Source organism: Medicago sativa, chromosome 8 (genome assembly GCF_051527215.1).
Source record: "Medicago sativa cultivar Bolivia chromosome 8, Bolivia_mono, whole genome shotgun sequence".
Lineage (NCBI taxonomy): Eukaryota > Viridiplantae > Streptophyta > Magnoliopsida > Fabales > Fabaceae > Medicago > Medicago sativa.
Genome location: NC_140756.1, coordinates 79,246,101 through 79,370,823, shown reverse-complemented (window position 1 = coordinate 79,370,823; position 124,723 = coordinate 79,246,101). Strand labels below are relative to the sequence as shown.

At 33.6% G+C, this 124,723-nt stretch overlaps 13 protein-coding genes, 3 long non-coding RNA genes and 1 pseudogene across 48 annotated transcripts; 11 read left to right on the top strand and 6 right to left on the bottom strand.

Moving 5' to 3' along the window:
- Positions 1–5,281: 5,281 nt before the first annotated feature.
- On the top strand, positions 5,282–9,195 carry LOC146901963 (myosin heavy chain-like protein). Of its 13 annotated transcripts, XR_015021107.1 has the most exons (9): positions 5,282–5,563; positions 5,712–5,814; positions 5,931–6,519; positions 7,202–7,334; positions 7,486–7,653; positions 7,759–7,868; positions 8,043–8,149; positions 8,333–8,409; positions 8,799–9,195. XR_015021107.1 is itself a non-coding variant. In XM_085731396.1 (6 exons), the coding sequence occupies exons 2-6, from the start codon at positions 5,751–5,753 to the stop codon at positions 7,783–7,785; spliced, it is 981 nt and encodes a 326-aa protein (XP_085587522.1). In that variant the 5' UTR covers positions 5,324–5,563; positions 5,712–5,750; the 3' UTR covers positions 7,786–9,195. The 13 variants fall into 13 exon arrangements, 2 of the variants coding, with proteins under 2 accessions (XP_085587522.1, XP_085587521.1); XR_015021105.1 differs by having other exon boundaries at positions 5,349–5,563; positions 8,333–9,195; XR_015021101.1 differs by lacking the exon at positions 5,282–5,563 and having other exon boundaries at positions 5,697–5,814; positions 8,799–8,845.
- A 3,650-nt stretch (positions 9,196–12,845) lies between these two features.
- SNAP29 (synaptosomal-associated protein SNAP25-like 29) lies at positions 12,846–15,292 on the top strand. The gene is made up of 6 exons (XM_085731394.1): positions 12,846–13,017; positions 13,338–13,862; positions 14,228–14,321; positions 14,409–14,539; positions 14,834–14,931; positions 15,070–15,292. The coding sequence occupies exons 2-6, from the start codon at positions 13,401–13,403 to the stop codon at positions 15,167–15,169; spliced, it is 885 nt and encodes a 294-aa protein (XP_085587520.1). The 5' UTR covers positions 12,846–13,017; positions 13,338–13,400; the 3' UTR covers positions 15,170–15,292.
- Positions 15,293–16,353: 1,061 nt separating this feature from the next.
- GUS2 (glucuronidase 2) lies at positions 16,354–20,582 on the bottom strand. Its single transcript, XM_085731392.1, has 10 exons — positions 20,466–20,582; positions 19,720–19,992; positions 19,485–19,521; positions 19,153–19,336; positions 18,354–18,502; positions 18,036–18,269; positions 17,750–17,939; positions 17,508–17,633; positions 17,084–17,186; positions 16,354–16,868 (listed from the first exon to the last, which is right to left on the bottom strand). Exons 2-10 carry the CDS (start codon positions 19,927–19,929, stop codon positions 16,455–16,457), a joined length of 1,647 nt encoding a protein of 548 aa, XP_085587518.1. The 5' UTR covers positions 19,930–19,992; positions 20,466–20,582; the 3' UTR covers positions 16,354–16,454.
- A 2,631-nt stretch (positions 20,583–23,213) lies between these two features.
- LOC146901960 (F-box/kelch-repeat protein At3g23880-like) lies at positions 23,214–24,703 on the top strand. The gene has a single exon (XM_085731393.1). The coding sequence runs from the start codon at positions 23,347–23,349 to the stop codon at positions 24,424–24,426; it is 1,080 nt and encodes a 359-aa protein (XP_085587519.1). The 5' UTR covers positions 23,214–23,346; the 3' UTR covers positions 24,427–24,703.
- A 15,402-nt stretch (positions 24,704–40,105) lies between these two features.
- On the top strand, positions 40,106–42,534 carry LOC146901959 (uncharacterized). Its single transcript, XM_085735304.1, has 4 exons — positions 40,106–40,171; positions 40,276–40,597; positions 40,691–40,717; positions 42,073–42,534. Exons 2-4 carry the CDS (start codon positions 40,291–40,293, stop codon positions 42,282–42,284), a joined length of 546 nt encoding a protein of 181 aa, XP_085591430.1. The 5' UTR covers positions 40,106–40,171; positions 40,276–40,290; the 3' UTR covers positions 42,285–42,534.
- A 1,899-nt stretch (positions 42,535–44,433) lies between these two features.
- Positions 44,434–49,811, bottom strand: LOC146901958 (uncharacterized). Of its 11 annotated transcripts, none has more exons than XR_015021430.1 (12): positions 49,620–49,796; positions 49,435–49,503; positions 48,730–48,792; positions 48,299–48,343; positions 48,028–48,081; positions 47,372–47,415; positions 47,144–47,168; positions 46,381–46,463; positions 46,025–46,154; positions 45,511–45,751; positions 45,152–45,221; positions 44,434–44,838 (listed from the first exon to the last, which is right to left on the bottom strand). It is a non-coding gene; the product is annotated as an uncharacterized LOC146901958 (long non-coding RNA). The 11 variants fall into 11 exon arrangements; XR_015021431.1 differs by having other exon boundaries at positions 46,025–46,136; XR_015021426.1 differs by having other exon boundaries at positions 46,381–47,168.
- A 448-nt stretch (positions 49,812–50,259) lies between these two features.
- On the bottom strand, positions 50,260–53,613 carry LOC146901957 (uncharacterized). Of its 2 annotated transcripts, none has more exons than XR_015021420.1 (6): positions 53,363–53,613; positions 52,945–52,997; positions 52,676–52,727; positions 52,262–52,459; positions 51,708–51,840; positions 50,260–51,119 (listed from the first exon to the last, which is right to left on the bottom strand). It is a non-coding gene; the product is annotated as an uncharacterized LOC146901957 (long non-coding RNA). The 2 variants fall into 2 exon arrangements; XR_015021421.1 differs by having other exon boundaries at positions 50,260–50,558.
- Positions 53,614–55,577: 1,964 nt separating this feature from the next.
- LOC146901956 (F-box/kelch-repeat protein At3g23880-like) lies at positions 55,578–57,598 on the top strand. Its single transcript, XM_085732488.1, has one exon. The coding sequence runs from the start codon at positions 56,245–56,247 to the stop codon at positions 57,313–57,315; it is 1,071 nt and encodes a 356-aa protein (XP_085588614.1). The 5' UTR covers positions 55,578–56,244; the 3' UTR covers positions 57,316–57,598.
- Positions 57,599–60,330: 2,732 nt separating this feature from the next.
- LOC146901954 (uncharacterized) lies at positions 60,331–70,891 on the top strand. 5 transcript variants are annotated; one of them, XM_085735300.1, is made up of 4 exons: positions 60,331–60,459; positions 60,584–60,902; positions 60,996–61,022; positions 62,581–63,093. In XM_085735300.1, exons 2-4 carry the CDS (start codon positions 60,596–60,598, stop codon positions 62,814–62,816), a joined length of 570 nt encoding a protein of 189 aa, XP_085591426.1. In that variant the 5' UTR covers positions 60,331–60,459; positions 60,584–60,595; the 3' UTR covers positions 62,817–63,093. The 5 variants fall into 5 exon arrangements, with proteins under 5 accessions (XP_085591426.1, XP_085591427.1, XP_085591425.1 ...); XM_085735301.1 differs by having other exon boundaries at positions 60,333–60,366; XM_085735303.1 differs by lacking the exons at positions 60,331–60,459; positions 60,584–60,902; positions 60,996–61,022; positions 62,581–63,093 and adding exons at positions 67,202–67,864; positions 68,639–68,951; positions 69,042–69,068; positions 70,449–70,891.
- Positions 64,278–65,918, top strand: LOC146901955 (F-box/kelch-repeat protein At3g23880-like). The gene has a single exon (XM_085735298.1). The coding sequence runs from the start codon at positions 64,557–64,559 to the stop codon at positions 65,628–65,630; it is 1,074 nt and encodes a 357-aa protein (XP_085591424.1). The 5' UTR covers positions 64,278–64,556; the 3' UTR covers positions 65,631–65,918.
- A 587-nt stretch (positions 70,892–71,478) lies between the features above and the next one.
- On the bottom strand, positions 71,479–79,967 carry LOC146901953 (GPI mannosyltransferase 1-like). 6 transcript variants are annotated; one of them, XR_015022617.1, is made up of 6 exons: positions 79,589–79,967; positions 77,255–77,785; positions 74,820–75,002; positions 73,542–74,074; positions 72,648–73,094; positions 71,479–71,902 (listed from the first exon to the last, which is right to left on the bottom strand). XR_015022617.1 is itself a non-coding variant. In XM_085735294.1 (6 exons), the coding sequence occupies exons 3-6, from the start codon at positions 77,526–77,528 to the stop codon at positions 72,780–72,782; spliced, it is 1,305 nt and encodes a 434-aa protein (XP_085591420.1). In that variant the 5' UTR covers positions 77,529–77,785; positions 79,589–79,730; positions 79,891–79,967; the 3' UTR covers positions 72,438–72,779. The 6 variants fall into 6 exon arrangements, 3 of the variants coding, with proteins under 3 accessions (XP_085591420.1, XP_085591419.1, XP_085591418.1); XR_015022616.1 differs by having other exon boundaries at positions 77,255–77,780; XR_015022618.1 differs by lacking the exon at positions 71,479–71,902 and adding an exon at positions 72,438–72,562 and having other exon boundaries at positions 77,255–77,780.
- Positions 79,968–80,438: 471 nt separating this feature from the next.
- On the bottom strand, positions 80,439–81,365 carry LOC146901952 (uncharacterized). Its single transcript, XR_015022615.1, has 2 exons — positions 80,873–81,365; positions 80,439–80,792 (listed from the first exon to the last, which is right to left on the bottom strand). It is a non-coding gene; the product is annotated as an uncharacterized LOC146901952 (long non-coding RNA).
- A 7,708-nt stretch (positions 81,366–89,073) lies between these two features.
- Positions 89,074–92,969, top strand: LOC146901951 (uncharacterized). Its single transcript, XM_085737096.1, has 3 exons — positions 89,074–89,371; positions 89,464–89,490; positions 92,460–92,969. The coding sequence occupies exons 1-3, from the start codon at positions 89,074–89,076 to the stop codon at positions 92,687–92,689; spliced, it is 555 nt and encodes a 184-aa protein (XP_085593222.1). The 3' UTR covers positions 92,690–92,969.
- Positions 92,970–96,869: 3,900 nt separating this feature from the next.
- LOC146901950 (uncharacterized) lies at positions 96,870–106,946 on the top strand. Its single transcript, XM_085735237.1, has 8 exons — positions 96,870–97,257; positions 97,816–99,114; positions 99,964–101,697; positions 102,192–103,277; positions 104,674–104,778; positions 104,953–105,042; positions 105,699–105,815; positions 105,894–106,946. Exons 1-8 carry the CDS (start codon positions 97,201–97,203, stop codon positions 106,401–106,403), a joined length of 4,998 nt encoding a protein of 1,665 aa, XP_085591363.1. The 5' UTR covers positions 96,870–97,200; the 3' UTR covers positions 106,404–106,946.
- Positions 106,947–107,323: 377 nt separating this feature from the next.
- On the bottom strand, positions 107,324–111,539 carry LOC146901949 (uncharacterized). Its single transcript, XM_085735248.1, has 2 exons — positions 111,213–111,539; positions 107,324–109,906 (listed from the first exon to the last, which is right to left on the bottom strand). The coding sequence occupies exon 2, from the start codon at positions 109,868–109,870 to the stop codon at positions 107,624–107,626; it is 2,247 nt and encodes a 748-aa protein (XP_085591374.1). The 5' UTR covers positions 109,871–109,906; positions 111,213–111,539; the 3' UTR covers positions 107,324–107,623.
- A 3,510-nt stretch (positions 111,540–115,049) lies between these two features.
- On the top strand, positions 115,050–121,766 carry LOC146901948 (uncharacterized). Its single transcript, XM_085735266.1, has 2 exons — positions 115,050–116,258; positions 121,481–121,766. The coding sequence occupies exons 1-2, from the start codon at positions 115,241–115,243 to the stop codon at positions 121,492–121,494; spliced, it is 1,032 nt and encodes a 343-aa protein (XP_085591392.1). The 5' UTR covers positions 115,050–115,240; the 3' UTR covers positions 121,495–121,766.
- Positions 121,767–121,781: 15 nt separating this feature from the next.
- On the top strand, positions 121,782–123,638 carry LOC146901947 (uncharacterized; annotated as a pseudogene).
- Positions 123,639–124,723: the final 1,085 nt, after the last annotated feature.

Genomic DNA, 124,723 nt, shown 5'->3' with positions numbered 1-124,723 from the left:
TTAAGCTCTTTACCTTTGTTTTGCATCACAATCAGATCGCAGCTTCAGCTCTTCCTCTCTCAACCGACCCTCCGGCGATGTCGACGATGACTGTGCAATCTGTTTCGAACAATTCCGCGGCAACGACATGCTTCGTTCTCTCCCATGTTTCCACGCTTCGTTCTCTCTGCCGCGACGTCCTCTCCGATTCCAACACCGACCTCTTGGCCATTCTTCGGTCACATCCGTTTGACAGTATCACCGTCCAAATAGGAAACGTGAGCCTCCGGCGCGAAACCACCACCAATCTCGAATCCGTTTGACGGAGCCATCGGAAGTTCCGTTAAGTGCAACGGCGTCGTTTGGTTGCAGTTTGCAGGTTTGAGGAACTTGACATAAACAGTGAAGAGATAAGCGTTTCATTAAAACTGCAGTGAGCTTTGCATTTTTAGATTACTGCCACGTCAGACAAATTAGTGCAAAGGAACTTTTGATTTTTCATTTTTGAAGTATTGGAACCTTGTAAATGGCTGAGTACTTTATGGTTAATGTTTAATACTTGACATGACTTTGGTATCGTATCAAGTGTATGTTTGTTTTAATTGGTTTTGATTCATTTGATTATGATTAAAAATGGATTGAAGATAAAATAATTTGTCTTTAAATGTATGTATTCATATGAATTATAAAATTTTGTATAAAAATCAATTTTAAAATAAAAAGCTTCAAATTTAACATCAATTCATTTCTTGAATTATTCAATTGCTGTGAATTGATGAAAAAGAAAATTCAAAACCATTAAGTACATCTAATGGTTTTGGAGTACAACTCGCAAAAACCATTTCCACAGCAAAATGGTTTTGGAGTACAACTCACAGAAACCATACCCATAGCAAAACCATTAGACAATTATTTTGGTTTCTCATAGAAGACTATCAAAACCATTAAACCATAATTATGGTTTCAGTAATAATTCCAGTGTATAACATCTTAATCATTATTCAAAACTATCTAACAATAATAATTTCATTAAAAACCATTACACAATTATTTTGGTTTCACATACATGATTATCAAAACCATTAAACCATACTTATGGTTTCCTAGAATCGAGCAACTGGTGATAACTAAAATCATTAGACAATTAGTTTGGTTTCGCAATTAAACTGATTCATATCAAGTCTTAGATTCTAAACCAAACAAAGAAATTGTTAAAAACAGTTTCAAAGCAAATCAACGCTTTGAAACCATTTCCACAGCAAAATGGTTTCAGAGTAAAACTTGCTAAAACCATTTACATAACATATTAGTTTTCAGAGTAAAATGGTTTTCTATATGATTTTTACACAGCAAAATGTATCTGTTGAAGAGATAAAAAACTTTGTGTGTACTCGCTTCAAGGCTGAGTTTCCCGTTTTTGACAAGGTAAACTTCGCTCATGGTTTTATTCTATGTATAATCATTAATTTCCATGCTGCTAGAACAAATGCTCTGATCATGGCATTGGCCCATTCAATACCTACTTTTTGGGTGTAGCTCAAACACAAATCATGTTTTTGAGGCACATGTGCTTTATGTTAACTCTAAATCTTCAGTTAGGTTCCCTTATACATATTCTAAATTATTACTGCATTCAAATTTATGTGGATATTAGATATAAAATAGGTGATTTGTTCCATGATTTTCCACATGTTCACCCTGGCTGTGTAATGCTTGAAATTTATGTGGATATTAGATATAGAACAGGTGATTTGTTCCATGATTTTCCACATGTTCACCCTGGCTGTGTAATGCTTGAAAACCAGTGTTATAAGCATAAACGAAATTCTGCTACGCTGCCGCAGTTTAATAGATCTGCATTATATCAGTTTCAGACCTTGTATGAACCACAAACTATGCAGAAAAGAATAAACTGATTTCAGGCCTTTGTAGTCAAGCCTTACCCTTATTGCATGAAACTAATTTCAGTAATATGATGATGAATGAACTGTAATGGAAGAGGGAACAGGGTGCTAAAGAGTGGAAGGTTGAAAATCATCTAAACTCTGAATTTTTCAGTTATATGTTAGGTCATATTGAAGTATTTTATTGTCACTGGCTTCCCTCCAATCCTATACAAATAAGATTAAACTCAGATGGCGTGGTTTTGAACACAGTCCAGCTAGAACAATATTCCACTTTCCTTTGTATGTTTTTTTGTTGTAATGTTATAAACGCATACTCAGATGATGTTTATTTGGTTTTTAATTAGGTTGATGTGAATGGTGCCACTGCTGCTCCAATTTACAAGTATGTGAATGGTGCCAATTTTCTTTGTTTTCGGTTTTGGGGTGTAGGAAGCAAATTTGTTGGGCTACAGATTAATGGGCCATATTAGCAATCCTTATGCAGGGTGCATAAGGAAAATCCTTATGCACCATGTCATACCCCAAATTTTGACCAAAAATCATGCATTCATACACCGACACGTGTCATTTGAACCCGACCAATCTCAGCCTTTTTCGGCGAAAATTTCGGCAGAGAGGTGTTTTAAAATACCTCATATTTGATTCCGAGTCGGGCCCTCTTCTCTCAATTTTTATTTTTTATTTTTAGTCCTTCTTTTTATTCTTTTTATTATTATTATTATTATTATTATTATTATTATTATTATTATTATTATTATTATTATTATTATTATTATTATTATTATTATTATTACTACTACTACTTATTCATTTATTAATATTATTATTATTTGTTTTTTCGTTTGTCCGTAAAAGTCATTTTGGTCCAAAGTATCCAAACACAGCTCAAACCAGCCTGTGAATGTTCCATTCATCCCACACAAGGGCAGTTTGTGTCGCTGCCTCAAGAGACCCAATGTCTCAATCCCTCCCTATAAAAGCAAGGCCTGCATAACACAAAAAGGAGGAGGCAGTTTTCGATCCAAACAACCACACAAAAGAGCCAACTTTCACAAGCCATAACCTGCACAAAAAAAATTCACGAACACAACACGATTTTTTTCACACAACACATCAAAGAGTCAGAATCTCAAAACTCTACAAATTCAAACCCATCAAAAATCCTAAGCCACAAATATTCATAAACCATCAAACATCATTCATGAACAAGCACAACAACATCAACCCAAAATCAAACCGAAAATAAACCATTGCACCAACCATGCACCTTTAAGCCAAACTTGTTTCACACACCCAAACCAAACATAACCCACAAACTCAATCACATAATCACCCTCAAAACCGAATCAAAAGAGGAAAGAAAAGGTAGTAAATTTAAATTCCTAGATCTGGGTGTTTAGGGGAGGATTTTGGTGACTTTGTTTTGAGATTCGGAATTGGGGGGAGGAGTGAATAGGCCGAAAAAGCTTTAAAAAGGGAGTGTAAAGTCACTCCGGCGCGGCGGCGCGGCCATTTTGGCCGGCCAGCCACCGCGCCAACCACCACTTCCGTCGTCGGAGAAGACGAGATATTTAGAGAGAGGAGAGAGCATTTGTGAGAGAAAATGAAGAGAAGAGGGAGAAAGACATTTGAGAAATGAAAACACCAGGCCTCTCAACCAATATATACTCACTGAACCGGTTCGGTTCACTCGAACCGAACCGGTCTGCCTTAAGCCCATCTGCGCGCCCAGCTTTCCCTCTAAGCCCAATTCAGTTTTTTTTCTTCAATTCCTGCACCCCCCTTACTGCTTGCATACCCCCCAGCATCTAACTCTATTTATTTTGCATGCATTTTAACATTCTCTTGCATTTTCATATTTTCTTTTGCATTTTATTCTTTTACTTTTATGTTTATTACATCATCATGCACATTTAGTTTTTGTCCACTCCTCAATCCAGAGTGCTCTGGTCCATTTTATTTTCGCATTTATTCTTATTTTATTTTCGCATTACATTCTATTATCTACTATTATCATATGCATATTTAAATTTTGTCATTAACTACATACCTCAATCCAGAGAGTTCTGGTCCTAAATCAACTGTTAATTTTCTGCTTATATAATCATTCTCCAGAATGCTCTGGTCCTAAATCAACTGTTACTATTATATTTCTGCTTATATAATCATTCTCCAGAATGCTCTGGTCCTAAATCAACTGTTAAGATTATATTTCTGCTTATATAAGTTTCATATCATTATTCAAAACAACAAAAACATGCAAACATATCAAAATCACAAAAATATTTTCATAGCAAACCTTGATTTTTCAATCAAGCGATCGTCATTTTATTTTATTTTCTTAAATCAAACATCAATCAATGTAATGCTACATTGAGTCATTTTGCTTTCAATATAAAAAACACAAACAAATTCCAATTTGCTATTTGGCTTTTCATTTTAAAACTTTTTCGAAAACATTAAAAAACACAAAAACAAATCAAACATCAATTTCTACCTCGAACTACGAGGTTTTGATCCTTCACGGGTACGTAGGCAAAGGACGTGCGTCCTTCCAAATCAATAAAAATATAGATAAATTAGGTCTTTATTTTCTTTTATCATTACAAATTCCATTTTTTAAAGCAAGCAAGTTTATAGCACAAAAGTTAAATAAAATCAAGAGGTTCTCGTAGAGTACTACGAATATTTAGGGTGCTTAACACCTTCCCTAAATATAACCAACCCCCGAACCCTTAATCCCTAAAAATGTGGTATTTGAACCTTTTTCCACTTTCTTTTGAAAAGAATTAAATGTTCAGTTGTGAAATCAAAAGTGGGTCGAACGCCAATGGCCTTTTGACCGTCCGAAAATGACGCGACACACCATAACCAGACCCTCGCACCATACCTATTCACTCTATCCCTAAGACCCCATGAAACACCCCAAAGAAAAAAGTAATTAAATAAAAAATCACTTTTCCAAAATTTTCTTCAAATATTTTTATGATTCGGTATACTTGACTATTTAAAAATATATTTTTTCAAAATATATTGTTAGAAAAATATATTTTAGCAAATTGAAATTTGAACATACCAGGAATATATAAGTTTTTTCGGGAAAAAAAAGTTTTGAAATTTGAACTATTTAAAAAACACAACACGTTTTAGGAAACTTAATTATTAAGAAGAATACGATAAATTCTCAAAATTGAAAGGAAAAAAAATGTACATTATGAACAATAGAATTTTGTGGAATTAAAAATTATTTTGAAAAATAAAATTAATTTGAATTTAAAAAATTGTAAAATATTTAATCAAACACTATTTTGAAGTCATTACAGGGGTGTTCTTCAAAAAAAAAAAAAAAAGTCATTACAGGGGTGTGAAAAGTAATTGGGGGTTAGTTTTTGACGAATGAGCTTTTGTGGGCCGAAATCCAGCGTATTGGCAATTTCAAGGCCTTTCACGTTTATCATCATCGTGTTTTCAAAATCTATGAATCATCGGTAGTTTTCATATTTTTTCCTCAGAATTTCCATTTTGCTAGTTTGAATAGTGTTCCCACAAATTCCTCTGGTTTATTATCTGGAAATCAACATCACAAAGGTTTCGAATTTGCTTGCATAAATGTCACAAGTGATACCGATACTCCCTTAATTGCAGAGTAAATTGGAACAGTATTCAGAGACAGAGAGGTACCCCTTTTGCTTAACCTAACTATGATATTTATTGACTGCATTATCAATTAATTATTAGTAGCTTTCATATAATTGGGAATTCAATCTTACCCTTAACAAAAACACTGATACCAAGCTACCACTTTGAATTATGACATTGATGCAGATACTAGAACAACATCAAAAGTCATTGTCAATAGTTCATATGGAAGATAAGAAATACATCCAGAAGTTGGAAAAAGAACTACTGAATTGTTCTCAAGAAATAGGTATTTGTCGTGATTTGATTGGATGCATGTGTAAAAACGTTTAACACTGTAGGTGCATAAAGTTTCGAGCTTTAGGTGCTCTTTAATTGCCATAATTTGATTTGAATTCTATACAGATTATCTTCAGGATCAACTTAGTACAAAAAACACTGAACTGAACTATCTAGAAGAGCATGTTCGCAATCTTGAGTTGAAATTCAAAGTGATGGAAGATTTACGAAAAGAAGTTTTCAGCTTAAGGGAGGAGTTGAAAAGATCCAATTCAGAGCAGTTTACCTTGATTCAGGAACTAGAAACTAAAGATGTGGAATTAGAGCAGTCAAGTTTGTCTATAGAGAGACTGGATGAATCGTTTTCGTCCATGGCATTAGAGTCTCAGTTTGAAGTCGAGAGTATGAAGCTTGAAATGATGGCCTTGGAACAGAATTTATTCGAGGCCAAGAAAATCCAGGATGAAACTCTAGAAGAAAATAGTAGAATGAGTAGATTGATTGACGAGTTACAGGATGCATTGCAAGATGCGCAGAAAACCATCATCTCTCTGAATGAAGAAAATAAGATAATTAAAGAGAAGCTTGACACTGCCAACATGAGTAGTATATTATTTTCTCAAAAGGTTGAAGAATGGATGGAAAACAAGGATGGACTGCAAATCAAGGATCAGTTTCCTGTGAGCAAAGAAAGGAGCAAAGCAGATGACACAAGGTACAAATTTTGAAGTTTTTAAATATGTATGATGAGTTAATATGCGAAATTTGTCCAGTTATTTTAATTGGGTATTGTTGTGGTAGCCTATTTACTCTTGCATTTAAGTTGGCTTGATCTTCTATTTGCTAGATAAGAGAGTGGAATTGCCACTTCTTCTATTTCAAATGAATAAAATGGAAATAGGGTTTCTCGATCTACTTTTCATTGTGTTCTTCACAAAGTCATAATTTCACAAAGACTCATGTTTTTCATTTGAAAATTTGAAGTTTTTAAGTGTTTGTGAACAAGCTAAGTGAGAGAGCTTCTAAAAAAAAATGAAGGTTCAACTTATGAGAGAAGTCATTAGTTAAAGTACTCATGGCTTTTGAAAACCGTTTTGATTTTTACTTATCTGTAAGTACTTGTGGAAAACTTTATCCAAACTAGCTTTAAATATGGCTATATGGATGGTTATGTATGGAGAAGACTTGATTACTGTCTTTTTCACTAAACATTAGTGATAATGGTGGTACCTCATTGTTTTCCATATGGACAGTTATGTATGGAAAAGACTTGATTGCCGTCTTCTTCACTAAACGTTAGTGATAATGGTGGTACCTCATTGTTTTCCTTTTGTATTCACAATTTGAGGTATACTTTCATTAACCTTTCTAGTGATCATTTTGTAATATATCCACAGAATTTATGGAGAAATATTGGGTCCACTCCTTGATATTTTGGCAATGAAATTAGATCCAGCATCAGAATTAAACGGGAAGATAGAGATGTCCTGTCAGATGCAAGAATATGAGTTTCTTGTGGAAAAACTCAAGGTACGACTATTTGATTTAAGCTTAATCATTGAAGTCTCTCTGTGAGTTTGTTAAACACATAAGATAATAAGTTTTGTTTGACGTAATTGCATGATTAAAGTAATTCTTTTGCTATTGGAGATAGACATCATTTTTTGACTTCCTTTACTAGGAAGAATTAAGAGTGGAAAAGTTGAGGGCAAAAGAAGAAGCAGAGGACTTAGTTCAGGAAATGGCAGAGCTGAGATACCAACTTACAGGTCTGCTAGAAGAAGAACGTAAGCGCCGTGCTTGCATTGAACATGTGTCCTTGCAAAGAATTGCTGAGTTAGAGGCTCGGGTATGAATTTAGAAGTTACACATATATCATTTTTCCTCTTTCTTATCCATTAGAGGCTATTCAAAGTTGTAACGTTTTTTTCCTTTTTCCTTTTTTTTATTGAAGCTTCAACGAGAGCATAAAAACCCATGATTTCTGTCAGATATCTCTTTGAAACATAGAGGCTGTCATTGGTCCAAGTCTTTCCGGATCAGCTTAAAGAGTGGATCTTCAAGGTTTGTGTCAATGTATCTCTAAAGCTACAATCTCAACATAAAAATAGCTTGCTAACTAGAAACCACTGGTGTCTACAAAGTGGAATGATTGAACTCACAATTCTTGTTAGATTGAGTTCAAAGTCTCAACATATAATTCTTGAGGCTTTGACCCGGTTCTCTTGTATACTATAGGGGGAGTGTAGTAGTTCTGGGCAATGTAGCCAGGATCGAGTGCTGGCTCGTAGGATCTTACGATTCTACATGCCACGGCACCTCAACCGTGCTTCTACTTCTCTCTGGTTCGTTTTTGCCCTGTTTACTCTGTTTTTCGCTGTTTTTCCTCTGTTTTCTCTATTTTTTTTTGCTTGTTTCCTCTATTTTCTCTCTTTTTTTTCCCTCTATGTTGTCTGTTTATATCTCTCAACTCTATCAATAACCTACCGATCCTACTTACGAAGTGTGTTTTTACGTTCCTTCACCAGCCGACTGATCCTACGTAGGATCTCGATCCTGACTACATTGGTTCTGGGTCCTTATAGCTGCGTACTACACAGTACTTGTGAGTTTATCTTTCTCCTCTACATTAAAATAACTCCTCTCTAGTCTGACCATGCTCTGCCGCAAATTCCGGCTTTCTGCTGAGGCTCTGACCATGAACAAGTCGAGGAACAGAACTTTTAACATCTAATTTTATGGAGAAAAGAAAATAACGGAAGTTTGTAACAATGGCCAGAACATGGTACAATGATGATGCATGAGGTTCCTTCCCTTTGTTTCAGTCGTTAAAAAATTGGAGTTTGCCTTATCTTTAATCCAAAAGTACTGAAATTTTCTTCACACCGGTTTCTACAACATATGTGTACTATCAATCTTGCACTTTCCTTAATGACTCTTGTGAAGTGTTTCACAAAACCAATTCCACTAATTTGAACTGCTATTCTTTGGCAGGGGTTGTAGTTTGGAAATGCATCCATAGAAAGAAAATTGATATATTATGGACAGTGTTTTTTTCTTGTGCTTTGGTGTCAGCTTCTATTGAAGCCAAAAGAAGCAAACTAGCATAACTGATCATTGCATGACACCAATTCCACCTTTCACCATCACCATTTTTGTATGACATCCTCAACCACCTCTTGACACTCCATTGTTGTTGTTGTTGTTGTTGTTGTTGTTGTTTAACGCCCTCCGTCTCAAGGGCTTAAATATATGTTTGTGTTTGAATGAGGGCTACAATATATGTCAAGTCCAAACAAATTTTGAAATGATGCCCTTTAAATCAATTGAAATAATTATTTTTATGATCATATTTGAAATTTATCTTTGAAGTTGTTTAATTCTTTATCAATTCCTATATGTTGAAATTGATTATCATATTTTAAAACTCTTTTAATTAATGTTTCCATACCCGCATATATTTGAGTGTTGCCACCCGTTGCAGTCATATCCGGCTCAAAGGATTACTCTTTGCAATTGCTTGTAGAGAATATTTGGTTCACGCCAAAAAAAGAAAATACACGCATATATTTTTGTCTCTTTTTTCAGGGAGAAAACCCATCACATTTCATTTTAAATCAACTGGGCAATACAAGTAGGTATTGTGGAAAATAACTGAGAACAAGAACTAGAAACAGATGATAAAGTCTTTTATATAGAGACGATAAAGAATCATATGTATAAAAAATGAGAAATGATATTTTGACAACCACTTTTTGACAACTTTTGAACAACTTTCTCTCTCATACTCACAGTTATTCTCTCTCTTCCTTTTTCTCTCTCCATTGTTTTTGACCAATAAGAAGTGAGAAAAACAAGGTTGTCAACAAATTTGTCATCAAATGGATGTCAAAATATCATTACTCATAAAAAATACTGATAATTGAAGTCAAAGAAAGAAGTCATGTGCTACTTGTTCATGATTGAACCAATCATAGCGATTTGGCGATTTTTGGATCCGTGTGTTTTATGTTTTACAAAATTTCCCACTGTCTTCTGTTGACCGGTTGTACAATGTTAAGAAAAAAAAATCAACAATTGGTATATTTATAAAAGGTTTTTTTTTTAAAGAGTATTTTTATATTTCTAAAGGTTAAAAGCTAAAAAATTACATATTTGTTGAAAATAAAAACATTTAAATTAAAAGAGAAGGTCCAATCGCTTATCTTAATATATTTGGATTTGGATTTGGATTTGATGAAAAGAAAAAGAAAGTTAATATAAAAAGATTCGTATGTTTTCTAATAAATTATTGTCATTTCGTCTATTTACAAAAACAAAACAAAAGATTTTTTTCCTTAACAAAAACTTTGAGATCAAGTTTGGTCACTTACGATGAAAAATGTAACTTTTAGTCTCTCGCGAAAATAAATTGAACATTTTAGTCTTTAACTGAATATCCACAAAAAATTGTTTTTTTGCCGACATGTGGTGTTTTTATCCATCTTGTCAGTCCACCGTGTCACCATATTGCCTACGTCTGACATGGGTATAATAACTAAATAGAAAATGTTAACAAATATCTTAAGAACACTATTAACATGACCCGTTAACTTTTTTTTAAATATCAAATTTATTTTCGACGAGTAAATGCAAGGAGCATTATAGACTCGCGGTAAAAAGGGGGAAAAGATTACAAGACGATGCCGCAAATATACGAGAACACCGAAAATAAAAACCCCAAAAACCCTCGGTATCAAGTAATGAGGCCAACATATACGTGCACTAAACAAAACGCATACCCTTGCCTCCCACCCAAAACAAGGCTGAAACGCCACTAAACCAGAAGAAAAACAAGCTGCCAAACAGTTGCTAACAGCTGAAGCTACAGGGAAACAAAAGCACAGCTGGCCGAACGGGAACTCCAAGACTGCTGCGAGAGGCTAAAGATACTACACCACAACCCAATAGCAGCAACAAAACCAGGAAAATAGCAGAACAGCAGACACGGAACAGCACCGGACAGCCTTACAGCCACATCACTACCCTCTCAAGACACACAATATAGGATTCCAACACCACTCGGAAAATAGACAAGCCGGAGTGTGCATCCTACTCAACATCCACCTTCAAGACAACACCTTCACTTCCTCCACAATCTCTTCAATCTCAAAGTTAACTCCCTTGAAAATTTTATCGTTCCGGACTTTCCACAAAACCCATAGCGTTAACTAAATTATCTGTTTTAATTATTGTAATGACCACATTGAGTTTAGGATATAAAAGGTTGATGAGATTTTAATCCCCAAGTTGTTGATTTTGATTTAATCATTGAGAAAATATCCACATGATTGAGGAGGTTATTGTAACATAGATTATAATCAATCTCAATCTCAACGTTGTTGATTCTTTTAGACTATATAAAAATATACTTTTTTTTAGGGATATATAAAAATATACTTGAATGGGAGGTTTTTGTGTTTTTGAAGAAGATACCCCCTCCATCCCTAATTATAAGGAAATTGACTTTTTTGGTTCATTCAATTATTGATGTATGTGGTTCATATTATGGACCACATACATCATTAATTAAATGAACAAAAAAATCAAATTTGCTTATAATTAAGGACGGAGGGAGTAACATTTAGGGATTTAGATTAGATATAAGGACCAAGTTTTCTCTTTTCGATGATTATTATTATTATTATTATTATTATTATTATTATTATTATTATTATTATTATTATTATTATTATTATTATTATTATTATTATTATTATTATTATTATTATTTCAAAATGAGTGTCGCTTTAGCCAAAAAAACTTGTTTCAAAATGAATGTCACTTTACATTTCCAATGCAATAATAACTTTTTCTTTTCAATTGTACCTTCCAATTAATACTCTGCACACTACTTCCAAAATATTACTTTTAAAACTAACCAATACTCCCTCCGTTTCAAAATGAGTGTCGTTTTAGCCAAAAAAAATTGTTTCGAAATGAATGTCGCTTTCATTTTCCAATGCAATAATAACTTTTTCTTTTCAATTGTACCCTTCAATTAATACTATGTTACACTACTTCCAAAGGATTATTTTTTCTTTAATGAAAAACAAACCAATAATTGATTAGGATAATTTGGTAAAATTGCTATAACATTTGACTACTTTATTCCATTCCTTAATTTGTGTGCAATTGGCTAAAGCGACACTCATTTTGAAACGGATGGAGTAGTTAATAAGGATAATTTGGTAAAATAACCATTCTCTTTCTTTTAATCATTGCATTTCTTAATATGTGTGTAAACACCTAAAACGACACTCATTTTGAAACGGAGGAAGTATGTTTTTATTGTAAGAGATTAAACTGAATTTAAAAGTTTTTGAGTATTTTTGGTCAAAAAAGAAAATGGTTAAATATGTTTTTGGTCCCTATAAAATTGCGACCTTCTAAGGTTAGTCCTTACTTAATTTTAATAGCTTTTTTAATCCCTACAAAAAAAATTTACTTATAATTTTAGTCCCTGCTAAAATAAATTTTGTTTAATTATCCTTAAACTTTTAAATTTTTTAACGATTCTTTTTATACAAGTTTAGAACACTATGAAATGTTCATTTACTAAAATCTATAATTTTTTAACATGAAATAAATTAAATATGAATTTTTTAAAACGACAAAAGTTTAAGATATAAGTAACAAAAATATGGACGTAGAAATCAAATTTTTGTGATATTTTTTTTGGAGGACCTTTTAATAACGTTCTTAACACGCTTGTAAAAAATTGTTGAAAAACTTAAGAGTTTAAGCATAAATTAAACAAATTTGGATTGAGCAAGGACTAATATTGAGTGCAGAAATTTTTTGTAGGGATTAAAAATGCTATTAAAATTAAGTAAGGACTAAACTTACAAGGTCGCAATTTTGTAGAGCCTAATTAACCGAAAAGAAAAATAGCAAATATCCTACTATGAAAAGGTCCCACCCAAGTCCCAATCCATTAAACTCAACGGCTCAATTCAGAAACAACGCCTCCTATAGTAATAAACAAACCAAACAAAAAAGAAAGAAGAGCGCGTGAATCATCAAAAACACGCTCACTCCAAGTTCTTCTTTCTTCTTTGCAGTTTCCCAATCGAACATTTGTTGACGCCATTTTCCAATTCTCTTTGTTCTTATTCTAATTCCTCCCTCTTCTCCGAGGACTTTTTTTATCGAATCTTTCTGCTTCTTCCAGGTACAACTTTCAATTTTTATTATTTTCCCCTTAATAAATTCCATCATATTCTATTCTTGTGTTGATTTTATACCCTCTTCTTGATTTTGCTTTTATCAACTTTATGATGCAACTTTTGTACCCCTTTTTTGTGTTTCTTTACTCTTACTGAATTAACGCTTTTATCTATTCTTTCTACCCTAGTTTATCTGTTTTGCCCTTTCCTTTTTAGTCAATATGGTTTCTTGTAGTATAGAAAAATTGATGCTTTTGTCATACGTTGATTCATATTTGGGTTGCTTTTGATTACTAACTGAATACATCTTGCTTCAATATTACAGGGAGTAAAAACCGGATTTACTTTGATCTGCATTTCACTCAATTCTGCAATAACAGAGACGACAATGTTCAATTCAAAGAATTCTCCTGTCAATGATGTTAAATCCTGGTCGAATCCGTTTGATTCTGATGATGAGGAAAAGGATAGCAGAAAGATGAGTTCGTCGAAGAAGACGTCTTCAGAACGAGCACTAGTTACCTTAGAAGTGAACACCAACCCGTTTGATGATGTTGATGACACTAAGAAAACTCCATCATCAACGTATGTTCATCGATCAGCAGACCGGAACAGGTATAAGAATAATTTCCGTGATTCTGGCGGAGTAGAGAATCAATCCGTGCAGGAGTTGGAGAATTATGCTGTTTACAAGGCTCAGGAGACTACCAAATCCGTTCACAATTGTTTGAAGATAGCAGAGAACATAAGAGAGGATGCTGCCAAGACATTGGTCACCCTTCATCACCAGGGTGAGCAAATTACTAGGAGTCACCATGTCGCCACTGACATTGATCGAGATTTAAGTCGGGTATAGTCTTCTTAATATACATTTGTTCAAGTGCTCCTATATAGTGCTTTCTTCATGTTGTTTTACCTTTGTGAAAAAATTTATCTTGCTCTTCATAGAACTTTTGTGATGAAACCCGTTCAAATTGATATTGTGGACTAAGAGTCAGTTTTGATAACTTCTCCACAAGCACTTATGAGAAAAGAAATATCAAAAGACTCTTGCAATCCTATGAGTATTTTAAAAAATAGTTTCTCTTATTAGTTGAAATTAGCTTTTGCATTTCTATAAACTTATTTTGTTAGAGAAGCTTCTACAAATTATAAGCAAACCCAAGCTGTGCCGAAAATTGACTAAATTTTGACTGTATTATTACCTGCTTCCAGGGAGAAAAGCTTTTGGGAAGCCTTGGAGGCCTCTTCTCCAAAACATGGAAACCAAAGAAGACACGTACAATAACAGGCCCTGTTATTTTTGGAGGTTAATATTTTCTCTCCATATGTTTTCTTTTCTAATTATTTTGTGCTGTATCATTATCATAGGCATAATGTGCTTCATGTTATGTAGATGATGCGGTCAGAAGAAAGGGAAACCACTTGGAACAGAGAGAGAAGTTGGGATTGACTTCTGCATCCGAAGGGCAGTCCCGGCTGCGAACTCCACCTCAGGAACCAACAGATGCACTTGCAAAAGTCGAGGTTCGTATCTACTCGGTGAAAGATTAAACTGTTATATAAGTAAAGCCTGCTGAACTTGACAAAGCTTTAGTTTCTTTCTGATATAAATCCGTTTAATCTTTGTTGGTTACTTTCCATTATACTACTATACTTTCAACTCTATTGATCAGATCACTAGTTTGAATCATCAGTTTTATTCACAACCATTAATAATATTGCAAACTCTTCATTTTCATTTGTGATTTTCTTGTTTACCTTGCACAATATTTAGTGTTAATATAGAATTCAGATGCTAAATAAAGTGTCCTGAAACAGTTTGAAAAAGGGAAGCAAGATGATGCACTGTCAAATTTAAGTGATCTATTGGGAGAGCTAAAAGACATGGCTGTTGACATGGGATCAGAAATTGAGAGGTTAGTCAATTGTATTCTATTTACTGTTTAATCTTAAACAAATAACAAAGTGATGGTCGATTTGGCATCTGTATCAACCTTTGAGAAAGACTTTACTTGTTCTATGGTTCTCATAATTTATTTTGGTAAATGTTGCAGGCATAACAAAGCCTTGAGTCATTTAGACGATGATGTGGATGAGTTGAATTTCCGAGTGAAAGGTGCTAATCAGCGTGCTCGTCGTCTAATGGGAAAATAAGACTGATTTTCAACTTTTAATCATTGTTTTTCCATACTGTAATGGATACATCATTTGGGTTAAAGACCATCTTTAGTTTACACTTACTGAATTTGCCATAGATTAAATTCACCTTTTGTGCAATGTCACTGCTCCATTCAAACTTCTTTATGTCTTGTAACAAATTGACCATAACAACTAACAAAAAACGACAGTGGAAAGAAAATCTCTTTATATAGAATTTTTAATGTATAACCATGATATTATAACCGTTCACAATAATGACCAACAAACCTGTAGTGATAAACCTAAGGTTTTGTTTGGGAGGAAAAGGCAAGAGATGACTTTGACGATAAAGGGACGGGGAATGGGAAGAGGAAGGGAGAGTAGTTTACTGCCTTGCAGAAATTTACTTTTCTTCATTGGGCTAAATTCCTCCAATAAGTGGGAACTGTAAATGCATCAAGGGAGGACTTTGGAGGATTTTGAATAAACTTACCAATCATTTTCCTTCCTTTATAATATTCTCTAAACAAAGAAGATATTACTCACAAGTATGAGTATATTATTCCATGCTTCTATCGAAAAACACTGTTCTACACAAGGCCGGGATTCTCCTCCCTTTCCCTTGTCCTCCCTTTTTGTCCTTGTTCCCATATAACGCCTAACTGTTCTGAAGGCATTTTAAGTTTTAACCAACAAAGTTAGATATTCCATACTAGGTATGATACTTGGAACGTGGAGTTAGACATTTAATGATTTTAGAGTATGTTTGAATCGGTGGAATGCGATGAAATTAAGGGGATGTAATTGAATGGATGTATCTTCCGTTGTATTGATCATTTAAAAAAAAAGAAGGACTGAATGCAAAAGGAAGGAGTGCATCCCATCCTGCCACTTACCCTTAATTTTATATCTAAGATTCGTATCCAAACATAGATGAAAGACCATATATTTGAAGATTGAGAGGTCATAAGAAAAGAAAACCATGAGTTTCAAGCTTGAAAACTCATGTAAATGAACCAAAATGGCAAAAATGCAATGAAAACAAGATATCGGACCAAATCGTTGCTTGAAATTAAATTAAGGGACCACTGGTGTAATTTTGCCATCTTTATATTATGAATGCAAAATTATTTATACTACTCATTGTGTTAAGTAATCGGCAGAATAAGTAGAGTATATATTCAGTAAAGGTGGTTGCATTTTTGCTGTGAAGAAAAAATATAGAGCTACTACGTAAAATTTCAATGAGTTTACAATTCCAAATTCCTAATACTTTACAAGATTCAAAAATCATTTCTTATTACAATTTACTGTTTCTAAAACAAGCTGGAGCATCAAGGTTAGGGTAAACAATAAATGCAATAGATAAAGGAGCTATGTATATTGAAGAATATACACTATTGAGTACTGGATCCAATTTAGGAATTTCTCCATCATCTGTTAACTTTAGTGGACTACCATTCAGCAACATGGTTTTGCTTTTAAGGGCATTATCTTTTGGTGTTAAGTGGTACTCCTCCCTGAATGTGACATCTGATAGCTTTGTTCCAACCCAAGAAAATGCCCTCTTGAGTTGATTTATGAATGAATTATCTATGTGGGTGTTGCTTTTTGCATCTTCATTTTCTCTATTACTCACATGCACACTGTCATGAACATTGAGTATGAACTTAGTCTGATTGCTTAAGTTGATTAGCAGTATTGTTACTCCATCCTGCAGGATGAAAGAAATTAAGAATGGTTATAGGAGGAATGCTCCAATGTGTTGAGGTAAATTCAATTTGCTAACTGTCAAAAGCTTTTGTGCACATACATGTAATGATGCTTATATGATAAAATTTGTATGTCAAATGGTAGTGTGCAGGGAGAAAAGTTAATTTTGTATCAGCTTAAGTTTTATAAATTTACATGTCAAATTAGCATACTTACTCTGCCTTTTGAACAATGGGCATAAGTTCGTAAAAATGGTGAAAAAACATCACTAGAAGCTGCAAGAACACCTTTCCCCATAAGCTTATGCCACAAAAGTGCACTGCTCAAAATCAAATCCAAAACATAGGATTAGATTTATTAAATAATTGCCCATACATATTATAGGGCCGGCCTAAGGGTAATGCCACCAAAGCCCTCGCTTTAGGCCCCCTAACAAAAAATTATTTTTCATTAGATTTTACAAGTAAAAATGCCTCATATTCTAATAAAAAAGACCATTTATATTCAACCTTGCTTTAAGCTCCACTTATTTTTAAAAATTATTAGGCCGACCCTTAAAATTCTTCAACAATTTAGAAAAACAGATATATATTACTGTTTTCTCCTTCATTTTACATTTTTTTTTTCAATTTACACTTGCCTGTAGTAGTCAGGATTGGGAGTGAAAGTGGTGACATTAAGAAGGCCATAGTTTCCTCCAATTAAGGTCTGCCTGCAATAGACCTTGGTGTTGTATCTGGATGCTAATCCAAGTTGATCTAAGTACCTACAATTAATTTAAATTTCAGAATTTCTAATTTCCTTTTTACAAAATAAAGCATAATCCTTAATTTAGCACAAAAAAATGAACACAAAATGGTGGAAGGAATTTCCAAACATTACCAAAAGCTATCCACAAATGTGTCAGAAACATCACGACCACCACTGTTGAATGCCCCGCCAGCTTCTCCAACCCAAGCAGCCGACCAAGGACCATGTGTTTGAATGGTTTCTGAAAGATTGCTAAAAATTGATTCTACCTTGCTTAAGTGCGCAGGATCTAGAATCTTATTTTCAAGATGCGCATCATTACCTAAACAAAAACAAATCATTTAAACCTGTAGGAATATTCTAACAAATATGTTAAATGTCCTCTATTAATGACTATAGCAGAAAGAACTATGTAAACCTGGTCCCAAATTATATACATGATGAGTGATCACATCGACAACGCCTGTGCCTGAAACCTCAAGAAGCTTATCAAACCATTCCTTTTGATAGAAACCTCCTGGTGCTATAAGTGATGGTTTGAACTTGGTGTTCTTGTATAGTGTGTTTAACTTTTGTTTAAGCTTGATCAAGTCTTTCCCGTACTGTGCAGCATCAACACTTGCACCGATGCCTTTACCACTCAATTCATTACCTATATGGCAGCATGCAAAGAATAAGTTTCCAATGAAATAGAGTTGACATAACATAACAAATAGTTTTTCTTGTGTTTTCTTACCAAACTCCCATGAATCAATTTCGTATTCTTTTGATATGGTGTAATTTATGAAATCATAAGCATTTGTAGGGTCCCAGTCTCCTCCCCAAACAGTGTGACTAATTTTGTGCCTCCCATGGAGTGCATTCAAGCCAAAAGTCATCATGGCCCTGCAAGTGATAAATTCTAAGTTCCAGCATAAAAGTGATTTTTCTGTAGTAGCAGTGAATGTATGTCCACTTGCATATATTGTTATAAGAATAAATAAGCATTTTAGTCCTCGAAATTGTAAGGCCACGAAATTGTCTCTCAAATTTATGAAACATCAAATTAGTCCCTTTAAATTAAATAACATTAATTAGTTTAGTCCTTCCATCAAAATCAATAAAACACCTGCTTATTGACTTTAATAGTCTCTTGCTGCATCAAGACAAACAGAGAACCTTTAAAATTGTGGTGCTAAATTTGGAAAAGTGACTAAATTGACTTTAAGCGGCTAAGTTGCTATTTCGCAAACTTAAAGGACTAAATTAATCAACCTTTACAATTTCAAGAACTAAAATGTTGATTTCCTCATTGTCATAATGTACTTCTAAACAGAAACAGTTTCATTTGGTTCTTACCAAGCTACAAAAAGTGATAGCAAGTGATATTTTTACTTTTCAGCAAATAAATCTTATGACTTTGTCACAGACTTGCAATACCCTCCTACATAAGAGAACCTAATTTAACTTTTCAAACTCTTACTTTGGCAAGAAGGAAAAAGAGGAGATAGTTGATGAAAAAGAACAAGAATCTAATGAATACAATTCTGACTCACCCTGTATTTTTGAAAAAATGATTCAGCTCATCCCACCTTTTCATGTGTAAGCATCCCATTGAAAATCCAAACAATCCACCTTTCATCTTTTGAAATTGTTGGCAAGGGGACTTCAAACTTCCTACCTCATACAGCACTCGGTCTTGCAATGAACCTCCAACTCTTATCCTCAAAGGCCTGAGAGCTATCAAGTAACCATTATTGAAAGAATAACATCAGACTTAAAATAAATATTCCAAGATTGATACTACTAGTAAAAATGCATTGCTGTTTTAGGAAATACATTGTTTCTTAGATCATATGGATATACATAATAATGTAAACATATATACCTTGTATTGCCTTTGCAAGGCTAGGATTAGACAAGTCCTGAAAAGCCAATCAACATTGAGTTATCATTAATACTGCTTCAAAGCTTTCGATAGTTCAAAATGAGAGAATGCAGGTGCAAGGGATATATACAGTATAGGGCCAGTACCTACCGGGGTCTAACACAAGTGATTGGTGCGCAGTGTATGTGAGTGACGTAAACTTCAAGAAGATAAATACGAGAACCTAAATACTAACCAAATTGAGAACAGATGAAGAGCCCCAGGGGCAATAATTGTAGTCACACTTATCTTGAGGCCACCAATCAATAGTAGCGCAAATGAAGTTATCATCATTTTCAGCAATTCCTTGAACTCCGTTCACTTCGATGGAACCATGTTCAATATCTTGAGTTGAAATCAAACGAAGAGAAACCAGGAAGAGAAACAAGGCAAGGTGGAATCCCATCAATTGGTAGTAGATCAATTACAAGAGCATCCAAGCCCAACTCAATTTATCCAATTTAATTTACTGCAATAAAAAAGATAAGATATATAAGAAAGTGAATGATAATACATGATTGCAAATTGCAAAAAGATCCTTTGAAGCTAAATATTTGCAGGCATATGTATCTTAGCTTTGACGCTACACAACATTGAGCATTAAACATAGGAAATGATCAAACTAAAGGTTGTTTAAAAAGCATAAACATAAGTTGCATTAACTTAGAGTTCAATTTTGATACATCATCAGTGTCAAATGTTTTACACTACCAACAAATCACAACCAATACATATTTCTGACTTTAATGGTAGTTATGCTAAAGTCAAATGTTTTTAATGATCCGAGGATCATCCATAATTGACGGTTTAAAAAATTTATACATGAATTTGATATGCCATAAAATACAATGGGAATCCTCAATGCTAAATCTTGAGCTATAAGTAAAACCACATGAAGAACACCCAGATGAAGAAAAAAAACAAGAAAACATAAAAACCAACCTCAATATTCCTCAATGCTACAACGGGTAAGAGGTATAAGGCGCCAAGCAAAAAAAAATATAGAGAAGTTTGTTTGCGTTGGAGTGACCCATTGGAAAGGTTTTACGATTGTGAAGCAACCACATTGAGAAGGAAAGGATCAAATTAAAGGACAATGTTGTTTGTTGTGATTGTGGTAGTTGAATGATTAAGATGGGATAAACCTGTCTCAGATAGGTTTGTTTCTTCACGTAGACAACAACAACAACTCACGTTGATTTGATTCAACTTAGGTTATTTTTCTTTCTTGCCTCCAAATTAACCTTTCAAATATTAGGTGTCCTTTTGCTAGGAGTAGTTGAACAATATACATCATTTTGTGAAAAAGTCTAAAATTACTCAAATAGCGGATCTTTCCAATCAAAACCAACTGTCTATTCTCTTTTGTATTTTTTTTTTCCTTTCATTAAACATTTATTTTTTTAATTAGATCCTTTCAAAAAAATTTTTTTAATTAGATGTAAATTATTATTTTTGGACGTAATAATAAAGTAACATTTGATTTAGATGTAATTTGATGAATATATACTCAAGATCTCATATAAACTTAGATTCGGCGGATTAAGTAGTTCAATTAATTTAAGTTAAAAGTTAAATGATTAGAGGTTTTGGTACAAATTCGGATGAAAATATCCAAAAAATTAATTTTTTAATCCATATATTATACATGATTTTTCCTAACAAAACAAATGCATTCGCTAAATTCATGGACTTAGGAGACACTACATTGTTATGCATGAGCATTTGAATTCTAGGTAGAAGGTTAACGACCTCTGGTGCTAGAAAGTCAAAAGTGTCAAATGTAAATGGTATAAAAGGAAGTTGCTTGTCAAAACATGTTTTCTTGTGTTTGACCACTTTGATTGGTTCAACTTTTAGAGCTGCAAGTCCTACCGCAAAAGCCTCGGGCCCTAATCCCACAAGTGTTGAAGCATCAATCAAGTTCACACATCCATGTTTAAATGTCGATCTTTTATCTAGTGGGTTAGTCAGGAAGTTCACGTCTCCTTCTTCATCGATACTCTCGCCGCCCGAATATATCAAAAAGGACATCCAAACATATTCATGTATATACTTAAAGTCAGGAAGCTTCTTACAATGAACGACTTGTTCCTCAAAAGAAAATCATGAGTGTTTGTTGCTTGCAAACACCCTAAAACTGTTTTCTGTCTCGTGGTCATGTCAAACTCAATTTCCATATCTAGAACACTTTTAGTAAAAAGGGCACTCGTCAAAACAGATAAATCCATCTAAAAACTTAAATAGAGTTTTATATTTATCGACATTTTTATTTTATTTTATAAATAATGTTATAATTAGGATCAATATAATATATTCTTTATTCTTTAACAATTCCATTATAATAGTTTTAACTCACTTGAGTTGAGTTTGGTCTAGTGTTATCCTTATTTATTAATTTTGTTACGTCTGCAGCAACTTAACCTAATTTTTTCCCGCTCATTTGCTTTATTAGGTTTGCAATTATTTAACCTAACAAATTTCATCTAAAAAAATGCATTGCACACCAATTTCATTCCTATTCGCTTGCCTTTTTTTTTTTGAAGAAAATATTTGCTGCCATATCAATGATCACGTATGATCCATCTATTTTATACTTTTTTTTGTCAAGAATTTTACACTTTTTTTTTTGGATTTTTTTTTAATTTCATGCCTTTTTTTTTACATCCTTATTTATTAATTTTGTTACGTCTGCAGCAACTTAACCTAATTTTTTCCCGCCCATTTGTTTTATTAGGTTTGCAATTATTTAACCTAACAAATTTCATCTAAAAAAATGCATTGCACACCAATTTCATTCCTATCCGGTTGTCTTTTTTTTTTAAGAAAATATATTCTACCATATCAATGGTCACGTATAATCCTTCTATTTTATATTTTTTTTTGGTCAAGAATTTTACACTTTTTTTTTTTTAATTTCATGCCTTTTTTTACATCCTTATTTATTAATTTTGTTACGTCTGCAACAACTTAACCTAATTTTTTCCCGCTCATTTGCTTTATTAGGTTTGCAATTATTTAACCTAACAAATTCCATCTAAAAAAATGCATTGCACACCAATTTCATTCCTATCCGCTTGCCTTTTTTTTTGAAGAAAATATTTGCTGCCATATCAATGATCACGTATGATCCTTCTATTTTATATTTTTTTTGTCAAGAATTTTACACTTTTTTTTTGGATTTTTTTTAATTTCATGCCTTTTTTTGACATTCTTATTTATTAATTTTGTTACGTCTGCAGCAACTTAACCTAATTTTTTTCCCGCTCATTTGCTGTATTAGGTTAGCAGTAATTTAACCTAACAAATTCCATCTAAAAAAATGCATCGAACCAATTTCATTCTTATCCTCTTGCCTTTTTTTTTTTGTACACTTATTTAATACTAAAAAAATGCATCGCACCAATTTCATTACTATCCTGTTGGCTATATCCTTATTCGTATGTCAATCCCTTTACGATAAACCTGTGCAGAGCACGGGTCAGTTGACTTCAAACCTCGAAGTTTGCTATTTCTTGAAATTTCATATTTGATTTTCGGTAGTGTCAATTTAGCTACTTAATTTAATATCTTAAGAAAACAATTTCACTTGAATCAGAATTTTTTTCCTTCTTTTTTTTTTTTTTTTTTTACAAAATCAAACCCTCGTGACACAATAACATTTTTTGTTTCCTCTAAAAAAAACAACATTTTTTGTTCAAAATAAAGAAAAAGCCACTACTGTGTAATAAGGCTAAGGCATACCTTACCCAAACATAACTTGCAAAAACAATTGATTGTTCGCAATTGAATCCGAACCCTAAATCAACACTAAGACGCGTGAATGGAGACGACGACGCTGCCGCATCTGCCTCATGAATTGATCATCCAAATCCTACTAAGGTCACCGGTGAAGTCTCTTGTACGTTTCAAATCCGTTTGTAAGTCTTGGTTTTCTCTTATCTCCAATGATTCCCACTTTGCTAATTCACATTTTCAACTTTCCGCCGCAACACACACCCGTAGAGTTTTGCTCATATCAACTTCAGCTTTTGAATCTATAGATTTAGAAGCATCGCTTCATGACGATTCTGCTTTTGCTTCACTAGATTTTGATTTTCTACCTATAGGTTCTTATTCAGATCTTGAAATTAAAGGTTCGTGTAGAGGGTTTATACTTTTGCACTGTTCTTTAAGCTTTTATATATGGAACCCATCCACTGCATTTCATAAAAAAATACCTTTGTCTCCTGTTGAGTGTGATTCAGATAAGGAATGTGAATATTTCTATGGTTTTGGGTATGACTCGTCAACAGATGATTATTTGGTGGTTTCAATGTCCGTTCATCTTCATACATGTCTCTTGGAGATTTTCTCATTGAGAACTAATACATGGAAACAAATTCAGGGTCCTCATTGCATGTATGCATCTGCTTCTGAACATGAGCCCAAAGCTGGGTTGTTCTTTAATGGGGCTATTCATTGGTTGGCTTTTCGTCTTGATTTGCTAAAGGATGTTATTGTTGCCTTTGATTTAATTGAAAGGAATTTTTTTTGTATGCCTGTGCCATATAAGCTTAAACATGAACCTTACGATTCTGGTTTGTGGGTATTTGGAGAATTTCTTGGTTTGTGGGCTCATCGTGGTGCAGCTGAAATATGGGTGATGAAAGTATACAAAGTGCATAAGTCTTGGACAAACACTCATGTTTTTCCTTTTGATGGCATTCAACACCCCTTTTCTCCTTTATGCTCTGCAAAAAAAGGTATTATTATTGGAACAGATGATCCTAACAGATTGGTGAAGTATAATCATGGAGGAAAGTTGTTAGAGTGTCGCTCCTATAACGAATCATATGGACCTGAAGTGGCCGTGTATACAGAGTCTCTGCTTTCACTTCCCGGTGACAATCAACAGGCTTAAGAAGATGACACAAACAAGAAGAAGAATGAGGTTGTGAAATATTCTCCTTCACCTTTTTCTTGATATTTATAATAATTTACTCTTGGGTGGCTGCGTATGTAGGGTAATATGTGTTCGATTGCATTTGTAACATGAGCCAACATGCCACATGAGCTGATCCAATATGCCATGAAATGTTTATTGGTTAACTATATGTAATATGCTTATTGGAAATATTGACAACTTTGTTTGTGTGATTCGCTGTTATTTATGCATGTGTATCTGGATTGAGTTCTGATGTTTGTTTTGGTCATTACTTGAACTTGTTTTATATGGTAAATTAGTACATGAGTTTATGCATGTTGGTCGAGATCAAAATCACAATTACACGTATTTGACTCAAACCGATTCATTAAAAATTGGATCGTAGCCACATATCTAACTGAAGAAAAAAGGTTATATTCTCTAGTTTCAATGAAAAACTAACTTTGGCTGTTGCCTTTTTTCTGTTTCAATCCAAAAAAATAACTAATTTCTAATTAACTATCTGTGCATAAACAATTTAATGAATTTTTAATATTTTAGATCATAATAAACATCAAAACTAAACCGCCTCATATTTCATGAACCTAAATAGTGCTGCAATTACAACTTAGAGTTTTCAAAGAAAGGGGTTTAAGAAAAAAGCAAATGCAGTTTGCAAGGGGATAAGCTTCTTAGGAGGATGTTAATTGTTAGACTGTTAGTCACAGGCATAACACAGAAGCTTTTTATTGGAGCTTGATTAGATTTGTGTTATATCTTTTTTTGAAGGGGAAATTTCTGTGGCCTCCCAATGACTAACATACTGTTTTTGCCATTGTCGTATCAAAAGTAGTTTCTTTTCCTTGCTGTTCAAATCCAACTGGTTCAAATTATGTGTACCTGGTTTGGTTGAAATTCTATTTCACAAATCACAATGTTTTTATAGATGTCCAAAAAGAGTATAGATTTGACTTTGACTTTACCTGTTTTTATTAAGCAAATAAACAGGCAGGTGGAAATATTATATTGTGTTCATGAAAAGATTTTAAAGCATTTTCCATCTAATAACTCAGAAATAAAAAAATTTAAAGTGCACTGTAGGCTTGCTTCTTAATACGTGTCACTGACAAAGTAAACAAATATTGAAGTAGCCTACCTTTTTTATACTCATGACTGGTTATTTGCTTAGTGGTTAATTATGAAAAAGACACGAGGGGAATATGTCATGTTTTACACAGGAAAATGCTTCAAAGAAAACAACATGGAGAGGTGACTATACTAAGTTATACAATGATATCAAAGCTTTAGTGAAACAAGTTATGTGGTTCGTGATAGCAGTGTGTTAGTCACTGCAGAGGTAGGAGTTGTGTCTTGTAAGCATCCATACTTAAGTATTTGCCTCTGTTAGCAGATTTCAATCCAATCTGCTATCATTCTGAATATGGTAGGGCGGATTTTCAACAGCTTCAAACTTAGTACTTGTATGTAGGTCAGAACTGTAAATTGATGCCAACTTAAGGCACTATAGTCTGTATATGCTTTTAAATCTCAATGAATGATAGCTTTGATTTTGGGAGCTGATTCAAGAACCTTCTTGTTTCTTGATTTAAAATGTGGTGGATTTCAAAAGCATTGTTTCTTTAGCAGCATTTCAATGTCATACAGATTCAGCATTTCATTAAGATGTTGATGGAGCTTAGTTTCATTTGACTTAGGACTTGTGAAGTATAAATATTTACATTGTACAGAACTAAATATGTCTTTCCCGTTGTCCAAAAGGAAGTTTTCCTCCTCTGCAGCGAGTGAATACTCATAACATGATCTCTGTTGATCCGGATTCTGTTTTTACGCTTCATTTTATTTTGAATAAATAAACCAAAGTTACTCGAGTTTTTTTGTCTTCTTTCTGAAGAATATTTGCATTCACCGCCATAAACCATTTATCTATCCTGTTCCGCAAAGCTTCTCAACTAATCACCATTCATAAAACTTATTTTATCAATACCACCATCACCTATGTGCCTTGCTTCAGTGATCAGTTACCAACACCTATGTGAACTGTAAAACGCGTCTCGTTACCATCTATGTTCTTTTTTCATTATCTAAAATAATCATTTTTCTAATTAAAAAACTTATGTGAATAATGGGCAAGGCAAGCCATTCAGGGAATCAATCAACTAAAGGAGTGTATAGAATTTCAATTTCTAAAAGAATGACGTGCAGTGGCAAATGATCAATAAAAAAAAAGAAAAGGAATTAAGTAACCAATATAATGATGCAGCTAACAAGTAATGATCAAGTGGAAGGGAACAAGACGCGAGAGAGCCCAGGGCTGAGAGTTTATCATCAGATGCATGTTAATTTTTTGAAGTTAGAGAATATCAGCAAATAGGAGTGGTTATTAAAAATGTTTTTTTCACATAAAACCCGTGATTGTTATTTTCCACGAAATATCATTTGCACCAATAAGCATTTCTCCTATAGAAAACCAAATTCAAAGAGTAAATAGCAAAGAATGCTTATTTGGAAAAAATCTGCTAGAAAAGTTACACAGAAATGGAAGATATAAATAGTGATAGCATAGCACAGTAAAATCATACAACCTGCAAATGACAAGAATATCCGTTATTTACTGCAGAAGTTATAGAGACAAAAACTGAGCACCTTTTCCATTTGCAAAGATATGAGATTACCAATAGCCGAGGCACCAATTTCTGCCACCCCTACAAACAAGCAAGCAAACAAACAAACAAAGTAATTGCACTGAATATAAACATTATGACAACATGCTGTATGAGTGCAATAGTTATGTTCATTCTCATAGTATCCAATTGGATACTATGAGAATGAAATGATCATAGCTATTGCAACTCATAGGGGATGTAAATTATATCAAGTAAGTAGATATGTCAAATCTGCATTCTTGTATGAGACGAAGTGAAGAGACATTGACTGAAAATATCTATGTGGAGCGGCCAAATGGTTGTGCGAAGAGACGAAGTGAGCACAAAATCTACAAGCTGCATAAGGCATTATGTAGACTAAAACAAACTCCAAGAACACGACTTAGCTGAATTGAGTCCTACTTTACTAGTGAAATCTTCCAAAAGATCGAGAGTGAGCTAATACCATTTCTAAAATGGAAAAAAGAATGAAAAACTCTCGATGTCATTATTGTCTATGTAGATGATCATATTTACACCGAAAATAATAAATACAAAACTTTCATTGTATATTAGTTATTCTTCTTTAATGTCATTATTCTTCAAATGAGATTCTTTCTTGGAATTGAAGTGCCGCAAGAAGATGATGAGATTTCCATCTATCAACTCGGATGACAGAGCAATTGAAGATCAATCATGTTAGAGAAGTTGTTTTCAATCATTTCAAAAATCATTTCAAATTGGTTCCTTTGGTGCATAATGTTCCTTTTGAGACTCTTAGTTCAGAGGATGTAGTCCATCTTGATAATCCGTTTACAGAGGAGGAGGTAAAAAGGGTAATTTGGGATTGTGAAAGCTTCAAAAGTCTGGGACCCGTTGGTGTTAATTTCGGCTTTATTAAGGACTTCTGAGAGGATCTTAAGGTTGATATTATGATGTTTATATCAGAATTCTATGTGAATAGCCAGTTGGTGAAGGATTTGAGTTGTACGTTTATTGCTCACATGCCTAAAGTGAATAGCCCTCAAAAGTTGTTCGACTTTCGTCTGATTTCCCTTGTAGGGTGTTTGTACAAGATCTTATTTAATGTTTTGGCGAACAAATTAAAGATGGTTATTGATAGTGTTATTTCTGAAGATCAGGCATCATTTGTTAGGGGAAAACAAATTCTAAAAAGGCATAGTCATTGCAAATGAGTTGGTAGACGATGCAAAAGAAAAAAAGGATCTATAACGTTTAAGGTAGATTTTGAGAAAGCCTATGACTTGATTGATTGGAGTTACGTAGATATGGTTATGTCAAAGATGGGATTTTCATGCAACTGGAGGAAATGAATCATGGAATGTGTTTGCACAACAACTGCTTCAGTTTTTGTTAATGGTAGTCCTACCGATGAGTTTCTGATCCGTAGAGGTTTGTGCTGAGGAGATCTTTTTTCCCCTTTCTTATTCCTGTTAGCGGTGGAAGGGTTGAGTGTGATGCTTAACTCGTCATCTGCAGCAACTCTTTATTTGGATTATGATGTTGGTGTGGAGTCATCCTATCACATTTCTCGTCTCCAATTTGTTGATGATACGCTAATTCTGAGAGAGAAAAGTTGGGGGTAATGTTAGAGCGAAAGGAAAATTTGATTCTCTTTCAAATCATATCAAGCTTGAAAGTTAATTTTCACAAAAGTTTGTTGGTTGGAGTTAATGTGTCAGAGTCTTGGTTGGTGAAAGCGGAAATGGTTTTAAATTGAAAAATCAAACATATCCCTTTTGTGTATATTAGTCTTCCTATCGGGGGAAACCCACGTCGGCTATCTTTTTGGCAACCAGTGATTGATAACATTTGTAAAAAATTATCTAGTTGGAAGTTTAAGAACTTATATATGGATGGTCGTCTTATGCTTATCAAATATGTTTTGTCTTCGCTTCTGGTTAATTTTATTTCCTTCTTCAAGGCTCCAACATGTATTATTTCTATTATTGAATCCCTTTTTAAATCTTTTTTTATAGGGAGGGGGTGATGAGACTCGCAAAATTCATTGGATACATGGGGAACATGTGTGTTTGGATAGGGAGTCAGGAGGTTTACGAGTTAATAGAATTAATGAATTTAATTTAGCCGTGTTAGGGAAATGATGTTGGCGATTATATGATGATCAAGGAGGGCTGTGGCTTATGGTAATGTCGACAAAATATGGGGTTGGAGGCAGTCAAGTTAGAAGAGGGGGTAGCAAGTCGTCTGTGTGGTGGAAGGATATTTGTGACATTGTTGATGGGGTAGGAGGTGGTAGTTCTTGTTGGTTTTTGGAGGGTGTGAAGCGAAGAGTCGGTGGCAAGAGTACATTTTTCTAGAGCGACCCTTGGATATAGGGTGTAAGTTTGTGGTCGATATTTAGACGTCTGTTTAAGTTATATGTTGATTCTAGTGTTTTAATAACCGATATGTAGCAATTAGATTAGAGGTTGATGGGCAAGGGTGGATATGGAAAAAGTGATTGTTTGTGTGGGAGGAGGATTAGTTGAGGGAGTGTAGTTTGATGTTGGATAACATTTTTCTATAGGAAAATTTAATTGACAAATAGATTTGAATCATGATCCCTTTTATGGTTATTCTATCAAAGGGGGTAATAATATTCTTACTCAAGGCGATCATCGTGTCACGGATGTACACTCAGACATCATTTGAAATAAATCACTATCTCTCAAAGTCTCTTTATTTGCATGGAAACTCATTAACAATAATATACCTACAAAGGATAATTTGGTTTACCGATGAGTGGTTCCAACAAGTTATATGTTGTGTTCGGGAGACCACAACCAAGAGGAAACAATTAATCATCTTTTTTTTTTGGAGTGTGACTTTTACAACAACCTTTGGCATTTAGTTCTTCGTTGGTTAGGAATCTACGATGTTCAATCTGGTCATGTTAGTGCTCACACGCTTCAGTTTGGCGACACTTATGTCTCCATGAAGGAAATTCGTGCTTATATTCAAGTGATTTGGTTGGCTTGCATTCGGCTCGTTTGGAAAGAACGAAATGCAAGAATCTTTAACAGCAAACAAATTTGGAGCAACTTTTCGAGCTTGTCAAACTTGATTCTTGGAAGTGGCTAAAGGCACACAAACCAGCTCAATTCGTTGATTTCCATTCGCGGTGGACAAATCCTTCTCTTTGTATCGGTCTCAACACTATGTAATGGTGGTTTTGTCATCTTTTCTGCTTTGTTTTGAAACTTGTTACTTTGTATTCATTTGTTTTCCTTTTAAGACATATTTTATACTTGAAAGGACTTTATTAATCTAATTATCTTTTGGCCTTTTCGATTTTTTTATTTTTATTTTCAATCAACATAATTCTATTCTTTTGCTTGTGTAAATAATGAACTATGGGAAAATGTGTACCCACAAGTAGCAGTGGGAATATGTTATAAGGGTCTACAGTTTTTTTTTCTTTTTTTTTTTAATATAGAGTGCTAACATTTTCAAAAAAAAATTTATTTGGCTAAAAATGTAAAGACTACAACAACAACAACCAAACCTTATCCCACTAAGTGGGGTCGGCTACATGGATCAAATGACGCCATAGTGTTCTATCAAAAACCATATGTAAAGACTACAGAGTCATAAAAATATTTTTCAATACTTAGGCTATGTTTGGCATGACTTTATTTTAGCTTCTTTACTCTATAAAAGTAGAAGTTAGACCAAAAGAAAAGGTGTAACAAAATAGAGTAGCTTATATATATATATATATATATATATATATATATATATATATATATATATATATATATATATAAACAAAATGTAATTATAAGCGGTTTGTAAAAAACAATTTCGTGTATTAAAAAAACCTATTTAAGTAAATAATTTTGTCTGAAATATGTATGTTCATTACTAGACTAGATTATCATTGGTGTATTAATGCATTCAATGTTGATTTTTCACATTTTAAGATAAAATGGTAAATAGTATTTTTGTTTTTAAAATCAAAATGATATTCATTCATTCAAATCGATAGAAACATCAGATATAACTTCATCAATATCATCAGATTACACATGTTTCCGGACCTGCAACGTTGACGTTCAAATCATATTGACTGATGTTGATCTTTCAATAGGTACCAAATTAGTATTAATAAGTGATATATTTGAAAAAGATAAAATGGTAGTAGTAATAAATGCATATAAAAATTTGTAAAATAGTTTTTCTTTTCTTTCAATATTTTGTAGAGGAATCTATATTAGATAATTCTTTGTTTTGTTTTATAAATAAACTAGTTACAAACCCGTGCTTCGCACGGGTTCAATAACGTATTCGATAAAAAATTTCTTCGAAAGAAGAGATGTTAAAACAACGGAACATTGTGATTGATCATAAAATATGTATGGGCTGGTTAAGAGAGCATATAATCAGTTTATGAGATTAGGAATTGACATAATATTTAGGATGAAAACAATTGGAACCAATAAAGGAACCAATGATGTTTGAATTATGGTTACATATTATCCAAAATTATAAAAAAGAGTGTTGTTGTTATAGAGTTACCAAAAAAGGATTGATGCCCATATTTACATTAGATGAAATCAAGCAAAGAAGTAGCATCAGTGAGTGAAGATAATCTAGTCCAGGATTAGAGTTAAGGTGATCTGTTGAAAGTGCGGATCATGAACACCAAATCTTTATTTGTGAACGACTTGAACGTGCATATTTTTAGGTGGCTTCTCTAGATCAAAAATTAGCTCATCACCTACTTCTAACATATGTTCTCGGAAAAAGTTGAACCATTGGCCGCCTAAGTATTTTTCGTAACTTGCTCTCTTTGCCGCTATCAAGCGACACTTATACCTTTTTTGAGCTTGTTTGTCGATGAGTGTGATTGTTTTCCGTGTTCCTTTTAGAAATGTCCTTGATATCTCATTTGGGAAGTGCTAGGTACAAAAAAAATTGCAGTGTTAATTAGATGTTATATATATATAAGTACATTTCTAAAACATTTACCAAAGCATTATAAAGATTTGCTGTAGAAAAAGAGCATGTTCTATTTTGTTCAAGAGATTAGGAAAACAACATTATAATTAACATGATACTAATTAGAACCAATGAAGGAACCAACAATGTGCAGATTAACGTTACATAATAGTTAGGTTTATAAAAGAGACTGCAAGTGTCAAAGTCAAGATAGTTTACGATTACAGTCCAAAGCGATACATCAAAATAGTAGAAGTTCAAATAGTTCAGCAGCAAAGATCTGGCGGAGTCTACGGTAGGAGAGGGCAATAGGTCCCCTACCGTAGGAGATCATATCAAAGCCTTTTTTTTTTTGGTACAATTTTTTTTTTTTTACAACTAAATTGACCTGTGTTTCTAGGTGGTTGGCACAATAGATATTAGTGTTGCATTTTTTTTAGAAATGATTCATCATCCACTCACTATTATAAGCAAAAATCTACATAAAAATTTACATTTTAAATTTATTTATTAAATGATGTACGAGGTTTATAATACAGACTACATACATCATTTAATTAGAGGTGTCAATAGAGCCCCAAATTTCAAAGTCCACTTAAAAAAGCCCCCACCAAGCCCACTAAATTAAAGCCCCCTAATTGAAAAGAATTATTTGGGGCCAAGCCCACTATAAAATCTATTTATTTGTGGGCCTAATAAAACCCCATATTATAATTTTTTTTCTTAACAGTTTATTTATGCAAAATAGCTTATTCGAAATAGTTTATTTATGCAAAACAACTTATTAGAATGACTTTTTAAAAACCGCTTATTCAAAACAACTTATTTATGCCAAACAGCTTATTTCGATCTCATTTTAAAAAACAACTTATTCAAAACAGCTTATTTATGCAAAACAGCTTATTCGAAACAACTTATTTATACAAAACAACTTATTTGTGCAAAACAGCTTATTCAAAACAACTTATTTATACAAACAGCTTATTCCGATTTAATTTTAAAAAACAACTTATTCAAAACAGCTTATTTATGCAAAACAGCTTATTCGAAACAACTTATTTTTACAAAACAGCTTATTTGTGCAAAACAGCTTATTCAAAACAACTTATTTATACAAAACAGCTTATTTCGATTTTATTTTAAAAAACAACTTTATTCAAAACAACTTATTTATGCAAAACAACATATTTATGCAAAACAACTTATTCAAAACAACTTATTTATGCAAAACAACTTATTCGAAACAACTTATTTATACAAAATAGCTTATTTGTGCAAATCAGCTTATTCAAAACAACTTATTTATACAAAACAGCTTATTTGTGCAAAACAACTTATTCAAAACAGCTTATTTATACAAAACAGCTTATTCCGATTTCATTTTAAAAAACAACTTATTCAAAACAACTTATTTATGCAAAACAGCTTATTCGAAACAACTTATTTATCCAAAACAGCTTATTTATGCAAAACAACTTATTCAAAACAACTTATTTATACAAAACAGCTTATTCCGATTTCATTTTAAAAAACAACTTATTCAAAACAACTTATTTATGCAAAACAGCTTATTCGAAACAACTTATTTATACAAAACAGCTTATTTGTGCAAAACAGCTTATTCAAAACAACTTATATATACAAAACAACTTATTCCGATTTCATTTTAAAAAACAACTTATTAAAAACAACTTATTTATGCAAAACAACATATTTATGCAAAACAACTTATTCAAAACAGCTTATTAATGCATAAATAAGTTGTCTTGAATAAGTTGTTTTGCACAAATAAGCTGTTTTGTATAAATAAGTTGTTTTGAATAAGCTGTTTTGCATAAATAAGTTGTTTTGAATAAGTTGTTTTTTAATATGAAATCGGAATAAGTTGTTTTGTATAAATAAGTTGTTTTGAATAAGTTGTTTTGCACAAATAAGCTGTTTTGTATAAATAAGTTGTTTTGAATAAGTTGTTTTGCACAAATAAGCTGTTTTGCATAAATAAGTTGTTTTGAATAAGTTGTTTTTTAAAATGAAATCGGAATAAGTTGGTTTGTATAAATAAGCTGTTTTGAATAAGTTGTTTTGCACAAATAAGCTGTTTTGTATAAATAAGTTGTTTTGAATAAGCTGATTTGCACAAATAAGCTATTTTGTATAAATAAGTTGTTTCGAATAAGCTGTTTTGCATAAATAAGTTGTTTTGAATAAGTTGTTTTGCATAAATATGTTGTTTTGCATAAATAAGCTGTTTTGAATAAGTTGTTTTGCATAAATATGTTGTTTTGCATAAATAAGTTGTTTTTTAAAATGAAATCGAAATAAGCTGTTTTGTATATATAAGTTGTTTTGAATAAGCTGTTTTGCACAAATAAGCTGTTTTGTATAAATAAGTTGTTTCGAATAAGCTGTTTTGCATAAATAAGCTGTTTTGAATAAGTTGTTTTTTAAAATGAAATCGAAATAAGCTGTTTTGTATAAATAAGCTGTTTTGAATAAGTTGTTTTGCATAAATATGTTGTTTTGCATAAATAAGTTGTTTTCAATAAGTTGTTTTTTAAAATAAAATCGAAATAAGCTGTTTTGTATAAATAAGTTGTTTTGAATAAGCTGTTTTGCACAAATAAGCTGTTTTGTAAAAATAAGTTGTTTCGAATAAGCTGTTTTGCATAAATAAGCTGTTTTGAATAAGTTGTTTTTTAAAATGAAATCGGAATAAGCTGTTTGTATAAATAAGTTGTTTTGAATAAGTTGTTTTGCACAAATAAGTTGTTTTGTATAAATAAGTTGTTTCGAATAAGCTGTTTTGCATAAATAAGCTGTTTTGAATAAGTTGTTTTTTAAAATGAGATCGAAATAAGCTGTTTGGCATAAATAAGTTGTTTTGAATAAGCGGTTTTTAAAAAGTCATTCTAATAAGTTGTTTTGCATAAATAAACTATTTCGAATAAGCTATTTTGCATAAATAAACTGTTAAGAAAAAAAATTATAATATGAGGTTTTATTAGGCCCACAAATAAATAGATTTTATAGTGGGCTTGGCCCCAAATAATTCTTTTCAATTAGGGGGCTTTAATTTAGTGGGCTTGGTGGGGGCTTTTTTAAGTGGACTTTGAAATTTGGGGCTCTATTGACACCTCTAGTTAAATGATGTATGTAGTCTGTATTATAAACCTCGTACATCATTTAATAAATGAATTTAAAATGTAAATTTTTATGTAGATTTTTGCTTATAATAGTGAGAGGATGATGTATCATTTCTAAAAAAAATGCAACACTAGTATCTATTGTGCCAACCACCTACAAACACATGTCAATTTAGTTGTAAAAAAAAAAAAAAATTGTACCAAAAAAAAAAAAAAGGCTTTGATATGATCTCCTACGGTAGGGGACCTATTGCCCTCTCCTACCGTAGACTCCGCCCAAAGATCTACTTTGAAACAACTCGAACATGCAAGTTCTTCGGTGACTTTTCGAGACCAAAGATGAGCTTACCACCTTCTTCCATCACACGCTCTCTGCAGAAATTGAACAACAGCCCACCCAAGTATTTTTCATAGCTTTCTCTTTCGGAGGTAATGAGGCAACACTTATACTTTCTGTGTCTGGTCATCAATGAGAGTGATTGTTTTGCGCTTTCCTTTCAGAATTGTTCTTGACACCTCGTTTGGGAAATGCCTAACAGGGAAATAACAACAATATTAGTCTAATGCATATTAACATGGATAAGATGTATGCGAATATAGTTACATATAATTTATAAAACAAAGGTAGCTTAACTGATTTTAAGCTAAAGAAAATGTATCATGACTTCTAATTTATCTTCCTATTATCTTCCTATAAAGTCTAGATAAATGCATGTATGTGCATTATATGAACCCCGTTGACCAATTAACATTGTTGAAACAAATGGAAATTAAGCATCACTCCGGCATGTGCATCTATAGCTAGCACCATTTGACATTGATGTCTTCGAACATTTGGGCAACTCTCATAATACCATCCAAACTGGTTAGGATTGAATTTAGTTGTTTTCCAAATAGTGATGCAATATGTATCCTAACACAAATTATGCACATGAAATAAAGAATAATGCAATATGTATTTTTAATTTGTGCGTAAAAAAACTCAAAGCATGTTCGTGCATAAAAAAAGCAGACCATGACTAAGTTTATAAATTCAGCAATTGGCTTAACCTGAGACAGATTGGAAAAATCGTTGTACAAAGTACGTTGAGAAGAAGCCGAACTCTAACTTAAGTTCTGACTGATACTTTGACTCTGAGCTTGAGAAGTGTTAAGGTCACGACAACAATTCAAGAAACATGGTCAAAAAACAATCAAATCAGATTGTGAAATAATAAGTTACTCTAACACTATATTGTGAAATCATAAACTTACTAAGTCTTAAACTTCTTAACAACCGGATAATGTAGGTTGATGAGCAGCCTCGAACCTGACCAATTGTTACATATATTTGGGTTGCCATTGACTACAAAATGGAAGCAAAGAACTCAAGGTAAATAGATGGTAAATGATCAAGCTACGGAGTATTTTTTCCATAGTGTTACATCAACTATATTCCCACTGCATAAGGAAAGACATCTTTCAGGTCATTATCAAACTTATACAAAATCCTATCATCTGATGTTGACAAATTAGAAAATAATACATTTTATCTTTCAACACAATGTTCGTACACGGTTTCTTTCCAGTCCCAATTGGTGTTGTTTTGACAATCTCATGAAGAAGCCCGATGAATTCTAAAAAAAATATTACATCTATAAGAACATTATAATCGGAAAAAACAAAAAAATAAATTAAAGCACATAACTATATCATATAGAACATTATAAATTAATATTATTTTAATTTGAGGTAAACCCGTATGAGTTTACGAGTCGATTCCACATAGACAAAACGAGTTGAGTAGCCACATAGTAGACCGTCTTAGTTATATTCTATTATAAATAGTACTCATGTCTATTGTTTTTTCTCATTCAATCCACCATTTTCTTAACCTAGTTTCTTAAGCTAGAAAAAGAGAAACAAATTGAGGGTTTAGGTTTTATTTTTCCAAAAGGGGAAGAACACACAATATCCAAAAATAAAAATCAAATTCATCATGTCAAGCACACGATCAATCCAGGACGATTGTGTTGACGATACTAGAATCCATGTTCTCTATTACCGTCTTACATGTAAGATCCAATAAACTATTTAGACATCAAGAGTTTGTTGGAGCTTACATGCAAAATTGTAGCAGAGATCATGAAGAGTACGACATCGGGAAGATTCACAATACTTTCAACATTGTCAATGACTCCTCTCCAAAACAAGAGGAACAAATTCATCGCGTAAATCAATGAGTTTTTGAATGATTTTACATAAGTTAGGGATTACTCCTTAAATTTGCATAGTGCAAAAGGGCTATATTTTATATTGCGTGATAGTGTAGAGACTAAATTGAAAGGCGTGATTATATTTTACTTACGATCTCAGTTAAGGATCAATCATGTGGATTTATGATATGCTTCGTTTTATTCACCAAATAAATTTATATAGACAATGTTATAACTACACTAAATACCAAAAGTTGTATCAATATTATTGATTGAATAGAAAAAATTGACCAACATGTCTACAATCTACAACAAGCCTTGTTAATACTTGTACCGTGAGATTCCAAAATTTGAAGTAAAGAAAATTGATATTCTTTTTCTCTGGTTCTTGACTTTACCTGTTCACAGCTGATTTTTTATTTCTCCGATATGCATATTTGATGTATAGGAAGGGATATGAAGTTTTCCTAGTTCTGTTTGGAATTAATATTGAAACAATTTGTGTATCAATTTGTTCTTTGTCTGATTTGGATTAACGTAATAACGTTGTGGTCTTGCTGACTTTGAATTTAGTGAAAGAGTTGCTTATGAGGCTAAATAATTGAATTATGTATTTTAAACTTTTATGCTGGTTGAATTTTTCTTATGAGTTATGAATGTTGTTCTGTATCATTTTGTGCAGATACACATACATAAGATAACTTTGATGCAACATGTAGGCAATGATGCATGGGAATGGGATGGAGCTTGGCTTTGAGCGTCAATATACGAAACTTGTAAGTTGAAAGTGATTTGAAAATCTTAATGAGTTGATATGCATAATCAACTTATACCAATTTTGATGATGATAACATAACCCATGACTTACTGAGACAGGATTGGAATGTCAAGAAAAGATTAAAGATATCTCACACTTTGAGGGAAGACTATTACGATAACAATCCCAAAACTGTGAGAAAAGAGAAGAGAGCTCGTCCGTCAAATATTGTTGGCTAGTTTCATATCATATCAAAACTGTGTATTTAAAGGCAGAGATCGTGTGATGATTATCCTCTTTTACTAACAAAAATCATATGCATGATTCTTAAATGTTTTTATTAAACGCCATTCAAAGAAAATTATTTATACATGCACAATATAAAAATAACGTTTATATCAATAAACTCTACTTAATAGTAGTATTAAATTTTTTTTTTGACCAACGATATTAATTATTTTATTGAAAATTACAAATATAAACTCGACTGCTTGTTCCCATGAACTTTATATAAACATTGTATTATATATATATAGGGGTAGAGTTTAAACCTCGAATTACACACTTATTCATTTTAAGAGATAAATTTCTATTCATTAGAATACTTATAACTCGATTGCTTATTATGTTTAATATAAGATAACAAAATTATCAAAGATTAAAATATTATATTTTAAATTTTTGTAGGATATTATTTTTTGATATTTGAATTAAATTATTTCCTTTTTAAAGTGTGCATTATATTGATTCCTACATAAACAATGTGGTGCAATATACAAGTCACGTGTACGGGCTTTAGTGAGGATGAATAGCTCAATTGGATTAAGCTAATGGATAGAAAGTTGGAGGTCATTGATTTAAATCCAAACGAAGGAGGAAAAAACCAATCTAAAAACTAATTAATAATATTTATCATTTAAAAAAACAAAAGGTTATTGAATGAGGTTTTATAAAATAAACGAGTAAACCGTCATATTATAAGTATTTATAACCCCTAATTTTGTAGAGCACTCTTAAACAAGACCCTGATTTTATGAATATTTTAAGGGTAGTGTTAACTTGTGCCCTTAGGGCACACGTTAAGAAACCCAAAAGAAGAAATGTTTTCTAAAATTTTGTGCATTCAATTCATTAAAAAGTTAAATATTAAATGTAATGCACACATTTCAATAAAAAATTTCTATATTTGAATCATTAACTTGTGTCTTAAGGGCACAAGTTAACATTTCCCATATTTTAAAATGATCACCTTCAAATTTTATTTATATAAGTCATTAAAGTAATGCCAAGAACCAAAATGATAGTAAGTGGAAAAACTTAAAAATCAAATTGATACTATAGTATAATCCTATAAAAAAAAAATTTAGGGAATCCTATAAATATTTAAAAGTTAGAAATTCATTTTTTTTATTTTTGTAAATAAAACCACATGATCGTGAACTCAAACAAAACCATTTATTTATATACCACGTGAAATTAGATCAGATCGGATTATTTTTAGAAGTCATCCAAATTGAATCGGACCGAGCGCATTTATATTTTTAGATCAAATGCATTTTTACCTCACAACTTATACAAATTTCACTACAAACACACCTAAATTCACGTCAATAAGAATATAAGTTCATTTCCTTTGTAAAAAAAAATCTAACAACCATTGGAATTCCATAATTTTCGGAAAAGATAAGAGCCCGGTTATTAATTGGGAAACATCTAAAATTGGGAGGTAAATTCCTGCTAAAACTCACTCTCTTTATTTCTTTCCTTAATTACTTTCAAAACCCTACAAAACAATCCAAAACCCCTTCTTTCTCACTACTCTTGTGGGATACATGTACAGTAATTTTCTTTGGCTTTCAAAATCTTTCACATCATTTTGTTCAGCTATCACCATTCTCATATTTCAATAACTTCGTTCGCATTGTTGGTTTCGTAGAATCTTTACTCTTTGCATTTTGTGTTTTGGTCATGTAGGATACTGAAGCAGTTGATAATAATCATAACTCAGGATTCAAGAAGGTTTTTCTTTTTTCTTTATTATATATATTCAACTTTGTTTATACAATGTATTATGAATTCTTGTTTGTAACTGTTTTCTTCTTTGTTGTTATTTCCGGTTCAAGTTTGATTGAAGCAAGATGGAAAAACTGTTTCTTGTTTTGGCATTTCTACTTGCATTCATGGCATTTCCATCAAATGCTTTGTTTGCACCAACTCCAACTATGAACTGCAGATCGATCATGAATGATATGATGGTTGAATGTCTTCCATATTTTGTGGATCACAACAATAATTCTCAACCATGTTGCTCTGCTTTTGAATCTGTTGCAGCAACTGCTTCTGGCTGCATTTGTGATATTCATATGGATATCAACAATTTTCTGTTGGATATCACAAAGATGATGAAGTTGCCTGCTGTTTGTGGAGTCTCACTCCCTTGTCACTGTAAATATTTAATTCTATTCACTTCTATAAATTCATAATTATGTTTACACTGTTTGATACTAATAACAATGTTTCTTCATTTTCATGATACAGTGGATGTTAGTGCTGCTCCATCCTCAGGTGTGTAAATTATGCATTTGTTTTATCTCATTTTTTAGTGAACAATCAACAATATAATTTGGGTCTATATAGCACCGACACTTCTGATTGAAATCATGACACATGACCGATACATGTGATTGCATTAAATTATGTCATTTTCAAAACTAAAAAAAATAAATTGGCGTCGACGTTTGTTTGTGTAATGTTTGGTGTTCGTGCTTCATAGATTTGTGTTACTTACATGCAGCTTTCAATTGTATTTTGATTGTTGTTACATGAACATTGATTTTTAGCTTATACTTGAATTAGTAGAAATAAATGGAACTATTGAATTATATTATTATTTTGGTTTCGAAAATTTTATCAGTGAGACTCGCATGCTCTAAGAGGAGAAGAGTGGTATTGTAAATTTAAGATCTCACACATCAAATGTCCCTGCAACCTTTTATCATCACACACTTACAAGATTGAAATTTTTTTGTTTAAAAATTAAAATAAAATAGAATTGGATGAAATACGATGATTGTTCCTTTTACTTTTCCTTCAGTTTTAGCTGCACTGTAAGAAATGGCATTGTTGAGGTTAATGCCGAAAAGTCAATGAAAAGGACACATTTTTGGTGCTGAGGGATCTGGCATCCGGAATTGGTTCTGTTCGAATATGACACAGGCTCAATTCGAGTGTAGAGGCTCATTGGTTCTTGTTTGTGTTTATGGTGTGGAGACTCATTGTCTAAAAAGAGAAAAGATATTTTGACAACATTAAATTGTTTGACAAGGTGTATTCATACTATCGATGTACTTTTTTTTAATAATTTATTGCTTCACCTCGATTTACCTGCAAGGCTAAAATTTAAAGAGGGGCTTAACCTGTCCAAAAATTTGAAGCATTGAACTTTAAACTCTCCACCACTTAGAAACACATTAACTTTTCTTAAATCCCTCCCCTATGTGAGACATCTTTAATTTCCATCATGTTCCATGTCCATTCTAAGGACCATCTCCGCCCTGAGTAATATCTCCATAGTTGTATTCTGACCTTTTCAGCAGCCTAGTTAGTCTGAAATTATGGAGCTTAGTGGCTACCGGTATGGCGGTATAAGGCTGCAGGAAAAGAGCAACATTCTTAATGATGCCATCAGAAGGGGATGTAGCATTTATGTTGCTCATCCCATCCCATCATTCAAATTCTATTCATCCCATTCCACTATATGGGTTTCAATGATTTTAATGAAATGTAATTTTCAGCTACTAGAAAATTTTATCTTGGACCTAATTATGGTTCCAATAGTGTCAAAATCTGATAATTTGTTAATGTATTTATTATATTCAATTACTTTTCTAAGAATTTATGGTGGTTATGTGACATTGCAGTTGATGCACCTGAGTCATATGCTTTAGAGAATGTGATTTCAAGCTCTTCACAGTGTCCTTCACAGAGTAGCCCAAAGCCACAACCCAATCATGCTCCAAGTTCCCCAGCATCAGTACCAGTTCAAGTGGCAGATGACAGTTTAAACGCCATATCATTATTCCCTCTTTGGTTTTTTGTGATGATAGCAATATTCTTGCTATGGGCAAGTTGAGACTAAGCCTAATGAGGCGATAGTCATAGGGTTCATTTTGACAAAGTCGTGACTTAAAGGACGACAGGAACACATTGTGCCACACTTTGTCAATTCTAGTTTCTTTATTTTTCCTTTTTGCCTTTAGTTTGACATATTCTTTAACTTTGTCTAGTTGGATCTTGAAAGAGACCTTTTCTGCTATAATTTCTAATTTGAACTTCAGTTTGCATATTGATTAAAGGGTTAATAGTGTTTTTCACCCCTGTAATATAGGCCATTTCCGGTTTTCGCCCCTGTAAAATTTTCGGTTTGATTTGCCTCCTTGTAAAACTTTTTTTCCAGAAAACACCCCTCCCTCGTCCAACTCAGCAAATTCGCTTACGTGGCGCTGATTTGACATTTTTTTTCATTTTTTATTTTTTTTAAATGGCCAGGTGTAAAAAAAAATTCCACATCAGATTTTATTTTTAAAATATTTGAAAATAAATTTTTAAAAATAAAAATAATCATAAAAATATTCAGTTTTTTTCCAAAAATTTAAAAAATCAAATTTTTTTTTTAAAAAATTCAGAAAAAATATTAAGATTTTTGCTGAAATATAAAAAAAACAGAAAAATAGTCATATTTGTTTCCAAAAAAATTTAAAAATCGAAAAAAAATAATTTTAAAAATTAGAAAAAATCAGAAAATATAATCAGATTTTTTAAAAAGTTAAAAAGATTTTAAAAAATTCTGGAATTTAATTTTCAAAATTACAAAAGAGGTCCGATTTTTTGAAAAAAAAAAAATCTGAATTTTTTTTTAAAAATCTGTATACAAATATAGAAAAAATTCAGATTTTTTATTCGAAAATTTTATACCACAGTTTTAATAAAATATTGGGAAAAAAATCATTTCATTCCACAAATTTTTTTTTTGCCTAATGATTCTAACAAAAATCCATTTTGGGGCTATAATAAGATTTTTTATTCTCAAATAATATCATAGGGTTTTGCCATCGTCGTGGAAAGATTTTATAAGATTTATGATTTCTACCTCCTCTAAGGAAGGCTATAATAAGATTTTATAAAACGGAATTTCCACGACTTTTATAAAACCCTCTAAATTTGTATCCAAATTTTTAAAAATTAATTTTTTTTCATAATTTTTTTAATTTTTTTCCAGAAATTTTTTCCAGAATTTATGACCTTTTTTAAAATTTTGAAAATTTAATTTTTTTGTATTTTGAAAATTAAATTCCAGAATTTTATAAAATCATATTAATTTTAAAAAAATTTGATTATACTTTCTGATTTTTTTCTAATTTTTTAAATTTCGAAAAAATATGTAATAATTTTTTTATAATTTTTAAAATTAGATTTTTTTCGATTTTTATATATGACTATTTTTCTGTTTTTTAATTTTTGGAAAAAATCTTAATATTTTTTCTGAATTTTTTAAAAACTATTTTTCGATTTTTTTAATTTTTGGAAAAAAAACTGAATATTTTTATGATTTTTTTTATTTTTTAAAATTTATTTTCAAATATTTTAAAATTAAAATCTGATGTGGAAATAATAAAAAAATAAAAAATGAAAAAATGTCAAATCAGCGCCACGTAAGCGAATTTGCTGAGTTGGACTGGTGAGGGGTGTTTTCTGGAAAAAAAAAGTTTTACAAGGATGCAAATCAAACCGAAAATTTTACAGGGGCGAAAATCGGAAATGACCTATATTACAGGGGTGAAAAACACTATTAACCCTTGATTTTATTGCTTGTTTATGATTGATCAAACCTTTGCATTAAATAATCACTCAATTGATCAACGATTGTATTGTGGATCTATAGGATAGATGAGATTATGATTACTGCATGACTAGCATGCATACTTAAGTGTTTGCTCCTGTTAGCATATTATATACTACTAGTATTTCCACCCGTGCAACGCACGGGTGAACAAAAAGATTTTATGTGGCGTTAACAAATTATTACTCTGAACATACCACCAAATTATAGACCACGTGTTTTTTGCAAATATGAAAGTTTAGGTTTTTACTAAACAGAAACTTAAATCAAATATTCATAGCCTCCCGTGTTTTGGAATTTTTTTCCACTTTAAAAAGGAAATCTCATCACAATCAATCAATTTAATTCATTGTTAAATATCTCAAGATACATGACAATGGTGTAATCAGAAAGTAGCCTTGTCTATTCTAAAGAAATTTTTAAAGAACACATAGTATTAAGAAGTTGATTGGGTTACATTTACATCAACAATATAGAGAGACACTACATATGTAAATCTAAATTAAGATAGCAACAACATAAATTGATTTTCAAACAATAATGCACATTGAATTTGGTCCTTCATAGATAAACTCCCTCCATGCATGCACCTAAATCCACTTGTACATTAACTAATATACCGTCTTCTTACCCAAGATTCAACATAGAGCCTTCCTAGTAGATCCTATTCCTGCTAAACACTTGAAAACAAAAGATCTTTAATAGGTTGGGGGTTCTTGGCCTAGTACTGTAGGTAGTTTGTAGTTTCTCAGGTACCTACTTATAATATGTTCAGTCAAAATGGAACCTGCATATAGATCAACATAGACAATGATATCAAAGAATGACAAATACATCTCAAAATGTAATTCAATATATCAGTTTCATATAGAGTATAAAGATTTACATTAAAATGAATAGTTTTTGTTTAACATTTTCAAAACTAAGCAACAAACCAATGAAAGAAACACGACAAAATTGTCAAACCAAATCATAACGGAATCAGAGGTCATTTTATATTTCTTTAAGCAAGTATCATGACCATAAACCAAACACTTAGCTTATGTTACTATCATTTCTTATCAGATCTGAAACAAAAGAAAACCATAAGAAACACATACATTTGTTGTTGCTATCGCTATGAAGATATATTGAAAATGAATGTTACACCCAACTTGTCTAACATGATACCTGCAAGGAAATTAATTGATTAATTAATTAAGATATATATCCGAATTTCCATGTAGTTGCAGGATCAAACATAACATAATAAACATCAAAATATATCCTACTAAATAACTGAAAAACATATTATAAATTATACCAACTCTGCCATATCAATTCACGTTTTGTTTCTTTCTCACAGGGGCCATTTTTTTATTTTTTTTTTACAATTATGTTACCTTTAAACCAAATCATGCTCTTTAGTCAAGTCCATGAAACATCTAATCAAAAGTTGATGAAATAAGCAAAAACAAACCTTCAGAATCTGTCATTTCTTTCCTCAGCTTGTGCAATTAACTCACTTGATCGTTTCACTCAATAATATTTTGATTATTTGGCTACTACATGGAAAATAAACCAGCAACGAACATTCAACCAATCAATCTTGAAGAGGCACAAACCAGAGCTCAGTTACAGCCACTGATCAACATTGCTATAGAAAGGAAAATTGCCCAAACATATTTGGAAATAGACCAAACCAATGTTTGCTACCATTGCTATAAAAAAAATCAACAACTAAACAACTATTCAGATCTAATATATCACTCTAATCCAAAGACTAAAAATTTGAGATAATCAAAACTCAACAATTGATAATGAAAACAAATAACTCAGAATCAACTGAAATTAGTTTAGAAGAAAAAATTATTAACTCCAACACAATTCAAGTTTTTTCATGAGATATAACTTAAAAACAGAAAAGAATGGTCCCTTAAAAACAGAAAAGAAAAGAACATTAAACAATATTATAATGAAAATATATCTATTACCTTTGGTACTTATGCTTTTGTGTCCCGTTGCTAAAACTTTATCAAGAGATTTCTGGTAATTCTTGGAATCAATTTCAGTCAAAACTTTACTTAAATCAACATGACATGCAACCTACTCTTCATATTTTTGCTTCAAACGTGTTAAAATCAGCAAAAATGCGTGTTAAAATCAACATGACATCTAACCTAGATATTTATGTTTCAAAAAAAGTCAGTGCTTTAAAATCAATATTTCTCTATAACTTATTGTCTAAAGAATCAGAAGCAAACTTTAAAGGATCTTTAGTCAACTTCTAACTAAACGTAAGGAACATTCGATTTTATAAAAGCAAACTTTAGCCTGAAAAGAGACTTACCATGAAGTTGTTCCAAAAGAGTCAATCAGAAAGTAAAAGAGTTATAATTACTGCCCGTTATCATATATGGTTTATTGCATTTTCTTGAGCCCAAATTGTTGATTGTTTTATTACATGTTTCACATAATAAAAATCATATTACATGAGATAAAGATGATAGATCAAAAGCTTATCTAAAAAACAGAAGATAATCAAAATCAAAATTTTATTACACAACAAACTCTTAAGAGAAATATAGGTGAATTGTGGAGGTGAGAAAGCTTTCACACAAAAAATAGGTGCTCAAGGAGTGTATGCAGAAAGATTCCTGAAAAAAGTAGTAGTTCAAATATCGGTGTATAGAGAAGATGCTCTCTAATAAAGTCAAATTGAGCCCAACTTTGAAAGTCAAATGTAATCTGACCCTCTTAGTGTACCATCTCTTTCTTTTTAATTTATTTCTTTTGGGTTATGAAGACTAACTTGAAGAATCATTCATATTAAAAGACTAATTATCCAGTATAAAGTTTACCATACTTTATACGGAAAAGTAAAACTATCTGATATAAATTCATTGTGATAAAAAGCTCGTTTGCTAAAATATGGTCACTATGACAAAAGGCTCTTGTTTCAAACATAATATATACAACAACTAATATATATTTTATCATTTTTACATGTAATTTATCATTTCAAAGATCGAGTTCAAGCATATACACAACTAATATTTTCTATATTATAAAAGATCATTCAAGCATATTCACATTTATTCAAGGAAAAATACCTTGGGTTGGATTGGTGTCAACTACCTGAAAAAGTACAAAGCAACATAGTATCAATGGGATTTGTAACAGAATCAAATCAAACAAATGAAGAAGAATAGAAAGCTTAATCATCACTATAATCATCTTGAATCATTAATACAACAATAGAAAGCTTATAGTTAGAGAATGTCACCAATTCAAATTTCTAATCATAATCTGAGGTTAGAAATTATGTGAAAATGAAATACCTCGTAAGCAAAGAATTTGTTGTTTGTTTTTTTGGTAATAACTCCTGCAAATATTAACAATCACACGGAGTTATGTATAAAAAGGAATCAGTGGGAGGAACACAAATACAAAGACCAGCACATGTTATGCTGATAATGATATGCTTAAATTTAGAATCATTATAAAACTTCAATATTATACAATGTGGATACTTCATTAGTGTAATCAGCTCATGAGAGTAAAGAAAGTAAAGATCATACAATCCAAATCATACACAATCAAATATAAAATCAATACACAAAATCTAAAAGCAAATGAATATAATCATAAATCATAAATAGGCTACATATAAATTGAAATTTTGCAAAGCATGTCAGAGAGAATCTAGAAAACATAAATTGAAGATAATTGAGATTGTAATAACAATGAAATGCCTAACTGGTTACGCCAATTTGCAGCAAAAAATTAAACATCTGTGATCATTTTCTTGAGCACAATTTTTTATTCCTTCTATTATATGTTTCACATAGTAAATATCATATTACATAGATAAATTACATATTTTGTTTTTTTCAAAAGAAGAAGGTGGAAGGAGAAAAACTCTATCAAAAGGCAGTCATAACAAATTACATGGGAACTGTCAAAAAAATTTAAGGTAGGTAGCTCAGTAGCTTACCAAATCAGAAGAAGGAATGCCCTTATTCAACACACAGACTTAAAAAACAATGCCCTGATTCAACACAAAGCTCATATTAGTGTGGAACCCATTCTTCAATATAACTTCAACCTTTTATGCACAGAAGACCACACTAATCATTAGAAGTTTTTCTCAAGCATACAAATACTAAACAATGAGAAATGAGAATAACCAAGAAGTTTGTACCACAAATTTTATGTGCAATGTAAGTGCATTATTTGGTCCTATTACACAGAGAAAATTTACTTACCTGTTCATGTTACATCCTGCTATAATCATTCAATATTTGTCCAACCTGTTGAATGCAAAATGATCTACACAAATCAATATGTTTGAAAGCTTAACACAAAAACACTAAGACAACAAATTAATAATTTAATTGAACCAAATAACCAGATCTAGGAGTGCAGCAAGTTAAATCAATTGCAAAAGAAAAAGGAACAATTAAGGCACCACTAACAATAGTACATGGAACTAAAACCAATAATTTACAATTCTGTTGTAGAAAAAGCAGAATGCAAATGTTAAGAAAAAACAGAATGCAAAATGGGATCGGCTCAACAACAATCCATGACTAAGAGAACCATTTTTATTTTTTATCCATCTTTTACTGCATGAAAATGAAAATAAAAAATCATACATCATATAAATTCAAGTCATAATTAAAAACCAGGATCACACCTTCAGTTTGATTGCCTCTCCAATATCATTTATTTGAACTCTTTCAAACTTGATGCATAAAACCTATCAACAAATAAAACCAGAGATTAAAAATTGAATAAAACCAACTTAAAACAAATCAATCCAAACAAAAGGGTCGTATATTTTTACCCAATTTAGAACAAAAACAAATTCAAATCAAACAAAACATAATCAAAATCTTCAGCACCATCTAAAACTAACAATATCATCCATTTTCTTCTTGAGACAATTTCTCAAACACTTTGAGAGTGCTCAATTGCACAACAAAAAAATCAAATACAAAACCAACTAAAAATAAGGCATCTAAAACGAACACTTTGTGAGTGTCCACATATCTTAACTTATAATCTTACCTTGCAGTTAAGCATATAATCAAACCAAAACACACAAAAAAAAAAAAAACAAATTTGGGTATAAAAAAAAATTGCAAATAGATTGTTGCTTTCAAAACTCAAACCTATAAATTTTAACGATAACAACAAATAATGACAGAGAAATGGGTTTGCAATGGATTGTGTTGATGATAAATTTAATGGATGTAAAGAAATTATATACTTAGTTGAAAAAACAACCGTACAATATAAGCAGAATCAAGTGTTTGAATACTTGAAAATTATGGGTTACAATAAAAAGATATTTAAGGATCTAACAATAAACAACAACATAAAAACAAAAAATCACAACCTTGTTGTAGAAATCAGATAAGATGATAGTAGGTCCGTTTGATGGTTCCAAAGGATTGTCGTTATTAGTCTTCCAATCCCATTCATGCACAGACAAAAATACCAAACATTAATCACAACAATCTAGAAATTCAAAATCACACATAACATTAATCATAAAAAAAACAAATAGAAAATAAAACTTACCTCAACAACGATTCAAAGTACGACTTCAAGTTGTTCATGAGAAGAAAAGAGAGATATCGTGCATAACCCGTTGTAAACGAAGAAAGAAGTAAGAGGAGAATGAGTTTGTGTGTGTTTTTTAAAGAATAAGAAGAAAAGGGTTTGTGTTGCAACGTGAGAGAGGAAAAGAGGGAGTGGTGGAATGTCTGTGAACTAGTGATTACACCCGTGCAACGCACGGGGGAGAAAACTAATTACAAACATATATAGTTTGTTATACTCAATATCAAATTCAAAAGATATAGATATTAAATAACATATAAGTATTAATGGAAATAGATTGTTAACGTGAAATTACAATTTATTAATTTAAAAGAACATAAATGGTATGAAAATATTTAAAAGATAAACTTGTTACAACTCATTAACTTAAAGGGCTTAAGTGATAAAAAAAACTTAAAGATCAATTTATTACAATTAAATAACTTAAAAGATATTAGGTGTAATTTATCCATTTTTATAATTCATATTTAAGTTTAACACCATATAATATAACTTATTGCCCCCCGTGTTTTTTAGCTGCAGATTGAGAAATTATTCTTATAAAAAAAGGGATAGATATGTTTAAATAGTATCATTTTGAAGAATGGGTATACAAAGATTTCTACCTAAAAAATGAATGAGATATTATATAAATATAAATGAAGAGTACATGTACAAAAGTATTATACGCAACTTATATCCCTCTCAAGTTGTATGAACAACTTTTCCAAAAAACAAAACAAATCCTTACATTCCAAAGCATTGCTTTCTAACTCATTTTCAGTGTCTTTGTTAACTTCTATAGCTACGACTTGCCGTTATTTCTTCAGGTCTTCGTTATTTCCAACAAAAAAAATGTATGAAAGTCCGATTTCTTATCATAATCTTCTAATGTCAACTTTTGAAAATGTAAAAAACCTGAAGGAAAAAAAAACATGAAATTAGGCTAATGCAATTTACTATATAGCACAGAAAAAATTTGTCTAAAAACAAGAGGGCATGTGTCATATCCTAGTAAAAAGAGAAGATTCGTAGATGTTTCAAAGTTCCAAATTCAGATTCTGAGCTGATTCTGGTCACATTTTTTCAGCTACATAATTCTGCTTTCTAGATAAGAAAATAGAATTTCAAAGCTTCACCGTCTTGTCTTACAGTCCTAAGAAATGCATATAGTTGAAGCACAAAATACACTTTTGTAAGCTCAACTCCTGTAAACCACCATGTTTCTAGAGGAGGGATTAAAAAATCATACCAACGAAAGAGTAAAAAAGGAAGTCGGGAAGTGTCATCCATGTTCAAAGACATGAATCAATTCCAGGGAGTACCCCTTGTTTTTGGAGTGTGATAAAGAAATGATAAAACTGTATTGACAGTGATAGGTGAAAACAAAAGTCAGGGACAAAAGACAGATAATATTTGCAAAGTAGGAACAAATTTTATTAGTGCCAATGACAATCTCGCTCCCTTAAATGTATATTCCTGTAAAAGAGACATATAATGTAAAAAAGAATTAATCATCAATCCTAAGATGGCAAATTTCTTGAAGCCAAGATCAGTCTAGTCTAATAAGCAGGATCTAAAATTGTTAGTTCTTTCAAATCTAGTCTATTGTGTAACCCAAAAAAATAATCTAGTCTACTGCATTGCATTTCTAATAGAAAAGGCAAACTATAAACTGTAGAGCAGAAAGATGAAATGCTGATAATCACTTATCTAAGGATCATGATTGTATCACTAATTTGTCACATGATATGCATATTTTTCATTTTCTAATAGAAGAAAATTTCATATATTTAATCAAGGCAAAAAGAACATATAATCAAAAAGATGAAGCTAAAATCTAACCAAGCAAGCAGAATGATTATGTGGCAAAAATAATGCTCCAATGTCAAATTTGTAACACATACATTATTAACCACTAAAAAACATATAAATATATCTAAAGCAAGAACTATTGACTTCAATAGAGCAAAAATCATGTTATAAATTGATCTCAAAATTCCATTTGACAAAACAAACAACAATTACTTATAATAAGATAAAAAAAAAAAAAAAAGTTTAACTTACTTGTAATCATCCTTGTGATTTTTCTCTAATCCTCTCTGCTTGTGATTCGGTTCTTGTAATCATATAGGTGAAGTTGAGGAATCATACAACCTGTTTTTGTTGTACAGTTTTGAAGGAGTATAAAGAAAGATTCCTGAAAAAGTAGCAGTGCATATAGAATGTATGAAAAAGATGATCTATGCAGCTATACTTCTTACCTATTCATAGTTTTTTTTTTTTGTGTTTCAATTAAAGATAGAAAAAAACAAATAAGAAAATATAATATTAACATAAAATAGAAATGGGAAAAAAATTGGATGAGCTAAAGCCAAGTTAGTGAACAAATTTAGATAGATTTCTGAAACCAACACGAATGGTTAAATCCAACAAAGAAGTGAGTAAATTGGTTTGGTTACAACGACACCAAACAGCAAGAAGGTTAGAGTTTTAAAACAAAGTTAGGAGTGTTTTTTATTTTGAAGAAACAAAATGCAACGAAATAAAGAGGCACACCTAAGATAATCTACAAAGAAACAAAATGCAACGAAATAAACCAAAAAATAATAGAATCTAACCTGGATATGTAAGTAGCCCTCATAACACAACCGTTTCATATAATCTCGCAGCTTGCAAAAATGATGTAAAGAAATCAGGAAAATGAAGGATAAGATAGCCAAAGCCAGACATTTTACAACCACATCTAAATTCATAAATATCACCTTTGCTGCATATTTATGTCCATTGACTTGCAATATCCTAATGCAACCTTCCGACTGCAACATCACAATCATTAGGAAAGCGAAACCAGAGTATGAATATCAAATTTGACACTAACGACTGCACAACCTAATAGTTATGATCTCAAAACAATTACTGAAACAAATTTTCAAGGGCTTTGTAGGATAGCAACTTAAACTTGTCATTTCATGTTGCATAAATTAATTTCAAATCTGCAGCTATAAAACTACCAAAAGAAAGTAGAACCTCACCTGGACATGAACATAACCTTGAGAACACAGCCCATTCCAATAATTTCACTACCTGCAAAAAATATGAAAATAAATCAGAAAATGAAGGATGCAATTTTACAACCACCTATAAAATCATCTATATCACTGTAAAGTGATATCAACCAAGCATAAAACAATTAATTGTAAAACGAAAAACACCATAAAAAAAAAGATACAAACCTATGATATGATCATCTACAATAAAAAAAAACTGCAAAGAAATAAAACAAAATACAAATGAACCTAACCTGAAAAAGTATAAAAGCTTCAAACTTGACATCCATATGGATAATTTCACAACCTGTAAATAAGAGGAAAAACGCAACAAATATTATAAATCCTACACCTTCATTCAGACAATTTTACAAACACCTTGTGGTTCAAAATCAACCCGGTTCTCGTTTTGGTTCAAAATCAAAAGAAAAAATTGAGGTTTCAGCAAAAGCATCAAAACAATAGTGAATTTAAACAAACAATTGAACATTCAACAAAAGAATAATAATATGGAATCAATTCATGAAAAAAGAGATGGAAAGCAAGATGAAAACTCTTAACTCATTTTTAACTTAGCAGATGAACGAATTTACCTTATAATATCATGAAATAAAAACTGAAAATGAACATGGATTTGGAATCAAAAACGAAAATTGATTTTGGAGTTGTTACCTCCGGCGCCGCGGTGCGCGTTTCTTCTTCATTCTCTTCCGTGGAACCGATGGCAGTGAAAAGGGAGAGGAAAGGTGATTAGCGCAGAGAGAGAAGGAACAGAAAACAAAATCAGGGAAATAATGAAGTGTGAGAGAAGATGTGATTCAAATTTGAAATTTGATTTCAATTGGAACTATGAGATTCAATATTGAGAGGGACATGAGGTGAAAAAGTCTTGTAAGATGCTGATTTTTGCAGAAGGTGAGGATAAGTTTGTTTGGTAGCATCTCATAACTGATATATTTGTTTGGAGTTTGGCTATAATTGTGGATCAGGTAGCATCTTTCCCTTGTTTTTGAGTGGATTTGAATTTCAAATGAAAAGATTTCCCTCCTATTCCATGAGAGCTAAATTTGGCTAAAAAAGTGATCTTTGAGTTTTTGTGATGTATAGGTGGATAGCTTAAAAATTTGACACTTGTCAAAATGTATCTAAAAAGATCCCTCTAATAGTCTAATATTAAGATGAGAGAGAAAGTGAGGAGAATTAGGGATGAGAGAGTAAAAAAATAGAATGAGATAAATTAATGTATGAGGAAAAAAAAGGGTTTGAAGAAATTTGAATTTTGAATTGAAGAGGGAAAATGAGAGGAAATAATAGTTTAATGTTTGTTGAAATGTGAGTTGAAACTTGAAAGTGATGTTTGTTGGGATAAGAGAAAAAGTAGGAGGGAAAGAAGGATTTGAAAAATTTAGAAATTTGAATTTTGAATTGAAGAGGGAAAATGTGAGATAATGATATTTTATTGTTTGTATTGTGTGAATGCTTAAAATGGTAAAAATAAAATTAGTTTTTAATAGTGATGTGACATTAGGTGGCTTAGAATTTTGACACATTGGATTTGTGTAAAATTTTTTGCTATTTGTTGTTCCCCATTTGTATATTATTAAGATGTCTATGAGAATGATCATAGCTATTGCAACTCATAGAGGATGTAAATTATATCAAGTGGATGTCAAATTTCCATTCTTGTGCGAGACATTGATGCTAAAGTTTAATTAGAATACTCTGACAGTGTAAAATCATTTTACACTATCAACCAATTAAAATCATTCAACTAGACACATCAGCTTATGTGTTAAAAATAGAAAAAATCAAATCAAATATTTTCTAATAAATGCCCTATTTCCATCTTCCTAATTTTACAATTATTGATCCGTTCTCTCTCAACCATTTGCAAGAAAGAGAATTTTTTTCTTCTTCTCTACCTCTTCCTTCTATTTTTTCTTCTCTTTTCATGATTAAATGCTAACCACTATTTATCATGCTAGTAAAACTGAGGTTGCACTAGTAAAGCTAGGAACAAAGGATTTTGCACATATGCTAACACTATTTTGAACAAAGGATTTCACATCATATAAAGATCTTTAAAAAAAATAAAAAATCCTATAAAGATGCTGTAAATATCCAAACCGATTTTATTTGCCTGCCATTGTTGGTTAAAACCACAATTGTTATTTACGTAGGAATTAGGAATGTTTCAACCAAGTACACAGTTAAAGCACATTATTTGACAAACAATTCTCATAATGTTCATAAATTGGAGCCATATAAAAAATAACGCAAAAATGAAATTAATTTTTCATATAAAAAATTGCAGACATTGCATAAATCTACTGACAAATAATTCTCAAGTGTGTGGGAGGTGAGAGAGATGAAAACTAGATTTGCAAGGATGGAAGCAGAAAGTATCAATGCAGCTAAAAAACAGATAAGGAAACATAGGAGCAATTTATTAGAGAAGATTTTATTTGATTTTTTCAATTTTTAACATAAACACCGATGTGTAAGATTGACTAATTTTAATTGGTTGATAGTGTAAAATGGTTTTACACTGTCAGAGTATTCTAATTAAAGTCTTTCTAAAATGGAACAAAGAATTCAAAACTCTCAATGTCATTATTGTCTATGTAAAGAACTAGAGATGATCCATGTTTACACTAAATGAAAAATGCAAAACTTTCATTGTATATTAGTTATTTTTCTTGAACGTCATTCTTCTTCAAATGAGATTCTTTCTTGGAATTGAAGAGTTGCAAATAGATGATGAGATTTATATCTATCAAAGGAAATATGCTATGCGGGTCATTAATCTTACTTTTGCCCTTTGGTAATACCTGCAGAGGTGTAGAATGAATTTTGCTCATTTTAACTATTCATTCTTTATGTTTTATTGTTTTGTTTTGTTTTGTGAATGCAGTATATCTAGAAGTAGGCGATCCAACATTATCTGTAAATAATGCCACTCACGAATGTGGTTTGACAAGAGAATAAAATGGAGATGATATTAAGAACTTTATAATTATACTGTATGAGGGACAAAATTCATCTACCCTTAATTTACTGTGTAATTTAGCAAATGTACATTAACAAAGTCACCAGATTATAAAAAAATCTAAGAGCGTACGTCAATATTGGAGGTGGAGGTAAAATCAATGAAAAACTCTTAGGAAACTCCTTCAGGCATTGAAACTACCATTAATTTATTTATTTTTTTATTTGAAGGAGGAAGAACTACCATTCATTTTAATCTCTCTTTCCAGATAATTCTTCTTTCTCTAATTATAAATTCCTCCTCTCTCTCTCTCTCTCTCTAGTTCCTTCATTTCTATTCTTCACTGTTCAGTTCACCTCCCATGTTCCTTCTTCCTTGATCTTCATTTCAGCTTCTTTCTAGATTTTTCTCCCTCCACTCTTTCTCATCTTCCTAGTTGCGTCGTCGACAATTAGAATATCCTCACAAGTCTCAACTTCCAGCACCAGCTCTCAAAGGATTGACCATCGCTGTCCATGTTGGAAGAGCTCTCTTAATTACTACTAGAACTTTATATATCACCATCATGCATATGCCTCATGAATTGATGATCCAAATTCTACTAAGGTTGCCAGTGAAGTCTCTTATACGTTTCAAGTGCGTTTGTAAGTCTTGGTTTTCACTTATCTCTGATCCTCACTTTGCAAATTCACATTTTCAAATTACTGCTGCAACGCAGACTAGTAAAATTGTACTCATATCAAATCCAGATCTTGAAACTCGTACCATAGATTATGAAGCATATGATTCTGCTTCACTAAACCTTAGTTTTGTGGATCCTCAATCTCATTCTGATCTTGAAATTAAATGTTCCTGCAGAGGGTTTATATTTTTCCACTGTTCTTCAACCTTCTATCTATGGAATCCTTCCACTGGACTTCATAAACAAATACCTTTGTCTCCTAATGATTCCAGATATGTCTGTTATCTTTATGGATTTGGGTATGATCAGTTAAGAGATGATTATTTGGTGGTTTCAATCTACTATGATTCATCGGTAGTTGATCGTAATTATTCACGTTTGGAGTTTTTCTCATTGAGAGATAATATGTGGAAAGAGCTGGAGGGTACTCACTTCCCTTATTTGAACGCTAATGAATATAATCCCGGAGCAGGGTTCCTCTTTAATGGGGCTATTCATTGGTTGGCTTTTAGTTGTGATCTACTATATGATGTTATTGTTGCCTTTGATTTAATAGAAAAGAAACTTTTAGATATACATTTGCCGGATGATTTTATTTTTGACCATGATCCTAATTATTATGACTTGTGGGTATTTGGAGAATTTCTCAGTCTATGGGCTATGGACGAAGCTACAGTTGAAATATGGGTTATGAAAGAATACAAAGTGCATTCGTCTTGGACTAAGACTCTTGTCCTTCCTATTGATGGCATTCCAACTCAGTACTTCTACCCATTGTGCTGTACAAAATGTGGTGATATTATTGGAACAGATGGTGGTAATGGATTGGCGAAGTACGATGAAAATGGAGAATTACTAGACGTTCATTCCTATTTCAACAATCCATGTGGATCCCGAGCGGCTATGTATACTGAGACTCTGCTTTCACTCCCTGGTGGCAATGAGCAAGCTTAAGAAGATGACACAAACAAGAAGAATGACGTTGTGAAATATCCTCCTTCCCTATTTTCTTGATACTTATAACTTTATTCTATTATGTACTCTTTGGTGTCTGCATTTGTTGGGTAGTATGTGTTTGATTGCATTTGTAATATGACCCGATATGCCACATGAGCTTATGTAATATGTCATGAAATGTTTATTGGAAATGTCGACAGCTCTGTTTGTGTGATTCACTTTTATTTATGAATGTGTAAGTGGATTGAGTTCTAATGTATGTTGTGATTGTTGCTAGAAATTGTTTTATATTGCAATTTATTTGATGAATTTATGCATGTTGATCAAGATCAAATTCATAACTACACGACTCTTACTCAAAACACTTCATTAGAAATTTGATCATGGCCATACATGATATATGCATATGAAAGAAAAAGAAGGCTTTGTTCTCTAATTTCAGTGGATTCTATTAATTTTAGCCCTTGCCTTTTCTCTGTTTCAATCTAAGGAAAAAGAAGATAGATTTTTGTTAAAATGACATATCCTTTCCTTCTAACCACCCCAACTGCATAATTCTGCAGCAACCATACCATGACCCTACCGTCCTTGATTGAACCAACTTCAAATTTAACTATACTTTCTCAACCACCAATACACTCCCCACACACTCCTCCAAAGTCCAAATTACTCCATACACTGGTCTATTGTTATCACAACTGAGTTTGAATCTTGTTTAATGAACTGCTGCCCCCATCTATAATTCCTAGCGCCACACTCATTTGATATTAACAGTAAATCAAAGACAGTTTACCTCCCACAGGTACAAACTAGGTGGGATTTGTAAGACTATTTCTTTGTCAATGAATCCTCTCCCTCAGTCCAATGGCAATTTACACTACAGGGACCATTTGTTTCTTACTTTTTGTAATGTATGTTAAGGCTTGAGAGTGGTACAATGATTGACTTGGATGTAAGTTTGTTTATCCCTTGTCAAATTTTCAATCAATAATATCCAATTGCTCCATTAAAAAAAATAATCATTGAATAACATAAATAGAAGAGTTGAGGTTCGAACTCTCATCACGCACATTTGACTTAGTAATTTCGATATTTTGAACAATTGAACTTGGACTTGTGAAAAAGTTACCCCTTCTATATGATTAATTTTATTGCTCAATTTAAGCATGTCGAATTGTCATATTTTGCATCACAAAATAAGTTTTTTTTTCTTCTTTCTAAATTCAAAACCTACAATTAATTAGTTTCGAATGTCAATATTGTTTTTTTTTTTTTAAGGAAAAAAAATATATTGTTGTTACCAAATTTGTTTAATATCATAATGTGACTTAAAGTAAAATTTAAATATTTAAATATTGTATCAAAAAAAGATGTCAAGATACAAACCCAAAATCGGAAGTAAGTTTGTCTCTCTCTCTCTTCATCTTCTTTACTTTGCTCTTCAATTTAATCTTTTCTATTTCTGAGTTTATTCTTTGTTTCACTCCATTCACTATTCTTTCAATTTTGCTTTTACCCTTTCTTTTTCTCTTTACTTTACCCAATTGGATTAACTTGCTAGATTCTAACCTACTTATTTTTCATGAACAAATATAATCTTTAGATATTTTATAACTAGTTTATACAAAATTCTTTTCAACCAAATTTCAACCTTAAGCTGATAATGAATCACCTCTCAGAAATATGAATCAATTTTTGTATTGACAAAAAAAAAACATTTATTAAAAATTAAAAACGAACCCAAGCATGTATATTTTTTTGGTGGTGGTCGGGGTTCGAACCCCGGATATATTTTTTTGGTGGTGGTCGGGGTTCGAACCCCGGACCTTGCATATATTATGCATTGTCCATACCAACTGAGCTAAACTCACGAGGACCCCAAGCACACGGATATGAATCAACCTGTTATTAGTTTAAAGAAAAAAAAAATTCAAGAAAAATATGAGTCAATAATTTATTTTTTTGTCGATAAATAGTACTCACTTTGTTTTTTTTTTTTAGGGAAAAGTACTCACTTTGTTTTACTTCCCCATTATTATTATTATTACTAGCGGAAAGATGGGCATTATCGTGCCAGTCTATCTGCTCTTTCTATTGCGCTAACGCATGTGATTATTTTATTATGTTTGTTTGTATAATTTTGATTAAATTTTTTTAATTTTAAAATATTAATGAAAATTATTGATATATTGATTTATAAACAAAATAGTGTCAAGGCATATAACAATTACTCCCTCCGTTTCAAAATACATGTCCAAGTCAAACACTTCACACATGCCAATGCACAATTTTGACTGTTAATATCTTTAATTATCTAAAGTAAAAAATTATACAAATTTAATATTTTGAAAATATTTGTCGAGACAAATCAAACAATATCTTACATGCTAATATTTGTATTTATAGATTAGTTAAAAAATATGGTCAAAGTAAGTCAAGTGAATAGTGCACATTGCAAAAAATGGACATGTATTTTGAAACGGAGGGAGTATTTATCAACAAATCAACATAACTCTATTTATTTGAGGGCAGAATTGTATAAATGATGAACTATGAGCAAATGTGTACCCACAAGTAGCGGTGGGAATATGCTTGACCGATAATGGTCTACATTTTTTTGCGTTAACATGTGTAAGTTAAGAATAATATTTTTTTATAAAATTTAGATTTTGATTAAAATCATATATATATATATATATATATATATATATATATATATATATATATATATATATATATATATATATATATATTGTTTTGAAAGGAAAACCATAAGTATAGATTTTGATTAAACATGATTTGTTACAATTTTTTGTCAAAAAAAAATGTTTGTTATAATTTAAAAGTCATAGATATTTGTACTTATAATTCTAATCAAAATCTAAATTTCAGTTTTAAATTCTTAACTTTTTTTTTTAACAATTTTCACGCCAATAAAAATATAACAACCATGGGATAATAAAAAAATATATAACAACCATTGGTATTCCATAATTTTCAGAAAAGATAAAGCCCGGTTATTAATTGGGAAACATCTAAAATTGGGAGGTAAACTCCAGCTGGAACTCACTCTTTTTATTTCTTTCCTTAATTACTTTCAAAACCCTTTCTTTCTCCATACTCTTGTGGGATACAGATACAGTAATTTTCCTTTTCTTTGGCTTTCAAAATCTTTCCAATCTAATTTCAAAATCAAAACCCTTTCGTTAGCATTGTTAGTTTCGTAGAATATTAACTTTTTGTATTTTGTGGTTTCGTCATGCAGGACTCTGAAGCGATGAAAACTTTTGTTACTGTTCTGGCATTTCTACTTGCATTCATGGCATTTCCATCGAATGCTTTGTTTGCACCAACTCCAACTACAAGCTGCAGATCGATTTTGAATGATATGATGGTTGAATGTCTTCCATATTTTGTGGATCACAACAATAATTCTCAACCATGTTGCTCTGCTTTTGAATCTGTTGCAGCAACTGCTTCCGGCTGCATTTGTGATATTCATATGGATATGGACAATTTTCCGTTGGATAACACAAAGATGATGAAGTTGCCTGCTGTTTGTGGAGTCTCACTCCCTTGTCACTGTAAATATTTAACTCTATTCACTTCTATAAATTCATAATTATGTTTACACTGTTTGATACTAATAACAATGTTTCTTCATTTTCATGATACAGTTGATGTTAGTGCTGCTCCATCCTCAGGTGTGTAAATTAATTATGCATTTGTTTTATCTCATTTTTTAGTCAACAATCAACAATATAATTTGGGTCTATATAGCACCGACACTTCTGATCGAAGGTATGACATGTCCGATCTATGACACATATCAGTTTCCGATACCGGTACATGTGATTGCATTTGTTTTATTCACTTCCTTGGTGACGATATGTTTGTGCCGTGTTTGATGTTCGTCAATACATTCATGTTATTTGAGTGAAGTTTTCATTTGATTGTTGTTACATGGACATTGTTTTTTAGCTTATATTTGGATTAAATGGAGTTTGATAAATGTAGTTGAGTGAGATACATAGAACTATTGAATTGTTATTATCTTGGTTGCGAAGAGTTTAGCAATGAGACTCACACACTCCAAGAGTGGTATTGTAGATTTAAAATGTTACACATCAAATATCTATGCAATCTTTTATCATCTTACACTAGTGGGATTGAAAGTTTTTTGTTTAAAATTCAAAATAAAATAGAATTGAATGAAATATGATGATTATTCCTTTTACCTTTGCTTCAATTTTAGATACACTACAATAGGAAGTGACATTATTGTGGGTAATGCCAAAAAGTCCTTCAAAAGGACATTCTTCGTAAGTTAATTTCTTATCTACGACCATATCCTCTATCAACCATATATGCTCGTACGTATTTCCTCAGCATGGATACGTGGAGTACTTTGTGAACTTAGGAGACCGACACATTTTTGGTGTTGTGGACTCTAACCGTCATAATTGGTTATGTTAGATTATAACATGGACTTCATCAAAATCTAGAGGCTCATTGTTTCTGGTTTGTGTTTATAGTGTGGATGCTCATCACCCAAAAAGAGAAAATATATTTTGACAAGATTAAATTGTCCGACAATGTGCATTGATACCATCCATGCACTTTTTTTATTTTTAATAATGTATTTCTTCACAATGATTTGTGTGCGAGGGTAAAATTTGGAACGGGAAGTTCTATGTGCATACTTACAACCTCTTTTGAGTTGTTCGTATATCACAACCCGTCCAAAATTTTGAACCATTGGACTCAAACTCCCCACCACTTATAAACACATTAACTTTTCTTAATCCTTCATATGTGAGATGTTTTTAGTTTCCAACCGGTTCCATGTCCATTCCAAGGGCCACCTCCGCGCGGGAGTAGTACTGATATCTCCATATTTTGACCTTTTCGGCAGCCTAGTCCGTCGGAAAGTATGGGGCCCAATGGCTACCAGTATAAAGCCGCAGGAAAAGAGCAACATTCTTAATGATGCCAGAAGGAGATGTAGCATTTTTGTTGCTCATCCCATCCTATCATTCAAATTCAATTTATCCTATTCCACTATACTTTACATTGCATATATGGGTTTCAATGCTTTTAATGAAATGTAATTTTCAGCTACTAGCAAATTTTATCTTGCTTCGAAGCTAGTACTTTGGACTAATTATGGTTCCAATAGAGTCAAAATCTGATGATTTGTTATTGTATTTATTATATTCAATTACTTTTCCAAGAATTTATGGTTGTTATGTGACATTGCAGTTGATGCACCTGAGTCATATGCTTTAGAGAATTTGATTTCAAGCTCATCACAGTCTCCTTCACAGAGTAGCCCAAAGCCACAACCCAATCATGCTCAAAGTTCCCCAGCATCAGTACCAGTTCAAGTGGCAGATAATCCCGGATCATTTTTCCCTTTTTCTTATTGGTTTTTTGCGATAATAATAATCATATGGTTTTTTGAAGAAGATGAAAATGAAGTAGCTCACCCAAATTAGCACAAGAGACACTCCCATGTCTCAAGTCAATACCACCAAACTAACCTAAAGGATTATAATCATGCGACTGCTATAACTCAAAGGATGACAAAGGAAGATATTCTGCCACACTTTGTCAATTCTCATTCTCTTTATTTTTCCTTTTTGCCTTTTGTTTGACATGTTCTTTAACTTTGTCTATGTGGATCTTGCAAGTTAAGAGACCTTTTATTTTATGTTATAATTTCTAATTTGAACTCCAATTTTTATATCAATTAAGTTTATCCTATTGATTTTATCGCTCATTTATGGTTGATCAAACCTTTACATGTTAATAACACTCGATTGATCGATGATAGTACTGTAATTAATTGGTGGATTTATAGGCTCAAACTTATTTGGTATGGCTCCTAAAAAAATTATTTGCTTTCACTGTTGTACATTTGCGAACTTATTTGCATGTTCTTACTTAATTAGCTGAGTTCTATGATTATTTTTTGGAAAATGCTAACAGCTGTCTCCGGATCACAGCTTAAGGATACTATATAGTACTCCATCCGGTCCTATTTACAAGAAACAATTGATTTTTTAGATAAATTAAATAATTTATGTATTTGGTTTAGATTCTTGACTAGATATATAAATTATTCAATGTATCTAAAAAGTAAACTTTCTCTTGTAAATAGGATCGGAGGGAGTAATTTTGTTTTGGGAAAATTACACTGACCTCCCCTAAGGTTTCTTTAAACATCACATAAACCCCCTCTAGTTTTTTAATAAACACTAACCTCCCCTAAGTTTTATTAAAATAGATTGAAACCTCCCTTTATATGTTAATTCAATCTGTAATTTTTTTTTGTAAAGCAAAATATTTGTTTTTTTTTTTCAAATCAAGCAAGATGTTTTTGTTTTATAAATTATGGTGAATTTGTTGTTTTTGGAATTTGTCTAGGCACCACCAGTTTGGTAATTTGAAAAGAAAGAAGTTTTCAGTTTTATGCCAACTTGAATTTTTTATATATATCCTTGATTTCAATCTTACTAATTTGTTCGTCTTTACGAGGCCATGACCATCAAGATGATAAAAAAAAGGCATAAAGTAGAGAGAGCGAAAGAATAATACTGGAGAGGAAGTTGGGTAGTAAATGAATGTTGAAGTTTTCTACTCATGAAGACGATGGAATTTGGTAGGGTTGCAAGAATAAATTATCACTTATTTGTTTATTTATTGAAAATGAAGTATTTGCTTTTGTTTAACGGGACATTGATGGAGCTAACGGCAGGGGGTGTCTTTGTTAAGTAAGAAACTAGAGGGGAGGTGGAGTATATTCACATAAATCTCAGGGGAGGTTGCTGCAATTTTCCCTTTTGTTTTAGAGAGATAATTATTGCATTAAAAATTGTTTAATTAATTCATAAAAAGTCAAAAAGTTTCTTTTTTTAGAAATAACTTCCTTTTTTAATATCTTAACATGACACTTTAAATATTCTAAAATAAGTTTTAGAATTAATTCCTCCTCTCTCTCTCGTTCCTTTCTATTGTTCAGTTCACCTCCCATGTTCCTTCTTCCTTGATCTTCATTTCAGCTTCTTTCTAGATTCTTCTCCCTCCACTCTTTCTCATCTTCCTAGTTGCGTCGTCGACAATTAGAATATCCTCACAAGTCTCAACTTCCAGCACCAGCTCTCAAAGGATTGACCATCGCTGTCCATGTTGGAAGAGCTCTCTTAATTAATACTAGAACTTTATATATCACCATCATGCATCTGCCTCATGAATTGATGATTCAAATCCTACTAAGGTTGCCCGTGAAGTCTCTTATACGTTTCAAATCTGTTTGTAAGTCTTGGTTTTCTCTTATCTCTGATTCCCACTTTGCTAATTCACATTTTCAAATTACTGCTGCAACACAGACTCGTAAAATTGTACTCATATCATATCCAGATCTTGAAACTCGTTCTATAGATTTTGAGGCATATGATTCTGCATCAGCTTCACTAAACCTTAGATTTTTGGATCCCCAATCTCATTCTGATCTTGAAATTAAAGGTTCCTGTAGAGGCTTTATATTTTTGCACTGCTCTTCAACCTTTTATCTATGGAATCCATCTACTGGACTCCATAAACAAATACCTTTGTCTCCTAATGATTCCAAATATTTCTGTTATCTATATGGATTTGGGTATGATCAGTTAAGAGATGATTATTTGGTGGTTTCAATCTACTATGATTCATCGGTAGTTGATCATAATTATTCACGTTTGGAGTTTTTCTCATTGAGAGATAATACGCGGAAAGAGCTCGACGATACTCACTTCCCTTATTTGAACTCTCATGAATATAATCCTAGAGCAGGGTTCCTCTTTAATGGGGCTATTCATTGGTTGGCTTTTCGTTATGATCTACAAAATGATGTTATTATTGCCTTTGACTTAATGGAAAAGAAACTTTTAGATATACATTTGCCGGATGATATTTTTTACCATGATCCTAATTATTATGACTTGTGGGTATTTGGAGATTTTCTCAGTCTATGGGCTATGGATGAAGAAATAGTTGAAATATGGGTTATGAAAGAATACAAAGTGCATTCGTCTTGGACTAAGACTCTTGTCCTTCCTATTGATGGCATTCCAACTCAGTACTTCTACCCATTGTGCTGTACAAAAAGTGGTGATATTATCGGAACAGATGGTGGTAATGGATTGGTGAAGTACGATGAAAATGGAGAATTACTAGACGTTCATTCCTATTTCAACAATCCATGTGGATCTCGAGCGGCTATGTATACTGAGACTCTGCTTTCACTCCCTGGTGGCAATGAGCAAGCTTAAGAAGATGACACAAACAAGAAGAATGACGTTGTGAAATATCCTCCTTCCCTATTTTCTTGATATTTATAGCTTTATTCTATTATGTTCTCTTTGGTGGCTGCATTTGTTGGGTAGTATATGTTTGATTGCATTTGTAATATGAACCGATATGCCACATGAGCTTTTGAAATATGTCATGAAATGTTTATTGGTCAGTTGTTTGTGGTATGTTTATTGAAAATGTTAACTGCTCTGATTCTGTAATTCACTTTTATTTATGAATGTCTAACTGGATTGAGTTCTAATGTATGTTGTGATTGTTGCTAGAAATTGTTTTATATTGCAATTTAGTTGATGAAGATCAAATTCATAATTACGTGACTCTTACTCAAAGCACTCCGTTACAAATTTGATCATGGCCATATATGATATATGCATAAAAAAGAAGGCTTTGTTCTGTAATTTGATTCTATTAATTTGAGCCCTTGCCTTTTCTCTGTTTCAATCTAAGGAAAAAAAGAAGATAGATTTTTGTTAAAATGTAACACATCTACATATCCTTTTCTCTACTTCTGTTTGCAGAATTATATCAGTATCAAATACTACTATAGGAGGAATTCTCTTCAAACTAGTATAAAATTTATATTTATAGCTTTGTATATAGAAATTGTGACTTTCACAATGGAAACAATGCAAAATAGTAGTTAGTTGAAAGATTGAATGAAGAAACATAGTATAAAGGGTTCATTTTCTCATTGTGCTCCTTATGTGGTGAGGACATTGCAAGTAGTCATCAAAAACCTTTTTCAAAGAAGTGAATGCAACAATAATAAACTCGTTTTTCTTTCTTTCTTTCTTTCTGTTCTTGATGAAAGATGATATTAAATAAGACAGAGATGATTTGAGAGAGTTGAGAGGATAGGATCTCACTTAAAGGTAAAAGGAAATTATTATTCATTCCAGGGCATACACTACATTCTATTTGGTCTCCATATATAAGTCAAGCTTGATAATGAGAGCTTCAATCTTCTTGGAGATGAGAACCTTAAATTTCCAAAGAGTTCCCTAACTTTACTTTTTGTGCAAAGGCAAAAGGATTATATTAGTAACAGATATAGACCCACCCAAACACAGGATGTACCAATATGGAAGAGTACAAACATAAAGCTATATATCAGAATCAGATTGCAGCAGATTCAAACAAGACTCAACAATCCAAACCATACCATGACACTACCGTCCTTGATTGAACCAACTTCAAATTTAACTATACTTTCTCAACCACCAATACACTCCCCACACACTCCTCCAAAGTCCAAATTACTCTCCATACACTGGTCTATTGTTATCGCAACTGAGTTTTGAATCTTGTCTAATGAACTGCTGCCCCCATCTATAATTCCTAGTGTCACACTCAATTTGAATGTATGTTAAGGCTTGAGAGTGGTACAATGCAACTTACACTTGTATATAAGTTGATTGAGTTTGGATGTAAGTTTGTTTATCCCCTGTCAAATTTTCGGTCAAAGCAAAGGTAGGACCTTTGACCATTAAATTAATTCTATTTGTTTTGATTGTAAGTGGAACTTTGACAGGATGGCAAGATGCAGGAGGATGCCCAATGCATATTTGAAATGGAGTTAGAAGACATTTTTGAATTTGCAGATGATGACGAGAAATATTATAGCGTTGTATTCGTATGTTATTTTGAAAATTAAAAATATGCTCTGTTGGATTCGTGATGGAGTTCATTTATTACAAGAACATTGCTATTTAAAGATAAAAATTGAACATCTTTCAAAAAATAATTTAAATTGAACAATAAAAATACTAATATTTAACTCCAAAAATATTAAGAAGAAAAATGAAGTGTGTTGTTGAGTAATCTTGGCACTAATGATATAGAAAAGCCCTAACTTTTTGTATATTTAAAATCTCAGGTGGCCAATCCAAACGTTTTTTCCTTTTGAATCAATTAGTGAAATGACGGGTATCCTGATTTTTGTATACCTTGTTGAGCAAGTTATTAATTAATTCTTAGCCAATAATCTGTTTCTTTATTTAGGAGGGGCAATCCACCAGTCTTATCCTATATAATCCATACTTTTTTGGCAAAACGACAAATCAACGAAGTTTCTTTGAAGTCTCTTTTTGTTAACCCATGGCCTTCTAATCTCTGAATATAAATACCAACACTAACACACTTCTTTCTTAGTTTTGAAAGCGATGATTCACTCTGCAAAACCTAACAACAGGTAAATAATTCATCTCTTCTCTCTTCTTCATTTTCATCACAACGCGTTTTCATTTTTTCTTTTTGTTTTTTTGTTATTTTTTATGCTTATACTTTGTATATATTCCTTTTTTCACTGTTCTTGCTGATAAATTAATTGTATATCTGTATTGCTGGTAGTTGTCACTACAAAATATACAATTAAAATATGGTTTATAATTAATAGTGGCTATTAATCAAGATTACAGTGTCTTTTTCTATTCTTACGATTGTTTAGCTACTTAACTTGTGATTTAAGCTAACTGTGGAAGAAACAACACTTCCACGTCAGCTTTGCTTTTCAAAAAGATGCTCTGTTGGATTTGTGATGTAGTTCATTTATACAATATTGAGAAATAATTCATTTTGCCTTCACCTAATACCTTAAACTTTTGGCATATTTGTTTACGAAATGGTATCACATTCACAGGCTTTGATCAAGTGGTGTAGAGTTTGATTCTTGCTGTTTAGTTTCCATTCTTCAATGGTTGTAGTTCCTGGGATTTTTGTAGAGATATAATATAAAAACCATTTACGTGTTTTCCACCTACAATAGCTCAAGCTTTTTGAATTGATGATTCACGACAAAGTTCATCTGAGCTGAGTTTGCTTGGACAACTAAAAAAAATAGACAATTTAATTAATTTTTTTAATGTAAATGAGAAAATTATACTCATGTGCTTAGCTTGTTCGTTTCGTGTTTCTTTTGTATACAGTTTGTAACGGTTTTCTTCTTTGTTATTATTTCCGGTTCAAGTTTGATTGAAGCAAGATGGAAAAAGTGTTTCTTGTTTTGGCATTTTTACTTGCATTTCCATCGAATGCTTTGTTTGCACCAACTCCAACTACAAGCTGCAGATCGATCATAAATGCTATGATGGTTGAATGTCTTCCATATTTTGTGGATCACAACAATAATTCTCAACCATGTTGCTCTGCTTTTGAATCTGTTGCAGCAACTGCTTCTGGCTGCATTTGTGATATTCATATGGATATCAACAATTTTCTGTTGGATATCACAAAGATGATGAAGTTGCCTAGTGTTTGTGGACTCTCACTTCCTTGTCACTGTAAATATTTAATTCTATTCACTTCTAAATTCATAATTATGTTTACACTGTTTGATACTAATAATAACGTACCTCATTTTCATGATACAGTGGATGTTGCTGCTGCTCCATCCTCAGGTATGTAAATTAATTATGCATTTGTTTTATCTCATTTTTTAGTCAACAATCAACAATATAATTTGGGTCTATATAGCACCGACACTTCTGATCGAAGGTATGACATGTCCGATCTATGACACATATCAGTTTCCAGACACCGATGCAAAAAAATTGGTGTTGACGTCTGTTTGTGTTGTGTTTGGAGTTCGTGCTTCATAGATTTCTGCTATTTACATCAAGTTTTCAATTGTATTTTGATTGTTGTTACATGAACATTGTTTTTTAGCTTATACTTGAATTAATAGAAATAAATGGATATGGAATTATTATTGTTTTAGTTTCGAAAAGTTTAGCAGTGAGACTAACATACTTTAAGCGGAGAAGAGTGGTATTGTAGATTTAAAATCTCACACATCAAATGTCCCAGCAACCTTTTATCATCTCACATTTACAAGATTGAAAGTATTTTGTTTAAAAATTAAAATAAAATAGAATTGGATGAAATACGATGATTGTTCCTTTTACTTTTCCTTCAGTTTTAGATGCACAGTAAGAAATGGGATTGTTGAGGTTAATGCCAAAAAGTCAATGAAAAGGACACATTTTTCGTGCCGAGGGATCTAGCTGCAGTAATTGGTTCTGTTGTAATGATGATGAGACCTATTCAGTGATAGGACCTATTATCAATTTTTTGTTTCTATCTCTCTCTCTCTCTCTCTCTAAATTCACAATATTTCCTCTTTAAATGGCATATTCCATTTATTTTGACAAATGGAGAGGATCTTTACTCAAATTTAGAGAGGGACATACGGTGTGCATACTTGACAACTCTTTTGAGTTGTTCATATATCACAACCAGTCGAAAAATTCGAACCATTGAACTTAAACTCTCCACCGCTTAGAAACACATTAACTTTTCTTAATCCCTCCTATGTGAGACATCTTTAATTTCCAACATGTTCCGTGTCCAATCTAAGGGCCATCTCCTCCCTGAGTAATATCTCCATATTTGTATTCTGACCTTTTCGGAAGCCTAGTCAGTCTGAAATTATGGACCTCAGTGGCTACCGGAATGGCGGGTATAAAGCCGCAGGAAAAGAGCAACATTCTTCATGATGCCAGAAGGAGATGTAGCATTTTTGTTGCTCATCCCATCCAATCCCATCCCATCATTCAAATTCTATTTATCCTATTCCACTATATTTTACATTGCATATATGGGTTTCAATGCTTTTAATGAAATGTAATTTTCAGCTACTAGCAAATTTTATCTTGCTTCGAAGCTAGTACTTTGGACTAATTATGGTTCCAATAGAGTCAAAATCTGATAATTTGTTATTGTATTTATTATATTCAATTACTTTTCCAAGAATTTATGGTTGTTATGTGACATTGCAGTTGATGCACCTGAGTCATATGCTTTAGAGAATTTGATTTCAAGCTCATCACAGTCTCCTTCACAGAGTAGCCCAAAGCCACAACCCAATCATGCTCAAAGTTCCCCAGCATCAGTACCGGTTCAAGAGCCAGATGACAGTTTAAACACCACATCATTATTTCCTCTTGGGTTTTTTGTGATGACAGCAATACTCTTGCTATGGGCAAGTCGAGAATAAGCCTGATGAGGCGATAGTCATAGGGTTCATTTTGCCAACGCCATGACTTAAAGGACAACAAGAACACATTGTGCCACACTTTGTCAATTCTCAGTTTCTTTATTTTTCCTTTTTGCAGTTTGACATTGATGAGTTATGAGTTATATGAAGTAAGAAATGAATGTAACAGTAAAATGAAAGGAAAAATTCTGGAATAATATTGATGTAACAGTCCCTCCCTCAAAAGTGATCTATTTTCTCTTTCCAATCACAGAAATCCGGAATCCTTCTCCCTCACACCCTAAAATACTTAGGTGAAAGCGAACGTAACACCTAAAATTTAGGAACATCCAATAAAAAAGCACCATGTGTTTTAAAACAAAATAAAAAAAACTTTAAAACAAATTTAGGAGCAATATGTTTCTCTTTCTCCCAAAGCCAACCACCATGACTGATTTCTTGCTACAACCAAGCACCGAAAAGAATGGGAGGAAATTATAACTTATGAAATGTCCTGTCTTTTTCTAGAAGGAATTGGAGGAAATGCCATAAGGTTGGACATCTTCAAACCACTTCCCACAAGTTTTAGTTCGCTATTTGCTCCTATTCTATATATAATATCTGAAGTGAATCACCCTTGGCATCACAAGTTTGGACATAAACCAAACGTAAGCTTCTGAAAAATCATAGCTTAGACTTCCCATTTGATGCTTGTATTGTCATACTGAATATTGATATTTTATTGAGGAGGTTTATAAACAATAATATTATATCATCTGATGAACAAAATGTAAATATTTAGTAGAATAATTGATAATTGAAAGAAATGTGTGTAACACAGGAAGTCGCAATTAGCACGTAGTGATGCATTAGACTGATACTTCAAATTTTCTTTGCCTCATGTGTGTTCATTAGTTTTGTTCTCGTTTTCTTTTCAGAAGTATAAGATTTGTCATTTTATTGTAGTAACCTTTTTTTTTTTTTTGTATAGAATCACGGTTATATAATTTCATTACTAATAGTAGAGGTTTTACAAGGTGGAATGCGGTGAAAAACTTCAGCACAAGCCATGTCTAGATCTCCCTTTGCTACCCACCCAAGTTCAACATAGTTGATTTCTGGTCGATCTTCTCTGTACTACTACTTACCATTTCAATTATCTCTTTCATTCTTCAATTGGGGCAACATATACGACTTTGCACAAGTGAGAGATTAAAGTTGAGTTGCACGGGTAAAGTTGGAGGTTTTCGGGGACACCTATTAGGGAGTAAAAATGGGGAAGATAAGTTATATTATCAATGTGAAAATATAACTTTGATCTACATAGATGAACAATGAAAAGCTTGTATAACAGAAAAATTTTAATTTACAAATCTGAATTGTACACTGTGATCAATCAATTATTTAGTTATCAATCCTAACTAACTTATACCACTGTTTATAACAAACAGTTAACCAACTAGTCAGTGACTTACAATACAAGCAACTTTCGATTCTTTCTCAATTCCACAATTAACATGCAAAGAGAGGAAAAACTAGCTACTGGAAATGAAGCTAATACACAAAGTTAAGATGAACGCACAGAAAAGACCAAGAATGAGGTTTTTTGTGAATAATAGAACCACAACTTTTCCAAATATATCAATCAGTCAATTTTGAATCTTACCAAATGTGCATCCTACATATCGCACAATGGGCCGATGGCCAATATGCACATCTGGTTTAACATTAACTGTCACATGATAACGCCGGTACTGAATTGAATATGATATCAGATTAAACTAAACTTCAATTTGTTAATTGACAAGTTGTCAAATATTACGAAAGAGTTTCTTGAAAGATCTTGAGTTCAAGTGCAAACAAAGAACAAAGAGCTAAAAAAGCAATCAAAATAAACTCGTTGCTTAAGATTATGCACTGCAAAAAATATAAAAATAAATTAAGGGTTACAGAACAATCATAATACAATGATTTGCTCACTGTTCACTTTAAGAAAGCTCACCAGTTTCACCAAGATAACAGTTGTTGTAGTCTTGACCATGCATTGTTAACCTTCCAAAATTGAAGCATGTCAAGGGCGATACATAGCAATGGTAAGGATGAAAATTGAAACTCATTCACAGACCAAGGTTACTCATTCAAGTTTAGTTACGTGTTTGGAGTGGGTATTCTCTAAAGCTTTGAAAACAGAAGAACAATTATGTTGACGAATAATCATGGCAAGGATGAATATGTTGGCTGCAAGAAACAGTAAGCTTGCTGCCCAGAGCTGTAAAAAGACATTTTTACCCTTGAACTCAAGAAGGTAGCCCCACAATAACCAATGGGTTTGAGCTCCGATCCACAAAAGAATGCAAGACAATCCACCCCATTTAAGCTTCATTTTACTCCATGGGAGTATTAGAGGCAATAAGCAGAAGAACCAAACAAAGTATTGTGCGGTAATCACCTGCAAGATAAACAGAGATCAGATGCGTGGTCCAATACATTTCTGCTCAAATATGAGGAAGTGTGTTGATTAACTAGATTTAAAGGACCGTTGCCATATGTATATGTGTGTGTGTGTGTCTATATATATATATATATATATATATATATATATTAGAATTAGAACTGTAATTAAATGAAAATATGTAGCAATATTGGAAATGTATACTGATATACGTATTAGAACTAGACTGTAACTTTTTATGGAAACATTTATGTTTTTCCTATAATACCCTTATTTATTATCTTATTCAACTTATTTCTCTATTTGCAATAAATAGTTAAGGGTGTTATTCACAAAACAATAATTAATGTTATAATCGACTTTAAAACGACAACTAAATAGGAACAAAATTCTACTACAAAATCAATAATTAAAAAGGAATGGAGGCAGTATTACTTAACAAACCTTATTGAAGGCCACAAATGATACAGTCTGCACAAATAGGCAAAATGGCAAATCCCGTGCAAAGCTAAAAATCAGAACAAGCTGAACCAAAAACTGTGGCAAAAAGGAGACAAGCTTTTCCACAACTGAAATATCATTCCCATAATGAAGATATATATGATAGAAATAGATGGAGAAGTTGTGCCTTGGATCTGTACGAGTAAGATGATACAGTAGCGCCTCATGTAGGAATTCCCATCCATATAAGCAGTAGAACAGGCCAGTACATATGAGGAAAACCAATCCTGAGACCAGTCCAAACATCATCCTGTTCCTTGTGAATAAGCTTTTCAAGAAATTAAGTGGGGTGAACAAGCAATTCCTGTCTTCGGGTCTCTCCTTCTGAAAAGTACTCCAGTTCCGTAGGACGGGTTTCTGACCAGATGGGAAGAAGTTCGGATCAAGAACCAGGATTATAGGAATAGAATAAATTATAGGATAAATCCTGAAATGGACAACAAGTCCATACCAAAAAGCTGATTGTAACACATTACCTGCAAACCAAGGGGAATAAGAAGGAAAAAGGGGGGAAAAAACAACATAACAAGATATATGCAAGCATCTAACATTTTACACCTTTTACTGAAGGAAAAAAAAAAAAAAAACCTTTCTTTGCTGTGTCAACCAAACAAGACTAACAATCAAATGAAAGGCTCAAACTTAATCTTCTCAAATTGGTTTTAAAACTAGAAAAGAAAACTGAGAGAGAAGTAAAAGGCATTCTTCTCTACCCCTTTACTCAAACAATATACTTATTTCATATACTGGAAAGTTTATCTTGGTATCGTTCCTTTTTCTTTAAGGATACCAAAACTGCTTATAGTTAAGGGCACCGGTACCCTCATGAAACAAGGGGTATCAAATGATCCTCTTATATTATATCTTAAATTATAATATGGCTTCTCAGCTTTTAAATGCTTGGTAAGTGGGAAAAAAAACAGGTCATAACATTTCAGTTTTCAGTGGTGAATGCTTGTAAAAAATACTGAAAAATGGAAAGATGAAAGTTATTTTGGCTAAATTCTCTACGCTTATTAAAGAATGTAAAATCTATTTTTGGATAGTGCTCATTTTGTGACGTTAAACTGTGTTTTGCAGAAAAGACCACCAACTGCTCATAAGTACTAGTACATTTTCAGGACATAGAAAAGACTATAGATTACAATGCAAGAAACTGAACATTGCTATAACAAGCTAACAGCACCATCAATTTAATCCAATACAGAAGCAGAACCATACCTTTCATAAGACAGACAATGATCCACAAAAGCATGGCAGAGACAACGGGTTCACAGTTCCCGCGTGTCCCAATGGTGAACGTAAATGGATTCAAAAGCCATGCCATGACAGAGTAGTTGCAGAGGTTTTCAGGAACCTTCTGCAGCTTTAGAATATAATAGATAAAATATCCCACAAGTATATCTGCATTTAAGAAACAATAAACATTTGCTTAGGTGTAACAAATGTAAGACCATTCAGCATATTCATTGCTTAGCAACACAATAATAAAGGGCCTGTTTACTTTGTGAAAACGTATTATATTTTCATTTTCTAAAATTTGTTTTAATTTTACTTGTTCACATGTAAGAGACTTTTGATGTGAATGATTATATGCATTTCCGGAAACGATGAACATGTCAAAAAAACTGTTTTCATTATTTCTGGAAATGGCTCATCTTTAACTAGCATTTCATCTTCTCTCCATCACAATGATTCACTTCAATAGTTCCCATCAAGGTAAAATAAAAACACAATGTTTTCACAAAGTAAACAGACCCTAAAATTTATTGCAGAGGGACAAAATGGTTGCTCAAATCAACCCAAAACAGAAATTCCTCAATCCACGTCTCACACTCGCAACACTTTGTCTTTTGTAACTTTGACTATAAGATGGAGCGACATTTTCTGTTTTCTTTTTCTTTTTCTTTATTTTGGCTTTGATAGAAAGAACATTCTTATCTCAGAACTATAAAAGGTGAAATTGATCGGAACCAAAAATGGGTATGCATTAATTAATCATATACAAGGATTTGTCTCACCTAAAATGGGGAGTAATTTTAGAAGACTATAGTTATAAGTTATATAACTAGATAGCATCTAAGGAGATCCCAGTAAAATAGAGGACATCAATGATCCTCTCACCAATAACCCCATACATTGGACTAGAATCAGAATCTTCTCCAGGAGAGCTCTCTCTAACCCCTCTCTGGCCTTCTTATCTCTCTCCAAATTCCTCTCTTGCTCTCTATCTTCTAATTTCATAATAACCTGTTTATTAACTCCTCGCCTTTTTTTTTCTTTCTCTAAAGTACATCCCTCATCTAGGAGAAGCCAAATTCTATATTTTATATAAAAGAATATGCATAATCACAGCCGCAAAAAACATTTGGATTGCATTTGGATAACCAGATTAATTGAGCACTTAATGAATAATTGGTTGTCACATAAGATCCAGTTTGGATATACAACTTAATTAAGCGCTTATAGCATGATCATTTGTCATGGAAGCGCTTACGCATAACCTATTTTTACAACAAAATATACAAATCAAAAAACAACAGCTATTACGTAATTGGTCCATGTCAGAGAGAATCGACAAAATTTTGTCGAGGCCTAACACAACCCTCACATTTTACCCGAGCTTCAGGTATGCATAGCAAGGCTAACATAAAAAAAAAAAAAAAAAAAATAGATTTTATGTAGGTTGTTTTCGTATCCTGAAGAGTTCACCAAAATAGGCTAAAAACAACTTATAGACATGACATAGGCTATTTCCTTAAGCTCTGTCAAACAATCTCGCAAGTGTTTATGTGAGTAGATAAATAAACTCAAATAAGACAACTCAAATAATCCTTGCATTAATCATATGCAGGGATTTGCCTCAACTAAAATGGGAAGTACACTATACAGAGGAAAGAGCATAGTTATAACTGGGTAGCAGCTACCCTGGTCCCAGTAAAACCGAGAACAACATTGCCCCAGTCACAAATAACCTATTAAATTGATCTTGAATCCGAATCCTCTCCAACCCCTCTCCAGCCTTTCTATCTCTCTCCAAAATCTCTATCATCTGGCCTCTCCTAATTTCCTAATAACCCGTTATAACTCCTCACCTGTTTTGCTCTATAAAGTGCATCCCTCATCAAGGAGAATCCAGATTCTATACATAACATACATAATCACTGCCACAGAAAACCTTTCAATCTACCTCCACAGAAGCTCTCACAAACCAACACTTGGAATGCCTTTTGATAACCAATTTAATCGAACGCTTAATGAGTAATCGGTTATCACATGACCTTACGTATAAGCTATGGTCATGTTTGGATAAACAACTTAATGAAGCGCTTAATGAATGATCAGCTATCGCAGAAGTCGTTATGTATAAGCTATGGTCATTTTTGGATAAACTTATTTACGCGCTTATGTCTTACAGCATAAGCATTTCTAATTCTAATATAAGTCCTTATGTATAAGCTATTTCTACAACAAAACAAAGAAAGAAAGAAAAAAATGATTTCAAGTAAGTTTTTTCATAAGCTATCCTAAAGAGTTTTCAAAAATAAGAAGAAAAAAACAACAAATTGATTACAACTTTTTTCATAAGTTGTAAGCACTTATTGAAAAAAGCTAAGAGGAGCGAATAAATTAATTAAAGAAAGAAAGATAGATACCTGCAGAAGAGAAGAGAAACTTTCCCCAAGAGAGATGAATGAAATGATTAGGAAGAAGAAGAAGAAAAGCGAGGAGAGGAGAATAACGATAAGTGGTTCTTTGATAAGGAGAAAAACCAGAAGCAACAAGAGAAGCCGCATCAGAAAACACGATGTAATCAACGTCAGTGTATCGAACTTCCATGTGTGCATCTTGCCATTCACCGTAGAGGATCAAAATCAAACGGAAAATTGCAGATAATGTAAGAAGCGAACGAATATCTAACCATGCCATTGGTGACTGTTTCTGTTTCGTCACTGACGGTGGAGAAGTTGGTGGTGGTAGAGGGATCTGAGAAATTGTTGACGGCGGAGGATACAATCCGGTTGGTGGAGCGAAATCTTATTTCTTTATTTGGGTCAACTTACCCATTCACTTCGACACAAAACCGAACCAAACCAATAAAAAACCACAAATCAAACACAAACCCAAAACGACATAAAGTCGTGTTTGATTTGGTTTGGTTGGTCTTTGTAAGGCACGAGTCTGACCTACGACAAAGAAATTATATCGTTAAATATTCCATTCCATAGTTTTATCCCAGTTTTGCCACACTATTCTTTAGTGATAAGAAAAGCCAAGTTCTTTTATCACACTATTGCCACACAGTTTTATCAAAAAAGAAGTTATATCGTGGCATGAAACTATTTAATATCAAATGCTACCATCCACCATATAGTAATAGTGCTGCAGAGTAATGATGCTGCATGATTTAGACAACAGAGGCAATTTTTATAACATATATTTGGACAACATAACATAATGGCACAAGGTGCACTGCATATGTTTGAGCTAGCAATAGAGCATACATGAGATCCCTAACAACTTGAGCATTAATTATGTTGAATATTCTTACCCTTCATCAATTCAAAACCAATAATCACAATTTAGGGATTTGAGAGCACGATGGGTTTAGGGTTTAGTATAGTGACATTCACAGAGAGAGAAAAACAACCACACAAAGGTAACCCTCAAATCATAAACAAGCAATGCCTATTTATAACCAATGCTGTCGATTGTGGATAGCGGAAAATAGCAGATTGTTCAAATTCCGCTACACAATAATAGTTTGATAGTATATCACCGCTGTAGCTGCTATTAAACAACACTGATTATAACAAAATTATAGCATTGGGCTATGCCATGTTTGTTTTGTTTGCACTTTGTATTCGGATTTGAATAAGGGATTGTAATACATGGTCTTGTTCTACTTGTCAGATAAAGTAGTTGGCATTTTAATATAACATTTATACTATTTTTCTTGTTTCAACTCCTGAGGTAAGACACTCTCTATGTGGTTAGGTCACATAATAAACATTTCACCAAGACAGACACGTACAGTTGTAAGTCGACACCGGTAATACAACAACAACAACCAAGGCTTATCCGACTAATAAGTGGGGTCAGCTATATGGATGAAAAGACGCGGTAATGTTCTATCATATATTGTATCTCTATTCAACTCCTTAATCTCTATATCTTTCTTAATAATTTCTCTACTACGTTATGACAATTTATAATAGATTTGAGAGAAAGATAGAATTAGGGTTTAGTGCGATTCACAGAGAGAGAGAGGGAAAAATCAGACACACAGAACGAAGAGAGAGAGAGAGAGAGAGAGAGAGAGAGGATTCAGTGGTGGAGCCAGACAAAAAAGTTTGGGATGGCCGTCAAACAAAAAATTGTTCAGGTCCGAATGAAGAAATTACAACTTCATCTATTTCAATATAATCGGCCTTCCTCTTAAAAAATGAATCATTTTTCGACTCTACAATTTAACTTTTCTGTTGCAAAGAAACAAATTTATCAAAATAATATAATCTGTGCTAAGAAATAAGAAATAATTGACAAATAAGAAATAGAGAATCTGATTCAAGTGAACCACTAGATATATGAGATACACTTTACATTGGTTAATTACTTATCCAGTCATTTTGCAACTTGAATAAGACCATTTCAACAGCAGAAGAAAGACAATTGCATCAACAATGTAAAGAGTAGACACTAATAAAACCATTGTGCATAAACGATTCAACAGCATAATCACAAAAAATAACAATTAGCTCAGTTTCGATACATTCACAATTTCAATTGAATATGTATTGAATGGTATATAGGAGAGTTTAGAATAATTGCACGAAGACCCAAGAACATAAACCATTCAACAGCATAATCACAACTTTTTTTTGTTTTGTTTTCATTTTCACATGCCACAATGTAACAAAAATCAAATTTCTTCAGTTTCAATTTCAACGAATATGTCTTCACAGATGGAGAATCAGAGATACACTTACAGTAACTCGTTTGGGGCTTGTGGAGAGATTGAGACAAATGAAGAATCGGAGATGAGAGGAGATGGAGAATTCGAGTTCGACAAGATGGAGGCTTAGCCGGTCGCGTCGTGCTTGACGGTGGGTGATGGAGGTTCACCGTTCTCTGTTCGCCACTCCAGAGAAAAGACAAGATACGCGCAGGGGAAAGGAAAAAATGAGAGTGACATGTTTGTAATAATCAACTTAGTTCAAGGGCAATATAGTAATTTCCAAAAATTAATGGGTAGGCTCCGCCATTGAGAGAGAGGATTGCAGAGACTTACGATGGTGAGCGGTGGGAAGAACAGCAACGGAGGAATCAGCGAAAGAGGGACTTTGTTTGTTAGTTTAGGCGTTGTTTGGTTTCAAAAACAAGGTAAAAGGAATGAAAAAGAGTGGAAAAATCATTTTTTTGATTTTTATAAATATAAAAGAAATTATTTTTAGATTGGTTTATTTATTTTTTTATTTTTTTTATGGGGAGCTTATGAAGATATAATTTTTGTTAGGGATAACTTATGAATTAACATAAAAGCTTATTTATTTGTATAAGCTAAAAAATAAACCAATCCAAACAGGCTCTATGTGTGTAACTTAAAATTGGATATGGTAAAAACATAATGTTTTTAATTATGATCTGACTGTTTTAAATAATGAATTGTCCTAAAAAAAAAGAACCCTGAAATTGTGCATGTATGATGTATGGGTTACTAAATTGGTAGTAAATGACTTGAAACAGAACCAAATGCATACTACATCTTGGTATTCATAACTTTGTTAATGACAACTAGACTATTATTATTTCAAGCTCAAATTTGAAAAGAATATTAACACAAAGATGAGAGTTATAGACAATTATCTTATGCAGCAAAATAATATTGATTGAATTTGGTGAGAGGCATCTCCACAATACCTGCTTCAAGTTTCATAGATTATTATAGATAATTTCAAGAAATAGATTTTTCCCTCTTCATTGAAATATGCTCATAAATTCTGGGGTGTGAACCATTTTTCTTCAATTTATTTACAATCCTTATTTTGCATTAGTACATTATTCATTGATACTTCCTGCTAATATTTGGAAGGTAATTCTTCCTGCAACTGGACCAATATTCAGCTACCAGCTTAGAGAATGAAGAGTTGGTATCCATTAGCTTTGAAGGCTCATCATATTCCACCAGTTTCCCTTTAATAATCAGCCAAAAATTATGAGGGAATGTACAGTACATGGAAATAAAAGCAGAGAAGAATAAGGAATTAACATACCATAAGATAGGACCATGACCATGTCACTGTCTATTACAGTTGGAACTCTGTGAGCATTAGTTATAACTGTGCATTCTTCAAATTCTTGTCTAATTATTCTTTGTAGAATGGCATCTGTGGCTGAATCAATGGTATGAATACTACGCAAAGGAGTGAGAAAAGCTAATAATCGTTACGAAGCTGAAAAAAGAGAGGACTTTGAGTCTACTAGACATAAATCACGCATTTTTAGTATTTGAGATGCTACTACTTTGCTCCAAAATTCGAGTAATTCCATCAGATTTTATCTTAGAGGAGATTGCTTCTGATTCATCTGAGATGCTACTACTGCTCCAAATTGTTTTTGATCTTGTAATTCTATTTATTTTTTGTAATGTTTATGTCATGTAATAGAGGAGATTCTATTTGAGTTGTAATAAACTATGCGAAAGTGGCGTGCATTTGTTATGCAATTTGGGGTTAGGTAAATGAGACTCGTATAATAAAATTTGCATATATTTATTGTTATTACAAGATCCAATTTTTCCCGAAGAGGGACCATTACGCCTCTGAGTTTGATTGGTTGTTTGTTATTTTTGGACACTAAGTTTTGGATGTCGTATCAATGTTGATCTTGTGTTTTTTATGCTAAATTCTGGTGCTGGATGACTTGGATTAGAGTCAAGAGTGTCAGCTGTATTAGGTGCCAACACCGTGCTTTGGTTCGAAAATTTTGAGGCCTTCTGTTTCAGCAGTGTGACTCTGTGTTGCTGTTCTATTTGATTCTTGTTAGTATTCTGTTGCTAGTTGTGTTTCCAGACTGGGAGGGGTGCGTTTTTGTTGAGATTTCTCTTGGTTTGGTGACAACTGTAACGCCCTCCTTTTTATTTAATTATTTTAATTAGTTTTAGAATATATTTATATGATTGGTATGATTTACATTATTTATGTGATATTTTCTTATGTTATATGTTGGTATTTACTAGCATAATATAATTGTTATTTGGTGTAGAAATATATTTGTTATTTGTTATAGATATATTTGTTATTTGGTGTAGAAATATATTTGTTATTTGTTATAGATATATTTGTTATTTGGTGTAGAAATATATTTGTTATTTGTTAGAGATATATTTGTTATTGGTGTATTATTATTATTAAGTGGGGGAGAGATATATTTAATTTAGAAATAAATAAGATTATGAGGAATAGAGTAGTTTTGAGGTGTAAGAGAAATAAGAAGGGGGTTAGAATAGAAAGAAGAATAAGTTGTTGGGCAAAAAATAGATTTAGGAAGAGCGTTTAGTATTATAAATAGAGAAGCTTAGGTTAGAAAGAGTTTACCGGAAACCGCTTTTTGGAAAAGAGGAGAACAAGAAAGAGAAGAGGAGAGAAAAGTCAAGAGAAGAGGAGAAGACCTTAGGAAAGAAGAACGCTGCCGCTTATTCAGGAATTAATCTAAGGTGAGGGTGAGACTATCTTGCATTAATATTAAGTTGTTAAATCATTAGATTGCATCTAACAAGTTGGGGAAAGTTTGTGAGAATTTGAGAATTAGGGTTTTGAGAGAGATTTGATGATTAGATGATGAAAACTTGTTGAATTGATGTAGAAATTGTATACAGTCCTTAGATAACCCATAGGATGATTATTGGATGTAGTTTTGAGGTTAAAACCATGAAATTGGATGAGATGTTGGTGAGTTTAAGAATTAGGGTTTAATAATTGTAATAGGTTGTTAATAGATTTGAGAACCCTTTGAATTTGCATACAGTAAGTTGATGAATAATTAGTGTTCTAATGATAGGGCAATCATAGGGTAATGATTAGGATCAAGTTTGGAGAGTATTGGATCGAATAAGAAGTGGAAAAGATTTCCCCAAAGCGAAATCGCAGCTGAACTGCGATTTTGCTGTCAATGTGCAAAACACGTTTTTATTGTCTCAGTTTGACAAGTTTAAGTTTCGAACTGGGTTTAGGTGTAAACACGAAAGTTGTAGGTATGGATGTTAGCTTTCTAATGCCGTCGGTCTCACGTCAATAGGATTTATAGAGCTTGAGTTATGGTCAAATTACTGCACGTAGGTCACAGTGAATTTTTATGGACTTTCAGCACAACTTTTCCGAATTTAAAATAAAAACTGGTATTGATCGGTACAGAATTGGTCTTAGGCGTAAACATGAAAGTTTTAGATAATTTTGTTAGCTTTCTAGTGGCTTTGGTTTGACGTGAAAATGATGTTTGGTCTTTGAGTTATGATTAAAATACTACAGGGAGGTCTTAGCAAAATTGTACGGTGACAGCATTCTCTGTTTCATGTTTTTGCGTTTTGTTCATATGTTTCTGTTTTGAATTAATCTTTGTTCTAAACATGAAAGTTGTTGATATTTGTGATATCTTTCCAGTAGCTTTGGTTTGACATGAAAATATGTTGTGGATAATTTATTATGTTTTTACAAAGATACATAGTGAATTATTGTCGATGTTTAAATACGATGTTATATGAAGTTGTTTATGATTGATGAATATGATGTTTTAAGATGTTGTTTATTATCATTTGATATTGTTATATTATGATATGACGTGAATTATTTATGTGATCCATATGTTGTCAAGATGTTAAGACGTTAAGATGATAAGAGTTGTTAAGTCGTCGAGTCGTTATGAAGTCATCAAGTTGTTAAGATGTTATGTTGTCAAGATATCAAGATGTTAGGATGTCATAGATGTTCATAAAGTTTCTAAGACGTAAGATGTTGAGTCCATGCATACTCATTTAAAGATGAGGGCTCATGCCCTGGAGCTTTTGCTCAACCACGACGATGGAGCTTTTGCTCAACCACGACGATGGAGCTTTTTGCTCAACCACGACGATGGAGCTTTTGCTCAACCACGACGATGAGGGCTTATACCCTAGGAGTATATTTATGCTCAACCACGATGATGGGGGCTTATGCCCTAAAATGGTACCACATGCATTTGCATTTTCATGATGATCAAAGATGGTTTAAGACGTTAAGAGTTGCATAGTTGAGTCTAGATGCATTGTCAGGTCAAGTTGTTAAGATGTCAAGTTATCGAGATGTTAAGATGTTAAGATGTCAAGTTGATGAGCTATTAATGAAGTGCTTTATGAATGATTATAATGCTTAAGATGATGAATGATTATGATGTGTATGATGATTGATTACGAAGTTGCTTATGATGATTGATTATGAAGTTGTTTATGATAAGATGCTATGTGATTTATGATATGATGCTACATGTTTACTAATGATGATATGTGATGATGTATGTGATATTATTGATAATATAAGATGAAGTATATGACTAATATAGGAAGAATAGTGACACTAGTTAAGAAAGTTTAAGTTGTTAGATATGATTAATGAATTATAAGATGTTTAAGTTGTTGAATGTACTTTATATGATTTATATGCTTTATATTATTGTTTGAGAAATCTCACCCCTCTGCTTGGAAATGTTGCTCTTCGTATGGGTAACTTGCAGGTAACCAGGATTAGTTGCGGTCGTGAGTGGACTCCTCACAAGTGTGTCTTAGGTGCTCTGATACGTAACGGGATGGGATTATGTCTTTACTTTCTGTTCCTTACGTATTACTTTATGAATCTTTTATGAATAAATGTTGAACAAGACTTATGAGATTTTTATGTTGAGGCCTGCGTGCCAAAGATTATTTTTATTGTTGAACTAATTTCCGCTGCGAAGTTTTGAATTACTTATGTTAAATGATTTTGAAGAATAAATTGTTATTTATTCAATTTATGAATTTTTAAGAAGTGTAGCATTCCGCTTAAAGTTGAATTACTCTGATTTTTAATTATGAAATTTTTACGTTGGGAAAACGGGGTGTTACAACAACAGATCGAGAAATTGCAGAAACCATGTCGGCATTATGCAGAATTTCAGTCATGATCAACAACAGATGGTAGCACTAGCAGATGACAGCAGACCGAGAAATTGAAGTTGTGGCGGACTGTTCAACATCAGATGACAGTAGAGACATTGAAGTAACCATGTTCTACATTATTCAGAATTTTAGTCATGATCAACTTGCAGTATTCTTTGTCACTTTATAGAGCATATGGAAACATAGGAATGATAAGATTTGGAATAACGAATCAGAAACTCGAGTTTATGTTTGTGACTGTGGCTTGACTTGGAAATACGCTCGAGAAATTTAATATCGGAACTCGAGCAGCAACACACACAAGCAAGTAATGATAATACATGGTTAGAAACCATTATAATAAGCTAAATGTTTTTTTTGAAGAAGCCAAATGTTATTGCGTGCATGCTTAAAAGATAACTTTAAAAGCTATGTTTGCTCATGTGTTTGCATCATTTACAATTGTAACAGAAAACCATGGCAACGTAAAAGCCATACACTTTGTAGCTTGTGGATATTACGATGAAAAATCAGTTGCAGTGCACCTATTTGGCGAAAACGCCAAACCAGACATACTATAAGATTCTCATAGATAAAACCGAGAAAAAAAATACTCAATGGTTCAAATTTCTTAGAAATAAAAATGTGAATATCATAGTATTAGGCCCCGTGGCGGAGCCAGAAAAAAAAAGTTAGGGTGGACCACTAAAATTAACCGTTGAAAAATTGTTTAAAGTCTCGCAAAATAGACCTATAATTGAATTATTTAAATTTTTCGGTGGGCCACTACACCACTTTGCGGGAATTTGGATCAACTGAAACCTAAAACCGACATAAAATTGTATAAAATCTCATAAGATAGACCTATAATTGAATTATTAAAATTTTTCGGGTGGGCCACTACACCACTTTGCGGGAATTTAGATCAACCGAAATTTAAAACCGACACAAAATTATATAAAATCTCACAAAATAGACCTATAATCGTTGATTTTTAAATTTTTCCGGGTGGGCCGTGGCCCCTCTTTATTTACTAACGCCACAAAAAATCTTTGTTCGCTCATGCGTTGCATGGGTGGAAATACTAGTTTCTATACATCTGTGAAGCTAAGGAGAGGAAATGAATGTTCTAAGCCCTTATACAATATTTTAGAGGTTGCTGAATGAAAGTGAGTTTCTTTTTTCATTGTCAAAGTCACTTAAACAATTTTTTAGGTTACCATGATAGTGATAATATTTTAAAGGTTGCTGAATGAGAGTGATAATAATTTGAAATCTCTACCTAAGGATCTGGACTTATTTTGTTCATAAGCGAAACTAAAAAACATTGATTTCGCCGAGTTAAGATCCTCTTCATTTCCATAATTAAATGACAATTTCATAATATTGAAATCAAAAGTAGTTTTTTTTCATAATGTGAAATGTTAGGGAGAAAAAAGGTTAAAATTTGAAAAATGAAGAAATAAAAAATTAATTATCTTAAGATTTTATTTATGAATTATTATCATTACTTAATGTAAAATAAAGGCAAAAGTGAAATCCTAATATTTGTTGCAGCGGGAGGATATCATGTTCATGAACACCGAAAACAAAAGCAAGGGAACGGTTGTTACTGCGGATAGGATGGCAACAAAACCCGTGCTCATGGGCACCTGCCCAAACCAACCTCGATTTGATTGGTTTTCCCCGATTTGATTGGGTTTGGGTTTACCCCGATTTCAAAATACGGGTACGGGTAACAGGGATACATGTACCCACCCCGAACGTAGAAAGGTCGTTTTTTTTGTTTTTGTTGAGGGGGTTGATAATGATATGTCATGCTATTTGGTTTGATAATTGTCATGATATAAGAACTTTCTTTGATAGTTAAAGGAGTAACCGAATTTTTCGGTAAGGAAATGCTAAAATGAGCACATATTGTTGGATAATGCATTACAACATTACCATTGAAGCTTAAAAAAAACTCTTTTTTTAATTAAAAAAATTGATTCACTGCGGGGATGGAGCGGGAATACCCGAACCCATTGGGCACGGGGATGAGATTTAATTTCTCATCCTCGTTGGGTATGGTGAGGGTAATAGGTAAGTATATGGGAGTAGGGGATGAGGTTGGAGAAGGAAAAATTCATCCCCACCCCGCCCCATTGCCATGCCTAGATGGGAATGGGTTCTATGGATGCAGAGAAAATGGTTAAGTATGATGGCAGAAAGTATATTCAAGGATGATGAACATGCCTTTTAAGATTCCGATGGAATTATAACAGTAGCAAAGCTGTGGAACACAAAAGGATGATGGAGGTTTTCATTTTTATTTATTAAAAATGTTTTTAAAATTATAATGAAGTTAATGACATGTTGTATTTTTATTGGTTGTTTGTAAAGAAGATGTGTTATGTACGATTCTATGCAAGAACTTCTCAGTTGATGTAATAAAATGTTGAAAATTCATGACTATTTTCAAAATATCAACATTAATATAATGTGTTTATTAAATAAATTTTTATTTTATATGCAAAACATCATTCAATATTTGTTGGACGATTATAAAATTAAAGTGATCATGAGTTTTTTTTTTTGGAAAATGATCATGAGTTTTCAAATTAATTTTTTAAAGTCCTCGTGAGTTTAGCTCAACTGGTAAGGACAATGCATTATATATGCAAGGTTCGGGGTTCAAATCCCGGCCACAAAAAAAAAAAAATTAAAAACAAATAAATTAGTTTCATAGTTATCCGTGGAAATTAGTTACACTTTTGATGATCTTTATCCGTAATTAATTTTTTTAAAAACAAATAAATTAAATTTTGTAAAATGACTATTATGCACATAAAATTAAGAAAATCATGACTTTAATAAGGACGATAATGAAATTTTGGTGGAATTCAAATATATATATTGTTAGTAGAAAGAACTTCTCAGTTGATGTAATAAAATGTTGAAAATTCATGACTATTTTCAAAATATCAACATTAATATAATGTGTTTATTAAATAAATTTTTATTTTATATGCAAAACATCATTCAATATTTGTTGGACGATTATAAAATTAAAGTGATCATGAGTTTTTTTTTTTGGAAAATGATCATGAGTTTTCAAATTAATTTTTTAAAGTCCTCGTGAGCTTAGCTCAACTGGTAAGGACAATGCATTATATATGCAAGGTTCGGGGTTCAAATCCCGGCCACAAAAAAAAAAATTAAAAACAAATAAATTAGTTTCATAGTTATCCGTGGAAATTAGTTACACTTTTGATGATCTTTATCCGTAATTAATTTTTTTAAAAACAAATAAATTAAATTTTGTAAAATGACTATTATGCACATAAAATTAAGAAAATCATGACTTTAATAAGGACGATAATGAAATTTTGGTGGAATTCGAATATATATATTGTTAGTAGAATATATTGTTAGTAGATAGTAGATTTTGTTACACTTGTGATGACCATTATCCGTAATTAATTTGTTAAAAAACAAATAAATTAGATTCATAGTTATCCATTGAAAAATAAATTAATTAATTAAATTTTGAAAAACATACAAAACTAATGAGATAATGAGTTTTAATAAGGACGATTATGAAATTTTTCTATTTTTTTTATAGAAATTTTTTGTTACACATGTGATGACCATTATCTCTAATCACAACTATTCGTAGAAATTGGTTACACTAAATTAGTTCCATATTATCCGTGGAAATTGGTTACACTAAGTTAGTTCCATCGTAGCATATAAAACTAAGGTGATCATGTGTTTTAATAAGTACGATTAAGAAATTTTGCTATCTTTTATAGAAATTTTTGGTTAGACATGTGATGACCGTTATCCGTGATTAATTTTTTTAAAAACAAATAAATTACTTTCATAGTTATCCATGGAAATTTGTTATCCGTAAAAATTTGTTATACTTGTGATTGAACATTATCCGTAATTATTTGTTTAATAAACAATAAAAACAAATAAATTACTTTCATAGTTATCCATGGAAATTTGTTACACTAAATTAGTTCCATAATATCCGTAAAAATTTGTTATACTTGTGATTGAACATTATCCGTAATTATTTGTTTAATAAACAATTAAAGAGAAATTAATAAAGTAGGTTACTTTCAAAACCCTAAAAAATAAAAAAAATAAAAACCCCTTCTTCCTCATCGCGCTTCAACGCACTTCTGGAATACGCTTAGTAATTTTCTTTGGCTTTAAAAATCTTTCCGAGTCAAATTTTAGTAACTTCGCTCGCATTGTTAGTTTCATAGAATCTTAACTTCTTGCATTTTGTGGTTTCGTCATGCAGGACACTGAAGCAAGATGAAAACATTTGTTACTGTTTTGGCATTTTTACTTGCATTTCCATCGAATGCTTTGTTTGCACCAACTCCAACTACAAGCTGCAGATCGATTTTGAATGATATGATGGTTGAATGTCTTCCATATTTTGTGGATCACAACAATAATTCTCAACCATGTTGCTCTGCTTTTGAATCTGTTGTAGCAACTGCTTCTGGCTGCATTTGTGATATTCATATGGATATGGACAATTTTCCGTTCGATAGCACAAAGATGATGAAGTTGCCTGCTGTTTGTGGAGTCTCACTCCCTTGTCACTGTAAATATTTAACTCTATTCACTTCTATAAATTCATAATTATGTTTACACTGTTTGATACTAATAATAACGTACCTCATTTTCATGATACAGTGGATGCTAGTGCTGCTCCATCCTCAGGTATGTAAATTATGCATCTGTTTTATCACATTTTTTAGATATAGCACTGACACTTCTGATCGGCGTATGACAATTGACAAGTGTCAGTTTCCAACACCGATTTATGTGATTATATTAAATTATGTCATTTTTGAAACAACAAAAAAATCGGCGTCAACATGTGTTTGTGTTGTGTTTGATGTGCTTCATACATTCATGTTATTTAAATGAAGTTTTCATTTGATTATTGTATCGACATTGTTTTTTAGCTTATATTTGGATTAAATGGAGTTTGATAAATGGAGATACATGGAACTATTGAATTGTTATTATCTTGGTTCCAAAGAGTGAGTTTAGCAGTGAGACTCACACACTCCAAGAGTGGTCTTGTAGATTTACAATTTTATCATCTTACAATTGTAGGATTGAAAGTTTTTTGTTTAAAATTTAAAATAAAATAGAATTAAATGAAATAGGATGATTATTTCTTTTACCTTTCCTTCAATTTTAGATGCACTGCAATGCAATACAAAATGACATTGATGCGGGTAATGCCAAAAAGTCCTTTAAAAGGACACATTTTTGGTGTCAGGGTGCTTAATCAAAATCTAGAGGCTCATTGTTTCTGGTTTGTGTTTATAGTGTGGATGTTCATTGCCCAAAACGAGAAAATTTTGACAAGATTAAATTGTCCGACAACGTGCATCGATACTATCCATGTACTTTTTTTATTTTTAATAATTTATTTCTTCACAATGATATGTGTGCGAGGGTAGAATTTGAAACGGGAAGTACTATGCGCATACTTACAACTCTTTTGAGTTCATATATCACAACCCGTCCAAAATTTCGAACCATTGGACTCAACCTCCCCACCATTTATAAACACATTAACTTTTCTTAATCCTTCCTATGTGAGATGTCTTTAATTTCCAACCGGTTCTATGTCCATTCTAAGGGCCACCTCCGCACGTGAGTAGTACCGATATCTCCATATTTTGACCTTTTCGACTGCCTAGTTCGTCGGAAAATATGGGGCCCAATCAGGGGGTGGAGCCATGTTGGCTCTTGTGCAAGCAAGTGCCCCCACTAATTTTGAGATTTTTTCATATCCATCCTATATAATACTGCATCATAGATTTCCAGCACCAGCACATACATATATACACATAGTATTATAAATATGATGATAAAGTTATGATAACGAGATTACATATTATAAATAATACATGCACCTCTCCTCTATGTGTTTTCCTACTCTTTGTTTCTTTTATTTAGTTTCATTTTTCGAAAACATTACTTCTATAATTATAGGGGCTGCTAATTTACACCCACCTAAAAACACTAAGGTGTAAATTAGCAAGTTACACCACCTAAAAACACTAAGGTGTAAGTTAGCAACCTACACCCACTTGATTATATACACACATTTTTATAAATTTTATCAAATTGTTTACACCCACCTCACTAATTTACATTGATCACTTTCATCATTCCAAATATTGTTTCCTTGAAAGTTTGTCTTTATTACATATTTTGTACCTTAAGCATGTCATTGTCTTTTTTGTTTCTTCTTTTAAGGACCTTCCTTGCGATAGTTACAAAATTTCCCTTCTATTAAAATTTAATTAGAACAGAAACAAAATGATGTTTTAGTAAAATATAAGTGGGTGTAGCTTGCTAATTTACACCTTAGTTTATTTAGGTGGGTGTAAATTAGTAGTCCCCAATATTATCTAAAAAAAAAATTATAGTCAATATATTTTGTAACACTTATTTTATTCTATTTTTATTTTAGAAATTTATATGTAAATATTGCCCCCACTACTTAAAATTTCTGGCTCCGCCACTGGGCCTAATGGCTACTAAGGCCGCAGGAAAAGAGCAACATTCTTAATGATGCCAGAAGGGAAATTTTACCCTACACCCCAACACTTATACCTCTACCCCTACAAACCATAATGAAATGCCAATTTTACCCTTTTATGAAATTATACCCATTCACCCATCACCATAACCATATGTTTCTGGAATTGAAAATTGAAAATTGAAAATTTAACACAAGAATTAGCAACAAATCTGAAATCAAATGACCTATCAATCACACTCCCTTAATCAATTTCCCTTTCTCTCACTTCTTCAGATCTTTTTCCCATAAAATAAGATAGATCATTAGATTTTATTTTTCACGCTGGGCTATTTTCCTTTGCTATCAATTCATGAATGTCATTTTTCTTATGCTATCAATTCATTTTGCCTCTCCTTCAACGGAATTGATTTTTCACAGTATGACCATTTTATGTTATGATGAATATACATAAAGTCGGCTATCGAGACATGTGTGTTTCTATGCTTTTCCACATTTTCCCCTTTATTATTTTTATAAAATTTGAAGAATTTAATTAGATGGAAGTGATACGAAGAAGATAACTATGGAACTGAGGAGAAACTTTGAAATCTTCCGTCAATATGAATTGATAGAGACATTCTTGGAGCTTTCCGGTATGGGGATCAATTATGATAGGTCATTTGATTTTAGATTTGTTGCTAATTTTTGTGTTGTATTTTCAATCTGGAAACACATGATTTTTTTTTTTTTTGAAAGAGGAAACACATGCTGATGGGTGAACATGTATAATTTCAAAAAGGGGCAAAATTGGTATTTTTTATGATTTGTAGGGGTAGAGGTATAACTGTTGGGGTGTAGGGTAAAATTTCCTGCCAGAAGGGGATGTAGCATTTTTGTTGCTCATTCCATCCTATCATTCCATTTCAATTTATCCCATTCCACTATACTTTACATTGCGTATATGGGTTTCAATGCTTTTAATGAAATGTAATTTTCAGGTACTAGCAAATTTTATCTTGCTTCGAAGCTAGTAATTTTGACTAATTATGGTTCCAATAGTGTCAAAATCTGATAGTTTATTATTGTATTTATATATTCAATATTTTTCATGAACGTATTTGTTTGTTATGTGACATTGCAGTTGATGCACCTGAGTCATATGCTTTAGAGAATTTGATTTCAAGCTCTTCACAGTCTCCTTCACAAAGTAGTCCGAAGCCACAACCCAATCATGATCCAAGTTCCCTAGCATCAGATAATCCCAAATCATTTTTCCCTTTTTCTTTTTGGTTTTTTGCGATAATACCAATAAGCATGCTATTGCTTTTAGACGAAGATGAAGTAGATCACCCAAACACACGAGAGAATTGAATCTGAGACCTTGAAGAGAAACACACTCTCAGGTCTCAAGTCAATACCACCAAACTAACACAAATGGTTATAATCATGCTATTGTTATAACTCAGAGGATGACAAAGGAAGACATTCTGCCACACTTTGTCAATTCTAATTCTCTTTATTTTTTTCTTTTTGCCTTTTGTTTGACATGTTCTTTAAACTTTGTCTATGTGGATCTTGCAAGTTAATTATGTTATAATTTCTAATTTGAACTCCAATTTTTATATCAATTAAGTTTATCCTATTGATTTTATCGCTTGTTTATGGTTGATCAAACCTTTACATGTTTTTTTTTTGACCGAAACAAAGTTAATTATTATCATTAATCATCCAATGTTCAATACAAGAAGGATAAGAATCAAAAATACGGTGACTAGCCCAAGAACAGGCCGCCCTAGCTAAACTATGAGCAACCATGTTCGCTTGTCTCCTAACAAACTTCACCTCGAAGTTGGAATGTAAAGATAACTGATAAAAAATACTAAAAACAATAGCATAGAATTCCGAATCACCCTGGCACGGAGACGATAGAGCTTGCACTAGAGTAGATGAGTCAAACTCGAAGACAACCCGGTCCCATCTGTTCGCATCAGCAAAGTGAAGAGCCTCGAGTAAGGCTACTGCCTCCCCCTCCAAAACTGTCATATTTGCCCGCTGCCATTTCGTTTGAGCTCGAATAAATTGCCCGCGGGAGTCTCTAACACAACACGCAAAAGATGTAGTATGGCTATGGTCATGGAATGCGACATCCACATTGCACTTCAACCATGTCTCGCGTGGTTTCTCCCAAACTGAGCTGTTACCTTGCATTCTATTTTGCCCGTGTTGCACAACCGGTTGTGGGGGATGTTTATGAACCTCTTGCCAATGCTGCCAAGCATCTAGTGCCGTCCTCCCAATGCTTGTTGAAGTACGATGAGCAGCATTCCAAATGACATCATTTCGTGCAGCCCAAATTTGCCAAAGAAGTGAAGCCACCCGACCAGCAATGTCTCGGCTTTCGGAACGACATATATCAAAAACAAAATCTGCCAAACTGCTCACAGTTCCAACTCGCGGTTGCAACACAGTCGAAAGGCCTGCCCAATACCAACTCTCACGCGCCACCGTACAACCCACAAAAGCATGCCAATCATCATCAACATCCGTATCACACCAGGGACATATCACCTCACATTGTACATGTCGTGATTGTAGTCGGAGACGCGTCGGAACACACCCTCTACAAATCCTCCATAACAAATTACATGCTTTGTGAGGGGAATTCACATTCCAAATTCTATGCCACTCTCCTTCAACATGGAATCGATCAGTATGTAACAACTCCATCATAGCAAGTTTATAACCAGTCTTAACAGTACACCTCCCGTTACGTTCCATCATCCACACTATTTTATCAATCTGAACTTCTGCAAAGAGTGGTGTGTCGAGAATAGCTTGCACCATATCATCTGGAAACAGAGATTCAAGCTTATCAATATCCCAAACTCATTCCTCATCAACTATCAAATCAGACACACGCAAACTATGCACACCCTGACTTTGTGGGGGATTGAATCCAGCTACCATGACCACCTCGAACCCATGAATCATTCATCACGCTGACCTGCTGCCCATTTCCAATTGTCCACCTCGATTTAAAGACTCTAACAACCAGCGATTCAGGTTTAGACAGAAAGCTCCATCCTTGCTTAGCTACCATAGCGAGATTAAAAGCTTTGAAATTTCGAAACCCCATTCCACCAGATTCTTTGGGGCATGCCACACGTTCCCATGCCATCCATTTAATCCCTCGATTGTTACTCCTTCCTCCCCACCAAAAAGCATTGCTCATCTTTTCAATATCATCTATAATTGAATTCGGCAAAAGATAAATACTCATTATGTATGCTGGAATAGATTGTAACACAGATTTGATCATAACTTCCTTTCCCGCCTTCGATAATGCTCGTCCCCTCCATGCATTTATTCGATTCCAAATACGATCCTTGATAAAAGAAAAAACAGACCTCTTATCTCTACCAATCATCGAAGGTAACCCCAAATACTTTCTGGTACCCATCACATGTCGGACACCAATAATGTGTGACAAATCCTTCTACGCCGCCTCACTCATATTGCGACTGAAAAACACCTCAGACTTTGATAAGTTGATTTCTTGTCCAGATGCTACCTCATAAGTTTTAAGAATAGTGAGTAAACGTTGTGCTTCCACCACATTGGCCCTGCAAAACAAGAAACAATCGTCTGCAAACAACAGATGGGACACCACTGGTGCGCCGCGACATACTTGTACCCCATGAATAAATGCATAATCACCTATAATCACTCAATTGATCAATGATTGTACTATAATTAATTGGTGGATCATAGACTCGAACTTATTTGGTATCACTCTTAAAAATAAAACTTATCTGGTATCATCGTTATATATCTGTGAACTTATTTGCATGTTTTTATTTAATTAGGTGCCAGTTCTATGATTATTTTTTGAGGGTCTTGTTAATGAATGCATCAGGACACTTTGCTATTTTTTAATAAAAAATCAAATATTTCAATTTTCAATGTATTGATTACACGAATTTTCAAAAAAACTTACTATTTAAAGCACTTAACGAGTGTCACGAGGACACTCGTTAGAATTTCATTTTTTTTAAATAGACGAAATGATAAAAACAATTGAAGTTAGGTTCAAATCCCGATTACGGCATCTAAGTTAACAATTTCGGTATTTTGACCAATTGAACTAGAACATGTGGAAAAGTTACCCCTTATTTCTATGTCTAAATTTAAGCATGTCAAATTGTTATACTTTGCATCACAAAATTAGTTAATTTTTTCTTCTTCTTCTAAATACCAAAACTACAATTAATTTAATTTTAAAAGTAAAATCCATTGTTTATTTATTATGATATTTGATCATAATTCATTTCAAAATTTAAATAATGGTAATTAATAATTTGATTAGAAAATCATTTATAGTTCAAAGTTTGATATATATATATATATATATATATATGTATGTATGTATGTATGAAATATAATTTTAATTATTAAAAAAATGAAATATAATTTTAAATTATTATTAATATAACTTATTTTAAAATTGAATTATCAATCAACATAATTCTATTAATTTGCAGCGAAGATTGTGTAAATGATGACTATGAGAAATTGTGTTCTGACCAGTAGCGGTGTGAATATGCTTGATCGATAAAGTTATGGTTTTCTAGATAAAAATATCAGTTAATGTTTTTTTTTATTCTTAATGTTTCCGGTCCTATTTATAAGAAAAATTGACGTTTTAGATTCATTGATTAATTAATATACTTGATATATTATAGAATATAGACCAAATATATCATTTATGCAATGAATCGAAAAATTTAAATGTTTCTTATGATTAGGATCGATGGGAGTAATATAGAATGCTTGCAATTTTTCAAAAAGTCTATTTAGTTAAAATGTTAGACTACAATTCATAAAAATATCTTTTCAGTATAGCAGGTCAACCTACTTCGATAAATATAAATAAAACCTTTTTATTACAATTATTTATAGTATATTTTATATTTTAGATTAAATTCTAAAATTTATAAAGGAATAATTCAATGTATTTTAATCAAAATCAAATGAGTAATATACAATGACTTGATAAAAACTATGGAACAAGTCATGAAAGTGTTGCTCATGCTAGAGTGTAAACCACTTTATTTACTAATAGCCATACTAAATTAGCACCATAATTTAGAAAAGAGCTAAAAGCAAATTGATTATGCTTCTAAAAAATTAGTCTGACTGTGTACACTTACTTGGTTACTTGCTTTGGTTACAAGCATAAATAAAACTCGTTTTTTTTTTTTTTTGTGGTGGTTTCATATATTTTTAAATAAAACTTGTTTAGTGACACTCACATGGATGTAAAAAGAAATTTTTTTTTTTATTAAATATAGATATATTTTTAAAATAGTTAAATGATGTGTATTATAAAAACAAAAAATAATGAAACTAGTAATCCTTAACTATGGTGTAATCATATTATGTCAATTTGTAAAAACCAAAATGATGGAATGTCAATTTGCAAATTTTGCTTAACATTTTTTGGATTTTTGAGTTAGTTTAAATTTTGCGAATTAAATTGAACCTAATTTCTAACGTGAAGTTGCGATTCCTTCCCTCCTGTTTCTTTTCTTTCCACTCTGTTTCTTTCTTTCCTAAATTATCACTTTCAAAACCCTAATAAACCACAACCCCTTTCTTCTTCAATTTCCATTCAAATTCCACCCACACTTTCCACGTCTTCCAAATTCATTTCCTTTTCCTTCAAATCTTGTTAGATACGGATTCAACATTTTGATCTGGCCTTGAAAATCGTTCCCAATTATCACTATTTTCAATTTCAATAACTTTCGTATCATTTCACCTTTATGTAAATTTTGGTAAAATCTTAACTACCTTAGCGTGAATCACTTCCTGCATTTGTGATGGAGGACAGTGATGCAGTTGATGATCAGAATTCAGGATGGTTCCAAGTCAAAAAGGTTATTTTTTTCTTCTTTTAATTTACTTTTTTTAATTTTCAACTTGGTTGATACACTCTAATGTGAATTATGTTTGTAAAGTTTCCTTTTTTGTTATTGGGGTGAAAAAAATTGGTTTTTAGTGAATTGCTTCTGTAAATTTGATTCTGGTTAAAAGTGAGTTTGGTTAAAATGATTTTATGTTTGGATACATTTAAGTAAATGTGGGTTGAACAATAAATTTGAGTGCAAATATCAGTTTTAGAATCAAAAGATTCAATTTGTAGCTTCAAAGTAGAATCACTTATGGAGGCAAAATAAATTCTACTTGAGAGCAACCAAAAATGTTAAAATCAATTTTACACCTCTATAATTGATTTTGGCCCTTACAAAAGTGGATCCAAACATAGTAAACTTGTAATTTGGTTGTAGCAAATGCTAATTTTTGTGTATCTTCTCCGTCTTTTGATATATAATATTTGACGTCTCGCATTAAAGATTATTCCTTTTTGTTTTTGATTGTTATACTAGTGTTACTTTACTTACACTCCCTAATGTTGTTGTTTCTATGTTATCCAGAAGCATAGGAATGTTTCAAAATTCTCTTTGCAGAGTTGGATGGGAGGATTTACGGGGAAAAATTCTTCTACCTCTCAAGGAAAACAGCAGTCCATGAATAAAAAGGAAAACAATTCACATGGCAAGCAGAAAAATCGTGTTTCTAGGTCAGGGGAGAATTTTTTACAAAACCCTGTCCCTGTGAGTGTTGCGAGTTCGCTTTCTGTGTCAAAAGAAGAAGTGGGCACAAGCCATGTTGATGCAAGTGTGGTTAGACCAAAAATTGAAACTCAGAAGCCAGATCCACTAGTTAGCACGGATTCTCAAGGTAAACATGAAGAAGCTAATAAGTTACACCATATCTATAAGTCTGACGTAGCCCAGAAATCAAGATGGGGTGATTTGGAGGAGGAGGAGTGTGTGACACTGCCGCCACGTGAAAACTTGATTGGAGCTGGAATCAAGTTTGGTAGTATTGGAGATGATAATTTGCTTAGCTGTAGAAAGCACGAAAATATTCCTGATCATGTTGATTCATATCACGCCCAAGAAAAAGGCTCGACTGCATCGTCTACTGGCACAGAGACTGTTCCTGATCAGCACTCTTCGTTGAGATGTGAGGATGAAAAACTGGGAGAGAATAGTAAAGATGTTAAGAATATATCTCAGGAACATTCTAACATTCAAGAAGAAAATGTGGAAATAATTGGTCCAGAAGAAGATACATTATGCCGTGATAACAAAACTGAACAAGTAAATAAAGCAGCAACTGACTGCGGTATTAATAATGAACATTTGTCTGCCAATGATGCTGCAGTGGTTGCAAATCAAGTGCATAGCCTTATCAATGCGGCTAGGGATATCAAAATTTCGGAAATGCCAGAACAAAGTTGCAGTTTAAGGAAAGTAGTTACTTCCTCACAATTGCCTGAAATTTTCAGTGATTCCACTTCTGTGGAAGAGGTTAGGGATCAACCTGATGGTAACGTGGAAAATATTGTTTCAGGATCACACAGTATTGATGCTCTAGAAGGTGATTCAAATGAAAGCAAAGAAAGGTTTAGACAGAGGCTTTGGTGCTTTCTATTTGAGAATCTGAATAGGTCTGTTGATGAACTGTATCTTCTTTGTGAACTGGAATGTGATTTGGAGCAGATGAAAGAGGCAATTCTTGTTCTTGAGGAGTCTGCATCTGATTTTAAAGAGCTAATCACTAGAGTTGAGGAATTTGAAAAGGTTAAAAAGTCTTCTCAAGTAATTGACGGAGTTCCTATCCTTTTGAAGAGTGATCATCGCAGGCCACACGCACTCTCATGGGAGGTATGATTGATCATGTATTGTTGCTATTGGCCTGCTTCCTTCCATTGTTGATGCTGATATATTGTGGTTTCAATATACCACCATGTCCCTTTCAGGGATTTTATATATTGTACTTTGACGGCGTGGACCTTGATAAAGGAAAAAGAACTTATTCACTACTAGTGCATTCACCATTTTTTGAAATGCAATGTTTCCCTGTACTTTTCAAATGTATTAAACTAAAGAATTGATGAACTCTAAAGATGATTACACTTACTATTTTTGAATGTGAGGGTAACGCGCATGTGCATATCATCTGTATGATAACACTATGCACAGTTACAGTTTCCTTCTGTGCTTTGTTTCTCTGACTTCTTTGTTTGAATATGATACAACTTGATACAGAAGTTTACTCTTTTTTGCCGTATGTGGTGCATTTCAGAGGGATAAATTTTTCTGTGTGAATATATCCATCTTGTTATGTCTCTGCAATTCTACATAAACATAGAGCCATGTATGAACGAATACATATTTGGAGTCTCTCTCTACTTGTATGACATATTTGGAACCTTATTAACCTATCACTTTGAACTAGATATTATGGTCTTATCCACCACTGGGTATTATTTATTTTATAACTTATATGTCATTCCAACTGGATTCTCTTTACAGTTTGCGCTATTATAAATGTTGTTGTAATTTATACTAACCGTGGATATAACTGCGATGACCTGTGGTCTTTTCCTGCGTAGTTTATGGTTTCCTATAGGCCGGTGCTCTGACTTCACATGAGATTATGAAAACATTGCCTATTAGAAATATGTACAATGAATTTCTTCTGCTAAATTTGTTCAGTTGCTCTGGTTCTAGGTCCGGCGGATGACAACTTCACCGCACAGGGCAGATATACTATCTTCATCTCTTGAGGCTTTTAGGAAGATTCAACAGGAGCGTGCTAGCTTGCAATCAAGTAGTAACACAGAAAATTCCATGACTAAATGTTTGACATCTGAATCTGTTGCCAATGTAAAAATATCTAGGGTCGGTGATGGAACACACAATGCCAAAGATTCAGTGACAAAGTCAAGAAAGCATATTTCTTCTTCTGATGCTATCACAGTGCAAAGTGGATGCGACACACGAGAAAGCATATTAACTTCAGAAGTTAATTTATCAAAATTACCTCCTTTGGAAAGTTCTTCTTTTGCCACTACCAAAGGTAAAAGAGACCACCTTGGATCTGGAGCTGACAAGCTGCTTTCTAAGAAAGATAAAGCACCTACAGAAGTTATTAATGAGAAGAACCCCAGGTCCACAGATAACCTTAAGAGGCAAATGCTGCTGTCTGAAAAGGACAAGGAAAAGAGGAGTACAGCACCAGGAAAGTCCTTGAATGCTTGGAAGGAGAAGAGGAACTGGGTGGACATACTTTCATCTCCATTTCGTGTTTCTTCCCGCATGTCACATTCACCAAGCCTGAGCAGGAAAAGCGCTGAGCGTGTACGTACGCTGCATGATAAACTAATGTCTCCTGAAAAAAAGAAGAAAACAACTTCCGATTTAAAAAAGGAAGCTGAAGAAAAGCATGCTAGGGCTATGAGAATCAGAAATGAGTTAGAGAATGAGAGAGTCCAGAAGCTTCAACGTACGTCTCAAAAATTAAATCGTGTCACTGAGTGGCATGCTGTTCGTCATATGAAGTTACGAGAGGGCATGTATGCCCGCCATCAACGGAGTGAGTCTCGTCATGAAGCTTTTCTAGCTCAAGTGGCAAAGAGAGCTGGTGATGAAAGTAGCAAGGTCAATGAGATTCGATTTATTACTTCCTTAAATGATGAAAATAAAAAGTTGATATTGCGTCAGAAGCTTCATGAGTCAGAGTTGAGAAGAGCTGAAAAGCTTCAGGTGATAAAATCTAAGCAAAAGGAGGATCTGGCAAGGGAAGAAGCTGTTCTGGAACGCCGGAAACTCATTGAGGCTGAAAAGTTACAGCGTCTTGCTGAAATACAACGGAAAAAGGAGGAGGCTCAAGTTAGAAGGGAAGAAGAAAGAAAAGCATCAAGTGCCGCACGGGAGGCAAGAGCAATTGAACAGCTTCGAAGAAAGGAAGAAAGAGCCAAAGCACAACAAGAAGAGGCTGAACTTTTAGCACAAAAATTGGCAGAAAGACTTAATGAAAGTGAACAACGTCGCAAGATTTACCTGGAGCAAATTCGGGAAAGAGCAAATTTGAGGGACCAGTCATCCCCTTTGCCGCGTCGATCATTAAATAAAGAGCAAGGTAGGTCTACACCTACAAACAGCAGCGATGATTCTCAAACAAACGTTGCCTCTGGAATTGGTTCTAGTCTTGGAATTGGCAATATCACATCACAGCCCTCAGTAAAGAGAAGAATTAAGAAAATTCGACAAAGGCTTATGGCTTTAAAGTACGAGTTTGTTGAGCCCCCTCTTGGTGGTGAAAGTGCTGGCATTGGATATAGAGTAGCAGTGGGTGCTGCTAGGGCAAAAGTTGGCCGGTGGCTTCAAGAACTTCAAAGACTTCGGCAAGCAAGAAAAGAAGGGGCCACAAGTATAGGGCTGATAATTTCTGAAATGATCAAGGTATTATTCTTTCATTCACTGGAAATTATATCTCTCCTTTTATCTGGATCCAATGGACTAGAAGTTTTAAATTGTTTCGAAGTTAAAAACTTGAATTTTCATCCCTACACTTCAAATTAGGAATCTTGTGTAAATTCATATAGCACTTCTTGTAGAGCTCTTGTTTAGTGGGTGTTTGTCTGGAAAAATTACCAATTCTTGTTATTTTGTTGGTTTCTGGTTACTCCTTAGCTTTGCTATGGATGTTGCTCCTTGAAGCTTGTACATGTCTATGTTTTGTTTAGTAAGACATTATAGATCATTAATTCTATGGATGACTGTCCCACCAACTTTTGTTTCCGAGTCTGACTACCAGATTTCAACTTCATAGGATATATTTATAGTTTAAATGTGCATGTTGCCTCTTCATATTGTAGAGTTTAGGGATAATAATAAAAAAAAAATTAATTGTTTTTGTTAATTTTAACATGTCAGTTTTACTTTATTTTTTTTAGTATTTGGAGGGTAAGGACCCAGAGTTACAAGCGTCTCGACAAGCTGGACTCCTTGATTTTATTGCTTCTGCCCTGCCTGCTTCTCACACATCCAAACCTGAAGCATGCCAAGTTACATTGCACCTGTTAAAACTTCTGAGAGTTGTACTATCTGCACCTGCAAATAGGAGTTATTTCATTTCACAGAATCTTCTGCCCCCAATCATCCCGATGCTTTCAGCAGCCCTTGAGAACTACATAAAGATCGCAGCATCTTTAAGTACTCCTGGCAATGTCAGTTTGCCCTCAACTAAGGCATCAGCAGAGAACTTTGAATCAATTTCTGAAATATTAATTAATTTTTTGTGGACTGTTACCTCTATTTTTGGCCATATAAGCTCAGAAGCAAGACAACTTCAGATGCGTGATGGTTTGCTGGAGCTATTGATTTCCTATCAAGTGATTCACCGGTTGAGAGATCTTTTTGCACTTCATGATAGGCCTCAGATGGAAGGGTCAGCATTTCCTGTCCCTATTGTCTTCAGCATACATCTTTTGATGGTTTTGACTTCCAGGCCTGGTAAATTGAGTTATATTGACTGGGAATCTTCCCCTGTGGCAACGGAGCAGGAAATTGGCAGTGAAGCGGCTAAGTTTGCAAATTCTGTACTCTCTGTAATGAAGAACTCCTGGGGAGATTACAATCCCTCATCGGTGGTCAATGGTGGCTCAGTTATGCATTTGCCTGATGTCCCTGAGGACAGACCACTGGATGAAATAAGTAAGGTAAATAGGGATGACGAATCGTTTGCTATTGGCAAGGGCTGTGAGTCGGAGCATGATACTTCTGTTAAATTGAATAACAATGATACGGAGAAGATTGCTAGTTCAGATGAATCCCAGAAAAACCAGAATGAGGATATTGCGACTTCTGTTATTTCTCAGAGAGATGAAAAACATACAGCACAAAAAAATGAAAAAGAATCAATTTTAGCTCAGCCAGTGTCATTCCTTCTTTCGGCTGTTTCCGAAACCGGACTTGTCAGTCTCCCTTCTCTTTTGACTGCTGTTCTTCTGCAGGCAAACAATAAATCATCCTCTGAACAGGTAAGTTATGTAGGATGCAAAATCATTTATACAAGTAATTATTTATGTCAAAAGTCTTCATTATGAATACTCATTAGATTTCTGATATTTCCATTTTCCTTTTTCATTTTCTATTGCATGCTTGTGCATATGTTATTGTTGTCAAAACATTTTGCTCCTAAATGTTCCAGAAGATACTCTCTCTACCCCTGAATATTAGATCCCTGAGTTTTTTTTTTCCTTGTCTCTTTATATAAGACCTTCAAATTTCAACTGCATTAATTATTTTTTTTTACCAACAGACTCCTAACTACGTTACATCTTTTTCTGCAACTAATAGTAAACACTACTATATTTAGGAATGGAGTTAGTGATTTATTTTTATAAATGTAGAGGATCCTAACTCAATTAAATACTTGTTGTGAATTCGGACTCAAAATCACACCAATACAAACTATGATGTGTGGAGCAAAGGAAAGTAGCAACCAATATCAAAGTAAACACAAGCAATAACAACAATAACAGCACCTAGATCTAATCTAGGAATCAAAGTGAAAAGCTCAAAACCACAAGCATATGAAAGCAAGAAAGAAAACAACAAACACACCAAGAGATGATTACCCAGTTCGGTCCTAACTTGACCTACTCTGGGGGAGAGATTGATCTCTCCAATCCACTATCAATGAGCTCTTACAAAGAGATACAAATGGGTTACAAGAAATTAGCTTCAACAAGCTCACAAAGAACAACCCTAATTTCTACCCATTTTCCCAATCTCACCAATGAACAAGACACTCAATGATTTTCACTCACCAAGGTGTTTACAATGTTTCCCAACCCAAGAGAACCTCACTACAAAGACACTCAACCCTAAAGTTCCCTCCTTTGCAGTCCCAAGTTTCTCTCTCTTCAAGCTCTCCTTCAAAATCTGCAAAGAACACTTAAATAGTACTCAGCAACCGTCAAAATCGTGTCACGTTTTCCCAAATCGTGACACGTTTGGTGCGTACGACCCAAGGTACGACCAACCTTATCCTCAAAACTTGCCCAGCAAGCCGAAAATCGTGTCACGTTTTCCCAAAATCGTGTCACGATTGGACACCCTGCAAAACATGCTCACGGCATTGCAAAAATCGTGACACGCTTCACAAATCGTGTCACGATTCCAAGTTTTCCCAACTTCACAATTTTGAAGCCAATTACAACAATACTACTATTAACTTTTTTAATTTCCGTGATTAAGTCAAAAGAGGTCTTATATTTAGGGATGAAGGTAGTAATTTACTACCATGATGACGTGGATTTAGGCCATGTGATAATTACTAGTTTGTAATTACTTATTATCCCTGTGTCTCCTGGTAATAAGTAATTATTTTTATCGAGTTATTTGAAGTTAAATAATTTCATTTTCTTCTAGGCCTCCTTTATCCTGCCATCTAATTTTGAAGAGGTGGCAACTGGAGTATTGAAGGTGTTGAACAACGTGGCTCTTTTGGATCTTGCATTTTTGCAGCGAATGCTGGTAAGTTTGCTAATTCCGCTTATAATATAATCTATATTTAAAGAAGCTGTATGTTAAGCTAAATAATGCTTAGATATTTAAGTTTGATTTGAATATTAGACTATATTTACTCTCTCTCCTGGTGCTGTCTATTGCTGATGTCTTCCTATGTTCCTTTTGATGTTTTGTTCATAGGCTATGCCAGATCTGAAAATGGAAATTTTCCATTTGATGGGCTTCCTTCTTTCTCATTGTGCTAGCAGGTGGAAAGCTCCTAATGATCAGGTGAGTCACCGACTACTCAAAAATAATAATTTGTTGCTTACGAAACTTATCTTGGTCTTCGTGACCCTGACTTGCCTAACTTTAGAACCTTCTAAAATGAAAAGTCTTTGACCCGTATATTTAGTGTTAGTGGATAGTAAACACAAGAAATGTTACTCATTTGTAAGCAAGGTGTTCCACGAAGCCCCTCAAACTTAAAAGGATTATATCATATCAAACTCTAGATAGTTGATAAAATTACATTAATACGCCTTATATTTTCTGAAATTACAACCACTTCCTTAGCTTAAAAGTTTCGCCTGATTAACTCATTTGTTTCTCCTTTTCTTTTTATTTTCCCTTCTAATTTTTGGTACACACCCCTTCTGGACACAAACAAGAGGATACATGTAATTTCGAAACCCCCTAAAAAAAAATGTAATTTCCGAAACTAAAAGCATAAAATGAGAGGTCTGAATGCATCTAACCTCATGGAGGTCAACGGTTTCCAAACAAAAATAATAGTGGCAAGTAGTGCTTTGCTTTCGAAGCATTTATAGTACGGGTTAACACCTTACATTAACCTTCATGTTCTGTAAGTACCTATATGCCTTCAGTTAATGCGGCATGTTGTACGTAGCTAGTTAGTTTAATGCAACATTCTGCATTGTTTTCAGGTTGGATTGCTTATGCTTGAATCACTATCCCTTCTTGGTCACTTTGCATTATTTCATCCTGGAAATCAAGCTGTCCTTCGATGGGGAAAGAGTCCGACACCCACTATCCTCCACAAGGTCAATATTTAAGAAATTTTGGTTTTTGTTAATCAATTTTGTTAAGATTATCTAATGCTCAGTTGTAAGAATATACAGGTATGCGATCTGCCATTCGTTTTCTTCAGTGACCCAGAGTTGATGCCATTATTGGCTGGCACATTAGTTGCTGCATGCTATGGGTGCGAGCAGAACAAGTTCATGGTTCAGCAAGAATTAAGTGTTGACATGCTACTTTCTTTGCTGAGATCTTGCAGAAATGCTGCACCTGCAACTCAGCTTAATTCAAACTTCGACAATATTCCAACAGATGAATCTATTGGGAGCAATCAATCAGGTATCCTAAAACACAACCGTTCCAATGGCAAAGGCACCAGGGCTTCCTTTGGAAAGAGTGGTGCTTTGGGAAATGGCACGAAAAGTAGCAGGACAAGAAGCCTGCGGGACGGAAAGGCAACTAAGAATACAGACGAAGCGGTTCCAAAGTACAAACAATTTAGTTCAGAGACGTCACATTCAATGTTGCACTGTAGATTTCCTCACAGTTTCCTTGATAAAGTAGAGCAGTTTTTTTCAGCTGATATTGCCAACGGGGTTGATGAAGTCTGAGTTTAAGTTTTGTGAACTCATTTTGACACTCCAAGGATCTTCACATACGCCTATACATCAAATGAATATACATAAAGCTGACGAGGCTTGAAGCCATTAACCTGTTCGAGTAATAATATAGCAATATACCGAAGTTCGACTCTTAGTCATTTAAAGCCAAAAATATTCAACAGTTCGGGAAATACACGCCGTACGGGTTTAGCGTTTTTGTAATATATAAATAATAATGGGAGGGTGGCCAGTTAACTACCAAAAAATGGTACTGACAGAATATCAAAAGGTGAAAGGTTGGTGAACATTTTCTTTTTGATAAAAAAATATATCTATTCTATCTCTGTGGTTGATCTGATCCTATTGGAAGAAAGAATGATATTCTCTGTGTTATATTTAGTCATGTTTTTCTGTAGTTTCAAGTGAGCTACTGTCGATTTTGTAACAGTTTCAAAAGCAAAATCGTGGAACATATGCTTCATTTTCATAGGATCTATAAAGCTTTTGAATACTGAGAATGCACTTGAATATAAATGTAACTCAATTCACGCATCCCTCACATCTCTGCATTGCAACTCACGTTTTTTTTTTTTTAAATTTTTATAATAACTCACGTATTAAATCTGAGAGATTAACCCTGATCCTGCTTCTTGTTAAAAGTCACCGAATCGAAAGTCACCCAAGTGAAACCCGTGACCCAGTAGTAGGTAACTATACGTGTGTGTTATTGAATGATACATTAATTTTAATCCTTTTCTTTTACGAGATTATGTATACCTACATACATATAGTGCATAATTCATATAGTTGTCAACATGCAAAGTTGTGGCACTTGTGAAATAAAAACTCTGCAGTACTTTTCCAACTTGAGAATATTATCAACTGTGCAAAATTTGTTGGTGATATAGAGTTACTTTATATCCAGACAATTTAAGGAAAAACTCTATATCAGTAAAGACTAATAATAGTACATTCCAGTGAAATCATCTCATTCACCAAATCTCTACGACACAAAAGGAAACATTTAAAAACAAATGAAACAACGACATTAAGAATCCACGCTTAATAAATCCAAGCCACAAATAGACGCATTTTCAGAAACGTCAAAGCCTAGAGGACCAAAGTCACTTTCAGAACCACTTCAGTTCTTCCATTTTGTCCCATCCACAATTATCATTATATACAATAACACAGATATACAGGGTTGACACCAGTGTGGTCAGTAACACTCAACAAACTGTGCTCACTTGTGAAGCTGTGGCCTCTCTAGGAGAATCAAGAGATATCACAGTTTCAAATGCACCAACGAGAGCCTTGACCTTGCTCTTCCTTAGTTGAGCCAGTTTGCTTGCAGTCTCTTCAATGACATTGTTATACAAACCAGGATTTTGTTTCTTCCCTTCAACATTTTGATGCCTCAGAACAACTTTCTCAGATCCCGATCTTGCACCGTATACCTTGCTTCTATCTACACCACCAGCCTTTCTCACAAAACTTCTGTTTTTACCTCTTTCCATAGTTTGAGGTTTGAGATCAACTCTCTCAGTTTTTATATTTGCAGCATTTACCTCACCACCATCAACTTCTTTATTGGAAATGATCCTTTTTTTTGTTCCATTTACATCTTTCCTGATGTCATCACCAAGCATGCGTACCGGCTTGAATTTGAGTCTCCTTGGAATATTGTTGCTTTGAGGCTGGATTTCAATAACCTTTCCTCTCCTAAAAGTTAACTTTCTAGGTGGAATAACTTTATTTGCTGCCCCAACTATTGTGCTCATCTTTGGCCTGATTTTGTACCCTACCCTCACATTTTCACCTTGTTTACGTCCTGTCTTGTTGAGCCTAGTAGTAGTACCATTTTGTTTTCTGATAGAAGAGTTAGATGAGGAAACAAACGATAACGTTGATGATGGTCGTGAAACAGTACGCGCTTTATGCGGTATGTTTGTTCTGAATCTGTTCGTTGAGGATTGATGTGAGAGTGTTCCAGATACAGTTCCGTGTCCAACATGTTTAAGGCCCTTCCTTGAAGATGCAGACATCTCCGACTTACCTGTTTTCTTATTACTCCTCTTCAAGATTTTGTCCTTTGATGGTGAAGGTGAAGGTGGTTTAGTTGCATCACAAGCAGGAGTAGGTTTCTCAGATGAATTTTCTGAGTTAGGTTCAATGACATGCAAAATTTTCTCTGGTACATTGTCATTGCTGGCCAGTTTAGGTTTGACTTCACCATTCTCATGATTTTTGGGAGAAGACACTCTTTTAGATTTTTTGGCATTATCACTTGAGCTTGAAGGATTCTTGATATTGTTTTTTGAAGACAAGAAAGAACTTGATGATAATGATTTATCCTTGCCTCCACTGGAAGATGTTATTTTCTGTTTGCTTCCAGAACTTGATGATAATGATTTATCTTTGCCTCCATTGGAAGATGTTATTTTCTGTTTGCTTCCAGAACTTGATAATAATGATTTATCCTTACCTCCAGTGGAAGATGTTATTTTCTGTTTGCTTCCGCTTGCAGTTTCTTTTATGCTGCTTGAACCAAAGGCACATTTGTTTTTCACCAAATCCCCTTCTGTTTGACTTTTGGAACGTTTCTTCACACGAAGAGAATATGGTTTAGAACTTGCTTGCACTATGTCACTGTTATTGTGTTCCATGGACACATTTGTTTCTTCAAAGGGTGTTTTTTCATTTGTTACTTCCTTGATGTCAACAATATAGTTGGGATCTCCATGTTTTGAAGCTAGAGGAGAAGCATTTGAACTTCTTCCTGATTTCTTTGTCCCTTCCAACGAAATTACAATTTCTCCTGAAACATTGGCTTTCCTTTCCCTCCTTTTCTGTGATGTACTCCATGGTTTTGTTTCAGTGGCATGCTGGATACCATATTTGCAAAAATCATGGCAGGAACTCCTACGATCACGAAGATAACGTGAAAGAATCTTAGCCGGACCTTTTGTGATAGTTATTCCCTCGTTAGGATTTGCTCTCTTATCATCATCTTCAGCCTCAATTTTCTCAGACTCCACCTGGTTAACAATATTTTTCTCAGGCTCCGCCTGGTTATCAGTAGGATTTGTTTTCATATCATCATCATACTCAGCCTCAAATTTCTCAGTCTCTACCTGGTGAACAATAATTTTCTCAGACTCCACCTGGTTAAGAGTAGGCGTTGCTTTCTTATCATCATCTTTTTCGGCCTCAATTTTCTCAGGCTCTATCTGGTTAGCAGTAATTTTCTCAGAGTCCCCCTGGTTAACAGTAGGATTTGCTTTCTTACCATCATCATCTTCAGTCTCAATTTTCTCAGGCTCTACCTGGTTGACAGTAATTTTCTCAGACTCCACCTGGTTAACGATAATTTTTTCATACTCCACCTGGTTTATAGTAGGATTTTCTTTCTTATCATTATCTTCAGCCTCAATTTTCTCAGACTCCACCTGGTTAACAGTAATTTCCTCTGCCATCAATGATCAAGGATGAAGCAAAAATTTCAAAGACTCCTGCAACAGACAAGAATCCTTTCAGATATGTACAGCAAGGTGGAGGGGAGAACAAGAATGCTAATTAAAACAGCATGAAAAGTCTACAACATTTTTTTTTGGAATCTAGTTCATTAGAAAGGTGCAAAGATTCTAATTTCAAAACATGAGTTAGGTATATGTATGGGAGGGTAAATCTAGGATTCTCTTGACACATTGGTAGTAACGCTACTTGTGCAGTGACATGAATGTGCTGGAATTTTGGTTTGAAATGACTCAAAAATTTGAGCCAATCATTCTCTCTTGATGGATCGGCTCAAATGCAAGTTTGAACCTTTCAAACTTAAATCTAAACATGCACGAAAACATTTCGAAGATGAGAATTAAAAAGCAGAACATAGCACATCTCTATCCTCCCAAAAAAAAAACGGTTCCTTTCATCGAGCACCACCTGCCAAATCTAAAGACTAGGTACATAATGAAAAAAACTAACATGAAGGGATACGAACCAGGTACCATGTAGAATACATGAAAATGATTAAAATCTTTGCAATGAGATGCATTACTTTATAAAACCTACGACTATGTTTTCCCCCTCCCACACACATACATTTTGTACCACCTTAAAAGGCTGAGACATGTGTAATAACTTCCTATCAACATACATTCTATTAGAAGAATAGGCGTAAAGAAAAATCTACAGTATGTTAGTCTAATAAGACAACCAGAATTAAGTAAAATTTGTGTGCTCTGAGGTTGAATGGATTTATGAAACAAAACATTTAATTGATACAATTTGAAAGATTTCACTAATATTACCACACAGACAATAACCTTAAAACATATCTAATATTGGTAAATCTGTTAGAAAAGTACATAGGACTTAGAGAATCACTGAATCAATCAAACAGGACAATAGAACATAAAACTTAAAATTTTGATTCCAATAGAAAAAGTGAAAATTAAAGAGAAAAAAGCTTTGCCATATTATGTTTTATCTACATGTAAAACGCTACCATGTTCCATGATTCAATTTCATGACTAGGAGATATAAAATAATAATATTATCTAGGGTGCTAGAAAAAGCAGATCCATACATCATGAATTGATTCAGATTAATTTCTGACAAAAAATTATCATAAGAACAATATAACAAAATTAATCTTATTATGACTGCAGAGACCTATTATAGGTATGATACGAGGACATGATCCGTTGACACGATCCTGTGAACTTGAATATCAAAATCATCATCATCATCATGAGACATCCTTAATTAAACAAATAAAAGAAAACACATGCATGCATAATGTTAATGAATATATACCTTGTTATGTTCTTAAAGGAAAGAAAGAGAGTTGTGCAAGGATTGAAAGAGGCAAAGAGAGAAAAGAGGAGGAGGATGCAATAGAGGCAAAGAAAGGTTGGATGCAAACTCAAAAAAGGTGGTGTTGTGTTGTTTTGATGGGTTGAAGAGGTAACGTTTGAAAATGAAGAAACCAACCAAGCCAACCAATACGCGTTAAAATTTGTTGATAGAAAAGAAAAACTGAAAAAGAGAGAAAGAGAGAGAGAGTCCCACCACAAGGCACAGGCAGAGGGTCAAGGGTGATGAGGAAGGAATAACAGTCTGTCTGTCTGTCTGTCCCAAACTAACCACCCTAACCATGCAAGTATGTATATGATTACAAATGGACCAGGGATAGGGTAGAAGGAACAATATGCATGTCAATATCCTTTATTCGATCTTGTCATATTTTTCTTTCCCTACCACCTTTTTTTACAACCTGTTCTACATGTGTATTTTTATAAACAAAATTGAGTTATGGAAATATTATCATTTGATTAAAGTAACATTAACTAACATCTATTTTATAACTTTTTGTCAAAAAAATCTATTTTATAACTTCTTTCAAAAAAAAAAAACATCTATTTTATAACATTGAGTAGATATGGCGATATGGGATATGCATTTTTTTTTAATGATATTTGAACAACCAATTTTTAGGATAGCTTGTGGGACAATCGAAATATACAAAGAAATATATGTATTGACACGAAAGCTAAATCAATAAAGAAAGAAAGTAAGAATACAACGATTCTAAAAAAAATGGTGTATGTTGTAACACCCGTCTTAATTATTTAATTAATTCGATGAAGTTTTAAATATATAAATATATGCTTATATGATTTATGATTTAAGTGATTTTCATGATTGATATGTAGGAATTTTATGATTCATGATGTTGAGTGATTTATATGATTTATAGATAAATTATGTGGAGTATATGATGTTGTGAAGTGGTTATGTTGTTATGACTTATTTTATTATTAAATAAAATAAGATATGAAAATAAAATAAAAATATTAAAAGTGGGGTTGTGTTGTGGGATGAGTAATGTAGCAGTGAGAAGAGTAATTAGGAGAGATAAATAGACAACAAAAGTTAGAAAACATAATAACGTTTTTGGAGAAAAAGGGAGAAAAGTCAGAAAGAGAGAAGAACCAAGGGAGGGCTGCGATTCTGCTATTACCAGGTAAGGGTGAGACTAATTTTCAATATTATTAAGGGTATAATTCTGTAGAATGAATTTAGCATGATTAGGTTAAGTTTTGGTGAGACTTTAAGAATTAGGGTTTTGAGGTTGTTATAGATTAATGATAGTATAGAAGTTGTTAAAACTATGTATAGATGATTTACAGTTCATAGATTAATCCTATAACAATGTTCTAATCAGTATTTTGGGATTTGGGTAGATGAATTCGGGATTTCCATGTGAAATATTGATGTTAAGCGTTTTTGAGAATAAGTGACTAAGTGGGGTTTTGGAAAACGATTTTTTTTGAGTGGGTTAAACTTGAATTTTTCTGTAGAATATGATAGAGCTTAGTGTCAGGAGCGCGTAGGCGAAAACGGCATCGAAAACGGATTAACGGTTTAGGTTTTATGCACGAAAACGTGAAAGGTAGAAAATCTGATGTTGTCTGTCGAACTAAGAACGTGCCACGATGGAGGTCCAACGTGCCACGTGTAACGCCCGTCTTAATTATTCGATTATTTAAAAATATATTTATATATATGATTTACGTGATTTTCATGATTGATATGTGTGAATTTTATGATTCATGAAGTTGAGTGGGTTACATGATTTATAACTGCATAATGTGGAGTATTTTGTTGTGGTGAAGTTGCTAGGTTGTTATGACTTATTTTATTATTAAATAAAATAAGATTTGACAAATAAAATAAAAAAATATTAAAAATTGGGCTGTGTGGTGAGATGAGCAATTAGTAGTGATAAGAGTAATTAGGAAAGATAAATAGACAGACATAAGTTAAGAAAAGTAGCACGTACGTTTTTGGAGAAAAAGTCAGAAAGAGAGAAGAACCAAGGAGAGCTGCGATTCTGCTATTATCAGGTAAGGGTGAGACTAATTTTCAATATTATTAAGGGTATAATTCTATGGGATGAATTTAGCATGATTAGGTTAAGTTTTGGTGAGAATTGAGAATTAGGTTTAGGATCAATTTTGATGAATGAATCAAGAACAGATGTTAGATTGATGCAAAATTAGTGTACAGACCTTAGATATGACTTAAGATGATAATTAGATGCTATTTGGGTGAAGGAATCATGAATATAGGTGAAAAGTTGTGATTTTTAGGTTTCTGGCCGTACTGACATTCATCGCTCGCACCTGCGAGCAAGAACACTCGCATCTGCGAGCTAGAACCCAGAACTCGCAACTGCGAGCAACACAACTCGCAACTGCGAGTGACCTGTGAGCTCGCAACTGCGAGCAGAATAACTCGCCACTGCGAGTAAATACGTAGGAACCCAGAATGCACACTTTGCTCGCCATTGCGAGTGAAGTTACTCGCAACTGCGAGTTAGGCTGTTAGTTGCCCAAAATTGTCCCGATGCGATCCTTTCGCACGTATAGTCTTGAGCTGACCTTAGAAGTAAGAATGGGGGTGATTTAGAATGTTTCCAGATGTTACAGAAGTCTGTTTATATGACTGAAATGATTAGTAATGTTGCATGAATAATGTTATGATGTTTTTATGATATTATGTTGATGTAATCCATTCCTTAAATGATGTTGAGATATTCCAACACTGTTATATGTTGTAAATCTGTTGCTGTTCATTGCTGCTGACCTTTAATGTCTTGAGATTGCATGAGTCGGTCTATGTTGCAAGAAATTAAGAAGTTGTCCATGATTATGAGTCGTATGAGTCGTTCATGATGTCGTCTAAGTTGCTGGAAGTTTGAGTCCATTGCATACTCATTAAAGTTGGGGGCTTTAGGCCCGGCAGCCTTTGTGCTCATTAAAGTTGGGGGCTTTAGGCCCGGCAGCCTTTGTGCTCATTAAAGTTGGGGGCTTTAGGCCCGGCAGCCTTTGTGCTCATTAAAGTTGGGGGCTTTAGGCCCGGCAGCCTTTGTGCTCACACGTTGAAGAGCCTATTATGCTCATTTGTTGTTGATTGGTACCACATGCATTTGCATATCAAGAAGTTCATGATGTTAAGTTGTCAAGTTGTTGTTGAGTTGATAGAGTTGCATGGTCTAAGATGAGTTGTGTTGTCGAGTTGATGTTGAGTTGATAGAGTTGCATGGTCAAAGATGAGTTGTGTCGTCAAGCTGAGTGTTAAGTTGATTATGATTTGTGATGAAAATTAGTAATGATATTTGATGATCGTATTGTTATGAAATGAAAAATATACTGATTGTTAATTGTTGATATGTTATTAATATTTAAGTTGTTAAATGCATTTTATTGGATTATATGCTTAATGTATTGATTATGAAATCTCACCCCTTCTGCGTATATGTTGCCTCGACCGTGGGTAATGTGCAGGTAATAAAGATTAGAGGCGTTCGTGAGTGGACTCCTCAGTCGGTGTCTAGGTGCTCTGATACGTAACGGGATGGGGGCTTGCTTTTACTTCTATTCCTTACGTGTCTCTTTTATGAACTAATTTATGAGATTTTCCAATAAGGCCTGCGTGCCAAGACTTTAAAATGTTAAACTATTTTCCGCTGCAATAGTTTAAGATATTTCATGATGTTGAATTTGAAAGATAATCATTATTATCCATTTTTATGATTTGAATGAAGTATGTGACATTCCGTCGTGATCAAAATACTCTGATTTTTAAATGAAATTTTTATGTTGGGAAAACGGGGTGTTACAATTGGTATCAGAGCAGGTCGGTCCGTCCGGCCAAGTAGTGAGTCGAGTTGTGTCCTTAGCAGTTGGAATACCACTATTATGATATTCTAAACGTTGTGTGTTGTGCAGAGAAGAGACCTGGAGGCTGCGAATCTTATTTGCTATAAGAGGACTAGAATGGCTGGAAGAAATGATGCTGCGATTGCTGCTGCTTTGGAAGCTGTAGCCCAAGCTGTGGGACAACATCCAAATGCTGGTGCTGGTGCGAATGCTGATGTGAGAATGTTGGAGACCTTTCTGAGAAATCATCCTCCTACCTTCAAAGGAAGGTACGACCCTGATGGAGCACAGACGTGGCTCAAGGAGGTTGAGAGAATTTTCAGAGTTATGCAATGTACTGATGATCAGAAGGTGCGTTTTGGAACGCATATGCTGGCTGAGGAAGCTGATGACTGGTGGGTGAGCCTCCAACCTACCCTAGAGCAGGATGATGCAGTTATTACTTGGGTTGTGTTCAAGAGAGAATTCCTAAACAGATATTTTCCTGAGGATGTTCGCGGGAGAAAAGAGATCGAGTTCCTTGAGCTAAAGCAAGGAAACATGTCGGTGACGGAGTATGCAGCAAAGTTTGTGGAGCTGGCTCAGTTCTATCCACACTACACGGGGGACAATGCTGAGTTCTCCAAGTGTATCAAGTTTGAGAATGGTTTGCGTGCTGATATTAAGCGAGCCATTGGTTACCAACAGATCCGTGACTTTTCTGCTTTGGTGAGCAGATGCAGAATCTATGAAGATGACAGCAAAGCTCATTATAAGATTATGAGTGAGAAGAGGGGTAAGGGCCAACAAAGTCGCCCAAAGCCTTACAGTGCTCCTGCTGACAAAGGAAAAGGAAGAGCTAATGATGAGAGGAGGTCTAATAAGAAGGATGCTGGTGCTGAGGTTGTTTGTTACACTTGTGGCGAGAAAGGCCATAAGAGTACTGCTTGTACTAAGGATATTAAACGGTGCTTTCGTTGTGGCAGTAAAGGGCATACACTTGCAGAGTGTAAGCATGCGGACATTGTGTGTTTTAACTGCAAAGAAGAGGGTCATATTGGGTCTCAGTGTACGAATCCGAAGAAGACCCAGACTAGAGGGAAAGTGTTTGCTTTGACTGGTACTCAGACTGAAAATGAGGATCGTTTGATCAGAGGTACTTGTTATATTAACAATACTCCTTTAGTTGCTATTATTGATACTGGTGCTACACATTGTTTTGTTGCTTATGATTGTGCTTCTAAGTTGGGTCTTGCTGTGTCTGATATGAGTGGAGAAATGGTCGTCGAAACTCCAGCTAAGGGTTCGGTGACTACTTCTCTTGTTTGCTTACGATGTCCTTTGTCTATGTTTGATCGTGATTTTGAGATTGATTTAGTTTTTCTGCCTCTGAGTGGAATGGATGTAATTCTTGGTATGAACTGGTTAGAGTACAACCATGTTCTCATTAACTGTTTTAGTAAAACGGTGCGTTTCTCTTCTGCCGAAGAGGAAAGTGGAGCAGAATTTTTGTCTACTAAGCAGCTGAAACAATTGGAGCGTGATGGGATCTTGATGTTTTCCTTGATGGCATCCTTATCATTGGAGAATCAAGCAGTGATTGATAAGTTGCAAGTGGTGTGTGATTTTCCTGAAGTTTTCCCTGATGAAATCCCTGATGTACCACCGGAAAGAGAAGTTGAATTTTCTATTGACCTTGTTCCGGGAACGAAGCCTGTGTCTATGACACCTTACCGTATGTCAGCTTCTGAGTTGGCTGAGTTGAAGAAACAGTTGGAGGATTTGCTAGATAAGAAGTTCATTAGACCGAGTGTTTCACCTTGGGGAGCGCCGGTATTGTTGGTTAAGAAGAAAGATGGAAGTATGAGGTTGTGCATTGATTATCGACAACTGAATAAAGTAACTATAAAGAATAGATATCCACTTCCTAGAATTGATGATTTGATGGACCAGCTGGTGGGTGCACGTGTGTTCAGCAAGATTGATTTAAGGTCGGGTTATCATCAGATTAAAGTAAAAGATGAAGATATGCAGAAGACGGCCTTTAGGACGCGATATGGTCATTATGAATATAAGGTGATGCCTTTTGGTGTGAGTAACGCGCCTGGCGTGTTTATGGAGTATATGAATCGCATTTTCCATGCATTTTTGGATCGCTTTGTGGTTGTGTTCATCGATGATATTTTGATTTACTCTAAGACAGAAGAAGAACATGCAGAACATTTGAAAATTGTTTTGCAAGTGCTGAAAGAGAAGAAGTTGTATGCTAAATTGTCCAAGTGTGAATTCTGGTTGGACGAGGTAAGTTTTCTGGGCCATGTTATTTCTAGTAGTGGTATTGCAGTTGATCCATCTAAAGTTGAAGCAGTATCACAATGGGAGACTCCTAAATCGGTTACAGAGATTAGAAGCTTTTTGGGTTTGGCAGGATACTATCGAAGATTTATAGAAGGATTCTCTAAGTTGGCACTTCCGTTAACACAGTTGACGTGTAAAGGTAAAACCTTTGTGTGGGATGTTCATTGTGAGAACAGTTTTAATGAATTGAAGAAGCGTTTGACGACGGCTCCAGTTTTGATTTTGCCAAAACCTGATGAACCTTTTGCAGTGTATTGTGATGCGTCCAAATTGGGCTTAGGCGGTGTACTTATGCAAGATGGTAAAGTTGTTGCTTATGCATCAAGACAGTTGAGAACTCATGAACGAAACTATCCTACTCATGACCTTGAGTTAGCTGCAGTCGTATTTGTCCTTAAGATTTGGAGACATTACTTGTATGGTTCGAGATTTGAGGTGTTTAGTGATCACAAGAGCTTGAAGTATTTGTTTGATCAGAAAGAATTGAATATGCGACAGCGACGGTGGCTCGAATTGTTGAAGGATTATGACTTTAGTTTGAATTACCATCCGGGTAAAGCTAATGTTGTTGCGGATGCCTTAAGTAGGAAGAGTTTACATATGTCTGCTATGATGGTGAAGGAATTTGAGTTACTTGAACAGTTTAGAGATATGAGCTTAGTTTGTGAAATGTCGTCTCGGAGCGTTAAGTTAGGAATGCTGAAAATTGATAACGATTTCTTGAAAAGTATTAGAGATGCACAGAAGGTTGATGTTAAGTTTGTGGACTTGTTGGTTGCTAGTAATCAAACTGAAGATGGTGACTTTAAAGTCGATGATCAAGGTGTGTTGAGGTTCCGAGGTAGGATTTGTATTCCAGACAAAGATGAGATAAAAAAGATGATTCTGGAAGAGAGTCATAGGAGTAGCTTGAGCATTCATCCGGGAGCTACAAAGATGTATCATGATTTAAAGAAGCTGTTTTGGTGGTCAGGATTGAAACGTGATGTGGCACAATTTGTGTACTCTTGTTTGATTTGTCAGAAGTCGAAGGTGGAGCATCAGAAACCTGCTGGGTTGATGACACCGTTAGATGTACCAGAATGGAAATGGGATAGTATATCCATGGATTTTGTGACAAGTTTACCGAATACTCCTAAGGGAAATGACGCTATTTGGGTGATTGTTGACAGATTGACGAAGTCGGCACATTTCCTTCCGATTAATATTAGTTTTCCTGTGGCTCAGTTGGCAGAGATTTATATTCGAGACATAGTGAAATTGCACGGTGTTCCTTCAAGCATCGTGTCAGATAGAGATCCAAGATTTACTTCTAGATTTTGGAAGAGTTTGCAAGAGGCTTTAGGTTCTAAGTTGAGATTGAGTTCGGCTTATCATCCTCAGACAGATGGTCAGTCGGAAAGAACGATTCAGTCACTTGAGGATTTGTTGAGAGTATGTGTGCTTGAGCAAGGTGGAACTTGGGATAGTCATCTTCCGTTGATAGAGTTCACTTATAACAATAGCTATCATTCCAGTATTGGGATGGCACCTTTCGAGGCTTTGTATGGTCGGAGGTGTAGGACTCCGTTGTGTTGGTTTGAGACAGGTGAAAGTGTGGTTCTAGGACCAGAAATTGTTCAACAGACTACCGAGAAGGTGAAAATGATTCAAGAGAAGATGAAAGCGTCGCAGAGTCGACAGAAGAGTTACCATGATAAGCGTAAAAAAGACCTAGAGTTTCAAGAGGGAGACCATGTGTTCTTGAGAGTTACTCCAACGACCGGTGTTGGTCGTGCATTGAAGTCAAAGAAGTTGACTCCAAAGTTTATTGGTCCTTATCAGATATCTGAGAGAATTGGCACGGTGGCTTACAGAGTTGGCTTACCACCGCATTTATCAAATTTGCATGATGTATTCCATGTGTCGCAATTGAGGAAGTATGTTCCAGACCCGTCCCATGTGATTCAGAGTGATGATGTGCAAGTTAGAGACAACCTTACGGTGGAGACCTTACCCTTGAGGATTGATGATCGCAAGATGAAGACGTTGAGAGGCAAGGAGATACCTCTAGTGAGAGTTGTTTGGAGTGGAACGACTGGTGAAAGCCTGACATGGGAGCTAGAGAGTAAGATGATGGAGTCTTATCCAGAGTTGTTTGCTTGAGGTAAATTTTCGAGGACGAAAATTCTATAAGTTGGGGAGAGTTGTAACGCCCGTCTTAATTATTCGATTATTTAAAAATATATTTATATATATGATTTACGTGATTTTCATGATTGATATGTGTGAATTTTATGATTCATGAAGTTGAGTGGGTTACATGATTTATAACTGCATAATGTGGAGTATTTTGTTGTGGTGAAGTTGCTAGGTTGTTATGACTTATTTTATTATTAAATAAAATAAGATTTGACAAATAAAATAAAAAAATATTAAAAATTGGGCTGTGTGGTGAGATGAGCAATTAGTAGTGATAAGAGTAATTAGGAAAGATAAATAGACAGACATAAGTTAAGAAAAGTAGCACGTACGTTTTTGGAGAAAAAGTCAGAAAGAGAGAAGAACCAAGGAGAGCTGCGATTCTGCTATTATCAGGTAAGGGTGAGACTAATTTTCAATATTATTAAGGGTATAATTCTATGGGATGAATTTAGCATGATTAGGTTAAGTTTTGGTGAGAATTGAGAATTAGGTTTAGGATCAATTTTGATGAATGAATCAAGAACAGATGTTAGATTGATGCAAAATTAGTGTACAGACCTTAGATATGACTTAAGATGATAATTAGATGCTATTTGGGTGAAGGAATCATGAATATAGGTGAAAAGTTGTGATTTTTAGGTTTCTGGCCGTACTGACATTCATCGCTCGCACCTGCGAGCAAGAACACTCGCATCTGCGAGCTAGAACCCAGAACTCGCAACTGCGAGCAACACAACTCGCAACTGCGAGTGACCTGTGAGCTCGCAACTGCGAGCAGAATAACTCGCCACTGCGAGTAAATACGTAGGAACCCAGAATGCACACTTTGCTCGCCATTGCGAGTGAAGTTACTCGCAACTGCGAGTTAGGCTGTTAGTTGCCCAAAATTGTCCCGATGCGATCCTTTCGCACGTATAGTCTTGAGCTGACCTTAGAAGTAAGAATGGGGGTGATTTAGAATGTTTCCAGATGTTACAGAAGTCTGTTTATATGACTGAAATGATTAGTAATGTTGCATGAATAATGTTATGATGTTTTTATGATATTATGTTGATGTAATCCATTCCTTAAATGATGTTGAGATATTCCAACACTGTTATATGTTGTAAATCTGTTGCTGTTCATTGCTGCTGACCTTTAATGTCTTGAGATTGCATGAGTCGGTCTATGTTGCAAGAAATTAAGAAGTTGTCCATGATTATGAGTCGTATGAGTCGTTCATGATGTCGTCTAAGTTGCTGGAAGTTTGAGTCCATTGCATACTCATTAAAGTTGGGGGCTTTAGGCCCGGCAGCCTTTGTGCTCATTAAAGTTGGGGGCTTTAGGCCCGGCAGCCTTTGTGCTCATTAAAGTTGGGGGCTTTAGGCCCGGCAGCCTTTGTGCTCATTAAAGTTGGGGGCTTTAGGCCCGGCAGCCTTTGTGCTCACACGTTGAAGAGCCTATTATGCTCATTTGTTGTTGATTGGTACCACATGCATTTGCATATCAAGAAGTTCATGATGTTAAGTTGTCAAGTTGTTGTTGAGTTGATAGAGTTGCATGGTCTAAGATGAGTTGTGTTGTCGAGTTGATGTTGAGTTGATAGAGTTGCATGGTCAAAGATGAGTTGTGTCGTCAAGCTGAGTGTTAAGTTGATTATGATTTGTGATGAAAATTAGTAATGATATTTGATGATCGTATTGTTATGAAATGAAAAATATACTGATTGTTAATTGTTGATATGTTATTAATATTTAAGTTGTTAAATGCATTTTATTGGATTATATGCTTAATGTATTGATTATGAAATCTCACCCCTTCTGCGTATATGTTGCCTCGACCGTGGGTAATGTGCAGGTAATAAAGATTAGAGGCGTTCGTGAGTGGACTCCTCAGTCGGTGTCTAGGTGCTCTGATACGTAACGGGATGGGGGCTTGCTTTTACTTCTATTCCTTACGTGTCTCTTTTATGAACTAATTTATGAGATTTTCCAATAAGGCCTGCGTGCCAAGACTTTAAAATGTTAAACTATTTTCCGCTGCAATAGTTTAAGATATTTCATGATGTTGAATTTGAAAGATAATCATTATTATCCATTTTTATGATTTGAATGAAGTATGTGACATTCCGTCGTGATCAAAATACTCTGATTTTTAAATGAAATTTTTATGTTGGGAAAACGGGGTGTTACAATTGGTATCAGAGCAGGTCGGTCCGTCCGGCCAAGTAGTGAGTCGAGTTGTGTCCTTAGCAGTTGGAATACCACTATTATGATATTCTAAACGTTGTGTGTTGTGCAGAGAAGAGACCTGGAGGCTGCGAATCTTATTTGCTATAAGAGGACTAGAATGGCTGGAAGAAATGATGCTGCGATTGCTGCTGCTTTGGAAGCTGTAGCCCAAGCTGTGGGACAACATCCAAATGCTGGTGCTGGTGCGAATGCTGATGTGAGAATGTTGGAGACCTTTCTGAGAAATCATCCTCCTACCTTCAAAGGAAGGTACGACCCTGATGGAGCACAGACGTGGCTCAAGGAGGTTGAGAGAATTTTCAGAGTTATGCAATGTACTGATGATCAGAAGGTGCGTTTTGGAACGCATATGCTGGCTGAGGAAGCTGATGACTGGTGGGTGAGCCTCCAACCTACCCTAGAGCAGGATGATGCAGTTATTACTTGGGTTGTGTTCAAGAGAGAATTCCTAAACAGATATTTTCCTGAGGATGTTCGCGGGAGAAAAGAGATCGAGTTCCTTGAGCTAAAGCAAGGAAACATGTCGGTGACGGAGTATGCAGCAAAGTTTGTGGAGCTGGCTCAGTTCTATCCACACTACACGGGGGACAATGCTGAGTTCTCCAAGTGTATCAAGTTTGAGAATGGTTTGCGTGCTGATATTAAGCGAGCCATTGGTTACCAACAGATCCGTGACTTTTCTGCTTTGGTGAGCAGATGCAGAATCTATGAAGATGACAGCAAAGCTCATTATAAGATTATGAGTGAGAAGAGGGGTAAGGGCCAACAAAGTCGCCCAAAGCCTTACAGTGCTCCTGCTGACAAAGGAAAAGGAAGAGCTAATGATGAGAGGAGGTCTAATAAGAAGGATGCTGGTGCTGAGGTTGTTTGTTACACTTGTGGCGAGAAAGGCCATAAGAGTACTGCTTGTACTAAGGATATTAAACGGTGCTTTCGTTGTGGCAGTAAAGGGCATACACTTGCAGAGTGTAAGCATGCGGACATTGTGTGTTTTAACTGCAAAGAAGAGGGTCATATTGGGTCTCAGTGTACGAATCCGAAGAAGACCCAGACTAGAGGGAAAGTGTTTGCTTTGACTGGTACTCAGACTGAAAATGAGGATCGTTTGATCAGAGGTACTTGTTATATTAACAATACTCCTTTAGTTGCTATTATTGATACTGGTGCTACACATTGTTTTGTTGCTTATGATTGTGCTTCTAAGTTGGGTCTTGCTGTGTCTGATATGAGTGGAGAAATGGTCGTCGAAACTCCAGCTAAGGGTTCGGTGACTACTTCTCTTGTTTGCTTACGATGTCCTTTGTCTATGTTTGATCGTGATTTTGAGATTGATTTAGTTTTTCTGCCTCTGAGTGGAATGGATGTAATTCTTGGTATGAACTGGTTAGAGTACAACCATGTTCTCATTAACTGTTTTAGTAAAACGGTGCGTTTCTCTTCTGCCGAAGAGGAAAGTGGAGCAGAATTTTTGTCTACTAAGCAGCTGAAACAATTGGAGCGTGATGGGATCTTGATGTTTTCCTTGATGGCATCCTTATCATTGGAGAATCAAGCAGTGATTGATAAGTTGCAAGTGGTGTGTGATTTTCCTGAAGTTTTCCCTGATGAAATCCCTGATGTACCACCGGAAAGAGAAGTTGAATTTTCTATTGACCTTGTTCCGGGAACGAAGCCTGTGTCTATGACACCTTACCGTATGTCAGCTTCTGAGTTGGCTGAGTTGAAGAAACAGTTGGAGGATTTGCTAGATAAGAAGTTCATTAGACCGAGTGTTTCACCTTGGGGAGCGCCGGTATTGTTGGTTAAGAAGAAAGATGGAAGTATGAGGTTGTGCATTGATTATCGACAACTGAATAAAGTAACTATAAAGAATAGATATCCACTTCCTAGAATTGATGATTTGATGGACCAGCTGGTGGGTGCACGTGTGTTCAGCAAGATTGATTTAAGGTCGGGTTATCATCAGATTAAAGTAAAAGATGAAGATATGCAGAAGACGGCCTTTAGGACGCGATATGGTCATTATGAATATAAGGTGATGCCTTTTGGTGTGAGTAACGCGCCTGGCGTGTTTATGGAGTATATGAATCGCATTTTCCATGCATTTTTGGATCGCTTTGTGGTTGTGTTCATCGATGATATTTTGATTTACTCTAAGACAGAAGAAGAACATGCAGAACATTTGAAAATTGTTTTGCAAGTGCTGAAAGAGAAGAAGTTGTATGCTAAATTGTCCAAGTGTGAATTCTGGTTGGACGAGGTAAGTTTTCTGGGCCATGTTATTTCTAGTAGTGGTATTGCAGTTGATCCATCTAAAGTTGAAGCAGTATCACAATGGGAGACTCCTAAATCGGTTACAGAGATTAGAAGCTTTTTGGGTTTGGCAGGATACTATCGAAGATTTATAGAAGGATTCTCTAAGTTGGCACTTCCGTTAACACAGTTGACGTGTAAAGGTAAAACCTTTGTGTGGGATGTTCATTGTGAGAACAATTTTAATGAATTGAAGAAGCGTTTGACGACGGCTCCAGTTTTGATTTTGCCAAAACCTGATGAACCTTTTGCAGTGTATTGTGATGCGTCCAAATTGGGCTTAGGCGGTGTACTTATGCAAGATGGTAAAGTTGTTGCTTATGCATCAAGACAGTTGAGAACTCATGAACGAAACTATCCTACTCATGACCTTGAGTTAGCTGCAGTCGTATTTGTCCTTAAGATTTGGAGACATTACTTGTATGGTTCGAGATTTGAGGTGTTTAGTGATCACAAGAGCTTGAAGTATTTGTTTGATCAGAAAGAATTGAATATGCGACAGCGACGGTGGCTCGAATTGTTGAAGGATTATGAC

Bases quoted from the DNA above. Each gene is read 5' to 3' on its own strand.
- LOC146901963 (XM_085731395.1), top strand. From the start codon at position 5,697: ATGACATTGATGCAGATACTAGAACAACATCAAAAGTCATTGTCAATA. The intron at 6,520-7,201 runs GTACAAATTTTG...ATATATCCACAG, and splicing joins AGCAAAGCAGATGACACAAG to AATTTATGGAGAAATATTGG. The intron at 7,335-7,485 runs GTACGACTATTT...TTCCTTTACTAG, and splicing joins TTCTTGTGGAAAAACTCAAG to GAAGAATTAAGAGTGGAAAA.
- SNAP29 (XM_085731394.1), top strand. From the start codon at position 13,401: ATGTTCAATTCAAAGAATTCTCCTGTCAATGATGTTAAATCCTGGTCG. The intron at 14,540-14,833 runs GTTCGTATCTAC...GTCCTGAAACAG, and splicing joins ATGCACTTGCAAAAGTCGAG to TTTGAAAAAGGGAAGCAAGA. The intron at 14,932-15,069 runs GTTAGTCAATTG...TAAATGTTGCAG, and splicing joins ATGGGATCAGAAATTGAGAG to GCATAACAAAGCCTTGAGTC.
- GUS2 (XM_085731392.1), bottom strand. From the start codon at position 19,929: ATGGGATTCCACCTTGCCTTGTTTCTCTTCCTGGTTTCTCTTCGTTTG. The intron at 19,522-19,719 runs GTTAGTATTTAG...TTGGCTTTTCAG, and splicing joins CTTCATCTGTTCTCAATTTG to GACTTGTCTAATCCTAGCCT. The intron at 17,187-17,507 runs GCAAGTGTAAAT...GATTTTGAGCAG, and splicing joins CCCAATCCTGACTACTACAG to TGCACTTTTGTGGCATAAGC.
- LOC146901960 (XM_085731393.1), top strand. From the start codon at position 23,347: ATGGAGACGACGACGCTGCCGCATCTGCCTCATGAATTGATCATCCAA.
- LOC146901959 (XM_085735304.1), top strand. From the start codon at position 40,291: ATGGAAAAACTGTTTCTTGTTTTGGCATTTCTACTTGCATTCATGGCA. The intron at 40,598-40,690 runs GTAAATATTTAA...TTCATGATACAG, and splicing joins AGTCTCACTCCCTTGTCACT to TGGATGTTAGTGCTGCTCCA. The intron at 40,718-42,072 runs GTGTGTAAATTA...GTGACATTGCAG, and splicing joins TAGTGCTGCTCCATCCTCAG to TTGATGCACCTGAGTCATAT.
- LOC146901956 (XM_085732488.1), top strand. From the start codon at position 56,245: ATGCATATGCCTCATGAATTGATGATCCAAATTCTACTAAGGTTGCCA.
- LOC146901954 (XM_085735299.1), top strand. From the start codon at position 60,578: ATGCAGGACTCTGAAGCGATGAAAACTTTTGTTACTGTTCTGGCATTT. The intron at 60,903-60,995 runs GTAAATATTTAA...TTCATGATACAG, and splicing joins AGTCTCACTCCCTTGTCACT to TTGATGTTAGTGCTGCTCCA. The intron at 61,023-62,580 runs GTGTGTAAATTA...GTGACATTGCAG, and splicing joins TAGTGCTGCTCCATCCTCAG to TTGATGCACCTGAGTCATAT.
- LOC146901955 (XM_085735298.1), top strand. From the start codon at position 64,557: ATGCATCTGCCTCATGAATTGATGATTCAAATCCTACTAAGGTTGCCC.
- LOC146901953 (XM_085735292.1), bottom strand. From the start codon at position 77,528: ATGGCATGGTTAGATATTCGTTCGCTTCTTACATTATCTGCAATTTTC. The intron at 74,075-74,819 runs GTATGGTTCTGC...CTTGGTTTGCAG, and splicing joins CATTGTCTGTCTTATGAAAG to GTAATGTGTTACAATCAGCT. The intron at 73,095-73,541 runs GTTTGTTAAGTA...TTTATCTTGCAG, and splicing joins CATTTGTGGCCTTCAATAAG to GTGATTACCGCACAATACTT.
- LOC146901951 (XM_085737096.1), top strand. From the start codon at position 89,074: ATGAAAACATTTGTTACTGTTTTGGCATTTTTACTTGCATTTCCATCG. The intron at 89,372-89,463 runs GTAAATATTTAA...TTCATGATACAG, and splicing joins AGTCTCACTCCCTTGTCACT to TGGATGCTAGTGCTGCTCCA. The intron at 89,491-92,459 runs GTATGTAAATTA...GTGACATTGCAG, and splicing joins TAGTGCTGCTCCATCCTCAG to TTGATGCACCTGAGTCATAT.
- LOC146901950 (XM_085735237.1), top strand. From the start codon at position 97,201: ATGGAGGACAGTGATGCAGTTGATGATCAGAATTCAGGATGGTTCCAA. The intron at 104,779-104,952 runs GTAAGTTTGCTA...TTTTGTTCATAG, and splicing joins CATTTTTGCAGCGAATGCTG to GCTATGCCAGATCTGAAAAT. The intron at 105,043-105,698 runs GTGAGTCACCGA...CATTGTTTTCAG, and splicing joins GGAAAGCTCCTAATGATCAG to GTTGGATTGCTTATGCTTGA.
- LOC146901949 (XM_085735248.1), bottom strand. From the start codon at position 109,870: ATGGCAGAGGAAATTACTGTTAACCAGGTGGAGTCTGAGAAAATTGAG.
- LOC146901948 (XM_085735266.1), top strand. From the start codon at position 115,241: ATGGCTGGAAGAAATGATGCTGCGATTGCTGCTGCTTTGGAAGCTGTA.